The sequence below is a fragment of the Tachypleus tridentatus genome, chromosome 13, assembly GCF_004210375.1.
Source record: "Tachypleus tridentatus isolate NWPU-2018 chromosome 13, ASM421037v1, whole genome shotgun sequence".
NCBI lineage: Eukaryota > Metazoa > Arthropoda > Merostomata > Xiphosura > Limulidae > Tachypleus > Tachypleus tridentatus.
This window is the reverse complement of record NC_134837.1, coordinates 250,239,512-250,365,407: the sequence shown is the minus strand read 5'-3', so window position 1 is coordinate 250,365,407 and position 125,896 is coordinate 250,239,512. Positions and strand designations below refer to the sequence as shown.

At 34.2% G+C, this 125,896-nt stretch overlaps 1 protein-coding gene across 1 annotated transcript; it reads left to right on the top strand.

The window, feature by feature from the left end:
- The first annotated feature begins 49,303 nt into the window (after positions 1–49,303).
- LOC143238247 (acetylcholine receptor subunit alpha-like) lies at positions 49,304–115,407 on the top strand. The gene is made up of 7 exons (XM_076478318.1): positions 49,304–49,582; positions 80,908–81,047; positions 92,743–92,787; positions 99,363–99,472; positions 102,385–102,565; positions 108,508–109,392; positions 111,556–115,407. Exons 1-7 carry the CDS (start codon positions 49,513–49,515, stop codon positions 111,748–111,750), a joined length of 1,626 nt encoding a protein of 541 aa, XP_076334433.1. The 5' UTR covers positions 49,304–49,512; the 3' UTR covers positions 111,751–115,407.
- The last annotated feature ends 10,489 nt before the right edge of the window (positions 115,408–125,896 follow it).

Sequence of the window (125,896 nt, the reverse complement as noted above, 5' to 3'; positions counted from 1 at the left end):
TAACTGTGTCAAATGGCTTATGTATATTAGATTTATTAGAAATGTAAAGCACTATTGAATAGTTGAATGACTGGTTTCAAATGACCTTTTACCTCTTTTTAAACCTAATTTAGATCTGAGTACTTTTTATAAAAATAATATAAAGCCACGGCAAAAAGACTTGTATAAGAACTACATTTTGAGATTATTTGATGCTATTTAGATAGAGTGATGCCAATGAAAACTGATCGTTTAGGGGATGGGCACGTAACAGGCCATATCATAAAAATTGTTCAGATCGGAAATTTATTTATTTTTTTATCCAGTAATATCTCTTGTACTTAATTACTTTGGAAAACAAAATAATATGGATCAACTCAGGATTTACCCAAAACATATTGAAACCAGTCGTACCCCAGCTGTGGTAAGTAAAGCGCGACGCTTTGTAACAGATGGGACATAGTGCCTCTGGATTTTTGCGCCAACTGAATGCTGAAACTGACTTTTAAAAATCTTTGTTCTTGCAAATTAGATGTATTATGGAAAGCTAAAGATAGGAGTGGTTTGCCTTAGACATGACGACATTATGGCGAAGCCTTACGAATATAAACTACGCTTCAGAACAACTGTCATGACACACGGCCGTCGGATAGAGTTTAATCAGACGTAGAGACGTGGACTGTAACGATGTTGTGAGGCCCCAAAATCGTTTAATATAACACTCCCGATCTTCTATAAAAGAACAGTGCAATAAATAGTGCATCAAAATAAACTTTAAAACACACACACACACAAATGAAGTATTTATCAAAATAATCTTAAAAGTCTCAAATTCCTCTTTAAAATTACAAGTTTGTGACGACAACGAAAGGACAAGCGTGTTTGGAGTGACGGGAATTTCTAGCCCGCCACCCTCAGATTAAGAGCCGAGCGCCCTAACCACCTAGACACTTCATAATATGTCAAAACATGAGTGGGCATTTCAGTTTGTTATTTTTGTCCAATTTCATTGTTTTTCTTTCATGTACTTTACAGAATACTAGCGTTACATAAATTGGATTCGTTTTATGATGTTGTTTGTTTTCGTTATCCTTAGTTTGGCGTTTCGGTACTATTACAGCTTTACCACTCTCCCTTTACATAATACCCTTTAAAAACAACTTTCTCGCTATTGTACTTTATAAAGAAGCGACATCTGTTTGTTTTAAGTGACGTATGAAATGAAGTAGTCGCACAGGTTATATATGTGGGTTAGACGTGGCCCAGTAGTTCATGTACATGCTATAAATCTGAGTATTTGTGGTTCACGAACTTGTGCAGCTAAAACGTTTTCTTTAACACTTTGGAGTTGTGGGTTCAGACTAACGGGCAAATTACACTATACAATCAGACAATAGCTTGATAGTTTCCTCTCCCCCTGTGGCTCAGTGGTAAAGTTAAAGGCTAAAAATCGAATTTCGATAGTTGCAATGAACAGATTACAAATAGACTGTTACTTTGTGCTTAACAACAAACAAACAAAGCCTAAGAGTTGGTGAGGGATTCTGTTGACCAGTTGTTTTCTCAGTAATCTGTTAGGGATAGCTATGCATAACCATTTCTTGTATAGCTTTGGGCAAAATTTTGAAACAAATGAGTCACACAAATATATGGATTTTTTTCTGCCCAAAAGTTTTATTTCTTCGTGTAGAGATGCTTCAGATTCTATGCTTGGTTATTCTTCAGATTTATTGGTGTCGGGGGAATTATACTGTTTTTATATAGAGGTCCGGGACTTGGTTGTAAACGGCACTCTAAGTTTGCTTCATTCTGATTGGTCTGTAAGACGAACTACCCTGCGGTGAATGCTACAGCCACAACCAACCCTAAAGGAAGGTCACATGGTCGTATGTTTTAAGATAATATTTTTTTCAGTTAAGTATATTCGAAGTATACAATAACATTTGTAAAAAAATAATACTAACACATTTTGTTAGCGAAATAAATCAGAAGTATTGTTCACTTATTATTTTGTATACTGTTGAAGCAGTGGTAAGTCTACGGACTTATATTGCTAAAATCCAGGGAGCGACTCCTCGCGGTGAATACAGTTGATAATCAAATATGGATTTACTCGAAAACAAACACACTGTCAACAAAAAGTAAAATGAAATAACAAGTTACTGGAGCATCTATTTCAGTGAAAAACATTGTTTACTTCCTGTATTCGTTTGTTTAATGAGTCAGATTTAGTTTTGTTTCATTCTATCTAGTCCACATAAAACGTCGAAGAAATATTAGAAGCTTACAGAAAAAACGCTTATTAATATTGTATCTTATTCGTAAAGTGTTTTTGTTGCTAGGGTTTTATTTCTGCTCTTCCTGTTAAAAGCTGCGGATATATTCGGTTCTAACTGCTGGAGGAACCTGTATGAATTACACTGCATAACAAAGTTTTTACTTCTTGAACACTGTTGGGTGTTCCATATAGATTTTTGGCTGTTGATCACGAAAATCACATGCAAATTTGCCCATCACGTACTGTTTCATCGAAATCTTCAGTTTTACCAGGACATTGCTACAATGGAAAAACGATATCAGGGCGATTGTTTGTTTGTTTTTGAATTTCGCACAAAGCTGCACGAGGGCTATCTGCGCTAGCCGTCCCTAATTTAGACTGTGTAAGACTAGAGGGAAGGCAGCTAGTCATTACCACCTACCGCCAACTCTTGGGCTACTCTTTTACCAACGAATAGTGGGATTGACCGTCGCTTTATAACGCCCCCACGGCTGAAAGGGCGAGCATGTTTGGCGCGACGGGAATGCGAACCCGCGACCCTCAGATTACGAGTCGCACGCCTTAACGCGCTTGGCCATGCCGGGCCCGATATCAGGGCGACTGGAATCCGTCAATGCTTGCTGACTACTGTTGGACACTGCAATCATGCACCGGACATTTAATACAAACGAAAATCAGGAGCAAAACACTTTTAATTACGTGGAACTTAATAGCGTATTAAAAACATAAACGCAATTAAATACGTTATTGCCAGTAAACAGTTAACTGTCTATTTCTCAGAGTTCCTACGTGATAAAGCAATACCAAAACTACATTTGTGCATACCCACCGGGTACCTTTTACAATCAGCAAAAACTCTTCAGGAAGCGAAACTTTTGAAAAAAAAACCTCGTGCAGTGTAATTACTAATATTTATGAAAACGTTGAAGAACATATCATATCGCCCACTCTGTAATAATAAACACAGATAAGCAAAAAGGTTTTCAATGTTATTTCCAAGATTGAAGTGGGATGATATATTTTCTCATTGCAGATCCGTTAGTAACACTGACATATTTTCTTACTTGTGTTCATCTGCGGATCTGTAACATTTCACTTAACTTTTTAATGTTAATTTTATGATAATATTATAAAATATTACAAAATATATAACGAGCCTTGACGATGCACCAGGATACCTAGTTTATGCTGAGCAAACTTTGAAAACCACAATACATATATATATGTATATAACAACAAAATAAGAAAGCTCAACCTTTTTCTTATGAGGTATTTTTTATAGAACGTAACTTGGTTTCATGGAACAAAATTCACTTTTCTGTATAAATATAATGACCTCAGGAAAGCTTCTGGTATTTGCTAAGAAAAAGGAACGGATGAATAGTTTTAATTTTTTAAAGATTTTTTTTTTTACAAATTTATTATTTTATTTTATTTCTTTACCTAGAGATACGGTATAACTATCATGAATACGTTACGAATAAGTTCGCACTGCCCTTCAGGTCATTTAGTGGTGCTGTATATAAATATTTAAATTTTGGTACAAATCAGAAGGAAATCTTTTGTTGTTAAGAGTAATTTCAACAAACTTTGAAGTAAGATCATGTTTGTAAACTGTGACTAAAAAAGAACTACAAAAAAGTAAGAGTAGTAATTAAAAGTTGAATTAGGGTAAACTGAGCATTTCCCTACCGGCAAAAACTTCATTAATGTGTCAGACGATTCTTGGCATGAGTCACAGTAACTATACAGTTAAACTAAAAGTATTTTTCGATGCTACGTATCTACGAATTGTACAGATACCAAAATACGTGTATTCTCTGCAGTTCAAATACGACTATTGTAATACAAAAGAATATAAGTAGCCTAAACAAGAATTTTTTTGTTTTTTTCTTATTTATCTACAGTTTATTCTGCAGAAAATATTGATTCTATTATTTATAAAAATGTGGGCCAGAAACGAAGACTTAAAGTTATATAATATGAAGGAGTATAAAAAATACTACAGAATTAAAGATTATACTTGAACTGGGGGTATTTAGTATCGTTTGTAGGCAATAAAATACGTAGGAAAGAAGAACGTTATTTGTTTAATAAACTTGAAATAGTAAACATGCAATGCACATATAAAAACTGAATTCTGTGTTATAGAAATTTACAGATATTATTAATACAGTGTATACAATATTATATTAAACAATTGGAAAAATCAACTAAGCATAAAATAAAAAAATGTGTGCATAAATATAAACAGTTTGTTTTTAATTTCTCACAAAGCCACTAGAGGGCTGTCTGCACTAGCCGTCCCTAATTTAGCAGTGTAAGACTAGAGGGAAGGCAGCCAGTCATCACCATCCACTGCCAACTCTTGGGCTAATCTGTAACCAAAATATAGTGGGATTGACCATCATATTGTAACGCACCCACGGGTGTAAGGGCGAGCATGTGTAGTGCGGCCGGGATTTGAACCCCTGCCCCTCGCAGTAGGAGTCAAACGCCTTAACACACTTGGCCATGCCGGGCCCAATATAAACAGTACATCTGAATATAATTATATAAAAGAATATGTTAGCTACTATTGGTTTTTATCAAACGACCACTACAGAACGGGCTTATGCTTGTTTTTAATTTTGCGCAAAGATACACGAGGGCTATCTGCGCTAACCGTCCCTAATTTAGTCATGTAAGACTAGAGAGAAGGCAACTAATCATCTCCACCCACCGCCATCTCTTGGGCTACTCTTTTACCAACGAATAGTGGGGTTTACCGTCACATTATAACGCCCCCACGGCTGAAAGAGCGAGCGTGTTTTGTGCTACGGGGTTTCGAATCCGCGACCCTCAGATTACGAGTCGAACGCCTTAACGCACCTGGCCATTCCGGGCTAAATGGGTCAATAAAAGTAACTAAAATAATAGACAGTAAAATTAATATTAAAAGACAATTGGACCTCATTTATTACGTAATGAAATATTTGAAAGAATTAAAGTAATGAATAAACATCGTAAATTTTCTGAATAACTCACATTATATATAAGTTCGTTTAATGTCTATTTTGTGGCATTTTATTGTAGTAGAGCCATATCGGGCTATCTGCCGTGTCTACCGAAGGGAATGGAGCACACTATATAATGAAAAACGGCTCGTTTGGATTGAGAAATGTTTTTACGTAGAGGAGCGAACAACGTTTCGACCTTCTTCGGTCATCGTCAGGTTTACAAAGAAAGAAAGAGGTAATTGACTGGAAGCTGACCACATGTTTGAAAGGGGTTGTGTAACTGAATGTCGGAATGTAGAGGGCGTGCTTAGATTTTGAATATATAATTTTATATTATTTATTTTATAATAATGTAGAGGGCGTGCTTAGATGTTTGAATATATAAATATATAAAATTATATATTTAAACATCTAAGCACGCCTCTACATTTTGACACTCAGTTACACAATCCCTTTCAAACATGTGGTCAGTTTCCGGTCAGTTACCTCTTTCTTTCTTTGTGAACCTGACGATGACCGAAGAAGGTCGAAACGTTGTTCGCTTCTCTTCGTAAAAATTTTTCTCAACCCAAACGAGCCGTTTTTACATATATATTTTTCTCTACAAGTGGGTTTTCTCGACATCACTGAATGGTGCACACTGATTTTGGAACAAGATGTAAAGTTTTAGGTGGAATTATGTCATACATATCGGATAGAAAACAAGTAACTAAAATAAATAACGTTATGAATGACTGAATAAATTTAACCGCTAGAGTACTCCATAGATAAGTATGAGGACCATTACTATTTTAAATACATTTTAGTGATTTCTATGAAAGTGGATTTAATGGAGATATAACACGTTTTGCAGATGACTTGGCATTAATTTATAATGGATATTCTGATAATGAGCTAATAAAAAGTAACAATGATACATAAGAAGGTTGTTTAATGAAAACGTATTATGTTTAGATGTGAGTAAAACGTCTGGTCAAATAGTATTAAACGAGCCAAGAATTTATGAGAAATATACTTGCAAATATTTATCATTTAAAAGTGACACGAATAACAATTCGTTGTACAAAAGTTAGCAAGTGTCAGGTATCTTGGAGTAATATTAGATCATAGATTAATTCGGAAAGAACACATAAAAAATGTAAGCACAAAGTTACACGAAGTGTGATCTGTGCGTTTGTGTTTGTGTTTTCTTATAGCAAAGCCACATCAGACTATCTGCTGAGCCAGCCGAGGGGAATCGAACCCCTGATTTTAGCGTTTTAAATCCGTAGATTTACCGCTGTGCTAGCGGGGGGCTGTGATCTGTGCTCCGACCACCACTAGAATCGAAATCCGATATCTACCGGTAAAACTCCGCAGGCATAACGTAATAAAGATTATGTTAAATTAAAGATATTAGCAGCAAGATTTTATTATATAGGAAAATATTTATCTAAAAATGAAATAAAAATATTTATTACATTTGGCTTATGCAATATGGTATCACCTAGTGGAGAGGTACCAATTTATGAAACGCAAGAGTTATAAAACACTTAGAAAAAAATACTATAAGATGCATATTAATATTATCACAATATGACCATACCAAAATACATTTTCAGAATTTAGATATATTACCATTGCGCAGCTTGTATATTTATAAAATACTAAACAGATTTAGTGAAGACATTCGAATTTGTGAAAATAATAATCATTGTACGAAACAAGAACAGAAGTAAATGATAAATTAAAACTTCATAAAGTAAACAAGAAAATCTTTATAAACTTTATTTATATCAAGTACAAAAAATGGCCAAGCGTGTTAAGGCATGCGACTCGTAATCTGAGGGTCGCAGGTTCGCATACCCGTCGCGCCAAACATGCTCGCCCATTCAGCCGTGGGGGCGTTATAATGTGATGGTCAATCCCACTATTCGTTGGTAAAAGAGTAGCCCAAGAGTTGGCGGTGGGCGGTGATGACTAGTTGCCTTCTCTCTGGTCTTACACTTCTAAATTAGGGACGGCTTCTCATCAGTAAAGACTTGAAAGCTTGTTCAGGATTGAATACAAGATGGACGGTGTGAAATACATAAGAATCCGGGAAGAAAACCTGCTTGATTAAGCCAAGAATATAAAACTGGGTCGAAAATTCATATTTAAGCGGTACAATGACCCGAAGCACAAGGCCAAAGCTACACTGGAGTGATTTCAAAAAAGAAAAAGAAAGTAAACGATCTGGAGTGGTCCAGTCAAAGTCCTGACTTGAATCAAATGGAAAAGTTATAGGAACACTTGAAGCTTTTAGTTCTTCAACGATCCCTTCGACTCGTAATCCGAGGGTCGCGGGTTCGAATCCCCGTCGCACCAAACGTGCTCGCCCTTTCAATCGCAGGGGCGTTATAATGTTACGGTCAATCTCACTATTCGTTGGTAAAAGAGTAGCCAAAGAGTCGACGGTGGATGATGATCACTAGCTGCCTTCTTTCTAGTCTTACACTGCAAGATTAGGGACTGCTGGCGTAGATAGCTCTCCTGTAGGTTAACGCGAAATTAAAAAAAAAAAAAACCTATTGAAAAATAACGACAGCAGTAATTGCTGCCTACGTTGCTTCCACCAAGTACTGACTTAAAGAGATGAATAGTTATGCAATTAGCAAATTTCAATTTATATATTTTCTTTGTAGGTTTCGCTGACATTCAACCTCCTTTACACATAATAGTGTTAAGTTTGATCATTAGGGTTTTCAATAAAAACAAGTTGAAGAAAACACTTTTTACATTATTTGTATTTCATCAAAATGTGACATCATAGGTAGGGGCGAGTACTTCTACAAGGCACTGCATATATTACTTGCCATAGGTCATAGCGATCCCTTAGCAACTTATTCTAGTTGCTATTAACAAACTTTTAACTGTACAGCATAAGATAATAGTTAACAGGATAATTTTGTTTAATACTTTAACTTGAACGTCCAACTCTCTTTACGACTCTTCCAGGTGAAGGTTTTCGAATACGTGTATATATAACATTTAACGATTCTTTGATAGATTCTGGCCCGGCATGGCCTAGGGCGTAAGGCGTGCGACTCGTAATCCGAGGGTCGCGGGTTCGCGCCCCCGTCGCGCTAAACATGCTCGCCCTCCCAGCCGTGGGGGTGTATAATGTTACGGTCAATCTCACTATTCGTTGGTAAAAGAGTAGCCCGAGAGTTGGCGGTGGGTGGTGATGACTAGCTGCCTTCCCTCTAGTCTTACACTGCTAAATTAGGGACGGCTAGCACAGATAGCTCTCGAGTAGCTTTGTGCGAAATTCCAAAAATTCCAATTCCAATTGATAGATTCTTTAGGCAGAGTATTCATGGTGCAACTTTGCAGAATGGACGGCAACTGCCTATTGTGGAGACACTAATGTAAAAGACGACGTTTCGACCTTTCGTCTTCAAGTCAGTGAGTGTGTCGATGTTGTCACTTTTTTATAGTGTCCTGGTGGATTGTGAAGAGCTTGCTATGATTGGTTGCGTTATGATAATCCAACCAATCATAACACGCTCTCCACAATATAAAATTAAGTTACAAAAGTATTTATTTTTAAAGGATGTGTGTTTTATGTGCGTTTATGTGTGTCTTTTCTATAGAAAAGCGACATCGGGTTGTCTGTTGTGTTCACCGATAGGAATGGAAACCCTGATTTTAGGTTGCAAGTCCGAAGACTTACCGCTGTTCCAGAGGGAAGGGGGGTGTATTTAAAGGACGTTAAAAGCAAAATTCAACAAACTGAGAAATTGACTAATTATGAAATTTTCTATTCAATAAAAGAACGACAGAAGAAAACACAACAAAGAAACTTGATTTATGAAAAGTCCTGCTTATGATCATGGTTTAAAATTAGGTTTCAAGAGTTCCAGCATGTTCGTGATGTAATTTCTTTATAATCCTTTATAGCTCAGTGATGATTCACGTTTAGTCAGGCGTGAGCTCGTGTCTTATCTACGCCATCATCGTCTCAAGCTTCAGAAGAATTATAGAGTTAGTCATTATGAAGCATCTTTAAGGTGTAGATGAAGTCAACACATCTGTGCGATAAATCTTGCCTGGAAATTGGAAAAGTGACGGTTGACATATTCTCTCTGTTATTAGTGATTATATGACCTTTCCGCGTGAGCTTTCGTGTCATTTCTTTATTTTTCTTTGGAAAAACGATAGGTTCTTCTTAATAACCTTCGATATTTACAAATAATATATTGTCAAGGAGAATGGAAATTCCACCTCACCTTGAATCAGTCCTTAGTCAAACGAAAACAAAATGACAGAATATTATAATTTTAAACATTATACCTGTTATTTAGAACCATGAAGTCAATCTTTACTTCGAGACAACAAGTTTCCAAGCATTCTACTAAAACTTGTCAACAAAACTTGCGACACTCTGAGCGATTCAGTCTTTATGACACTATATAATGAGTGCTTTAACTTCCTGTTTCCCGCTTTGTGCAGTACGTTCCACTGGAGAAAGCGTCCCCAGTGGGAAATAATGTGACTACGGCCATTACTATCGAATACTTCTGTGTTAATTGGCTACGATGAACTCATTTTTTTCCTATTAAGGGAACACAATATTATTTCCTTTTTAAATATCAGTTTTCTCGTTATATATTAAGATACTTTTTTTGCCAAACATTACTTAAGGTCTTATACTGTAAGTGCTAGAAAATATTACCGGTAAAAGTGTAACAAAGTTCTATGTGTTTTTCTTATAGTAAAGCCACATCGAACTATCTGCTGTGTCCATCGCGTGGAATCGAACCCCTGATTGTAGCGTTGTAAATCAGTAGACTTACCGCTGGGACAGAACCCTAAAAATCCTTCAAACAAAACTGTAGGAACCACAACTTTGTTGTTTTTCAAGTGTTTTCTCTGCTTCATTATGACATTTAAGTAATTCTTTTGTTTAAACTAAACTAATATTTTTTTCGTATGGTTCGTAGCCTATACTAGTGGTCCCCAAACTCTTTTAGACTGAGGCACCCTTGAAGTGAATAAAAACGTTTGTGGTCCCCAACCTGTAAAAATGCTTTAAGGTGTGATTTTAAGTGCCCCACCTTATTACTTTAACAAGGTGGTTGAAAAACAGTGTTGTAGTAAACACAATAGCATCTCCTTTTAACATACCGTATCGTTTAGTTAGTTCAATGTAACTTTTACCGTTTATTTCAAATAAAATCTGTTTCAGTATCTTTGTTTTCGCCTCGATATTTGGCGGCTCCCCACCAATGCTTTACGACCCTACGAGAGGTCGTGGTTCTCACTTTGAGAAACACTGGCCCCTACGATATCCCAAGTCTAATTAGTTTTTTGTTATAAATTAGATCATAAATACTAATTAGTTTTTATTCCACGTTTCAGCTACTTCGTCAGCTGGGAAGTCATTAGAAAAATCTGTGTTTTTATTGGTTGATATTTGACTTTACTTGATATTTAATCAAGACAACGAGTGGTATTCAATCACCACAACCTTACCATACGGTTCTTTTGTAGGTTTGGTTGTAAGTGTATGGGGTATTTTTAGAGTATAACTAAACTGAAACTGATTCGAACATTAAAGTCTCTGAAATCAAATGAATTAATCTGTATAAAGTAATTGAGAATAATTTAAATAATTCTAGTATATTTTCTATATTATAACTGCCCGATCGTGGCTTAATCGTCAGCGTGTGGGTCAGGTCTAAGGCTCAAGGTTGTAACATTCTGTTCAGCTTACAAGGCACTTTCTGCTGTGGGTGGGTGATTTAAAAGAGATAGCCATTACATTTAAAGTTTGCTCTGATGGGCCCCAAGTCCCTTACTGGTCATTGATCTTGTGATAAACATACCCATCGACTGGTATCTGTCGTCGGCTCTCTTCCGCTGATATTTGCTTGTTCGTGTGTATGTGTGTTTCTTGGTGTTGTTGTTTTTTTCGGGTAGTATGAATAAAAAATCTCATGTGTGGGGTGAAGAAAAAGAAATTTTCTAAGCTCCCCCGGTTATATCTGTTCCTAACCACTGGGGCAGGGATATTTAAGCCGAAATACATGTCTAGGTTTTTCTTCTTCTGCTGTTCAGTTTAACAAAACGAGCCACATTAATAACAATAATCCACATTTTTTAAAGGCTTATCATTCTAATTTAAAAAGTAAATTTAAATGTCTTCTCAAATGTTCACATCAGGTTTTCGTGAGAACCCAGGTCTTATATAATGGTCCTGTAAACATATTATTCAAACTTGCATATGAAAATTTCCAGAGGCATTTGGAAATTATGCTTATTTGTTTTCAAGCAAAGCCACATTGGAATATCAACTATGTGTCCACCACGGGAAGTTTGACTTGGAATTTAGTTTTGGTGCGTAGACTTACCGTTGTCCAAATTGTTGGTCAAAAAACGGTAATTAATTAACAAAAAAAAATTAGATATTTTTGTTGAATAAACTTGGGTTTAATGTCCAATTTGCTAAACAAAATAGCTTAGAATCTCAACACAAATGATACAAAAACAGAATCTTAAATTATAAAAAAATATGTACTTTATGAGTAGATCTCTTAACCATCTTACTAAATAAAATATGCAGTTTAGAGAGTATATCTTTTAACCATCTTACTAAATAAAATATGTAGTTTCAGGAGTAGATCTTTTAACAATCTTACCAAATAAAATACGTTGTTTAGGGAGTATATCTTTTAATCAAATAAAATATGTAGTTTAAGGAGTAGATCTTTTAACCATCTTACCAAATAAAATACGTAGTTTAGGGAGTATATCTTTTATTCAAATAAATCACGTAGTTTAGAGAGATATCTTTTAACCATATTACCAAATAAAACACGTAGTTTAAGGAGTATATCCTTTAATCAAATAAAGTATGTAGTTTAGGGAGTAAATCATTTAATCAAATAAAATATGTAGTTTAGGGAGTAAATCTTTTAACAATATTACCAAATAAAATATATACTTTGAGGAGTAGATCTTTTAACCAAATAAAATATGTAGTTTAAGGAGTAGATCTTTTAACCAAATAAAATATGTAGTTTAAGGAGTAGATCTTATTAACCAAATAAAATATGCAGTTTAAGGAGTAGATCTTTTAATCAAATAAAATATGTAGTTTAAGGAGTAGATCTTTTAACCAAATAAAATATGCAGTTTAAGGAGTAGATTTTTTAACCAAATAAAATATGTAGTTTAAGGAGTAGATTTTATTTACCAAATAAAATAAAAAACAGCAATTATTTATTTTTATAAAACAGCAATGACCTAAAATGCGGTCATTTACCGCTTTAGTTTGATGGATGCAATTGTCTGTTTTTTATTTCTGGAAAAGTTAATCACTACTCATATTCATGTTCTTTTATAGACTGGATACTGACTTTAAAGGTTCTGGTTATGTCTGTTTTGGAATTATCATGAAATGTGCACTCCAAGAATATCATTATATTAAAAATCTTCATGGAGAAAATAATTGGTTTTTAAATCAGTACGAGTTTCTCTAAGTGGTTGTAATTTTTCTTGGTTTAAGAAGAGGAAAGTCTCATATAAAACAAATCCACAGTGTTTGGTTGAATAAAATAATGGATTTTGTTTTTAATATTAAAAGCCTTAATAATTCCAAAATGTTTCAGACACGTGCATAATTATCGCAAAGTTTTTTAAATTTGTTAGATCAAATGATACAATTGTCTGGTTAACACTTTTGTAATAATCGTAAACATTATAGCAGAATACATTATGCACCATGTTAACACTTATTTGAAAAACATATGCTATTTATGGACGTTTACACTACAACACACATATCCACAACTGGTTAAGGTTGGTTATTATGATTAGTAGTTAGTTACGAAACAAATACATAACCAGCTACAATTTTTATTCTATTTTTGTAATTTAATAAATACAGTTCCACATTGTGAACAATTATTCCATGAACGAGCAGAAGGTCTAGATTTTTTATTCTTGTGTTATACTGTATTGTTAACGTTTTCGAATGTTTGATTTAGTCCTAACTGTCTTTCAGTTATTATAAAGATTAAAGCTAAATCAACGGAGTCAGGTGAAGTACTGATACAGATTATTTATCTTATGAGCGATCTGAATGACACTTACACACATATATATACACACACACAAACCACAGCACCTTTTGCTCACACAAATTATTCATAACATATACAACACAGTAAAAAAGTATCCGTATCCAGTAATGGATATAGTTTGTGTTAATCTATCAATTTAAATTATTTTCTTAACTTTGGAAAGGTTAATTGTGCTCCACTCTTGGTTTCGCTCTGAGTCAAAGCTCTGGTTTACTTACACCGATCACCGCAAAAAAGTAATATTTGAGCATTTCCGTCATGCTAAGACCCACTCAACAATAACATGTATAATTTACAATGGTAAATCTATATTTCTATTCATTAAGTTTCGTCATATTTTGAACTTTACTAACAACTTATATGACGCTTGGGATTTTTACAATTTAGCATAAACATTATTCATGCCTTTTCAGCTGTTGTTTCAAAACTCTATGTGTGTACGCATGCGCAGTTTTTGAAAGATGAAACAGACGAAAGCTCGAACAGATACCATAGTTTGTATTATATATATACATTAGACGACATTTCTTGCTTACAAAAGTTACTTGTAAGATATCCAACACGACACCTTTTGTTTACACAAATTACTCATAAGATATACAGCAGACGTATTTACTTTAGACAAACTGAGACTTGAGGTTACAGTTTGAATGCTGAAAGCTAGCTGGTGAAGCAGAGGAGCCCCAATGGACTTAGTAGCTTTGATAAAAATTACCCAGAAACGATGAGGGTTTATCTGACAAATTGCTTATGTAGTCAGTACAAGAGATAGGCTTGGTTTGTTTTGAATTTTGCGCAAAGCTACTAGAGGGCTATCTGCGCTCACCGTCCCTAATTTAGCAGCGTAAGACTAGGGGGAAGGCAACTAGTCATCTCCACCCACCACCAACTCTTGGGCTACTCCTTTACGAATGAATAGTGGTATTGATTACACTTTATAACGTCCCCACAGCTGAAAGGGCGAGCATGTTTTCTGTGACGGGGATTCGAGCCCGTGACCTTCGAATTACGAGTCGAGTGCCTTAACAACCTGGGCCATGCCGGGCCGGTACAAGATATGTGGAATTTAAATATATTAATTTTTACCTTGTAATATTTCAAACGTAAACGATATATTTATGCACCAGAACTCAGAGACGTAGCACTTAAGTTTCATACCCTCTTTTACTTTTGTTTTTCTTTATGTGTGGCTCACACCAATTACTTTTATATTATTCCATATTTTTCCACGGTTCTTCCCTCTAGCACAATAGGCTATTGCAGGTAGATCGTTACAGGAAAGTCTTGTATAACTATTATGTTTCTGAACCCTAACGATGTTAATATTTTTGTTTCTGCAGGGTTTTGAAGTCTACATATACAAGAGATGCTATAAGCGATGATCTTCCTTTTCGTTGATGGTTTGTTATGTACTAACTGCAATCGTATTGTGTTGTGGCTTTTGAATACCGTTCTGACGTTGTTGTTTAAATATCATATTTATGTTTCCATAGAAATTTTCGATAAAGGGGAATATGGTTGTGCGTCTGAAATACTTCTCGTCTTGGCATATTTTATCTATTTCATTCGTTTTCAAGCGTTAAGAGTATCCATTGTCAAGAATGACTGTAGTGATTTGTTCATTTTCCTTCCTCTTTGTTGTTTTTTTCGTTCTCATAAATCTTGTTCGTTCTAGAACGTCTGCAATCTGTGACACTCGTCTTTGATTTGTTGGGGCGGTTATATTTATAATCGTAATATTTCAGTGTTTTGGGGCTTACTGCAAATTCATATAGAGTTTGATCAACGTGTGTTGATAACCACGATGTCGAAAGATGGAGTTTGTTATAATTTTAATTCCAATGTGGATCGTATTTTAAAATTATGCCTGTCCAGGTGATTTTTTAAATTTTATAATCCTTTCGTGTAACAAATGTGTTGTCAATATCTGTCAGCAGAAATTTGGGATTTAGGGCAGCGTGTTTATTTGTTTGTTTATCTTTTGAATTTCGCTCAAAGCCACATTAGAGCTATCTGCGCTATCCATCTCTAATTTAACAGTGTAAGGTTTAGAGGGAAAACAGCTAGTTATCACCACCCACCGCCATCTCTTTCACCAACGAATAGTGGGATTAACCATCACATTGTAAACCCCCATGGATGAAAAGGCAAGCATGTTTGGTGTGACAGGATATTCGAACCCGCGACTCTCACACTACGAGTTGTGCACCTTAACCACCGTTCATGCCCAGTCTTAGAGCAGCAGTTTTGAGGGCCTTGTACTGGGAGTGTTTAATGTAGAGGCTACTGAATACAGCAATAAGAACCTCTGAGGATAGTGAATACTGTGATAAGAACATACGGAAGCTACTGAGTGCTCTGATAAGAACATATGGAGGTTAGTGGGTACTGTGATAAAAAACACAAAGGTTGCTGAGTGCAGTTATAACTACACCTGGAGCTTAGTGAGTATTGTGATAAGAACACATGGAACTTAGTGAGTACTGTGATAAGAACATATGGAGGTTAGTGAGTACTGTAATAAGAACACCTGGAGGTTAGTGAGTACTGTGATAAGAACACATGGAGCTTAGTGAGTACTGTGATAAGAACACATGGAGCTTAGTGAGTACTGTGATAAGAGCACATGGAGCTTAGTGAGTACTGTGATAAGACCATATTGTGGTTAGTGAATACAGTGATAAGACCACGTGAAGTTTAGTGAGTACTGTGATAAAACCATATTGTGGTTAGTGAATACAGTGATAAGACCACGTGAAGTTTAGTGAATACTGTGATAAGATTATATTGTGGTTAGTGAATACAGTGATAAGACCACGTGAAGTTTAGTGAGTATTGTGATTAGAACACAGGATGGTTATTGATTTCTGTGATAGGAACACATGAAGGTTAGTGAGTACTGTGATAAGGAGAACATATGGAGGTTAGTGAGTACTGTGATAAGGAGAACATATGGAGGTTAGTGAGTACTGTGATAAGGAGAACACATGGAGGTTAGTGAGTACCGTGATAAGGAGAACATATGGAGGTTAGTGAGTACTGTGATAAGGAGAACATATGGAGGTTAGTGAGTACTGTGATAAGGAGAACATATGGAGGTTAGTGAGTACTGTGATAAGGAGAACATATGGAGGTTAGTGAGTACTGTGATAAGGAGAACACATGGAGGTTAGTGAGTACTGTGATAAGGAGAACATATGGAGGTCAGTGAGTACTGTGATAAGGAGAACATATGGAGGTTAGTGACTACTGTGATGAGGAGAACATATGTAGGTCAGTGAGTACTGTGATAAGGAGAACATTTGGAGGTTAGTGAGTACTGTGATAAGGAGAACATTTGGAGGTTAGTGAGTACTGTGATAAGGAGAACATATGGAGGTTCTAGAATACAGTATTGAGAACACTTGGCTAGTTTTTCTTGATGTTGCACTTATAATCACTACAAGAGGATGAGTTCTTAACACATGATGATGCTTTAGCTTTTAATGTTGATATTATATCCACAAGATAGCGTCGTATAATGGATTTCAGCATTTATTTACGGACAGAGAGGGTTGTCGTGTTTGTGAAATTTTGGTAAATTTAGACGTGTGATATGATACTGTGTAGAATTTATGCTTTTAATTGTTCGACTATTTCTTTTCCCAACATTCTATTATGTTTTTCAAGGAGTCGGTAGTGGCCACCTATAGAGTTTAGAGTTGATGGTACATTCCTTTTTATGTATGAATACATTGGCATTATCTTTGTATGTTAGTAGAACTGTTCATTTCAGAGGTTTACGTTTCATTTTCAATTAAATAATTCTGGTTCCTAAACTCACTTAGGTTCCCATTACTGAAAGAATGTTATTTATGAATACTTTACGGAATGTTTCCAACAGGGAGTTTTATAACAAAACTATAGATTATATGATTTACTCCATTCATTTCTGTACGGTACGGAAAGAGAATGTTTTCAATATATCCTACTGCAAATCAATGATCAGTAATGTTTATATATTTTAAGATCTGACTTCAGCTTACTATAATTTATATATATATATATATATATATATATATATATATGTATTCGTACGAAAAATATCCGTTTAGGATATATTGACGAAGACAGGAACAACGAACACGAATTCAAGTACTTTGGCAGATATTAAAGATTCATAATGGATTGAATTGGTAATGAAAAAAACACTAAAAAGTTCGATAAATGTAAACAATTTACATAAGGTTTTTTATCATCATTAACCTTTGAAACCGTCTCCAAACTTTACTGTCCAAAAGTGGACTAGTTGACATCATACGTAGCAACCTTTGTAAAATTTCGTGAGTTGGCACAAAGTTTATGTTCTTGAAACTTGCGACCCCATTCAAGTGGTACAACGGCATTCTGCGGACGCACAACGCTAGAATTCGGGTTTCGATATCAGTGACGGGCAGAGCACAGATAGTCCATAGCTTTGTGCTTAACTTCGAACAAACAAACAAACTCGAGACGTGTAATAAATGAAATGTAAAAGTAGAACAAATGAAGAATATTAACAAGGATTGTGTAATATTTTAAAGTTGAGCTGTCTTTATTGAAAATGTATCGACGTTACTTAAAATCCAAGTTAATTCAAGTATACTGTTTTCTTCCTGCCGAGTTAATCAATACTGTGTAGGAATATTACGTTATACCAGAGCCTCCAGAACTGGTTTCCTTCATTCACTTGTAAAGAAGAAAAAATATATCATCAAAAAGCATGCGATTTACAGGTTTCCTTATACTGCAATGATTTTATTTTTCTCATCATTTATCTTTACCACAAATTAATTAGTCACTGAAACCTCGTGGAGACTCTAAGAAACACGTGTGGAAAACCTCAAATACCTCAGGTATTTTTTAATACATCTTGTGAAACGTGCAAAGTCAACAGGCCTAGCATTCTATTCTTTTTTTAATACTATCAAACAGATTTCAACTTTCAGGTATGAATATATTATTCAGAATATAAAATTCAGGTCAGCGACGCCTCAGTCTTAAAAGCTTGTTTGTTTTTGAATTTCGCACAAAGCTACTCGAGGGCTATCTGTGCTAGCCGTCTCTAATTTAGCAATATAAGACTAGAGGGAAGGCAGCTAGTCATCACCACCCACCGCCAACTCTTGGGCTACTCTTTTACCAATGAATAGTGGAATTGATCGTCAAATTATAACGCCCCCACGGCTGAAAGGGCGAGCATGTTTGGCGCGACCGGGACGCGAACCCGCGACCCTCAGATTACGAGTCGAACGGGCCCAGTCCTAAAAGCATCTGATCTGATCGATTAATCTATATGTACATAAGGTGATATTATGAGTTCAATTCAAATGGTAGACAGATTGACAGAAGTTTACCTATTGTTAAAGGCGAACGTATTTTCGATATTAAAATACAGCTTTTCGTGTATTGTTTATTTGTTTCTTTTTTATTTATTTTTGGCGAAGCTATTAACGATACCTGCCGCCATCTTTAATTTTAAACTGCCGACCAGAGGGATGGTAATAGGTTGACAGTATCCACCGTCAACTGTTGGGCCGCACTTCTGTTAACGGATAGTAGGATTGATCGCACATTACAATGTCCCCACGGCTATGAGGGTGAGCATGTACGGCGATGGGTTTCAAACCCGTGTCTTGGTGAATTGCGACTCGATCGCTCTAATATCAGACTGTGTCAAGTCAAATATTGTGTAAGTTTAATAGGTGTAACCCATCAGTAAGTCTGATTGCTTATAACGCTAAAAATCGAGCTTTGATGCCCATGGTAGGCATAGTACAGATTATGTAGCTTCAGACTTAATAACAAACATAACAAACAAACAAACAATTACTAGGTAATGTTGAGTTCCAAATTACCTAAGGTGCAGTTTAGAAATGGTAATCTTTTCTTCCTAACAACAAAAAGTAAAGCTTGAACTTCTGTTGGCTGAGAGAATCATGATATTTTCAATGGGATCCAATCATTGCACACGATACAAATCGTATTCGGTGTAAAACGTGAGACATGTTATCACAGATCAGCTTCACTTTGTACGGAGTTGTACTATTACATAATACACACCTCACAACAACAACAAAAACTATTCATCGTATAATTATAACTGTTTTACAGAAACAATGGACGAAATAACCCCAAAATAAAATTAATTTTTTAAGTTATGATCCTTAATCCAAAAAAAAAATCGAATAACTGGGAAGAAAAAGTGCAGTTTAAGAAATCTAGCTTTAAGAAATTACATAAATCGAGAGAAACTTTTTATAATATTAGTGCTAATTAAAAACAGTAAAACATATCGACAGAAATAAAGTTATTCACATATCACTCGCAACTACCTTCTATTTACCTGAGTTGGTAGCCTGTTGGTTTGTGTGACGTGCTGAGGATCGAAAGATCCAAGGTTAAAGCAGCAATATGAAACTTAACATGTTCTCCATCTTCATCGTAGGAGTTATAACTCTGAAAGTTAATCCTTATATTCAATTATAATAGTCAACTAAGTTAATCTAGGGTCTCTTGACTTGGTAAGTTGTCCTTCGAGCTGAAAATATTAAAATGCAAGTGCTCGTAAGCCCAGTATGGCCAGGTGGTATAGATGTTCGACTCTTAATCTGAGGGTCGCAGGTTCGAATCCCCATCACACCAAAAATGCTCACCCTTTCAGCCATGGGGGCATTATAATGTGACGATCAATCGCACTATTCGTTAGTAAAGAGTCGCCCGTGAGTTTGCGGTGGATCGTGATGGTTAGCTAACTTCCCTCTAGTCTAACACTCCTAAATTAGGGACGGCTAGCGCAGACAGCCCTCGTGTACTTGCGTGAAATTAAAAAAACAAAGAAACAATTTATTGTACGTAAAATATCATTATTTCTGTTTCTTTATAGTTTTGTATCTTTCAAAAATGTGCATTATAAGTGTGACAATCAATTCAATTACAAAGTCAAATAAGCGGCGGGCGTAACTGCCCTTCCTCCGGTGATGCGTTAATAATGTGCTGTTTAGGTTGAATATTGCGAATATTATCTTCAAACCGAGATTCGATCAACTGTAAACAATAACAATAAATAAACGCCACCAATTCATAAAGTTTATTTAGACAAAACGTATTCGGTACAACACTTATTATGTTTGTTTGTGGCGTTTACTCCCGGAAAATAAACAAACTGAACTGTCAAGTTTGTGTTAATCTAAAACATGTCTTTTGTAGACGAAGAGAACACTAGAATTAAAAATAAGGAGTAGAAAGACAGCACGATTTTCTCAACTACAGGAAGACGACAAGAAACGATCTAATATGAACCAGAAAAAAAGAGCTTATCTCTTCTAAGAGATTGGAAAGGTTGAATGTGAAGCCGCCTTTTCAGTACTTTGAGTCCCGAGTGCTACAAGAAAAGAGTCAATATCGAAATGCCATTCAATATACAGTTGCCTTATTGTGGCAGAAAGAGACGTCGTTTACACACATTCAGACAAGTGCCCTGCGAACCACTTAAACAAAAAGACGATAGAAAAATTACTTCTTCTGCTGCCTTGTTCCCTCCCTTTTTAAAGAACTTTCTCGGTAAAACTAAAGTACACAACGTACTATGATTATATTCACGAAGCACAAATTGATACTCTTAGGTTGATTGTGGGATTTGAAAACAGATAAACGTCGCATTACGCGGCTACAGTGAAATACGTTTATAGCACATTTTGTGAAAATTCACTTGGGACAACGGTTATTTTGATTTTGACAGATTTGCAAGATATTTTCATAAGTCAAACAACTGAAGATAATAAACCCACTGAGTATTCATTAAAGGTATCTATTCGATTATTTAGCACTGTACAGCAACGATGAATGAATATTAAAAACAAAACCATTTTTAGGTGGAAACATACCGTGACAACCACAAAGAAAAGCAATTGTTTTGTTATACACAAAGGGCTATATGTGCTCTGCCCATCACGGATAACGAAAACCGGTTTCTAGCTGTATAACTCCGCATACATACCACTGTGCTATTGGGGGTCCAAAGAAAAATAAAACAAAGATCTTTTGTAGCGCAAAGTTACACTTTTAGATATCTGCGATTTGTCCACTGTGGAGAATCCAATCTGCATCGTAGCATTGAAAGTCCATAAACTTATCACTCACCTACCAGCGTCCAACAAAATAAAGAAAAAATATTCTGTATATCAAAGAAGTACAAAAGATGTGTATACACGCACACACACACATATATATTTATACAAATAAAATACACTTAGTTGGCTTAAGCGTTGTTGTTTTCCTGTAAAGGATCTTTGAATTCCCAAATATTATTTCGATTGTTTTAGTCATCGCTTTAATTTGGTTGTTATAAATTTCAAGTGTGTATATTTATGTAGGTTGACAATTTTAAACTTTTATGCGAATTGATAGTCTAATAACAGAATATCGTGCAATTCATTCCAGACACGAAGTCTTGATCTTTCAGACACCGTTTGTTCAAAGAATTTCCCACAAATTAAGTTTCCAACCTGGATTTAAACATTCACGTGTTACAGAATGGTCTAACAATTTTTTTTCAGAATAAATGTTTTCATACAGCGAAACAAAAGTTATATAATGGCTATTCTGTCACTGCTCGGCTTTTGTAACAGTTTTAGTATCAATCATTATTAAGGACAATTTTTTGAAGTCTTGAAGGTGACATAATGAGACGGAATTCCAATGGCGTATACTTAAAGTTTCAGTGAAGCAGGAAGTTCATTAAGATTGTGAGGGGGAAGGGGACTTTCCAGCAGTGCCCGATATATCACGCCCTGCAGTAGACGCACCTGTTTCTCTCTTTTGTAATCACACTTTTTATTTTAATACTGAGGGAAAGGTCGAAAAGATATGTTAGCCCCCTCAAATGTTACTGAGGGATCCAGGTGGCGCTGTCCCTGCTGCACAATATTTTTCAGTTATGGTCTACAAAATAAAGTTCTGGAAAAAGTTAAAGAGTAAAGACTCCTCTTTAGGTTTTATCAGTTTTCTGTTATCTGTTAATATTGGGCCTTTAGAAACTCATTAAAATCAGAACTACATTATTGGAATACTTCTGAGTTTTTGTAATGTCCAGTTGACGCAGATGTAATAAAATGGACGTTTACAGTTATTACTGCATAAAAAGTTTAATGAAACAACTGATAGCTGGCATTTGATTGCAGACAATATATAATTAGTAAAAGAATGAAAAAAGTAAATATTCCTGTTGTTATTACCCTAGAAACTTGTATTTGTGTGACTTTATTTTATTTGTAACGTTCTAAGTTGTAAAATGTTTTAGATCTGTTGCTGTATTAGTGTATAAAAATGGATTGAATTGTTTTCATTTTTTTTCTGTCATGCTCTAACATCAACGAATGCGGTTTTATCCGCATGTTAAAGGTATTTCAAAGAAAAACAATTTTCAGTTAATACGACAGTATGATTAATCTTAAAGCTTCGCTGTAAAATTATTTGTGTTAATGTGAGGAAAATGTATCATTTTTTTACGTTTCAGTTTTTTTGCAAAGATACACAGTGCGTAATAGGCCTGGCGTTAAACCAAAGGTCTGCGAGTTTTAGGTTTAAATGTTATCACCGAACATATTCGACCTTTCCAGTATGGGACGTTAAAAGGTGATGTTCAGTCCCACTATTTGTTGGTAAGAGTAGCCTAAGCAGTAAGTGGTTTTGAGTAGGTGCTTTCCACCTAAACTGGTCTGACATGGCCAGGTGGTTAAAACGCTCGACACGTAATCTAAAGGTCGTTGGTTTGAACCCCCGTCAAACCAAACATCTCGTCCTCTCAGCCGTGAGGGCATTATAATGTCACGGTCAATCCTACTATTCGTTGATGAAAGAATAGCCCAAGAGTTGGTTGCGGGTGATGAAGACTAGCTGCCTTCCCTCTAGTCTTACACTTCTAAGTTGGGGACTGCTAGGGCAGATGGCGCTCATGTAGCTTTGAGAGAAATTCAAAAAATAAAATGAAATTAACCCTCTAAATTAGGGACGGTTACATGGAGAGTAGATGAGGCCGCGAGAACCACCAGTGATAAATCAGCATTTATGGTTCCCCAACGGTCACAGATGATCTCAGGACTAAAAAAACAACAATAAAAGAACAAGAAGTGCAGACAGCAATCGAGCAATTTTGTGCAACATTCAGGAAAATAATTAACCTGCGCATAGCGTTTAATTATGAGTTAACAGACAAGAAGAAGGGAAGCCAGTCAACAGCAGTCAGTGTTTATTCTTGTATTTATGCATCATTGAACTCAGTTCTCTCACACTTCTAGCACACCCAAAATTCCAAAGTTGGATCTCGCTCTTACGACGTAAGGTTTCTAACAATTTTAACATCTGACCTTGTCCGTTACTTATAGTATTGTAAAGTTGTTGTTTTTTAATATATTAGCGTTTCATACTTTATTATTAATTTAAACAAAAGAAAACGTTGTAAAATACGTACGTAAATTTAATTTTTGGCCAGAGTTGATATTTCTTTAATTGTACACTTCTTACGTTTAAAGTAACTGATACTGCTTCTTTAATTGTACACTTCTTACGATTAAAGTAACTGATACTGCTTCTTTAATTGTACACTTCTTACGTTCAAAGTAACTGATACTGCTTCTTTAATTGTACACTTCTTACGTTTAAAGTAACTGATACTGCTTCTTTAATTGTACACTTCTTACGTTTAAAGTAACTGATACTGCTTCTTTAATTGTACACTTCTTATGTTTAAAGTAATAGATACGGCAAACAGATAATTTTTTTCCACTTTCAAACACATCTACAGAAGCACATAAACTACTAACTGAACTTTTGAAAACTGTAGTTCAGTTAATGTCATCTGAATATAAGATTATGCTTTATTTGCAAAAAAATTGTGCTTAGTGTGAAAGTGAAAATAATATTATTGGACTTTTAAATGTTTCTATAGTTATAAACGCTATGCAACTGCAATAGTTATAATAAATTTAGCACATAAAGAAAAAAGCCAGGTGGTTAAAGCATTCGACTCGCAAATTGAGGGTCGCGGGTTCGAATCCTCGTCACACCAAAAGTCGCGAAAACATTATCATGTGACGGCCAATCCCACTATTCGTTGGTAAAAGAGTAGCCCAAGAGTTGGCGGTAGGTAGTGATGACTACCTGCCTTCCCTCTAGTCTTACACTGCTAAATTAGGGACGCCTAGCACAGATAGCCCTCGTGTAGCTTTACGCGAAATTCAAAAGAAACAAACACTTTTAAAAACAATTAATGACTTTACACATAAACATGAACAAACAAAAATATGTTACAAATTAGGCACTAGACTTTTAAGATAGGTGGAACATGCTCTAGCAAGAGTATATCTAAGAATTCAACATTCATGATAGTAGAAAAACACGTAGAATCAAAGAGTCTTGATATAAATGTTATAAAAATGTTTGTATTCATTTCTACGAATTTAACATTATAGGTATACAGTTTATAAGATGTAAATTCTATTATCAAGCCAAAATATAGTGCAATACAATAACTAAGAATAACCATCAGCAGCTAGACGTAAAAAGGTAATTGTTATTCAACCGCAACACATATGTAGATATAATATTAAAACTGGTTTTACGACCACGCCACTGAGTCTTGTATTCTGAAATTGACAATGCTAGCTCTTACAATGGTCAACTCATTCATAGTTCCACGGTTTTCACAAAAGAGTTTCTGTCCTCAGACCATAGGTAGCAAGGTTTGATGAAAAGTAACACCTCAAAAGCCAATACTGGTATACTGAACAGTGGAAATGTAGTGATGAATTGCAATATATAGTGAACCCAGGGTAGGATTATCCCTCCAAGAAATCAGACAATTTCTCTCTGATGGACCAGTGCATTCTGACAAAATGATTTTAAATTTTAATTGTTTAGTATGCAGGAATTTACATTGCCCAGGCTAGTCATTTAGGACCAATTCACTCTTGGGTGGACAAGTTTGGGTTTGGCGTCAACTGACCAAACACTACTGCAATGAAGGTGTCTCAGTGGTGAAGGAAGTGTAATGATTTGAGCTATTTTTATGTATGGCTTTGGTCTTTTTATTGTAAGTATGGGATTTTTACAATATAATGACATTTTGGACAATGCTGCACTGCCGTTTATAATGCAATAATTCGTTTACTTTTATCATTGTGATAACGCGCCTTGTCTTACTTTGTGTCTGTTTAAGAACTGCTCCAGGGAAAACGACATTAAAAATCTAAAGAGACAAGCATCCAATCATTTTGGGTCGTCTCAGAACATTGTCTGAGAACTTTGGTCGACAGGTCACGATCCACCACTTAAATGGCACCTGTTCTGAGAGAGATGGTGTATTATTATTGCTCTGAGGGAGATAATTGTGTAATTTCCTTTTCTGAGAGAGGCATAATGTAATGTCATTGTTTTGAGGGGAGAATAGTGTAATATTATTACTTTGTCGCAGGGATGGTGTAATATTATTACTTTGTCGCAGGGATGGTGTAATATTATTACTTTGTCGCAGGGATGGTGTAATATTATTACTATGTCGGAGGGATGGTGTAATATTATTACTTTGTCGGAGGGATGGTGTAATATTATTACTATGTCGGAGGGATGGTGTAATATTATTACTATGTCGGAGGGATGGTGTAATATTTTTACTTTGTCGGAGGGATGGTGTAATATTATTACTATGTCGGTGGGATGATGTAATATTATTACTTTGTCAGAGGGATGGTGTAATATTATTGTTCTGAAGGAATAATGGTTTAATACCTACAAGACTTTGATACAGTGTATTAGTGACAGATTCCGAGCTATGACTGTTGTCAGAGGTATAACAATAACTTATTAGATATAGAATCAATGATTGTGAACTAACTGATTTAACTATTTGCTTACTCGCCCAGTAACTTTTGTAATATAGTCTAAATATCGAGGTTAAAATTTACTGCTATTAGAAAAATCAAAATTTACCTCCAAACTTATAAAGGTAGTACATTTTCAATTACATTTCTAGATAAGTCAATACTCGAGTTAATAAATTTTATAGTTTCTTGAATTACAAAATTCATCATACTATTCTAGAGATATGCCACTTTCATCTAGTTACTTTATAAGCTTTATATGTGGATATAGAGAAACTTTATCTTATAATATCTAAATGATATAGAAAAATCTATCCTGTATGGCTCGGGAGAAGTTTTAATAGAGAAGAAGCAATGTTTTGTTAGGTGTAACGCTACACGATGGGATATCTGTACTGCGCCCATCGCAAGTATCAAAACCCAATTTTTGGTGTTGTAAGCCTTGAGAATTAACGCTGAGCTACCGAGAGGTGAGGATATTGTAGTGTGATGATATAAGCGTATTCATAGTATTGATATTGTATCTTGCTAGTGAAAGATAAGTATGCAAAGAAATAATATTTATTGCGTATAATTATATGGACGTATAAAGAATATCAGTGTTGTACACGCTAGTATATACAGGCATGTAAAGAAACAATACCTATTACATATATTATTATGAATGTATACGATATCAGTGTTAGAATGTATCTGTTACACAATATTCGAGTGTGGCGTTTCACATAAGGCTATTTTAAATCTTTTTAGATTAATTTGAATTCTAAATGGTCAAATTTATATCTTGTACTTAAACCTAACTATTTATGACCTATCATTAAATTGTGCGTAACAGAATGTATGCCTCAAAACTTGCGTAACAGTCAGTTTTACCGGCGAGAAGAAAATGAACGCAACTTGCCAAGTAAGTCATTCAACTGTGGTTAATAAATGAAGTAATGTTACAGATAGAAAGCCTTATTGTCTTGCTGACAATAAAACAAGTATAATAAGGCCGGTATTCAGTCATATCGTAACTCTTTTTCAAGTCGTAATTGCTGACGTCGATTGACATATCAGAGGTTGTGAGTGATCGGGCGAGGATAATAGGGAAAATTTTTACTCAGGCATCATTTTATTCAGCCATAGAAACATCACGAGAAACAATAATATATCCTTAATACGCTGTTTCAGGTTCTAAGTTCCTGTTGTGCATTACAGAAATTTTAAAAAGCAAGGAATAGCAGTCTGTTTGAAACCTAAACATCGTGGTATTAAATTCTGGTAACATTTAAAAAATTAGTTATGTTGTTACATGAAAACATGAGAAATATTTAAAGTATGTTTTAACTTTTACATGAAAACAAGAGAAATGTTTAAAGCATGTTGTAACTTTTATATGAAAACATGAAAAATATTTAAAACCTGTTGTAGCTTTTACATGAAAACAAGAGAAATATTCAAAGCATGTTGTAATTACTGAACATGTTTTTTCCAACAATCACCAACAGCGACACGTGTAAAAAAATGAAAGAAACGTTTTTGATATTGGAATTTTCACCTCAATGGCTCCTTTTGCGCACGTGACCTATAGGATCAAGTTGAAGATTCCTGTGGTTCAGATACATATCTCTCTAATTTTAAACGACTGACTAGAGAAGGACAGACAATAAGCAGCACCCGCCGTCACAAGAGCTTTCTTTGTCCAGTTCTTTCAACCAAAGAATAGGGTAACTACAATTTTTATTAGACGCCCTCAATTGAAATTGCAAGGCCCCCCAGTGGCTCAGCGGTATGTCTGCGGACTTACAACGCTAAAAACCTGGTTTCGATACCCGTAGTGGGCAGAACACAGACTATTGAGTAGCTTTGTGCATAATTCAAAACAACAACAACAACTAAAAGTCCAAGACATGTTAAACAGCATAATGTTTCCAACTCATCCCCTTTCATTGTGCGCCCTGATATGCTAACTACTAGGTCCAAGTATTTGAAAAATGACAACAACAAATATACGTAATATTTTATCAAGTACAGGAAATTTTTAATAGATCCATCTACACAGAAAATCATTAATTATGTGAGTGAATTTATTGGTAACGTATTTCTAGTCACTTTGTCGGCATCTAATAATAACAATTTATATAAAGCATGTTTGCATGGTAAATAAGTTTTAAATATATAATGGTTTTAATAATGTATTTTCACATGGTATTCACACTAGTTGTCTAAAGTAAAATATACCCTTCAACTGTAACATTATAGGTGGAGTTTAAACTGAGCAGAAATTAATTCAGATCAGTTTAACTTGATCAGGTGAACAATAAAATAAAAAATCCAAACATCTTCAGTGTTCTCAGATGATAGATTTTTTTTTCCTCCGTAAGGGGATTAATTGGATTTGTTTTATTTGAGTTCCACCCAAAGATGTGGCGCCTAGTCTACCTCAATTTACATCGCAAACTGTCTTCCAGTAGTACACAAAACTGGCTTTCGGTAGCACCCTAATTTACCTTCCAGAACAGAGTAAAGACTGCATGGTCCGAATCATTGATGTCATAGATACGTTACCATATTACTGTTAGGCAAAACCTCACAAACTGTTATAGATCTGTACCTATGCTGAGACATTGTCAACTTTAAAAACGACTATTTCTGCAACATATGATTAGATCAGCAGGAAGTAAAAGTAATAGTGGCTTAATTTTTATAAGTAAGTTAACAATAATGCACATTAACAAAATAGTTGCTACGTGTTGCTTATATATACTTGAGTGTTACTTGACGAAGACATTTAGGCTTACCGACGTCATGTAATGTTTAGGCTGTATTGTCTTAGTAATATTATTGTTCTATGTTTTTACCGACAGTTTTGTATGAAGTGTGATGTTTTAAACCTTTTTCTTAGAATTCTGTACATCCAAAACAAGTGTATTGATAACATGATGTTTGCATAAAATATTAGAATGAGAAACGTGAGCTCTTCACTAGTTCACATAATACAAGATAAATTACGTAATGAACGTAATATGTGACATACAAAGTTTGTTTTCAGGATTTCGTTCTAAACCCGGCATAACAAAAGAAATGGCTTATTTCATTGTTGAAAAAAAAAGGAATAGAAAACGCAGTTCACGTCCTTTTAAATTCAGAGAATAGTATTTACATGTTATTGTTGGCTTTGGTTTCTTAACTGTTTGTTAAAACTGTTCAATTAGTTCAAGAGAATTAAATAGGTTGCTGTGGTTACACCGTGTATCAACAGAAAATGATTAGAGTTATACTGAAAGAAAAAAAACCTGAATAATACATATTGAATTAAATAAACTATCATTTTAAAAACCAATGTATCGATTTCGCATAAAGTTTTCTTAAGTGGTAAAATTTCTTATTTGAATGTTCAGAAGCCACTGAATAAGAAGAGTCCCCCTGAAAGTGATTCTGACATCGAATCCACAAACATGTTGTTTGTAGTATGGGATCCGGCGTGGCCAGTTGGTTAAGGCGCTTGACTCGTAATCTGAGGGTCGGGAGTTCAAATCCCCGTCACACCAAACATGTTCGCCCTTTTCAGCCGTGGGGGCGTTATAATGTGACAGCCGATTCGTTGGTAAAAGAGTAGCTAAAGAGGCGGCGGTGGGTGGTGATGACTAGCTGCCTTTCCTCTAATATTACATTGCTAAATTAGAAATAGCTGCGCGAAATTCCATAAATAAACAAACAGATTGACAGTATTTGAACTAATGTAATACGTACGCCACCTATATTTTCTAACACTTGCAGAACATTCATTCTTATTACTGTACTGTAGATGGAGTAATAAAAGAAAGCCGAACGATCGAGTGTTGTGATAGGAAACATGAAGAAAACTATTGAACGCAGCTGTTGCAAGGAAATGTACAACTTCTCCAAGGTATTAGCCTGGAATAACATTGTTCAAGAACTAGAGAACCAATCATGTACTCAAAACCAAGCGGAAGTCATTCTAGAAGGTTTGCTATAAGCACTAAGGAAATAGCATTGTAAAAGTGTCGCTTTTAAAAATTCAACTAAAATACGATATCCTGATGAGATTGAGCAATTAGTTCTCACTTTTCACTCTGATTCCACAGAAAATCTGAAGATAGCTGAGTAATCTTGCTCTTCACTCTGATACAGCTTTCTGAAACTCCTCGTGAAACTTTGCTTGTTGAAATGCACGCGTCACGTGCACCGATGGTTAAAAGTATGAATTGGTATGTTTGGCGAAATGCACGCGCCGCACGCACTGGTGGTTAAAAAGTCTGACTTCGAAGTATCAACACTAAATATTTCACGAACGTTGTCATGAGAAAAGAGTTGTTTTTTTTCAGTTTACCCGATATATTTATCATAATTACTGCTCACTAAATGTAGGTAGGTTAATGTTGTAGCATAATTTTAATAACATACAACAGGTTCTGTTCTAGTATTATTAGGTCAAGCTAACATTTAACAAAGCGCTAAACATGCTCGCCCTCCCAGCCGTGGGGGTGTATAATGTTACGGTCAATCCCACTATTCGTTGGTAAAAGAGTAGCCCAAGAGTTGGCGGTGGGTGGTGATGACTAGCTGCCTTCCCTCTAGTCTTACACTGCTAAATTAGGGACGGCTAGCACAGATAGCCCTCGAGTAGCTTTGTGCGAAATTCCAAACAAACCAATCTAGTATTATTTAATAGAACGATACCGAACTTGTTTAAAGTCACTCATTTCATGAAGCTACCTCCCTGTATTTTTTCTTTGCCACTTTTATTGTAGTCTCACGAGGTTTCTATAGATTAGTTCTATCCTCTTTTAAAACATTATTTTTCCAACTAGTACTATAAATTTTCGTTAAGAGTACCACGGTGGCTTTTGGTTGGACATTTCGTAAGTTTTATATCACTTTTTCTTTGCTTTTCCTGTCAATACCTCTTATTCAGCAGGGTAACGTGTTTTTAAACTAAAGCAAGGTCTATTTCAACGCCGTCCACTGGGTAATGTTTGTTGAGTTAGGTTGCTGTGATACTGGTACGTCACCACAGCATTTTCAACTCTGAAAATACCTCCAAGTCTTTGAGCAGAAAAAAACAACAACAACAAAAAACCTCACGCTATAGACTCATCACCATGGTTACGCCTATACTCCAAACTTTCTCGTATAGAGTTTTTGATAATCTCTGTCTTTCTTTTGCAGTCCTTAGTACGTTTTCCCATTTTGACAACCCTTTGCAACATTAAAACACTTACCAAAATTTATGCGTTAGATATTAGGTTTTACTGTAAGTCTCATAAATACTTAAATACCACTTTCTCACAGCTGTTCAAAACAATGTTTATAAATCCCAACATATCCTATTTATCTACGTTTATTCACTAAGGAAATGATCTTAACTGATCTTATGACGAGAAATTCTGCTGATGACTCTACATTCCTTGCATTAGGATATCAGCATTCCGAAGTAACAGAACATTCTAATGTCATATGAACTTGAAATAATAGGTTTGGATCAGAGATTTTCTTTTTTCGGCATGTAAAGCAACGCGTGTTTTTCGTTTCTCACAAGTATTTTTACAGAACCAAAACTGTTATTGCTTTAAAATAGGCCAGACAAACAAGTGTGTCATTATGAAAAAACCACAAATTAGTCGATCCGTCTAATCAATAAATATTTAAAAGTACATAATACTGGGTGTGTAGTTATGTACATTTGATACATACTTAAAGGCACACAACAATTTATGTGTAGTTTGTTTGTTTGTTTTGAACTTCGCGCAAAACTACACGAGGGTTATCTGTGCTAGCCATCCCTAATTTTGCAGTGTAAGACAAGAGGGAAGGCAACTAGTCATCACCACCAACCACCAACTCTTGAGATACTCTTTTATCAACGAATAGTGGGATTGACCGTAACATTATAACGCCCCAACAACTGAAAGGGCAAGAATGTTTGGTGTGACGGGGATTTGAACCCGCGACCTTCGGATTACGAGTCGAGTTCCTTAACCGCCTGGTTATAATGTGACGGTCAGTCCCAATATTTGTTCGTAAAAAAATAGCCCAAGAGTTTCCGGTGGATGGTATGACTAGTTGCCTTCCCTCTAGCTTACACTCCTAAATTAAGGATGGCTAGCGCAGATAACCCTCGTGTAGCTTTGCGCGAAATTCAAAAGAAACCAAAACCAAATCCGTGAAATTTAAAAATCGACAAAAAACAATCGTTAAACAGAAGGAAGGAAGACGATACTACTAAGAGTCAGAGTGATACAATGACTCATCCAATGATTAATTATAATTTTTGCTCTACCTTTAACTGTTGACAAAGAGATTTGGAACTAATAATAATTTATCAGTCGGAATATCAGATATTGTGACAATAAAAATAAAATATTTAATTTTTCTTTGTAGTTCGTATTAATTTTTCTTTGTAGTTCGTATTGGACTTTCATAATCGAAAAACGTTAATTTCCATATAACAATGGTTCATTAACTTTCTTTCTTACTCTTTTCTTTTAATAAATGAAAAGATTTGAAAGTCAACTCTACAAGACCAAACACTTACAGATGTGATGGATCACTACGGTTATCAAAACTATAAAAATAAAGACACGATAAATTAGAATATTTGATATTCATTTCAACTACATTATCTTTTACTCAAGTCTCTGAAACTGGTTCTCTGAATTATAGCATTCAGTAGCTATAAATAAAAGACAATAGTATAAAGCGGTAAGATAAGCCCCTCAGTGGCTCAGCGGTATGTCTAGGGACTTACAGCGGTAAAAACCGGGCTTCGATACCCGTGGTTGGTAGAGAACAGATAGGTCATTGTGTGTAATTAAAAACCTCTACCGGCAAGATAAAAAATATACTGAATGTGATTAAGTGATAGTGGTTTCAGATTAATTAAATTTGACTACAGTAACTCAGTTTGCTGATTTTAAGTGTTTTTTACACTATATAATATACACGAATTCTGAAATATTTGCAGAACTACTTGTGGGTAAATGTTAACTCTGTTGCTATAAATTATCATGTCCAACATCACTGCTATATTGACTATCTAAACGCCTAACACAAATACAGAACCTTTATCACTGCGCGACTAGATGTTTCATGTAAAGATTAAGTCGTAGAAATTAATCTATACAATATTTTGAAACCTGGCGTCATGATCTGAAGTGATGGAAAATTAATCTCTGTAGGGCGAAAAAAGGAATGTTTTGGCATGCTCTCATTATGGAACGAAATGGTTGCGCCAGTTAATGTTTAATTATTATTAAAGTTTAAAAGGTTTTTAATTAACAATAAATAGTCGAATAAAGTGTTTCTTAGAAATTATCTCTAAAACACTGTTCAAAAGGTTTTTTTTTTCTTTTGGTAGGAATTATACTCAAAGCTACATAACGGGCTGTCTGTGCTCTGCTCTTAATATTCACTGTAAAACGTAAGATACTTAACGTGCTTCTAAACTTAATACGTCATTTACAAATGATTCACTAAAGTTAAAGCAACGGTTAACTGTTTATATATGTAAAAGTAACTTAGGGCGGACTTTGCTGATCCTTCATAGAGATATTTCTATAGTACAGATCTAGACTTTAAGATTCTCGTGCCTAAGTAATCAGCGCTTCTTCTGAAGATTATGTAATCACACTTTTTAAAGAACATTTTGTGTTTCTATGGGTCTTTACTAGGAACTTACGTTGTACTTTAGACAACATTTTTGATGTGTAGAAATGTTCATTAGTCCCTGTCGTAATTAATGTAAGCTTCTAGGAAATCCTTGAATTTTCTACAGACTAACCATAAAAGCAACATTAAGAGTAAGGATCAATCCCGATGGTGTCAGATTAATTTCTATAGAAAACGTATAACAGTTAATGAATGACGTTTCACAATTAACATTTGTTATTCAGTTAATATCTAGACTTTCAGCAAAATATCAGTGATATAGTTTTGGTTATTTTTAATCATATTAAAGCAAGGAATTGGAGACACATATTGCTAAGTCGGCGGTAAATTTGCAATATTTCCGACGGGCAAAGTGCAGATTACCCGTTGTGTATCTGTGATTAAAAAGAAATACCAAACATTTATTTTTTTAATTGAAGTTAAAGAGGGTGTAAATATTTTTATACTTTAGTTTAACGTAGTTTTACTCATTGAAGCCATCAAGTTATTGCGGATTGCAAACCGATCATCAATTGATGACTTTCTAAGCTATTTGCAAACTTCTACAGTCCATCTTCACCTTCACCAGCCCTGTTTCGTTTTCTTGTCTCCCTTCTTCGGGTTTTCTTTTTTTCGGTGATATTCTATGTTTCTAAACCTTTTTCTCCTATTAGGATATTAACGTTTCTGCTGAGTTCATTTAGAGAGTCTCAGAACTGACAACTGTGTGCTGAAGTAACGCACTATATACGAGTTGAATATAACCTTATATTGATCAAGAGGTTATAGTGGACTTCGGACGACAAGAAACGACTTAATTGTATAAATACATATGACATAAATATTAATAATGACAAGTAATATTTAAAGTTACGAATCATTGAATCATTAGTTGGACATCTTTGTTTCTGCTTTCTTATTTCTTTCCATGATTAAATCTTAGTTTTAACTGCCTCTCTATTCACACCCAAATGTGATTACCTTTACTGTCAGTCGTACGTCTTTAAAATTTAGCTAATTTGAATCTATCTTCAAATCTCATACAGAAATATATGTTCCTTTTTTTTAGTTCATTTTATCGGAAGACTGTCAAACGTTAAAAATCCTCCAAGAAACATAAATTATTATTCAATAAACATTACTATTTATTCAATATGCTTCTTTGTTTTGAATTTCGCGCAAAGCTACTCGAGGGCTATCTGCACTAGCCGTCCCTAATTTAGCAGTGTAACACTAGAGAGAAGGCAGCTAGTCATGACCACCCACCGCCAACTCTTGGGCTACTCTATTACCAACGAATAGTGAGGTTGACCATCAAATTATAACGCCCCCACTAAACATTGTGTATAAGTTCTCCTGTGTGAATATAATTATTTCACAATATATGGCTTGTTGATTAATTTTTGACCTCCACGTAATTACCTGTACCTTTCCCGGAGACATATTGCTGACTGTCATGTTAGATAAATGAGCATTTCTCTAGAGAACAGCATTTATTTTCACTTCACGTCGTCCTGTTCTCTTTAGACCCCACCTTACTTGATAAAGCAGAGATAACATAATTATTTCTTCTTTGAACTGTTATAATAACCATTATTGCTTTGAAAATAATTTCAATCATAACGAAAGAGATAGAATCTAATTCTTGCTAAATACTTTTCGCAATTTCAAGTTCAGTTCCATACGAATGTTGAACATATCAAAAACCATATAAGTAGGATTTCAACATTTCTAAAAGTGCTTTGTCAACGCAGATAACACTGATGATTTTATGTAATATAAGTTAAGGACAAAATAATTAACATATTATTAATGTAGAATGAAATAAAAACGAAGTGTTACAGCTTTAAACCAAGGAAGAAACTCAACTGTTTCCGAAGAATAAGCAGATAATAAGTGGGAGTTACGTATAAGGTAGGAAAACTCTCAGTTTCAAGCAAAATATTATCAACACATAAACAAATAAACATTTAGTTATCGTTCCTAGTCACGTAAGTATGATTTTCTAAAGAGAAGTTGTGCCACCTAGTCAAAAGTTGGATTTTTCATCCCCTCACTTTTGCTTAGTGAGTAACTTATACCTGTAACATAATTAAAACAATCACGTGGTGGAACATATGATTAAAAGGCTAGTTTTAAGGAACTTCATTATGTTTCATTACACTTCTCACTTGAGATAGCATTTGGCGAATACTCTCCTAATTTGAGGTAGTTTTAGTTTTTATTGGATTTTATTAGTTTTAACAGCCCGAAGAACTGTAGCATTTGGCGACTAGTTTTTGAAGTTCTTTTAATATAGCAGTGTTTGATATGTTGAATAGTTTTTTAATTCTCACAATAGATGGGCGTTGTTATGCTGGACACTTTTTGAAGTTCTTTTAATAGATGAGCTTTTTTTTATTGAACAGTTTCTGAAATTTTTTCAATAGATGAGTTTTTTATATGTTTGACACTTTCAAATTTCTCTCAATAGGGGAGTGTTTTCTATGTTGGACACTTTCAAATTTCTTTCTATAAATGGGTGTTTTCTAAGTTAGACAGTTTATGAAGTTCTCTCAATAGATTAATCTCTTGCATGTTGGATATTTTTTAAAGTTCTCTCAGTAAATGAGAGTTTTCCACATTGACCAATGTTTTTGTCCCTCGCTGGTTCAACAACAAGTTACGACGCTATATCAGAGGTTCAATTCCGCTTGGTGGAATCAGCAGATAGTCTGATGTGCGTTTGTTATAAAAACACACATAACAATCTTTTTATTTCATTTACCATTTCTATTTCGAATCTCTGGCAAATAAAATTTTTATATGTGTTTTCACGTCGAGATTGACCTTGTTATTTTATTAAGATGGACTTTTTAATGTTGTGTTTATAAAAAAATGTCAGATTGGATACAATGTATTTTATTTTTCCATTATTTTCCAAGTATGCCTCTTGATAGAATGTACTAGATTAATTGTAGTGTATTTTTATTAGATTTTACGTGCTTGTCTCTTGAGTATGTTCTTTAGTGCATTTAATTAAGCACAAAACTACACAACGGGCTATCTGTGGTCTGCCCTTCACGGGTATCGAAACCCTGTTGCAAGTGGTTATACGTCCGCAGACATACCGCTCTGCCATTGGGGAACATCTCATGAGTTACTGAAAAGGAAATCTTTAATAAGAGAAATAATACACTTTCCAACCGCCCCCTTATGACGCCGTCATAAGAGTTTTAATATGTTATACAAAATGTATAAAAAATCCATAACTAGATAAAACCACATTAAACAGTACGACAATATTCCATTTTATCTTTAGTTTTCCAACTCTATGTTACCAAAGTGCCTGAATCGAATGATGAATGGATGAAAATTGTACTTTCTTTCTAATTTTTCAGAATCTTTTTCTGAATTAGTATATTTCGCACAATAAATGCACCATGATACTGTCGAGTTCGTCGTAAAAACTCGAAACTTACAACATACAAACTAAAATACCAAATTATCCCCTTCAACAAAACTGAGATGCAAATTATTTTCAAAACATGAAACTCTTCTTACTAGCTTAGGTTAGATTTATGTGAACACTAAACAACAGGCGTTTTGTCAGAGACGTTCATTTCTAAAGAATGTAAAAAATTATGACATCCGGAAGATAAACAAGTGAGAGGAAAATCGTGTTTTCTCACTATTAGAGTGCTTTTTGGTTTGGTAATGAAAATAAAAACGTTTCTGTATTTTACAAAGATGAAGAAACGGTATTATTCGAGTGTTAAAAAGAAGTGTCTCGAAGGACACTCAGATCTTGGAGTCCGTTAATTCAAGTTTTGTGTAAATCTACCGAAGAGGTTAAGGTTATTTGGACTTGTCGTTCACGAGTCACACTACAACTGAGATATATTAGTTTTTTTTACACATTGGTTAAAGGTAAAGATCTTTCGAAACGTTTCCGACTTTGTACTAATTCTCAAGATGCTATCCAGAAAGAAAAGCTTCAAGCCTCTATGTTGTGTCCTGGATAAAGTTGGTTTTATTTATTGCGCTTTTAAACGTTTGTTGCCAGAACGCTATAGAACACTGAAAGCTAAGGATGGTCACGAACATGTTAATCACAGAAGTTTCGTAACCACCTTCTCGGAAAGGAAATTTTCCTACACATAGTTACATGTTAAATCCTGAGAACATATAAAAAAATGGAAAACTATCTACCTATTTGCATACACATATATATATCCGTAAAAAAACATAATTCAGTTTTGTTCCTTTTAACAATCTGAACGTATCATATGCACATTAATACAGCTCTTTTGAGTAACCTTAATATATTACAAAAAAAATTAGAACCGCGAATATTATATAGAATTGATTTAATGCTGGTTAAAGTACTGAAATAAAACATTCATCCATGAGCCATACCCTAAAAAAACTTTATCATATGACCGGAATGAAACGTTCATTTAAATCTTCATAGAATTTAACATATCATTAGCAAGTGAATCGACTTGTTTTCTTAAAAGAGATTTAACAATAATTTATGTTTATTTTTACGTCAAAGTGAGGCTTAAAAACTTGTAAAGTTATGTATACGTTTTCTAGAACCATAATCAGAACTAAAACAAACGCAATTAGAGATTCGAGTTTTGTTTAATATTATAATAAAATAAATTTTTGAATTTTAAACAAGTGAAATGAAAATGACACTGAAAGGTAAGTGGCTTTCATTATGTTTGTTTTACTTTTATGTTCTCATAATCTGCAGAAAATACTTTCTAAGAATTTCAAATGACCCTAATAAATACGAAGGTTTTTGAGCCTCTTTATGAAAGATACGAGAGAAGACATGAGGACCAATTAAATTAATCAATTTGCTTTAAAAACGCTTTTCGTAGTTTCAAAAGTGGGGATCTATTTTAAACTATGAAACAATTGCAGCTTAAATTACCACTTGGAGTCATTGTTAATAATGTATAATAGAACATTTGCAAGCCTATGTTCTTTACGACTGTTTGTGATGGGTAATACGAGGTCTGTTCAAAAAATACGCGAACTGACGTCATAAAACAAAATGTACTTTATTTAGAAGTTACAGGTATGGGACCCCTTCAAAGTACTCTCCTCCCTAACGCACACACTTATCCCAACGGTGTTTCCACTTGTTGAAACAGTCCTGGTACGCTTCTTTTGTAATGTCCTCCAGCTCCTTCGTCGCATTTGCCTTAATCTCGGGAATCGTCTCAAATCTTCTTCCTTTCAAGGGTCTTTTGAGTTTTTGGAAACAAGAAAAAATCGCAAGGAGCAAGGTCAGGTGAGTAGGGGGGTAGGGAAGAACAGTGATCGAGTGTTTGGCCAAAAACTCACGAGTTCTGAGGGCTGAATTTCGCAGCAACGCAGTGCATCTTCACGTTTTCGGTCAAAATCTCGTAACAAGATCCAACTGATATCCCACACTCTTCAGCAAGCTCCCTGACAGTCAGACGTCGATTTGCCCGCACCAGGGTGTTGATTTTGTCGACGTGTGGGTCGTCAGTTGACGTGAAAGGACGTCCAGGACGCTCATCATCTTCAATGGACTGTCGACCATCCTTTAAACGTTCATGTTACTTGAAACATGCCGTACGCTTCATAGCAACATCACCGTAAGCCGTGTTAAGCATAGCAAAAGTTTCAGTCACAGATTTTCCAAGTTTAATACAAAATTTCACAGCAAGTCGTTGCTCCTTCAGGTCATTCATTCTGAAATCCGCCAAACGAAAAAAATCGCACTTCACTTAAAACCGCGTAGCTAATACACAAATGAAGATATCTGCAATCGGAAAATGGCGTCGTAATCAGCTGATCTGTGCAAACCTAGCGACACCAAGCGGATTTCCCTGGAACCAACTGGAGCCGCGCAATTCAAACAGTCCGCGTATTTTTTGAACAGCCTTCGTACATTTACTGTTTTGTTTTCAAAGTTCAGAAAAATAGAAACATAGAAAAGTCTATTTACATAAACTATTTGAAAAGTACTAACCCTACTAACATGTATACAACGTTATTCGTGAAACTGCTATTTTCTCAGTAGTTCATCGGTAAGACTGCAGACGTACGACGCTAATATTTGGGTTTCGCTTTGGGCAGAGTACATACAGCCCACTTTGTTTAACAACAACCAAACAAACAACTATTGAAGATCAGTTGACTTAGGTGTTATCTCCTACTATTTTGTGAAATAACCACCCACTGGCACAGCAGCATGTTGGTGAGCTTACAACGCTAGAATCCGTAATGGGCAGAGCGCTGATGACCTATTGTGCTTAATTACAAATAGTTTGTAAAATAAAAACAATATTAATATTCCGTGATGTCGAGAAAACCCACTTGCAGAGAAATATATATGTAAAAAACGGCTCGTTTGGGTTGAGAAAATATTTTACGTAGAGGAGCGAACAACGTTTCGACCTTCTTCGGTGAACCTGACAATGACCCAATGACGGTGAACCTGACGATGTTCACTCCTCTACGTAAAATATTTTCTCAACCCAAACGAGCCGTTTTTACATAAATATTAATATTCCGTCATTGAATTTCGATACAATGTCTTAGTAAGATAAAAAACCTCAGCATTGGATATCAAAATAACATTAAATTCGTACACAGTTTCTAAATATTTCCTCATTATTACATTGAACTGAAATATATATTTATGAATATATGTAAACGTATATTGTTAAACGTGTATTGCGCAAGTCCTTCCTGTAGTCTAAATTTATAGAAGATTCTTGAGAGTAAGGATTAACAACATACCTTTCACGAAAGCACTGGTCTATCTTCGAATATTGTTGAACTTTCGAAAACCTTACCCAATGAGTATAAAAGCTAGCCATTGCAAGACACCTAGAGATGGTTTAATATTGCTAGTTTGTTACAGTCAGTATATTATAAGCCTCGGAAATTATAATTATGATAAACGCTTATTAATCGGAAAACTACAGATATTTGACCAGGAACGTTTACAGATTTCGAACATCACGAACCATTTAACTTCAGAGAATTAACTTTAGACGTTAGCATTTCTACAAAAGCATTAAGTATCTTCCTCTGTGAAACGTAAACTTGTAAGCCGTGTTAGGCCAAACAAGAATAGAACTAACTGGCATTTCTTTCAAGTGAAGTGCACCTGTATATCAACATAAAATTAATCTGTTCGTCATGAACTTGGATCATCGATAAAATATTCAGTTCCAGATCAGATAGAAGACTGAATATTGTTTGTGAGTTTGTAAAAGTTTTGTAAATATATAATTATTTGTAATAACCGTTAGGATAAATTGTATTGTTGTTTGTATATTAAAATATAGTTGTGTTAAGAAAGAAAATTGTGTATATTAATCTTGTTGGCAAATATCGCAACTTGAATACATATTGATATTTAATTAATTTCTAAATTAAAATTAAAATTTCCAGCTGTTTGAAGTTGTAATACGTAACGTCATAGTAAATCGGAGACTTGTCCGAGATAAAATTATGACATGTAACAACTGTGAATATTTGTTTTGAATTTTGCACAAAGCTACACGAGAGCTATCTGCGCTAGCCGTCTCTAATTTTGCAGTGTAAGACTAAAGGGAAGTCAGCTAACTAGTCCTCACCACCCATCGCCAACTTTTGGGCTACTCTTTTACTGACGAATAGTAGAATTGACCGTAAAATTATAACGCCACCACGGCTGAAAGGGCAAGCATGTTTGGTGTGATGGGGATTTGAACCCGTAACTCTCAAATTACAAGTCGAAAGCCTTAACTACCTGGCCGACTGTGAACATGAGATATCCCTCATTTGTATCTTGACAATTTATCAACTAGCACTATAGCCCAATGCTCGGTGACAACATTATGAGCGACGCCACCTCTGGAATAAGTGTTTGTGTTTTCTTATAACAAAGCCACATCAGGCTATTTGCTGTGTCGACCGAAGGGAATCGAACCCTTGATTTTAGCGTTGTAAATCTGTAGACTTACCGCTGTACCAGAGGGGGAGCCCTGGAATAATAAACTCCATTGTCAACCTTCCTAGAACTTTGTCTTCTTGTCTTGAGATACGAAACTAACTACACTGTGGATATGTGGGAAACGCTTTGCTGGAATACTAATATCCAGTAATTTGCTTCCGCCATATTGTTGCTGTTTTTTTATCTTGAAATACGAAGAGAGTGACACTTTTGATACACGGGAAACACTTCCTGAGAACCATAAGATCCAATACTACATTCGGCACTAGGCTGTCTTTTTCATGTTTTAAATCTAGGAATATAGATTTATAAAATACAGATTTCTGGTGATCTCAGCTCTCATAGAACTAAGACAACATTTGGATCTAAGTGCAAAACACCTTCTATGGGTCCAGGCCCTGAAAAGTCAAGCTACCAGGTACCGATGTCTTGGTTGTGTAACAGTTTGACAGGGAAGTGTCACAAAGAACGGCTAATTACAACTAGGTGGTGAAGTCATTAATAATAAAAACATTATTACACAAAATAAGTAAAAGAAAAGTAGAATACGTTGTTCAATGCACTAATATTTTGTGCATGAGCCATTTGTTTTAAATAAAGCCTCGCGCCTTGCTTTCTCTTTGTCTTGTACTTTTTCAATCCACAGCTGTAAAATGTTGTTCGATATTAGTTTTCCGACCTACTCAATTTTTACATAAGCTATTTTATATGTTAAGACTTTGAGCCGGTTGAGTGATAGTTATGGATGTCATATCTGCTTTTTTACTTTAGAGATGTCATTTGTCCCCAATTGCTGTATAGAACAAGATGAATTGTGCTTCTTAGAGAATGACATAATCGATAATAAGTGATTTTCCTTGACAGTCAAGCCAGGAATAGTTTGTAGATAACTGCCACAACTGACTAAGATGACTCCTCAAACGTGTACTTATCAACTGTAGATGACGCATGCCCACTGTGGTACCATCTTTCCCTCTGCTATTGAATGACTTACTTTGGTCGTTCTTGAACAATTTGAACTTTATCTCCAAAGTGTGCACGAATCCAGCTTTGCTTGTTGCAGCCTTTTGATTTGATCACCGTTTTCTCAGCAGTAATGTTTAGAATAATTATACATCCAATGAGACCTCTTGTGATATTGTGCATCTTATCCTACTTAAGGTGCTATTGACTATTTGCTCACAGAGATACCATATAGTCTGTACCAAATCTTAAGATGCTTAAAATATCTTCACCATTTCAGTGTAATCTTGGTTTTGTATATTAGCCAATGTTAGTTTCACATACTCACTTGAACATCTTACATGTGGTTCTTACTGAAATATAAAGTCATGCTGAAAATCGTCGTATTAAATGTGGTTGATCAGCCAGAACTTTGATTTCTTGGTTGGATGACAGTAAGTCACATTGTAAGTTATATCAACACGTGACTATAACTGGTACAGTTAATTTAATACGATATGAGTGGCATTTCCGTGTGGCATTGCCGTTTATAAAGAGTTGAGTACGTTATATTAAAACGAATTTAAATCAGCAAGTCACGTAACAACCACAACCGACATAAAATCGTGGAGGAATTTCAAGTATCAGAACTAAATTTTGAAAATCGATTGGCGATCGTAGGCGGTGTGATGACATCGTAATTAATCACTTTTGGACAAAGTATGTAACAGCTACATCCGAAACAAAATACTTATATCGGGGATATAGGATTTTCAATGGCATTGAAAAACAAAGAGATATGGATCTATTTGGTATATATGATTCATCCAGAAAAAGACCTACAACAAGTCATAACTCAACTGTATTAGAGGGAGTGTATTTATAAACGTATAGGCTAATAGCAGAAGTTGTCACTTTCCCCAGGCACCAACATGTAGCATAATAATAAAAGATCAACACCTGTAAAAGCGACACGTGTTAAAAAGTTGCTTATACATTATATTCGTTCAATTGTGACATACCTCAAGCAGTTGGAAAATGATATAGTTATTTATGTTATTACACACGAAGAAATACCGGTAAAGTTGCCGGACGCAGAACCTTTGGATTTCTATGTGATCTGACTGTTCAAAAGGGAGTGAAGAAAAATCGTCCTTTTACACAAGGTGGATTATGGAAAACCTCCAGGGAGAAAATACAGACATACGACGGAACGTATTTGCACTGAAATAATATTCCGGAGTTATTGCTAGGACGCACAGGTGTCTGATGGAGAACACCGAGAATAAAGATATGGTGGAGATTAAAAACCAGTTCTTCACGGTTTTAGTAATTATTTAACACTTTGCCTGAGTGTGGTAATAACAGAAATCGAATGAATATTAATGAATATAAGTTAGTCATTAATATTTATGTGTAGGGAAAATGGTGATTACATTACAGTATTTTCACGTTTTCCAATAGTGTTAGAAGAAGCAAAATATAATTGGTGTTGAAAACATTTCTTTTCCCTTCGACTTGTCCTAAGTTGGGACAGCGGTAAGTCTACGGATTTACAACGATAAAACCAGGGGTTCGATTCTCTTTGGTGGACACAGCAGATAGCTCCATGTGGCTTTCCTATAAACATACACCCCCTTCAACTTAAATATCAACCTTATTTAAAGAAAATGATTTCTTGCGAATTGACTACAATAAAACTTACTGTAATACCAGACTAATAATATGAGAGTTCGAAGTAAGAAGTAGATTATTTATAACAAACTAATAAAGCAAAAATGTGAATTCTGATGAAAATTTAGCACACAGAAAAGGTGCAATGGATTTAAAAAAAATACTCTGAACTACAGTGCTTTCGAATATTCCATTATTCTTATTATTTAATTAACATAAAGTTTTTGTTTGTTTTTAAATTTCACGCAAAGCTACACGAGGACTATATGCACTAGCTGTCCCTAATTTAACAGTGTAAGACTAGAGGGAAGGCAACTAGTTATCACTACCCACCGCCAACTCTTTGGCTACTCTTTTACTAACGAGTAATGGGATTGACCATCACTTATAACGCCCCACGGTTGAACGGGCGAGCATGTTTGTTGTGAAGGGGATTCGAATCCGCCACTTTCAGATTACGAGTTGAACGCCTTAACCCACATGGCCATGCCGGGTTGCTAAAGTAATAATAACCCAGATTTGTTTTATCACAAGCAGCGCTTGTTTTGCATGACCATGTGGACACTTTGACTCTGTGTGTGAATGACTTATTTTTTATTACATTCAGAACTTTCTTCTCACATAGCGAGAATTACATGATCTACACTTTTACATGATCCTCACGTTTACATAATCTACACGTTTACAGGCAGCTAAATTAAGGTGTAGTTATGGTTACAATAAACTAATTAGTAATAAAACTTTGTGTATTTAAGTCTTAATGAGCACACAATAGGTTCAGTATTCTCTGGAGCAGCACGTCTTTACTTGATGGTTACTGAAGTGGCGAAAAGTCCAACTCTAATTAACGATAAGGAACAGTCCTCGATAAATAGAGACTTATTTTCCTGTCACATGTTTGGTCGAATACTTAAGAACCCAACTGTTTGTGTAGACGGGACAAAAAAAGAACAAATATAATCTAAAGACGTTTTGTTTTGATCAATAATTAAAAACAAAACCAAAGTAAACAACATGAACAAGAGCGGCACGTAACACAACCACAACTAAACATACACTAACACAATAAATTATATTAACTTACTAAATGCGACTTTTTTATAAAAGAGAAAATTTATTACACTTGCACTGTCTTGAGCACATGCCTTTAATGTTGATGAATCTATTAAAAGTTATTTTTTGAAATTTGGATGCACCTTAGCAAGATATGTTCTCTACCTTTTGTTTACATTCTTTGTCATTAAAAGATGACGTATTCATTTGAAAAACAATAAACAAAAGTTTAATTAGGGTGTTATTCTAACATACATACCTAAATTTGTGATAAATGAAAGTTCATACTTCTCCTAAGTGTGATAAGGTGTGAATTTGTAAACAGAATGGAAAGTCACGCGAGTAGAACGTTTAAAACTCAATTTAAAATGAAAGTTCAAACTTCTGCAATGTGTGAAAAGGTGTGAATTTGTAAACAGAATGGAAAGTCACGCGAGTAGTACGTTTAAACCTTTATACCAAATGAAAGTTCGTACTTCTGCTATGTGAGATAACACGTGAATTTCTTAACATAATTGAAAGCCATTGATGAGTAGTGCGCTTAAATTAAAACCAAAATAACTCCTGACAGTCACTTAGATCAAAATTATGTTAGCATTACCATAAAATTTTATTAACACATGTTTTTAAAAGTGAATAACTTTTCAAAATGCATACACTTATAATTAATTTTACTTGTATGAAGTTTGGCTTTTTAAAAATATATCAGTTTAATATTTTATAACGATTCTGTTTTGGGTGCGGTGCCTTTTTTTTTCTGACGATTTGGATTCGCCTTTTTGAGTGTAGATTATATGTGATAGTTAGTGTAAGATCAGACTTTTTTTTAGAGCGTAGGAACTCACCACTTGAGATGTTAAAACACTCAAGAGTGAGAACTCGCGAATCAGACAGCGCTTTTATAGAACTTTTTTTTATAAATCTAAGCCTAAATTTGCCCTGTTTACACCTTTAAAAAATGAAACGTTATAAATGATAAAATCATGCGTTAGTTGGCAAATATGTTTTTGTAATTAATGGTTGTAAATATGGTAATTTTGAGATCAATACAAGGAACTTCTTACTTTACAAGCTACTGAAACATTTCGGTTTCAAGAAAATTCATGGGTTCATCAGAGTTAATGATCGTGATGAAGCCGAGAAAATCAATTTTTAAAATTGAATGTTCTTTTTATAACCCTGTATTTTTAAAACCCCAACATGAACACAATTCTGACATGACAAGAGTAAAGAAATTCCTAGTCCTTCTGAATATTCTTAAACACTTACTTTTATGTTACTTATTATTATAATCATAATAATGAGCCCCCTGCTCAATTCGCGCATATTTTACCAGTTTTATAAAACCAGAAATAAAGCGCAATTTATACAAAGTTCTATATTTTTCGTCTACATTTCATGGAAAAATAAAAACAAAACCGACATATCAAGTCTCTCCTAACCGGACAATTCCAAATTACGTGCTGAAAGCCACAATAGTTTATCATAGCCAGTGGAACTTTAGGTTGGATATAGACAGTTTACGTGGCAACTTTATTGTTTCTATGTTACGTGTTAATCCAGAATTATAAAATGTAGAAAATATAACGTCTATTTCACTAAAATGTGGGCAAGAATTCAAGAAAAGCTTTATTTACATACATTCCTTCAAATAATGTTTCAAATCGAACTGTCTAGAGCGAGACTCAATTCTCGTGAAACGTGTTTTTGCAACAATGTAAGTTTGCATTTTTTTTAAGTTTCAAATGTAATTTGTGCTACACTTTAGGATAATTTAAGAACGTAGTTTTTTAATACCATTTCGTACTGGAGTAATTCTTTAAAAATGTACATAACAAAGCTGTAAATTATTAAAATATATAACAATAATGTTGTGAGTTAAAAAACTCTTTGTATACCAAACATTACAGTGGAATTAGCTTGAATCAGTATATAGATATATTAAAAGTATTTTAATACAAACTTACCAGTTCATTTATTTACATCATTTGCATTTGCATCATTTATTAATAATAAACAACTCAATATTCAAACTTTGCTGAATCATACTGTGGAAGGCGAGTAACATCAAAACAATGGTTAAACTGGAGTCGTTATAAACGATTTGGTCTTCTATCGGTAGTGACCAAACCCACTCCAGTCACTATAAACAATTTGGTCTTCTATCAGTGGTGACCAAAACCCACTCCAGTCACTATAAACAATTTGGTCTTCTATCGGTAGTGACCAAAACCCACTCCAGTCACTATAAACAATTTGGTCTTCTATCAGTGGTGACCCAAACCCAATCCATTCACTATAAACGATTTGCTCTTCTATCAGTAGTGACAAAAACCCACTCCAGTCACTATAAACAATTTGGTCTTCTATCAGTGGTGACCCAAACCCAATCCATTCACTATAAACGATTTGCTCTTCTATCGGTAGTGACCAAAACCCACTCCAGTCACTATAAACAATTTGGTCTTCTATCAGTGGTGACCCAAACCCAATCCATTCACTATAAACGATTTGCTCTTCTATCAGTAGTGACCAAAACCCACTCCAGTCACTATAAACAATTTGGTCTTCTATCAGTGGTGACCCAAACCCAATCCATTCACTATAAACGATTTGGTCTTCTATCAGTAGTGACCCAAACCCAATCCATTCACTATAAACGATTTGCTCCTCAATCAATAGTAACCGAAACCCACTCCAGTCACTATGAACAATTTGGTCTTCTATCAGTAGTGACCAAAACCCAATTCATTCACTATAAACGATTTGCTCTTTTATCAGTAGTGACCAAAACCCACTCCAGTCACTATAAACAATTTGGTCTTCTATCAGTGGTGACCCAAACCCAATCTATTCACTATAAACGATTTGGTCTTCTATCAGTAGTGACCAAAACCCACTCCAGTCACTATAAACAATTTGGTCTTCTATCAGTAGTGACCCAAATCTTCTCCAGTCGCTATAAACGATTTGGTCTTCTGTCAATAGTAACCCAAACTCAGTGCAGTCGCTATGAACGATTTGGTCTTCTATCAGTTTTGTTTAATATTGTTGATGTACTCGGTTTATTTTCAGAATGTTTGTTTTTTGTTTTGTTTTCTTACACTGAATAAAAACATGAATACGATTTCAACTTTTTTTCTGCTTCCAGTTTAATGTAAGCTTATTCTCCAGTTTATCATACTGGTTTCGACCACATTATTAATCACTAATATCTAGTGCACTAGTTGATAGAACATAAATTTCGTTACCTGTTTTTTGAATAACACAATAATTGGTTATGTTTTGGATTAACAGATTTGCATTTCTGACACGTTTTTTGTATTCAAAAGATATACAGAAACATATGTTAAGAAAACATTTCTATTATCTGTAATTACCTTTTTTATTTAAATTTTCACAAACATTTCGCCAAAGCTCAAAACACATTTAAATTTACTGGTTGGGTGGTTGCTTCATCTTCAACATTCTCCAACCAAAGCTGTGACTTGAATAATTGTATTTCCCTCTCGACTGATACAGCGCAGATAGCCTTCGTGGAGCTTTTACGCAACACCAGAAAAAGCAAAACAAACAAACTCAACTGACACGAAGATACGGGAAAGTGAGGTTTCGTATTATCTATTTTTCACCTGCTCATTTCTCAGCATCAGTAAAGAAGCTAGCGCCATCTGTAAAGTATTTTTATATAGTTGTACTGTAGTAAGTTAATTGGAATGGATCACAGACTGTCAAAAGCTCGCGCGCATATGAACCACGACGTCTATGAGCCACTTTCAGTTTGTCGCTTCTTCTCCTGAAGACAGTACGGTTGATGACAGGTTAAACGCGCTGGATAACTAACTTAACATGTGAGTCGTTCTTTTGGTTTGTATTTCAATATAGCTTTCAATAAATTCAATTCAGCAGGTAATACTATCTGTACAGAAAACGTCCAAGGTTTTTACAGCGAACAACTATGAAATTCAGAACGGTTAGGAGAAACTTCTGGTGGCTACATTTCTGGCTGACTCTGGCAATGATGGAAAGTAAGTTTTAATATCATTTTAATAGTTGTATAAAGGCTTCAAAAATATTGTGCTTGTATTAAATTTAAGGCCTCAGACCAATGGTTTTTATTTGCTATGACAGCGATGTCCCCGCTAGTACAACGGTAAGTCTCCGGATTTACAACGCTAAATCAGGGTTTCGATTCCCCTTGGTGGGCTCAGCAGATAGTCTTATGTGGCTTTGCTTATAAGAAAAAAAACACACACACGACAGCAACTGAAATCATTGATAAATTATTTTCAAAGTACTGTATAATACGGCCCTGCATGGCCAGGTGGGTTAAGACGTTCGACTTGTAATCTAAGAGTCGCGGGTTCGAATCCCCCGTCGCACCAAACATGCTCGCCTTTTCAGCCGTGGGGCATTTTAATGTGACTATCAATCCCACTATTTGTTGGTAAAAGAGTAGCCCAAGAGTTGGCGATGGGTGGTCATGAGTAGCTATTTTCCCACTAGTCTAACACTGCTGAATTAAGGACGGCTAGCACAGATAGCCCTCATGTAGCTTTGCGCGAAATTAAGCACAAGAGTAACTCTAAAATATGACGAACATTGTTGTCACTTTCATATTCAGTAACTTAAGCTTATTTATAAACATAGAACCTATTCTCGATCCTGACAACTATTCTTAAAATTTTCAACATTTTCTTATAATAATAATAAAAGTAGTTTACTAATCCCAGGTCTCAGACTGAGAATGAATAATATCTTTTTTTAACTGAAGTTAAAGCGATCTTGCTCGTCACAAGCTGAGGCCTGAGAATCAATGTTATTGGAAGAGGGGGTAAATTACTTTTGTTGTTCTCAAAGAGCTTGTCGGGACTTTAACACTAATAACTTAACAATATCATGTAATGTTTTAATTTATTTAGTCGATAAGCTATAGGCAAGAAGGATAAGTGATTACAATATAAAAATGTTTACCTATATATTAAAACAAACATAGAACAATTATGAAGAAACATAATTACACATTTTTACTTTAAATAGCTTTGTACTTGAGGTAGACCAATCATCAAAATTCAATCTATTTAAAATCACTGGAGGCAAATGTTTAGATGTTTTATGTTCTAGTGGAGTTTCTAGCTTTTATTGTGAATAATTTGAGAAGAGATTGCGGTTTCTGTTTGTTTGTGTGTTTGGAATACGCACAAAGTTGCAGGATGACTATCTTTGCCAGCCGTTCCTAATTTAGCAGTGAAAAACTAGAGAGATGGCAACTAATCATTACCACCTTCCGCCAACTCTTGAGCTACTCCTTTACCAACGGATAGGGGATTTACCGTAACATTATAACGTCCCCACGCCTGAAAGGACGAGCATGTTCAGTGGAACAAGGATTCGAACAGGAGACACGCACATTACGAGTCGTATGTCCAAACCACTAGTAATACACATTGAAGAAGATATTGCTATTTTATTTGTATGCTTCCAGAGAGGCTACAGGACTAAAACCTTCATTTTGTAAGCTGGTGAAAATAATGAAATTTATGAATTATTGTTTGAGAAAATGAAAAAATAGGTGTACAGGCAAATACAGAAAATTAACCTCATCTGCCAAAACTGTCCCTCAGAGTAAACGACCGCAAACCCCTTCTAACTTTCCAGTAACACAAAACTCGATGAGTTCATTACAACTGAGGCTTGGCATGGCAAGGTGGTTAAGGTACTCGACTCGTAATCCGAGGGTCGCGTGTTCGAATCCCCGTCACACCAAACATGCTCGCCCTTTTAACCTTGGGACGTTATAAAGTAACGGTCAATCCCACTATTCGTTTGTAAAAGAATAGCCCAAGAGTTGGCGGTGGGTGGTGATGACTAGCTGCCTTCCCTCTAGTCTTGCACTGCTAAATTAGGGACGGCTAGCACAGATAGACCTCGTGTAGCTTTGCGCGAAATTCAAAACACACCAAACCAAACAATCATTACAACTATTTTTGTAAAACAAAATACTGTGAGCCCATCAAAGCTGTATTTGAAGAATAGAACATGCCAAGCCCTTAAACCAATTCGAGATGTCATGGTAAAACAAACATGGCCAAACCAGCATAATACTGTCGTAAAACAAATTATTTGAAAACTATTACAGTTATAACTCAAAACACCGCGAACGTATCAGAGATGTCCTTCTAAAACAAAATACGGTAAACTCAACTGAACATTCTAGTAAAACAAAACCTGATAAAACCATTAGAACTGAACTGTAAAACAAAACATAGCACATCCATCAAAATGTTTCATAAAACAAAACATAATAAAACCAATTAAAATAACACACAACATTATAAGCCCATCAAAGTTGTCCTTGTAACTCAAAATATGACAGATTCATAAGTGTCCTTGAAAACGAAATAATACATGGTATACCTATCGGAACTGTCTACGAAAAACCGAGTAGAACAAATCCGAGAATTTTGAATACATATAACAAAATCAATAGCACACACCTAGTTCTATCGATATAATTTTATATCGAGTATCACAAATCCATTAATAGTAACAAAAAATACAACACTATATAAAAGTTATTGGACTATTACGTCGCATGCAGTTTAATATTTTAACCTTTTTCATGACAAAATGTTAATATTAAAATCGAATTTTAGTAGCTGGGAGTCACATAACTCAATTCCTTTTAGTGTTCTCTGTATTGCAATCTCATTGTCTTAATATAAGTTCGCCTGAAACTTTAAGACTTCGATCGATTGATCCTGTTAAGCTTTATGTTTATATGAAGTATATTAGCAAGAGAAGAAGGCTTTGTTTGTTTCTAATTAACCACAACGCTTTATAATGAGCTGTTTGTGCTCTGTTCAGCATGGGTAGAGAAACCCGATTATCCACAGATATACTGCTGTGCCGCTGGCAGGCAAAAACAAGGGATCATTTTTTTAATGACGAGAAATCCATTTGAAATAAAAATATATCTCAGAACAGCTGAGATGGCTTAAGGAGGTCGAAACGTTGTTCTCTGCTTTACTAGTGAAAGTAATACCCGTACCAGGCGTTCTGAGATACAAAAACAAGGGCTAATTATCAAATCTTACCCATTTCACCACAGTAGTTCAATGTAACCTTATGTTTTATTGTATTATAGTTGAGAGATTGTAGGCATATTTCTACTAAAATGTAAATGTTTACAACTGTTTTTATGTCTCTTTGTGACTCAATATATCGTTCAATTCTTTTTGTTTGGACTTGTGTTACCCAATTATTTTAGTTACATTTACAATGCCAATCAGAGTTTTTGTCAAAATCAGATAACACTTTTACTAACTAAGTTCATTTTCATCTTTGAATTTAGTTTTGTATTTCACATCCGTTTATACAGGGTGTTCGGAAAGTCACTGTGTAGTTTTGTCTGTTAATAAATATGTAAGTGCCCAGTGACTTTCCGAACACCCTGCAGTTATTTATAACGTTAATTATTAAAAAAAACACAAATAAATTTTCACAGTTCATTATGTATGACAAATCAGATAGAAACGAAATAGAGAAACTAATTTCACACCATCAATCGAAAATAAGTTCTTGTTTTTTGTAAGCGCAAAGCTACATAATGTGCTGTCTGCGATGTGCTAATCAGAGCACTGACGACTTACAACCGACTCAGTCAGAGAGATGGAAAGGACAAAAAAAAGCGATACATTAACGTTGTTATGTTAACTTTGTGAATGACAGTTGAAAAGAATTCTTACATGGTGGTAGTACAGATACCTTTGCCTGTTAACAAGTTTGCTCATTCAAACAGCAAAATCACTGTCAAATTTAAACTAGTTTATTGTTTTAAAGCTTACAAAGATTATTCGTGTTACTTACAGCCTCTGATAAAGTGCATCTTCTATAACGCTACGTGATATGAGCAAGTATAAACGCATTGACCTTCCATCCAAATGGCAAAACGTATCATAAAATATTGATCCTGTTTCTATTTTGATCCATTTCAGTGGCACTTGTTTACATTATCCTTCTACATTAATAGACTCTTAACAGGAGTTATGCACTTTCTATCTCTTTCTCTTTCTCTCTCTCTCTCTATATATATATATATTCATAAAATACAACTTGGAATCCACTACTACTCTTTCGTTATTTTTTTATATATATAACTAGTTATAGAAAATCAATACACAAGTCAAGTAAAATAAAATAAAATCAAAAGAAAGGACTGCATTAAAAACAGTAAATCTAAACCTCTGACTAATAATATTTTCTAATTGCTTGTTTTAAGAACGGAGGTTAAGACTAATAAACGGTGTATCCCTACCGCCATGTGGGTCCTACATTTACAGTCACCTCCAAAACCAAGGTACGTTTATTATTCCACATTATAGCCTGTAGCTTAGGTGTTGGAGGCGACTAAAGAAGTAGGACCCATATTACGATAGGGATACACCGTCTATCAGTCTTACACTCCATTCACTAGTTTTACTTGAAGATAAATAGATATAATAGAATAATAACGATTGAATAATAGCAAAATATTAAAAATATATATATAAATTAGAAAAGCAAGATGTGTGCGCTCAAGCCCACAACGCCTCACGTCTATATCACCCTTCACTGCCTCTAGACAGTTGTGGTAAGGTGATTGCTCTTCAAAGTTAAGAATAAACAAACAAGAAATAAATAAGTAAGTAAGATTAACTTACCTCCTGAAGTTAGCGTTCCAGCCCCCATTACAGTGGTAAAAGTACTATTTAGTAGCACAGTAGACAATTATACTAGTATAGTAAGTTCTAAACAGTTATATAAACTAACTAGTATAACTTCCAACCATCACCCATTAAGTACGCTCTAACTAATAATTTTCAGATTATAAATAAACTTCCATTTGCAATAATAGGTTCACCCACATAAAAGTAGTACCAAGTTGTCCAATTTACCTTATTAACAACTGAAAATACTTATTAGAAATTTTCAATAAAATTCCTTAAAATTTGCTACTTTATATTTACTTAATACATTATTATATTTGCAAAACAATATTTTAATAAGTTTATTTAGAGTTTCTTTATTAAATGCAATGAATATTGCTACCCGCTAGTACAGCGGTAAGCCTACAGATTTACAAGGCTAAAATCAGGTGTTCGATTTCCCTCGGTGGTCTCAGCAGATAGCCCGATGTGTCTTTGCTATAAAAAAAACACACACAATAAACATTAATTTTTTCAGCAATATTTCAACATTAATAATAAAATATCATAATGTCTTACAAATTTTACAAAATCTGAATAATTGTAAAGTTATAATATTTTTAACAGAAGAGTATATGAGTATACTATTAACAGAGAGAGAATCATATATTGAAAATGAGAACTATTGTCTTTAATCAAATATTGATATCATTATCAATTATTTTAATTTATAGATCTAAATAATGTGCCTCAACATTATACACTGAATTGTTTTCGATATCTAATTATATCGAATGAACAGTGTTAATAATAACATTACTTATCTCAGGATAGTTTACTAATTAAATCATCTATATATCCATTAGTTAAGGAAAATATGTCTAGATTTATGTAATTTTAATAATCTTTTTGTCATAAAAATAAAAATATAAAATTACAATATATGTACAATAATTAATTTCCTCTGTAACTCACAATACTCCTATAAATACCCGGTTATTAAAAAAATATAATTATTATAAATGCAGCAGATTTGTATATCTTTTACGCGTTTACAGCTAAATTTCCTTTCTCCAGAACTATGAATGGATAACACAACTGTTCTTTTAATGAATTATTAACCATAATTAAATCTTTCAATGAAAATATATATAAGGCGTACAGTGTGGCAAATTTAAATGCTTCAATATTCTTTACTTTTTCACAGATTCCTAGACATTTTAAAAATGGGTTTATCATTTTAATTATGGAAAACGTGTATTTCTTATTATTAATACTTATGCTTGTAATTTTATCAAATACAATTTTAAGTAATTTATTGAATAAAATGGCTGATTGTTTAATAATTGTTCTTACTGAACTGGAAATAATTCTAAATTTAATCAGAAATTTATAAAGTTTAGGAATACCATACAGAAAGGGTAATTCTACAATGAATTTGGTTTTTATAAAGTTGATTATAAAGTTATTATAAACTTTAATGAATATATTGATTACTGTATCTTTAGATTGGTTAATAAGTTTAATTTTTTGTGTACTATTGATTTCTATTATCAAATTTATGCATAAAAATGTTTTACGAATGAAGCCAAAATGACAGTGGAAAATATATTTTTTCTTGCAATTCTTGGATCTTATTTTTAAATGAAGGGATAATAAATTTATAAGGCACTTCTTTCATTTTATATGAAACAGTTTAAATCTTATTTTTAAATGAAGGGATAATAAATTTATAAGGCACTTCTTTAATTTTATATGAAACAGTTTAAATCTTATTTTTAAATAAAGAAACAATAAATTTATAAGGCACTTCTTTCATTTTATACGAAACAGTTTAAATCTTATTTTTAAATAAAGAAACAATAAATTTATAAGGCACTTCTTTAATTTATATGAAACAGTTTAAATCTTATTTTTAAATGAAGGGATAATAAATTTATAAGGCACTTCTTTAATTTTATATGAAACAGTTTAAATCTTATTTTTAAATAAAGAAACAATAAATTTATAAGGCACTTCTTTAATTTATATGAAACAGTTTAAATCTTATTTTTAAATAAAGAAACAATAAATTTATACGTCACTTCTTTACTTTTATATGAAACAGTTTAAATCTTATTTTTAAATAAAGAAAAATAAATTTATAAGGCACTTCTTTAGTTTTATATGAAACAGTTTAAATCTTATTTTTAAATAAAGAAACAATAAATTTATAAGGCACCTCTTTAATTTTATATGAAACAGTTTAAATCTTATTTTTAAATAAAGAAACAATACATTTATACGGCACTTCTTTAATTTTATATGAAACAGTTTAAATCTTATTTTTAAATAAAGAAACAATAAATTTATACGGCACTTCTTTAATTTTATGTGAAACAGTTTAAATCTTATTTTTAAATAAAGAAAAATAAATTTATAAGGCACTTCTTTAGTTTTATATGAAACAGTTTAAATCTTATTTTTAAATAAAGAAACAATAAATTTATAAGGCACTTCTTTAATTTTATATGAAACAGTTTAAATCTTATTTTTAAATAAAGAAACAATAAATTTATAAGGCATTTCTTTAATTTATATGAAACAGTTTAAATCTTATTTTTAAATAAAGAAACAATAAATTTATACGGCACTTCTTTAATTTTATATGAAACAGTTTAAATCTTATTTTTAAATAAAGAAACAATAAATTTATACGGCACTTCTTTAATTTTATGTGAAACAGTTTAAATCTTATTTTTAAATAAAGAAACAATAAATTTATAAGGCACTTCTTTAATTTTATATGAAACAGTTTAAATCTTATTTTTAAGTGCATAAACTTCCATTCCAAGAACCATCCAAGTGGATAAGATGTAATGTAGCTAACTTTCAAACTATATTCATCAATACTGTTTTCAATGGATTTTAGAAATTTTCTTGTTACATTTTGTAAGAATTACAAGAAAAATATGTTATAGTTTCAGAATTTAGATCATTTTTAACTATTTCACAAAATTGTTTATCTTTTATAATTTTCCAAGTTATCATATTAATACGTTTATGAAAACTACGAACAAATAAACTATTTTAACATTCACAAGGTAAATTATTAACTTCATATAGATTGTAGGTAGTTGAAAATCTTTTATAATTGTATAATAGTAGACTAACTGTAATTTTGTATTTATAACTAAAGGCAAGCTTTAAGTTTGCATAAAGAAAAATAGTACTTTTATGGATTGATGAATGATTTTAGAAATCTGCAAGTCATTAAATAGTTTATGTTTAGAACTAATCAACAAATGTAAAGTTTTAATTTGCAGTTTCTCTTTTTCAAAACTTGACAAATCATTAAGTTTTAATAGATATTTTGTAATGATTAAAAGTAAGTGCTTTGCGTGATCATTTCGAAAATAAATTTTTATTATATGAATTAATGCTCTTTTTAGAAAGATTAAGTTGATAAATCTTTTCGAAAAACAATTTAGTTACTCTATTACTAGAATATAAAACAATATATAAATTACTACAAAATTCTGGGGACTGGGGAGAATGTCTACAACTTGAGTGTTCTTCCAGTTTTTTTGTTTAGCTTGATTTCTGTTAATAGTCTTGTTTTTTTGCTATTTTATTTAGAGAAACCCAACCTTTCATAATAGTTTAATACGTTGATAAGATGAAAGTTAGTTGTAAATATGCATTTCTTTTAATACAACTTTGATAAATACACAAACAACGAAGTTCTCGTAACAATCTCTCAGAATCAGTGATGACGAGAAACCCACTTGTTGAGAAATTTATATGCAAAAACGGCTCGTTTGGGCTGAGAAAACACTTTACAGCCGTTTTTGCATATAAATCTCTCAGAACGTGACAGAGTAGGCAAATTCGTTCTTACATTAATTAATCTTCATTAACATGATGATATGATTTGAAATTCGTTATCTAGCTTATCATAAGGATTATAATTATAATGAATATAAGTTCGTTACAAATACTTAGCGACAACTGGTAAATTGCTACCTTAGAAAAACGCAAAATCAACACGAACACTTCATATTTTAATTTGCGAATGGAAGTATTATAGCGTTTGAAATTATCGATATAACTATTGGTACGACATAATTAACCACGTTACACAATTACCTGTATATAGTTGTCATTAATTTTGAACTGATAAACTAGAAGGAAGGCGTTCAACAGCATTCATAACGTTCTTGGTCTACTATTCCCGAAAGTGTGAACTACGTTTTAGCGCTAACATACTGCGAACTGTTTGTAGTATGGTTGGCACTTTACCGCTAAAAGGATGCTGCCTCAAAGAAGGGTCAGGGGGGATAATGTCATGAAAGATAACAAGAGTTGCCACCAGATGGCACGTTGTCAGGGTACGTTGTTATGCTGCCGTGACCGGCGGCTATGACGTCATATTCTAACAAAGTGTTATCAGAGGGCGCAACAAAACTTATGGTTTGTTTGTTTGGAAGTTCGCGCAAAGTTACACGAAGGTTATCTGCGCTAGCCGTCCCCAATTTTGCAGTGTAAGACAAGAGGGAAGGCAGCTAGCCATCACCACCTACCGTTAGCTCTTGGGCTACTCTTTTACAAACGAATAGTGGAATTGACCGTAACATTAAAGTGCCTCCATGGATGAAAGGGCAAGCATGTTTGGTGCGACGGGTATTCGAACTCGTGACCCTCAGATTACGAGTCGAGTGCCTTAACCACCTGGCTACGCCGGGCCCTAAACTTATGGAGAACTGAAGTTATAGTTCGATACCAGACAGGCGGCTATAATGGATGATTAGATAATAGTACCACAAAGCAGAGAAGGTATTTCTAGACTGCCTTGACCATGACTCATACAATACATGTTTCAACAAGAATTTAAGTAATTAATTAAATCGTCATAAAAAAGGACAGTGAATGCTAATTCATTAGTTAATTACTTCCTCATGAAAAGAATGCTTAACACTAATTAAGTAAAAGATTTATAATTAAATCGTCATAAAAAAGGACACTTAACACAAACTCATTAGTTCATTTATAAATAATTCATTAATCATAAAAAGGACAATATAATAATTATATAAAAATTAAGGTTTTTCAGTACTAAGTTGCTAATTAATTAATACAATTATAGTTAAATCGTCCTAAAACGGATTATTCAATAATTAAAACTTAATCAATTAAGTATTTTTAATGACATGAAATATTATTTATTGTAACTTGATACAATATTAAAACTTAATCAATTAAGTATTTTCAATGACATGAAATATATTTATTGTAACGTGATACAATAATTAAAACTTAATCAATCAAGTATTTTCAATGACATTAAATATTATTTATTTTAACGTGATACAATAATTAAAACTTGATCAATCATTTTCAATGACATGAAATATTTTATTGTAACGTGATACAATAATTAAAACTTAATAAATCAAGTATTTTCAATAGTATGAAATATTATTTATTGTGACATGATACAATAATTAAAACTTAATCAATCAAGTATTTTCAATGGCATGAAGTGTTATTTATTGTAACATGATAACAACATAAATTTTACTTGGCCCATAATACATGTCTGTAAATTTAAATCGGTATCATGCAATAATTAAAACTTTTACTTTTACTTTATACAACTTTTTACATCGTAAATAAAACGTTTATTACGCAATAATTAAAGCTTTCACTTGTTTGTCATGACATATTTATACACGTTACTTAAGTAATCTGAATTTTAAAAGGGTTGACTTCCTCATATGAACAATGTAAACACTATTATTTAACGTAACATGTTTGAATGAGTTTAGGGCTTACGAAGAAAATCATGTTTAGAATGAACAAATATATTTCGTAATGGTACATGGTTAGTCCAAAGACCAAGTGATTAAAGTTTTGATAACAATTCTAGTGTTTGTAACATAAAATGTTGGTTACCATACAAATTTTATTATAATAAACTCTAATTAACATTCACTTTACACAAATATTCAAAATTTTCTTTATTTTATAAATTATACAAAACATTTAACAAGTAAATCACATATACACTTTACTTATAGTTTAAAACTGTCATTAAATATATAAATTTAGACTTTTAAAGTGTCACACATTAAGGAATACTTACTTGGTGTAAATAAAACAAATATATGATAAATATAGACAGAGAACGCGCCAAAAACAACAAGTATTTCGATCATTTATACAAAACTAACAAACAACCCAGAAATTATATTTCAAGTTTCTTATGATAAAAAATAATACATATCTTTACATTTTATACATCCAGTATGTTTACAAGCCAAATACGGTGTTACGTCCATGACACCATTTTTGTCGTTTGAATGTAACACGCCAAGTTAGGGATATAAGGGATATAAATTAATTATGTCAGGGATACTATTAAGACTTAATTGTGGAGATAAAAATTTTGAGTGAGTCTTTTGGACTAAATACTAGGCTGAATCCAACATGTAAGGATGAGAATGTTAGCTATTTGGAAAAACTTTTTGAAATGGATGGTTTATACTAAAATTGGAAAGGATCTGACATATTTGCAAGGGTTATTAAGAGAAGTTCTAAGTTAGGACTATATAGTAGTGAAGGCAAAGATAAACTAAATGAAACAAAACTGAGATATAGAGGAATATTTAGTGCAGGAAAACAGTATAAGTGTAGTTACAAGGATAAACCCTAATTCTACTGTTGTACTGCTAGAAATATAAGAAATAAAACATATTACTTTAGGGTACTGTTAGGAATAGCAGACTTTGATATAAAGGGAATAATTGAAACATGGTTATGTGTAGATTATTTTGATGACAGAAATTTCTTTGAAATACATGGTTATAGGTTATTTAATAAGGACAGATTAGTAAGTAAAGGGGGAGGAGTGACTCTACGTGTGAAGTGTGAGTGGCGTCATGTTGAATTTGAGAATATTAAGGATAATAACAAGGAGATTGAATGGATTTGGGTTTCTATTAGTGGATATTAAGGACTTAGTAGGGAAGTATTACAGACCATCAGATGAAACTGATGAAATTAGGGAGAAACTTTATAGTGATATTAAGATTTCAGCTGTTAATGAAGTCACAATTAGGGGTGACTTTACTTTCATACATATTAATTGGGAGATGCTAGAGTCAAACCATGAATTAGAAATGTTCTTGAAAACTGTTCAAGATGGATTTCTTTACCAATTGGTTGAGGAACCTACTAGAAATAGTCCTATTTTAGATTTGTTATTAACTTCTAAATACAAATGACTGAGGGGATGGAAATTGGGAAACCTCAAGGTACAAGAGATTATTCCTGTATAAAGTTTGATGTAGATAGCATATGGAAATTAAGAAATATGATATTTTGATTCCAAATATGAAAAAAAGCACATTCTGAAAGGATGCAACAAGAATCATCTGTTGTGAATTGGGCAGCTGAGTTACTTGGAGACACTGGGCAAATTTGGAAAATATTTAATGATACATTTTCAAAATGAAAAATACATATATATATATTTCTTACAGAAAAAAAGGGTAGTTGCAGGTAAAAATAAACAGAGGGTACAAGATATAAAATTAAAGAAAAGCATCACACGTTTAAGAAATTTAAGCTGATTGGTATTATAGAAGATTTATAAAATATTAAGAGAGTTGGTCAAACAAGAAATTAAGACATTCAAAATGATGGATGAAAACGTAAAAATTAACAGTAAGGTGTTTTTAAGTACATCAAAAGTAAACAAAATGTTACTATGGGAACAGGATCCTTAAAGATTGACAAGAGAGAGCTTGCATCTGAAAGGTATGAAATAGTTAGGTTATTAAATTATCCTTTATATTCAGTTTTTATTAACAAAGATTTAAGCAGTATTCCTCATCTTGAACAATTGATAGATGAAAACAAAGTTGAACAAAACAATCGCATAAATTCTGAGCTTCTTAAAATAGAATTGGGAAGTTTAGAGAATGATAAGGCTCCTGGACCAGATGATATTTCTCCAAGGGTTTTAAAGAAGATCAAGGACTGGATATGTGAACCACTTGACACAACTTTTGCAGATCCTTGAACAGTGGATAAGTACCAACAGATTAGAAATCAGTTAATGTCACTCCGATCATCAAGGGGAGTAACAGAAGTTGTCCCAGTAACTATAGGCCTGTTAACCTTACATCATTTGTTAATCAAAGGTTTACGTAAACATTTCCATCAGAATTTATTACACTTACACTTATTATCATAAGAATTACATAAAGAACATACCACTAGTCTAAAGTATCTTAGAGAACACCAATCGCCATACTGGCATTACTCTTTCGAAAAATAATTTCACATGCATATGTTACACACTTCTCAACTGTGTTTGTAATGATTAAAAATACATGAATCATATGATTAAATTTACTTAATAATTAATTAATTAAATACTAAATGAATGACTCAAACTAACTCATAGGTTTTCTATGAAAAGTCGACGAAATATTGAAACTAACTCTGAGGTCCATACGATCTTGAACTCGTGTCAAAGGTGATCATATGATCACTTATGTTTAGAGAAAATGATGGTAACATCATTGTTTCAATACATCATCAATGGCTATAAAGAACAAGCTGTCATTATTTTGGAAACTCAGCATGGCCAAGTAGTTAAGGTGCTAGTCTCGTAATTTTGATGGTCGCAGGTTCGAATCCTCGTCATATCAAATATGGTTTATACTTTATTACGTATATCAAAATCGCCATTGTAGTATATGTAAGTAAAATCTTAGAGACACATACTGAAACAGCTGTTTAAAAACTTCAAAATACACTAGAATACTATGTATGAATATTTATAAATACACTAGGATACTATGTATGAATATTTATAAATACACTAGGATACTATGTATGAATATTTATAAATACACTAGGATACTATGTATGAATATTCATAAATACACTAGGATATCATGTATGAATATTTATAAATACACTAGGATACTATGTATAAATATGTATGAATATTTCTTATTTTTAAAATAAATGTAAATCTTAGTCTTTTACGATTAAATTACACTCAGTTAACACTAGTTTCTAACAAACCTCTATTTGATGTAGGAAACTCATATTTCATCAAAACTCGATGTAAAATGGTAATTATATGTATATAAAATCACATGTTTAACAAGCTAACTGAAATGTGTTATTTAAGAAAACCCCTTACTTTATAAAATATTGACGTATACCTCAATGTAATAATACCCATCATACATACTTGTTCAAGTCGGTTACCATAAGTGAAAGATAAGGGCAGATAATAAAAGTTTATTTTAGAAATTAAACAAAATATTTAAAACTAAACTGACTGTCCCTTGTTGTGCTGACCGTCATATACCCTCTTATACAGCTTAAAACAGATATATTATCTTCAATATATTTATAAATAAAAACTTGTAGAATATTAAACGTAGAAAGTTTCACTGTTAATCATTACAGAGCAAACTTTGCAACTGAAACAAGCTGTATGTTCACTATACATTAACTCTGGCAACGATTTTTGAATCAAGATAAATGTATCTATTCTTACACTTTATGCAATCTTACAGAAATCTAAATGTATATTCACAATACTTGATGGTTTAATAGGAAATTACAACCTTTTTTTTTGATATAGAACTCTCATGTTTGTCGTTTAACTATGACACAAAGTTATATTCATAGTCTAACTTCTAGAATCATTTAGACACGTACAGATATCAGAAAAGTCCATCTTACAGCTTGGATAGGTTTTTTTTTTTACAAATAATACAATGTGAAATAATATTAAAGAATAAAAGGTAAACTGGTAAAAAATGGAAACATTTTTATAATAGTTCTATGATCGTTGATATCCCTTAATGGTAAATTGGTATATGTATTGTTACTACAGTGTTATTTCTGCCAGTATCGGGCTAAGTAACGAACAAATACCGAGATAATCGGAGTTTTCCCAAAACAGACGTACAAACCCTATATTCAATATAAATATATCACGAGTTTATTAAGTTACGTCCGAACATATAAGTTTATCGCTGAAGGAGGACCTAATGTCAGTGTTCTAGTTCGTGGGTCAGTTGGAGACGTCCTACATAAAGCTTTATTACAATTAATAGCTGCTATATCATTTGATCAGATACCTTGATACGTTTCCAGTTGACTTGAAACGTCATATTAATTATATAACTAAATGCTTTAACATTAGTAACTGGTAAAGCATTTTAACAGATATAGCTTGATATGTATATCATGCTATAAAGCTTACTGATGCTTACTTGACAAATCATACGTGATAGAGCGATGTAATATTGCTATCGAGTGACGTTGTTGGTTGTAATAGAAATGCTGTATTGTAGTGCAGACATCGACGGCAACTATCTGCATGTTAGTTATAATTAAACGTCTCAGCACCTCACAAAGAAATGTTCTACAATAGTGTCCATTATTAGAACAACACAAGCAGGCTAATGTGACTCTCGTAGTGTTCCTAGTGTTTTGCTCTGAAAACAAAAATACGATGAAATATTATTTATCAAATGTCATCACACTCTTAAAGTCATTCAGTGCTCCCAGTTTTGTGACTAGTTCAATTATCATGCAAAAGATGTTGTTACGTTCTTCGCTCTATTAGTTACTAGCGGTTGGTAGCCACTAACCTTAATCTTATTCTCCGATGAGTTGATTTCAAATTTTTAGAATAGCTATTATCACACCTCTTTAATGGTCAGAAAAATACGTGCCCTTACATATCCATTGTTTTACATACTAAGTATTATTCAACTATACTTTTGCGTTTACTAGGTTCAACTAATTAACTGACACGTCACGTGCTCCATGTATGTTTACATACACAGATGAAGAAATTGTTATACAAAGATATTTTGTATGTACGTGTACGTGACAGTTAGTTTAGAAACAATTCTTTTTTTCTGTAAGGCACAAGTAAAAGAGAAACGTATTAGTTTTATTTGTACGATTGTTTTAAAAAAACTCTACTTGGTTACTTTGAAGCTAAACAGAAACTTGCACTTAAGTTGGTTATCACAAATTTATCATCATTTATATATATCAAATTCCTATTTCTATTTGGCCTTTCAAACTAAACCTCTCATGTTACCCAAATGTGTTATTATAATTTTGTTATTTAATGATGTGAACCGTATTTTATTTATATTCTTGTGAATATTATACAAAATATTAACATTATCTGGTTACTTATATATAGATACATAAATTTGAGTTGTCAGACAGGCATCATTTCGAATCGTCAAAAATGTTTACTTTTGTGTTCGTCTGAAGGTATGCTTATTGGAATAGCTGTTTGTGCAAGGCTATATATAATATTTTATTAATGAACTGCGTGCGACAAGTTTTCACCGATAAATATATTTGTTTTGCTCCTTCCTCACACCCTTCTCTTGGGAGACAGATTACCTTGAGAGTAGAAGCACCTTCAGCGTAAGTACACAGGAAATAGGCTAAACACGTAATCCTTTCTATAATATCTTTATCGGAACCGAGCGCTGAAACTTATTACAGATCATTAAACATTAAAGGCGTATTATACACGCGAGGCATAAATACTACAATATTAAGCTGATTTAATTAAAATTTATGAATCATACACTCAGCAGGAATATTGAAAAATATGATATTATTACAATCACGTGGGAATTCGTTACCGTATTCTTACCGAAAAGTGTAGTCCTCTAATAACCCCAAGGAAATATTGTCTCGAACGAAATTTGTTATACAATTAAATATTTAACAACATATGCAGCTTGTTTGTTTGTTTGTTTTTGAATTTCGCGCAAAGCTACTCGAGGGCTATCTGCGTTAGCCGTTCCTAATTTAGCAGTGTAAGACTAGAGGGAAGACAGCTAGTCATCACCACCCACCGCCAACTCTTGGGCTACTCTTCTACTCTTTAAGTGGGAGTGACCGTCACATTATAACGCCTCCACGGCTGAAAAGGCGAGCATGTTTTGGTGTGACCGGGATTCGAACCCGCGACCCTCGGATTACGAGTCGAACGCCTGAACATGCTTGGCCATGCCGGGCCATATGCAGTTTACATTAACGGTCGCCAGTTCGTGTCATTTAACATAACGCAATAACTAGAAGGAAAATAGCAGTCATAGAATAGACCGATTAGGAATTGTTGTTTTCTTTTTAGTGCAAAGCTAAACAATAGTGCTATCTGCAAGTGATCCCTAGATTTTACCATTGTAAGTCTGGAAAGTTACCGCAAATCCGCCAGGGACAATGATTGGGAGAATATAAACACCACAAGCGATAAATCCTCAAAAATTTTAAAATTAAGCATGTGTTTAGAAATTAAATTGGCATTTGAAATACTTTTTACTCTTAACAAAGTTCCTACATGATATACACATTAATAATCTTATATAAAATAATTATTGACATGCGCAGTGTTAAGATCCGTCTATCGTTCTGTTTTAATGTTGATGATATAGATTCAGCTGGCATTTGTATTTTAATGTGTAGTCAAACGAAAAATCTATTAAAGTTACCTGTAACCATTTCATTTTCAATATGGCGTCACATCCCTTTGTTTGTTTGGGTATTTCTTCGCTTTTGCGCAAATATACATAGAGGCTATCAGCGCTGGCTGTTCATAATTTTCAAGTGACAGACGACAAGGAAGGCGATTAGCCAATACCACTTGTCGTCAACTCTTGTGGTACTCTTATCAGACTGAAAGGTAGTATTTGGACGCCATTTTTATTGTGCTCCAACAAACGAATAATAATCTAGTTTTTAGGGAATATTGTTAAAATTATTTTTATAATCATTGGGCTTTAGTACGAAGTAGAAAATACTGCATACATTAATACCATGAATGCTAGCATAGTACATTGCCCTAGTAGCATAGCGGTATGTGAGCGAACTCCCAACCTTAGAAACCGGGGTTTGATACTTGTGGTGGATAGAACACATCCATGGTGTATATAGCTTTGTGCGTAACTCCAAGTTAAAAAAAAACAAAGTTAATAGAAATAACGTATTACATTATATGTGTAGATTGTTTGTTTTTGAATTTCATGCAAAGCTAGACGAGGGCTATCTGTGCTATTTAGCAGTGTAAAATTAGAGGGAAGGCAGCTCGTCATCACCGCCAACTCTTGGGCTCCTTTTTTACTAACAAATAGTGGGATTGACCATCACTTTATAACCTCCCACGGCTGAAAGGGCTAGTGTGTTTGGTGGGAGGAGGATTCAAAGCCGGGACCCTCGGATTACGAGTCAAGTGCCCTAACCACCTGGTCATGCCGGGCCCATATGTGGTTACAAAAGCTCTTATATATATGCTAGTTTGTGTACAATTACCAACATTCATCAAATAGGTCACACCCTTGGATCCAACAACGTCACAGTGAAGAAAACTGATCTTCGAAAACGATAAAACCAATTTATATATCTGTTATGGGAACACAGAATCTATTTTTGTCATAAATACTGATAGTAAATAAAACAAAGTTCTGACCAGTTTAATGAACTTCAAGTTGCGTCGTTGAATAAATAAATTGTGTTTTTTGACCAACTTTGTCACTATTAAAAGTAGTTAAATAGTTTATATCTATAAATAAGATAGAGTCGAACGTGGTCCATTGGTTAGAATAATAGGCTGCAAATAGAAAAAAAAAAAACACACGCTCGAGCCGTGCACACACCCTGCGCGTAAAGTTGTGAACGTTTTTAATTGCATCATTCAGCCTAGTTAACCATAGCCACATGTTAGGTGGCGGATGTTGATGATTGGTTTAACGCTAAGCCACGGACGAGGGGGGGGGGCTGTGAAATGAAGAAATAATGACAAGTAAGCAAGTTTTTTCTGTAGTATTTGTTGATGTCAATGAACGTGTGAACAGAATTATCGTTTTTTAAATGGTGCGTTTCACTGGAAATATATGAAAACAAGTGTTGACAGTAACAGGAGAGAAAAACTGTTTGAACGAAATCCTCTGTTGTGTACAGAGAGAAAATTAACATTTTCACAAAACTGAGTAAATATTTTCTACTGCAAAGATTTCGTTATGTTGTATCAACGTCACGCGTCTTTCAAGATGTTGAGAGTAATGAATGTATTAAAATCGTTGGAATGGTGATAAACAGTTTGAGATATGCTGATGACGTTGTATTAATGACTGAAACAGATCAAGAGTTTGAATACTAATAGAGAAAATTGGTATGGAATGAAAGTGAATGCTAAAAAGACAAATAATATGTTGCCAAGTAGACATGATAACAAGCGAGAAACTCAGGTAAGAATAGAATAAAGAGACACACAACAAGTAGGAAAAATTCACATAATTTGGCCAGACCCTAACAGGTGATCCAGACATGAAGCTAAAATGGTGAAGACAACTGAGGTGCATTTAACAATGTAAGAACAACTTTGACGTCAAAGAACATAAAACTGTAGAAACAAGGGAAATAGGCGTAAAGTGCTATATATGGCCAACTATATTATATGGTTGGGAAACATGTACCTTTACACAAGCACTGACTAATCAACTGGAAGTATTTGACATGTAGGTATATAGAAATATTATGAAAATATTCAGGACAGACAAGTTACCAATGAGGAATTCTCGGTATGGTGAATGCTAAAAGACATGTTTTGCCAACCACCAAGAAGAGGTAAGCAGCATATTTTGGGCAGATGATGAGACGAGACAACATCCAGCGAATCTGACTAAAGGGTAAAATAAAAGAGTAAAGATATAGGGGAAGATTAAAAGCAGAGGGGATAACAAATAATGAGTGACGAGGAAATCATTGAATAGATAAAATTGGAGGATTGTGACAACAGACATTTCTAAGGAAGACAGCACATGATGGTTGTATTAAGTACCTAGGCCCACCTTGGCCAGGTGGTTAAAGAGCTTGACTCGTAATCTGAGGGTAGCAGGTTCGAATCCCCGTCGTACCAAACATGCTTGTCTTTTCAGCCGTGGGGGAGTTATAAAGTGATGATTAACCCACTCTTCGTTGGCAAAAGGATAGCCCAAGTGTTGACGGTGGCTTGTGATGACTAACTCTCTTCTCTCTAGTCTTACACAGCTAAGTTAGAGACAGCTAGCGCAGATAGTCCTCTTGTAGCTTTGCGCAAAATTCAAAAACGAACAAACAAACAGTCTACACATATAATTTGTATTGTATTAGCTAAAATTATACTGAGTTCAGCAATGCTGTTTATTTTCTTTTATCAAGAGTTGTGTTTGTTGTGATAAATTACCACAAGAGAAAGTAAGTCATATCCAGTCATTCTAGGAGATAGAATATTAAACATGAAAGGTAATATCGGTCGATATGCTTTAAAAAAAAAACTTATAACATCCATCATTGGACGATAAAGTCATGTTAGTTGCGGCTAGAAGAGGACGTACTGAATATTGATTATCCAATTTATTATGTTTCGAAATTACTTTCTTATGCCTGGCATTGTGATATTGAGTGAAATCATAACAAGTGATCCAGAAAAACATTATTCTTTTTCGACGTTTCTTTTCAGCATCATGGATCCAACTTTTGATCGGTATTCTACGCATACTTGTATTTCAAATGTTCTACTTACAGTAAGTGTTAAAGGTTTGTATTAAACCTTTAGTATTTGTTACGAGACACACACGAAAAGAAGTTATGAGGAAGCTCTGAGAATAACTCCACAAGTTTAACGATTGACAGAAACTTACTTGTCACCATTAGAAGTGTCTTTATTGACTTATCTTTAGAGTTCTAACATCAGCTGAGTAGCAAAAATGTTATCTGAATATTGATAAAAATATTACTGATGTATCGATGCAAATCCATTAATTACAAACTATTTTTTCATTCAGTCTGATCAAAGTAACCTATCTACATAGCTTAAGACTAAATAGAAATACCGAGCATAGATAATTAAACATAATTTTAAATTTTATTACTTATATTGATTAAAATGTATTATTTCGTTAGTTCGGTACTCTCGCTGTTTATAATATTTTCGGCCATAAACCCAATAATATCTGAAGAAGTTCGGCCAATCTGGTTTGATTTGAATTTTATACAATATCATTTGTTATATATATTAATTTCATATAACACAATGTGTTATATATTTTAATTTTATATAATACATATTTTTACTCATGAAAACATTAAAATTGTGAGAACTCGTCTATCTGTGCCACCACAGGCTTCATAAATACATTTTTCAAGAAGTGTAAAGCTAACAGATTACACAAACTCAAGGTTCTTACAGCTCGCTTTTTTTTTTATAAAATATCGTAATTTATTGAAGGAAGATGTTTATTAAACAGCATCATTTTATAATGTGCCTCTGACAACATTTTCGACTTATTTGATCTTCGTAGTTCAGCTATATGAAGTTTTTTTGCAGTAAACAGAATTAGAGCCTTCAAAACGTATTTTTCTTCTTTCCTTCTGCCCTCTTTAAGTTTAAGAAGATTAAATTGGCTTTTCGAAGTCACTGCCCCTATTTGCTGTGTAGTTTATGACACGTTTTAAATCATTCTATATATATATGTGTGTATTTCGATAGTGATGTACAACATATAATATATAAATACATATTGATGTCTCACAGTATAAAAATGTATATACATATATATATATATGAAAGTATATTGTTACAAATATTTCTAAACTGACCAAAAACAAAGGATTTTTTATGTAAAGCATTACTATACTTTTATAGCTCGTCATGATTTGTATATTACAAATTTATCGGAATGGTAAAAAAATATAACGTAAGAGAATAAGTTGGCGTTTACCGTAGTACATGTTTACTATTGAAATTTATTATACGTTAAAATATTGAGAATTTTTTATTGTTTAAAATTGTCTAGGTCAGTAAAATTACGAATGAAACTTTTGATAGCCTGAGAACTGATATCGGTAAAAACAATGTATATACATCAGGGTTACATACACTTGTCAGGGTTACATATGCACATCACGACTCGTAATCTGTTTCACTTATTTGTAACCAATCAGAAGCTTCGCCACAGTTCTCAGGTATTCTTATTTCACAAAAACTTAAATATTATAGCTCACAGAATATATTTGAAATTAGGATTAGATGGATACACAATAAGATTCTCCAATGGTCGGCTTTAATTTCTTTAGATTGATAGAATAATAGAATGGGGAAAAATGTTCTTGATAATTAAAATACATTTTTATATTTACTGATATAATGATAGACTGAGTTTTTAAAAGTATTACGTCAAACACAAAATGGCTTTAAAATGGTCGACTACAACTTTAAACATGAAATCAAAATTCTATTTCTCGATTACCTGAGCTAAAAGAATAATTTTTACTTATAGTTTCTGTGCGAAACAGCTTTATTATCAGGGAAATGTTATTCATAATTACGCTAAGTGCATCACAACTTTACCTAACATTTAGCGGTATTATCTGAATCTCTGTGGTGGGTTTAAACGATATCTTCAAATTTCTATAGCGATATTCGTACAAGGTTTGTTTGAACAAGAAAATATGGGATAGTATTAGCTATTTACATTTTATCATCTCTATAGTTATCGACGTAACTAAGACGTCTAACAATATTTTGATTTGGTGGCACAGTGGTAATTCAGGAAGTTCATAACGCCAGAAATTGGGTTTTGATACCCCTGGTGAGCACAGCACTGATAGCATATTATAAAGTTTTGCGTTTAATGATAAACAATCTAACTTTTAGCTTTGTGAAGCGAGTAGTGCGCAATAAATATAAGAGTTCATTAATTCTAATTAATCAAAATTACTTATTCGAGTTTAGTACATACGTTTATTGTTTTGTATATCTTTCCGCGAAAATTCTACAACAAACAAAGAACAAAATATCTGAAGCTTTCAATTTTAATAACACCAAGTCTACGACATTGGCTTTAAATCTCGCTTGCTTCTTCTGGTCTTTTATTAAACCAGCTGCTGTTACCACTTATTGAAGAAAGTATTGTTTCGCTTTTCCTAATATACTCTTTACAATCTTTGTCACCAGGGGATTTTTCTAACACGTCTGTTAGAAAAATCGTGCTATAGGTTTTAGATTTTATTCCTTCTATATATTCCCAGTCTTCCATTTAACACGAATGTAATCATTTCATTAAAAGTTTCACATCCGCTCACAAAATTTTCAAATGTAATTTTAACGTTTCTGTGAAAGAAGTATTTGGAAAACACATCAGGGATATGCTATTCGGTGATGATTTATAAATTCATTAGTACCAGCTTTCTAGTACTTTAGATTTGTACAGGTACTTAATCTACTAATTGGAAAATGACCCTTATGTTAACAATGTATTTACAACTTTAGTTGAAAGCACTAATTACGCGTTAATTGTCTGTGCAGCTCGAAACAATAAATTGACTTCTTGCCAGAATCAATTGAAGACGGAAGGCAACTTTAAATTACGCGAGAAAAAAAAAACTTTAGAAAAGGAAAATAATTACAAAACGTGACTTTTTTTTATTCTAAATCATTTGTATTAAGATATACAATAAATATTTTTGAGCAGGGGCTCAATAAACAAGCAAACGACAATAGTAGGAAGTATTTTACACTTCTACTGGAGAACGTACATGATTGATAATCGATCACCATCAGTTCACTAAGATTAAGTTTATAATAAATAAATAACTGAAGGGAATTGACTACATTTTTTACAGTTGATGTGCTATCTTATATTAAGAGTTTTAATGACTTACATCCAATGCTTGGTATCTAATTAATTAAAGAGCAGAATAGCATGCCACTTTTCTATTAAGCTTTTAACCTTTTGTGCAAAATTAGGGGAAGCATGGTTGGTTTTAATTAAATAGTACTAACTTAAGTGGTATATTAATATTAAGAAATAGATCATATGTAAAAACAAACACGCGTGTGATCATCTATTTACTTATGTTTTGAACTTTAATCTTTTCATTCGCGTTACATTCTTTGACCTTTAATGAGTGTTGTATTTGTTTTTTGAATTTCTCACAAAGCTACACAAAGGCTATCTACACTACCCATCCCTAATGTAGAGAGAAGGCAGCTACTCGTGACCACCCACCGTCAATTCGTGGGCTACTCTTTTACCAACGAATAATGGGATTGACTGTCACACTATAACACTCTACAGCAGAAAGAGTGAGCAATTTTGGTAAAATGAAGATTCAATCCCACGACCTTCAGATGGCGAGTCAAGCATCCTGACCACGTGAACATTGTTACGTTCTAACTGATCATGAGCATTAAGATCTTGACCTTATACCAACGTTTTCTTCTCGAATTTTTGTTCATTAATGTTTTTTCCATTACAGTTAAACTTGACTACAAGCAAACCATCTAGAATTCGAATTGTTTTGATGACTCTTACCTGGTTTAAACTATCTACAATGTTTTGATTTATGATAAAGTTTTCTTTGCAAATAGTAACGATTTTTATAACTTTTGCTTTAACATGTGTTCCCTGAGTTAACTTAAAACATTATGATATTTGCTAAGGCGAAAAAAAACCTTTCACTAAAACCATTCTTTATTTATAGGATTAAATTTAAGGTCAAGATGGCGTGTTTACTGGTGTATGATTTTTTTCCCTATTTTGTGGCCAGTGCAAATCTTGTTATGATTGTTACCGTTGATAAAGAAATCATAAAATTCTAGTGTATAGTACTTGCCTTGTCCTATTCACTTCTCCACTATTTCACTACATTAGATTATATTCATTGTAATCTCGTCATATTCTTCTTCTTCAATTCTGTATTTTCAACAAGATGTGATTGGATAATTTCAAACACTTTCAACAATACAGTTTATTGACAACTTCTGCGGAAACTTAATAAAATTATAAAATCTGAAACATGCTGCCAACAATTTGGTTTTGAAAGGACAGTGAGTACACAAACAAACATGAGTAAGTGAAACAACGATTCGCCAAGAAGAAAAAAAAGGGAGATTTTCTGTTTAATAACCCAAATTCTGTTGGATGGAAATCAAAGTAACATTAATGGTTGTTCTATCAGAGTAATGATTAAATCCCAGATTCCATCAGATCACAGTAACTTAAAATATGTTGGTGGGTAGTGTTGACTAGCTGCTTTCTCTCTAATACTATTGTTGGTATTAATGATATCATATGTCGTGTATCAGTTTACTTTTAGCTTTGTGCGATATTCTAAAACAATGCTTGTTATATGGTTACGTTAACACTGAAGAGGTATCTGCTGTGTTTGGTGTATTGTTATATTTAACGTCGTCAGGTTTGCTGCTGTGTATCGTGTACTTCCATGTGTATCGCTGTAAAGTTCATTGTTTTCTTAGGTGTACGATTATATTTAATTTTGTACAGTTCATTGCTGTGTTTGGTGCGTTGCTAAGTTTCACACTATAGTTCACTGCTGTGTTTGGTGTATGATTATATTTAATAAAGTAAAATTTTGTTTCACTTTCTTTACATATCTAACATTCGTAGCTCTTCGGACAATTAAGACATTTTGTTTTTTGATATTTTCTACTTTTGACCATTCATTGGACTTTTGCTACTGTCACCAGTGCATGCACGCAACTACAAAGTGACCATTATACTGGAATTATAACGTTAGGCTACCGTGACTCAACAGAGATAAATATTTAGACCAAAGACCATTTCGTATTTTGAATAGTTGTTGTTACTGTGTAATCCTGAGGTTATGACAGCATTATGGATTGATTTATCGATTAGAAGATCAATATATATTTATTTTCAGAATTAAAAGCATTCACTGGCTATTCAGAGAGCAGAGTTTTTAACCACAGTTATGTTGCTAACGATCCCTAACCAGTCTTGTCAAATTCAATTTTTTTTATTAAGGAATGAAGTGAAAAGGAACAGAGAGCCAGGGTTTCTGATTCAAACTTTGTCAGATATAAATGTTCACGTCTTCGAAATACGTATAAATACAGTTCAGTGTACTTTTCTTAAAACTTTTAACGTTAAACTAAGCGCTTGTTAAGACTGTGTTTAGGTAAAGATGTTAAAGTGTTTAGGTAGATCAAAACCCAGTCCACCTTCCTCGGCATTATGATTTTCATTATTCCAGCTGTTAGTTCGTAACTAGAATATTTTCTGTTCGTTAGTAATGAGTGACGCAGTTACCTTAGGTGATAACGAACCATAGAATTATGCAAAACTCTTTTTGGAAATTATTGCTCATAGGTTACTCTCAGTGACAGTTTTGTCTTCAGAGCTGGTGTGTTATAAAATGATGGAATACTGGTTGTGATTCATACTTCAGTGTGAATCTTGTTACTCATTGTTCTTAAAATATATTTTTATGGCTCTACTTTTTAGTTCGTTTGTTGTTTGTTAAACATGAACGGACCGTTCTTTCTTGACTACGTTATGCCAGATTTTTTTAAAGGCCCGACATGGCTAGATGATTAAGGCACTCGACTCGTAATCTGAGAGTCGCGGGTTCAGATTCCCGTCACACCAAACATGCCCACCCTTTCAGCCGTGGGGCGTTATAAAGTGACGGTCAATCCCTCTATTTGTTGGTAAAAATAGCCCAAGAGTTAGCGGTGGGTGGTGATGGCTAGCTGCCTTCCCTCTAGTCTTACACTGCTAAATTAGAGACGGCTAGCGCAGATAGCCCTCGTGTAGCTTTGTGCGAAATTCAAACCAAAAATTTTTTAAGTTGGCTATATAACTATAAATTACATTTTCGGTAGCTCATATAATAGAAATATCTCAGACTTTATGAAATGAAAAGTGCTCAGTATGTATTTATAATGTTCTAGTTTGAACTTAAAGCGCTGAATTGCTGAACTCTATATATTGCTTTATTGTTGTTTTTGAGTAATTTTAAGACAGTTTCTTTTCTTCTTGGAACACATACCGTTAGGACATATTGCTTAAGATACTGATTTTGTTGAAATAATACTTATATATTTCTTTTTAAATATCCACCCTTTTGTCAGCGCATTGTTTTTTGTTATTTCATTTTGTAGTTTATTGTTTCAAACTGATGAAATGTTCTCTATAACAACTCGGCCGACGATTTTCCGATGACAGCACGAATGACACGAGTCTTGAAGGTTTGCAAATAAGTTCTTATTGTTTGTTTCTGAATTTCGCACAAAGCTACATAATAGCTGTCTGCGCTGGTCTTCCAAAGGACTTTACTCGTGAAAGAAAAAGAGAGAAAAACATGTGATGTTATAAAACTGTTACGCAATAAAAATTATAAAAAATATTTATAATAAATCCCTACCAATAAGATGTGGTATGTGAAACTAATCAGAAAAAAAGGTTGAATTTCGCGCAAAATTACCCGAGGGCTTGTAGCGCTAGCTGTCCCTAATTTAGCAGTCTTAGACTAGAGGGAAGGCAGATATTCATCACCAACCGCCTCCAACTCTTGAGCTGCTCTTTTGCCAACGAATAATCGGATTGACCATTACATATAACTTCTCCATGGTCCGGCATGGCCAGGTGGGTCAAGGCGTTCGACTCGTAATCTGAGGGTCGCGGGTTAGAATCCCGGTCGCACCAAACATGCTCGCCCTTTCAGCCGTGGGGGGCGTATAAAGTGACGGTCAATCCCATTATTCGTTGGTAAAAGAGTAGCCCAAGAGTTGGCGGTGGGTGGTGATGACTAGCTATATTCCCTCTAGTCTTACACTACTAAATTAGGGACGGCTAGCACAGATAGCTCTCGAGTAGCTTTGCGCGAAATTTAAAAACAAACAAACAAACAAACTCCTCCAAAACTGGAAGAGCGAGCGTGGGAATCGAACCATTAGGTGTCGAATAAGCTCCTAACACAGAGAGAATTAAGTACGCAAGCCTCAAAGTAATAACAGTAATTTTACACGATAGCATTGGTTGAAACTCAAGAAACTTTATTTTTATTTTTATTTTCGGCCAGAACACAACCCAAGGGTAAATAAAAAAAATATAACAGTATTAAATTTATTCAATCGTTTTCGATGCAAATCTTAAACAGTGTATTTTGTTTAGAAAATTTCAGCGGAACTGAACTGTGGGATATAAAAATACAAATTGTCTTAGGAACCATCTGGATGCAGTAACTCGGGTCATTGTAAGGTATAGTAATGTACTTGAGATTTCTTAGAACTATAAATTCAAAGTGTAATCTTAAAAATTATATGACTTGTAATGAGAAGTAACACTAGATAGCTCATCTGGGTTCTATAGAAGAATAAAAGAGTTTCGAACAACACTTTAAAATTCGATTTACGTAAGTCAATTATCCACGTACACCACAATAATCTTATTTGCTCTTGACTTAAAGCTGGGTTTTCCGATCATAACTGGTAGAAATGGATGCTGTAAATTGTACAGAAAGTCTGTGAAAAGAGCAGAACAACATGAAACTTACTGCATTCTCTACTCATCCTAAAACAGGGAGGTCTTTATATTATTTCTCAGGGGTATCTAAAATATACATTTATATCCATGTTGTAAAGCAGCGTTGTCTAATACTGAACCAGCGAACATTCTTAAAACAAACGATGGTCATTTTTTTAAATCTCTGATTCATTCCTAAGCAAATATTCTTATCTCACAAGTATTTCAATGAATAACATAACACTCGTTTGCCAACTTAACCCTAGAATTACTGATGAGAGCTTATGTAGGTTCTAATGTTTTTTAAATACATTTTTCTCGACTATTTACCTACCAGATTACCTGTGAACCCTTTACTTTGTTAGTTTATAAAAGTCCTAATGACATTTGAATAAAAATAAGTAGTGTGCCTACCATGGATATCAAAACTCGGTTTTTAATGTTATAAGCCTTCAGAGTTAACGCAGAGACACTGGAGTAATGACAAAAAACAAAACAAAAATCATGAAATTTCAATCAATCCCATTAATTATAACTGTGTCTTCCACAAAAAAAAAATTATATAGAAAATAATAATTTCTTTAAACGTTTTCAGTAGATTCGTTATTATGAATGTAGCAATAAGTTGACTTTTCATAATACAGTATATGTATCCCATCAATAGTGTTAAAAAAAGTGGGCGATTTAAGGTTAAACAAATTATTTTGACTCTAATGATTTAGTTACTTGAGGTGTAATATTCAAAATTTCGAGAAAAGTTACCCAAGAATTAGATGCTCACAATAATTTCTAATTTTGAACCGATAGACTTGGACGAAAGCAGTTAGTCAACAGCACACACCGCCGACTCTTGGGTCACTCTTCTACCAACGAATAATGAGATTGATCGGGACATTATAACGCCCTCACGGCTGAAAGGGCAAAAATGTTTGGTGTGACGGAGATTGGAACCCTTGACCCTCGAATTGCAAGTCAAGTGCTCTAACCACCTGGTCACACTTGGCTCGATTGGGTGTGATACCATTAATCACGCAGCTGGGATTTGATTATACAAAAGTCGCAATGATATTAAGTCATCTCTGTGAAAATACTTTCTTTTGTTTTCATTTACGCTTAATATTTTATGGCAATTTGCTCATGCATAGAGAATCTGAATTATTAATAGATTTATTTTCTCTCGAAAATAGTTTGAAAGTTAATAAAAAAGATATAAGTCGTCACATTTTCATATCTTCGAAACGGCGCACTCATCAATTTATTTATACTTGGAGCTACACAACGATCCATGGTAATTTGATAATTCTTTCAACCATATCTAATAAGATTAGGAAAAAAAGGTAATGTAAGATCTTATCTTGTAAAATGGCATACCATGTAAATGAATAGAGCTTTTGGTTGGATTATTTTAGCGATTTAACATAGTACAATGAAGATTAGGGCTCGGTATTGTTTAAGCCTGCAAACCTACACAAGAGTTATCTGCGCACAAATAACTTAAAGAGAAGGTAATTAGTTAATAGCATATACCGCCAACTCTTGAGCTACTCCTGTTTTACCGAATATTAGATTATGACCGACCTCGTAATCATCTTCAGTCTCTGTTATAATCTCAGTAATATCTCACGATTCACAGTCAGACAAGGAAATCGGTTTAATCTCTAAACTACGCATTCAACCAGCAAAGAAGATCGGAGCTAGTTTAAATCCACACTCTCAACCAGCCAAAGAGATCGGAGTTAATCTCAAAACTTCTCATTCAACCAGCAAAAAAAGATCAAAGTTAGTTCAAATCTTGAAGCTCAGCCACCAAAGAAGGTCGGGGCTAGTCTTAAATCCACAGTTCTGCGAGTCAACAGGATTGAACTATTCTAAAATCTCCATTCTAAACTAATAATACAAATCCTCACAACGACAACAACAAAAACTGTTTTAATTACATGAAAACTAACATATTATATCACAATCAAGTATTTTAACGTCGTTAAAAAGAGAGAACGGAACATACATTTACTTGAAACACGTTCTGTCATTCCACTTTTAGAAGGATCGAAATTTACTTCAGGGTAGACTAGTGGTTAGCGCTCCCAGGCTGTAAATCCAAGAATTCGTGGTTAGGGCTCAGTTAACTCGAAAAAGAGTTTTGCATTTTTGGGCCATGATAACACTTAATGACATTTAAATCGTGCTATTCTGTCAAAAAGTGTAGCCTAGCGGCAGATTCTGGTAATTTCTCTCTATTTTGTTATTTCAACTTTTGGAGATAACACTTTTGTACTTTTGGCCACGTTATCAAATTTTGATAATCAAGACAAACCAGATTTACACTTTTAAACTTATGTACATAAGATTTTAAAAAACATCAACAGATTTGTAAGTCAAGATTTACCTTCAGTGCAGGACCCAACATGGCCTGGTGGTTAAGATACTCGACTCGTAATCCGAGGGTCGCGGGTTCGAATTCCCGTCACACCAAACATGCTCGCCCTTTCAGTCGAGGAAACGTTATAATGTAACGGTCAATCCTACTATTCACTGGTAAAAGAGTAGCTCAAGAGTGGGCGATGAGTGGTGATAACTAGCTGCCGTCCCTCTAGTCTTACACTGCTAAATGTAGCTTTGCGCGAAATTCAAAACAAGCCAGTCTTTCAGTGCGATCATTTTAAACAAACAAACGGTCACGAAACACCAAAGAGAGTCCCTTTTTAAGAGAACAGTAAATGGTATGAGAGATATTTCAATCTCATCCAATAGTACACGGAAAAAGTTATCTGTACGGTAATTGTTTAAATTATGGCTATATACCTTGTTTCGCACTCAAATAACTAAATTATTAAACTGATTTTAGAATTGTATGTGTGTGTGAAATTAAGCACAAAGCTACACAATGTGGTAGAGGGGCTCTGCCCATCCCTGGTATCCTAACCTGGTTTTTAGCGATGCGAGTCCGCAGACATACAGTTGTGCAAGTGGGAGGCGTGTAAGAATTAGCGGTTTGTTTGAAGTTAAGCACAAAGTTACACATGGGCTACCTGTGCTCTGCCCACTATGGGTATCGAAACCCGGTCTCTAGGGTGGTAAGTCCGCAGAGCATAATTTTGTGAACCACCAGTGTATGAGATAGTAAAAAAAAAAAACGACTTTCAACATCAGCTTTAACTCTTAGACGCGCAGTGTTTTCAAGTGTCTCAAATGATATGTCAATTAAAATATAAGGTGTAGCCTTAAAATATTGTGAATATAAACTGATGTATTAAAAAACAGCATAGAATGTATTTCCTTTAGGTGGTGAAGCAAATCCAGACGCCAAACGATTGTATGATGATTTAATTTCCCGTTACAACAAGCTAGTTCGTCCAGTTCTCAACGTCAGCGAAGCACTGACTGTTAGCATCAAGCTCAAGCTATCTCAGTTGATTGAAGTGGTAAGGATTTATCTTAAGTATTAGCATCATAGAGCTAGTAATTTGTATTAATTATATCCTATTGTCTGAGCACGCACCTATTTCATGACCTATATAAATTTATGAATTGTGTTGCTTAGAATATTTTTTGATTGTTTGTTATTGATTTTCGCGCAAAGCTGCATGAGGGCTATCTGAGCTAGCGGTCCCTAATTTAGCAGTGTAAGACTAGAAGGAAGGCAGCTAGTCATCACCACCACCCATCGCCAGCTCTTGGACTACTCTTTTACCAACGAATAGCGGGATTGACCGAAACTTTATAACGTCCCCTCGGCTGAAAGGGCGAGCATGTTTGGTGCGACGAGGATTCGAACCCGCATTAAGATTACGAGTCTAATGCCTTAACCACCTGGCCATGCTGAGCCTTTCTTAGAATAAACAGTTTATTTACTTTTCAGGTTCAGTTGTTTGTTATTAAGAACAAAACAACCCAAAGGGTTATCAGTGCTTTGCCCACCACGGGTAACGAAACCCGGTTTCTAGCAGTATAAGTCCGCAAATATACTACTGTGCTTCTGGTGGGAGGGAGGGTTCGAATCACGATCAAGGCATTAGATATTTCAGTCGTTAAATACATCTTTCCAGCTGTGTCTGTTTGAACATACGCTTTACAATTCTTTGTGTATTTATATATAATGTTCTGTTTTGTTTTGTTGACTAGCGCGCTTTCAAAGTTAAACCAACTTGTATCTTACACTAAACATTATCACTGTTTCACCTCTTATTGAGAAAAATGAAAACTGAAAATGAAGAATTTTGAGTTTTCTAGCTATAGGATTTATATATGCAGTAGTGTGATTGCATAAACATAATAAGTAATGCTAGTGAGCAATTAATAGCTTTAGTATTTTTAATCTGAATAGCACTTGATGCGACACATTGGCTAAAAGCCAAGGTTAAAGCTTAAAGTTAAAGGCCATCACAGTTCAGGCATCACTATTCTTGAAGAATGACTGTGGATAGAAGGAAGACAACCAGTAACCAGCACTCTTCCACCTGCCATCCACTCACACGGATTGATTGTTATGAATAGAAAGCTTAGGGTGTGGAAAATATTCTAATATTTTATAATGTCGCAAAGAATCGTGCTCGGCTGGGGAGGTTCGACATCTCGTGTTCAAGTCCATCACAGAGTCGGACTTGTTTGTTTGTTGTTAATCGCAAACTTACCTAATGGCCTATCTATGATCTGCTCATCATGAGTATCAAAACGCGAATTTTAGAGCGTTAGAAGCCTACAACCTTATCGCTGTGCCACTTGAGAAGAGAACCAAAATAGGCCTATTCATAACCAAACAACGGGATTGGCCCAACGTCTTTGGGTAAAAATGTACCGGGCGTGTTCATGAATCATATGATGAGCCTTCCCATCCGCAGTCCAATCCCAACATTTTCTGGATCTCTTCCTGAGCTGACTCCTCCCCGTCCAAGTGATACTGCAGAATGTCTACGGACTTTTTGTAACCAGGTTTCGATACCCGTGGTGAGAAAGGCACAGATAGCCCATTGTGTAGCTTTGTATTTAATCATAAATAAACAAAAATATTTCTCGAGCCATGGTTAAATATTAAGATATGATAATTAGGTAGATAGAAAAAGTAACTTATGAATTGAAAACGCCAATCCTGTATTTGAAAAAACTGACTATTGGTATAAAATATCATAAATCACTGTAGAAAAGAGAAACAAACCAGAATCGATAATGATTAGAATGAACTAAATTATTACTCTCCCAGTTTAGGAGATTAATCTAGATTAGTCCTAAAGCTACAAATTAAGCTAACAATTTAAAACACTGTTTTGATATTTTGTCTTCAAATATGTGCGAAAAATAGAATATAATAAGTTTCTATAGCTTACTCAACACTTTAGTGATGTAAACATTAAATTTGTTCCAAACTGTTTGCGTACCTGAAATATATTTATTTTAAAAAATCAGTGGATATTCGACTCTGAATTATTTAACAGTGAAGACAACTAGAATAATTACAACAAGGGGAGTATACAGAAAACGGCAATGGTAAATAACGCTAAAGTCCTTGGTTCGACTCCTCGCGGTGGACATTACGAAACTGTAGGCCTAACAAAAGATTACTTAAGAGCTTGTATATATGTTATATGTGTATTCAAATTTTCCATGTAAAAAAAATCTTCGTTTGGTTTGTATTAAGTGTTAATTGCTATAGCAAATATGATATGTTGTTCCCTAAATTTTGGAATGTATATTTGCTGCTCTAAGTGTTAAAATTCCCCTTGAGATGACTAACCATGTTACAATTTTACCACGATATTAAAAATATTTGCGTCTAGTCTCTCGAAATACTGGTGCAGAAATATAGTTCTATGGTAAAGACATGAAGTTCATAGTTATCTTTGAAAGTTGTTTTCAACGTAGCCTGAAAATAAAGCAACTACTTTACCAACCGTAATGTTGACAGGATTGCTTTCCATCTTCTTACTTTCGCTATTTTCTTTCTAATACTATCAGTAGTAGTACATTGTAATACTTTTGTTTCTACAGTCTACGTATAAGTAATCCACAAGATAACTAGATAACGGGAACTGATAAGACTCTAATTTGTGCACTTTAATCACATGTACTTCAACAAAACACAGTGTAAGGTTTCTAGTGAGGGTGGTTCAGTTGCAACATTTATATATTGCACACGACACAACAACGTGTAACTCTTCGCTTTAAATATCATTACACGGCCAGTCTAAGGTCTTGCTGTCGAACCATTAGGTGGTCCATGTTGCAAGGCTTATCTTAAGTATCATATCAAAGTTAATTTGCCGTTTCCAAGACAACTGTGAACAAAGAGAGTGTGCAATGTAACTTATAGCTGGAGGATTATGTTATAGTATTTTAATTTTATTTTTTGAGGAAAATACTTTTTTAATATTTAAAAAAAATACATTTTGCCCACCTTTTTTATTTCCCTTTCCGTACAGGCATAACCTTCCGCAAAGCACTTTACCAATCTAAAACTAATATACAGTTGTGACAGACGTTTATAGGTATTCAATTAGCTAAAATAGATTTAATAAGTAAAAGATACATACAACATATATTGGTTTTCTTTAGATTAGGTCTTAATAGCTATTTGAATTTTATAAATTATTAAATTAACAATGCCTAGTTATCTTGTTTAAGTAGTATTTAAGGCTTATTACGTGAAAAGAATTGTTTGTTTTTTTTTTGAATTTTGCGCAAAGCTACACGAGAGCTATCTGCTCTAGCCGTCCCTAATTAGCAGTGTAAGACCAGAGGGTAGGCAGCTAGTCATCATCACCCACTGTCAACCCTTGGGCTAATCTTTTACCAACAAGAGATGTGTGTTATGTACTACGTAAGTTTCCGGTTGATGTTATTATTCAAAGTATTAATTATACTATGTAACAAAATTTTTACTTTTTCTTGTTCCTGGAGAAAAAGTGTTATTTCCCAATTGCTTAAGCCTAAAGTAAATATAAAAGACCTATTTCTCTCTTCAAACTTTGCATTTGTGACCTCGAAGTGTATAACGAAAACATGATGGGAGACTATATTTGAGGGCTGATAAGTGAAAGTGATTTACATTACAGTTGCAAATCTTGAAAAACCACTCACTTCTAATCATTTTTGTGTAACTTTAGTATAAATACATGTAAATCTTGATTCATATGCTGTTTAATTCAGACCTTATGTGAATGTGCAAATTTGCCCGTTTTTACATAGAAAATAGGTTAACTTCTAAATTTCATTATTCAGGTCACAAAAGCAAAGTTTGAAGGGAATAATGGCCATTTTCTGTACTTTTACAACATGAGAAATTTAGAAATACGTAACACATAGTATCAGACTTCTTGAAACTGCATTTATCTTGACATGTATAATGGGATGCATACAAAAGACTATTAAAATAGAGACATAAACACCAGTGCAGCTACGCGTTTCAGGTGCAAACCAACCTTTGTTTTGTATATCACTCTTGACATACACCTAAGGTGATGTTCATTGTCCAAGATTTCATTGGTCAAAACACTAGAGGGTTTAATGTTTAATATCTACTTTTCACGATCTTTTATGATAAAAGCTTTTGTTGAATGCTTATATTACTGATCCAACTATGGAGAGATTTATTAGTTCAAATATTTGTTTCGTTTGTTTGTAGTTAAGCTCAAAGATACACAATTGGCCATCTCTGCTATGCCCAGCACTAGTATTATCGAAACCTAGATTTTAGCGTGGTAACCTTCATACATACCGCTAAGCCACTAGAAAAAATTTTGTTTTTTTGTTTTTTAAATTTCGCACAAAGCTACTCAAGGGCTATCTGTGTTAGCCGTCCCTACTTTAGCAGTGACTAGAGGGAAGGCAGCTAGTCATCACTACCCACCGCCAACTCTTGGGCTACTCTTTTACCAACGAATAGTGGGATTAACCGTCACATTATAACGCCCCCACGGCTGAAAGGGCGAGCATGTTTGGTGCGACGGGGATGCGAACACGCGACCCTCAGATTACGAGTCGCACGCCTTAACACGCTTGGCCATGCCGGGCCCACTAGAAAAGATGGAAGTAATTGTTTTCAGAACCTTAAAATAATTTATAGACATAAGATAAACTTTATTTTCGGGACCACATAGATTGAAATTAACCAATAAACATTTCAATTTGTATAAGATTCTAACTTTTGTTTTCGAGTATATGATATTTTTTAAAACCTTTATTTTTTAAGTAGTAACTAAGAAACACATATACCTACAGTTCACGAATCTCTACATTTGAGGTCTTATTTCCAAGTTTGTTTCATTCTCAAGCTGCGACGTTTTCGAGTGAAGAAGGATTCTCTTGTTTGTGTTCGATAAATTAACAGCTTTTCACAAGTCTTGTACAAAAAGGAAAACACGTGCAATTGTAAGGGCGTCGAACTATTCACCAATCAGGCATTTAGCAACGATGTTTCGTGTACATTCAGCATGGATGAATACAGCTTAGATGACCAAACATAGTTATTTGCAGACACAGCTGGAGAAAACCATTTCCCGTCAACCAGGATTGGCAGAAACACGTGAAACTAATATTTATCAACAGATATGTCAATCGCGTCTTTTCTATCTCCTCCTGACTGCAGTGAAAGACATAAAAAAACAGAACGACTGGTTTTATCTTTTCGTCATTGTAGACTGAAACTACATCTCGTTTGTTAGAAAGAAAAGCACCACAATCAGAATTCTTTGCATTTTATTACAGAAACATTCGTTGCTCCTATAAGACCTAAGCATAATGGAGAAGTTTCCCAGATGTTGCATTTTTGGATATTAAAAACCGACATCGGTGTGCTGTGCAGTTTGGGTGAAAAGAAAAAAAATGAAGACGGAAATCATTAAGTTTTTAGTTTCAGTTAGATTTTAACGTAAGTGCGAGAACTTATGAAGCTAAAATTTGGATTTCGACGCCCGTTGTGGGCGCAGTACAGACAGCCCATTATTTATCTTTGTGCTTAATTGTTTGGTTTAGTTTGAATTTTGCGCAAATATACACTAGAGCTATTTGCACTAGCCATCCCTAACTTAGCAGTGTAAGATTAGAGGGAAGATAGCTAGTCATCATCCCTCACCACCAACTTTTGGGCTACTCTTTTACCAACGAATAGTGGGATTGACCGTTACATTATAATGCCCCCACGGCTGCTAGGGTGAACATGTTTGTTGCGATGGAAATTCGAACCCGCGACTTTCGGATTACGAGTCAAGTGCCTTAACCACATAGCCATGCCGAGCCCTTTGTGCTTAAACACAAATAAACGCATAAATAAATATATATATATATATACACAAATCATCATTTTAAGCCAAGGACAATTGGTTAGATGCTCTTTGATTTTAAACTCCTTTAAACAGATCCTTGAGCGAAGTTTCAATGAGAAAATTACATTTATTAAATGATTGCTGCACTCGATGTATGATCAACATCTTACTTTTAGATTTGGCACGATTCATGAACTCTCACTAAACCTACTAGCTGTTCACTAATTCTCTCACTGAATTGTTGTAGAAGGAGAAATGGCTTTACAGCTCAACCCCCCATGTCCTTAAACGCTGAGTATATCTCTTAGTGTGTGCTTTTATATCTCAAATCCATGAACGTGATTTCTGTCGGGTTTGTTATTAATAGTACTTGCAAAAAAGAGTGCCAAATATAGCGGAGGTATAAAAAATATATATCTATGACTAAGAGTAGAAGGTAAATCTGGTAACTTAAATATACATAAAATAAGATAGAGTCAAGACACTGCATATAAAATTAAATAACATAATCCACATATTTGTATGTTAATTAATCTTTAGGCTTAATTTCATAATAATGTGTTTTTTTTCTAGATTATACCCATATGCTTTAGTAAAGTGAAGTTAATTGCACTATATACGAGAAGCGTTCGACGTGTCGTACAGCCCTTGGAATTGGTGTCTTTATTGTCTATCGTGCTGTTCTAGTTTTGTTTGTTTTGAATTTCGCGCAAAGCTACTCAAGGACTAACTGCGCTAGCTGTCCCTAATTTTGCAGTGTGATACTCGAGGAAAGGCAGCTAGTCATCACCACCCTCCGCCAACTCTTGGGCTACTCTTTTACCAACGAATATGAATAGTGGGATTAACTATCACATAACGCCCCCACGGCTGAAAAGGCGAGCATATTTGGTGTGACAGGTATTCGAGCCAGCGACCTTCGGATTACGCTAGTGCTTAAACCACCTGGCTATGCCAAGCCCATCATGTTCTGATGGCCATGATTATACATTATGGTGAAGACACCGTAGCTTCAATTATAACAAGACTTTCGAGATCAAGTTTCGATTATAAGTACGAGAACTCACTGTAGTTATGTTGGGGGACACGAATATGTGGAAGGATGGGATTGATCTTAATCCAATTTCTTTTGGTAATCTTTCTCATAAAATCGGTAGTGGCTAAGAACTTGTGAGTCTTTGCCAATTTCCTGAAAGAGGCATGATGTGCCCAGTTTCATCGCAATAACTTTTAAACCCGAAAGTGTTTCCTTTTTTTATCACCATAGTTTCTGATTGACTTGGGGTATAGTTTCTGAACTTTTGTTTTCTTACGATTTTCGCTGCCCAACTTTTACCATTTCCATAAAAAGAAAGTGTGTGTGTATTTTTTCTTATAGCAAAGCCACATCGGGCTATCTACTGAGTCAATCGAGGGGAATCGAACCTATGATTTTGGAGTTGTAAATCTGTAGACTTACCGCTGCTCCAGTGGGGGACTGAAAGGCAAGAACACATACACACATGGAAACACAAAACAAAAACTGAAGGTCCCCTTCTATAAATGTCGGATTATGTTTCACCTTATAATGCCGCTGCACGAATATTCTTTCTTAGATAACGTTCTGAGGTATTTGCTTTCTGTGGCGGAATTGCACGTCTAATACTTACAAAATCGATATCTACCATATATATATTTATATATACATGCCAAACATGGCAACACGTGTCGCATGCGTAGCAATGCGTCATTTGCATACCGTATAAATCAATTCTCAAACAATGTAATTAATCTTTATATATTAGGATTAACTCATTTAAATAACTTAATATTTTCAATTACCTATAATGAAGTTGAAAAGGTTTTAAACAGTAAAAAAAAAACATTTTACAATTGGACAAAACAGGGGAGAAGAAAAATGTACCTCTGAAAAATACAAGAATGAAAGTAAGGCCAATGAAATCCCCCATTTTAAACTCAAACAAGGGTCATAGTGCAGTATCCCATAATCCTTAGATCACCTAGGTCAACGATCATTCCAAATAATCATATTGAAATAACTTTATTTCATTCCATGAATCCAATACAGAAAGAGAGAAAGAAAAAAAAATACCGTTCTCTATACTATACAATGACGTCATGTCTACATGCCAAACACATGTATGAATATTGAGAAAAAAATTACTTGAACATGTCTATCTAAAGATATGTTGTGACTCGCTCTGAACAAATGAAATTGATTGTTCTTTGACTCGCAAGACAGGACGCATGCATTTTCAAAGAATTAGAAGCATGACCCGGCATGGCCAAGCGTGTTAAGGCGTGCGACTCGTAATCTGAGGGTCGCGGGTTCGCATCCCCGTCGCTCCAAACATGCTCGCCCTTTCAGCCGTGGGGGCGCTATAATGTGACGGTCAATCCCACTATTAGTTGGTAAAAAAGTAGCCCAGAGTTGGCGGTGGGTGGTGATGACTAGCTGCCTTCCCTCTAATCTTACACTACTAAATTAGGGACGGCTAGCACAGATAGCCCTCGAGTAGCTTTGCGCGAAATTTAAAAAAAAACAAACAATTAAAAGCATATCATAAGGGTGAGAGAGAGTTAAAACGAAATACTTTTTCTAAACTGTAAAGATATTTTCTAAAAGTCTATAATGTAATTTTAATGCACACTGACAATTATCACAACCAGTTGATTTATTTTTATAATAGTCATATATTTGCCAGACATTTTCCTTTGCATTTTAAATATTATGTGGCTCTACGTTGTTTGTCAGTTTTATAAACACCAAGTTAAATATTCATATAAGAGCTTGTATTCGAATTTGCCGTCCCTGATTTTGCAGTGTAACACTAGAGAAAAGGCAACTAGTCATCATCACCCACCGAAAACTCTTGGGCCACTCTTTTACCAAAGAACAGTGGGATTGACCGTAATATTATAACGCCCCCACGGCTGAAAGAGGAGCGTTTGTGTAACGCGGATTCGAAATCGCGATTCTCAGATTACGAGTCGAACTATATATAAGAGATTATGTTTTCTATTAGTAAAAGTGAGGCCACGAATGTCATTTTTCTATTAATCTTTTCTGATTAAAATACGCCAAGTGTCAGTTCTTCCTAAGATCAAATTTAGTGAAATTCGATTACTAATTGTATCGATAATGTCATTAGTATATGTGATGACGAAGAGATACGTAAAGTGGAAGTATAATTTAGAAAATGATTTCTAAATTCAGAGAACATTTTATGACATTGAATTCGCGATTTTTTTTCCTGAAGTTCCTTCATAGTATATACCTAAGAGATAATTTTACGTCTGTGCTTTGTCGTGTAGACGGCAGGTTGTCCTTCATCTGATCAAACTGAAAATACCAAACGATCTTTTCTAGTAAAACTATCAATTAATTGGGTCTTTGTTTGTTTTGAATTTTGTGCAAAGCTACACGGGGTTCATCTGCACTAGCCGTCCCTAACTTAACAATGTAAGACTCATAAGGATCAGGATAAATTAATACAAATCATTCAAAGTTAAGTTCAAATATTAAGCCTTTTGTAGAAATACTTTATTATCATATTACTTTTTAACATAACGCCAAGTTTTTGTGTGACTAATCAATAAGTATCAAAGTAATTTGGTACAAGAATTCGAATCGTGGTTTTGTGTTAGAGGAGTTTGGTTTGTTTTGAATTTCGCGCAAAGTTACACGAGGGCTATCTGCGCTACCCGTCCATATTTTTGCAGTGTAATACTAGAGAAAAGGCAGCTACTCATCACCACCCACCGTCAACTATTGGGCTACTCTTTTACCAAAGAATAGTGGGATTGACCACCATATTATAACGCCCCCACGGCTGAAAGGCGAGCATGTTTGGAGATATAGGGATTACGAGTCGAGTGCCTTAACTACCTGATTATGCCGGGCCCACACAAAACTGAAACGTAAGGTTTTCTTTTTTGAAACAATTTTTGGAACTTTGGTTTTATTTGTATGAATAGCAGCTTCAATATTCGTAGCTTTCGTTATTGGTATTGGTATTTCGTATTGGTCATAAAGGGAATTCCAAGGAACATAAAATCCAGTTCGACTGTTCTTACAAACATTGGAAGATACATTGCCTGCGCTTGTCTTTTTAACAAAAATATTTAGAAATGTTTATCATCGACTTATTTTACCATCGTGAATTATCTGTTTGGGTTTATCTGGTTTAAATGAGAGAAAAACTCGTGAGTAACGTTAAGGTTATAGAAGACTGAAGAAATGTCATAACTTTATCAAAACCCAAAAATCTTATGAAGTGAATTTATGATGACAATGTCTTCAATTTTTAGTATAAATATATTGACTAGTATTGAAGATAAGTCAGGTACGGCTATCGCTCTTAGTCCAATGTATCCTTGTGCGAAGTTCAAACCAATCCAAAATATTACAAATATTATTTCTGCTGAGAATAAATTAAAATTATAAGACGATTAGATAGATTTACTGATTAAAAAAATCAAATTAACATTTTTCATAAAATATTAAGCTTTTTAAAACAAGATATGAATAACATTTCTTAGAGGCTTCTTTCTTCTTGCAGTAGTTTATATTATTTATATTTTTATTATTTGATAAAAGATAATTGAAACGTTTAAGATTTATAATATAAAGTTGGAAATGCCATAGCCAGGTGATTAGGGAGCCTGACTCGTAATATGAGGGTCACGGGTTCGAATCCCTGTCACATCAAGCATACTCCTTTTAGCCGTGAAGGTGTTATAATTTCACCGTTAATCCCATTCTTCATTAATAAAAGAATAACCGAAGAGTTGACGGTGGATGGTGACGACTAGCTGACTTCTTTCTAGTCTTGCATTGCTAATTTAGGAACGTCTAGCGCAGATAACCCTAGTGTAGGTTTGCGCTAAATTCGAAAATAAATAATCTTTCACAAAAATATATTTATGGAAAATATAATCTTTATAGCTTTTGAGTCGATGTTATTAAAATAATATCCTTATAGGGAACATAGTTTTAACTCTTCACAATAACATACTTATAAAGAAAACACTTTTATCTCGATGCTCTTACATTAACGCACTTAAAAATAACGTTTTATACTCAGTTCAGTATTTTCATGTGCAAGAAAGAGCTTACAGAAAACTTAATTTTTAACTCGAATTTATGACAGAAGTATACTTACAGAGCACTTATTTTTGACTGAATATTATGTTTTATGCTACAGAAATCCACTTCAAAAGCACTTGAAATTACGTTATATATCGATCTGATAGTCTAATACTAATCCCAACTGTTTTGGCACTTAACGATAAACCTCCATTTTTTAAATATTTTACATTCTCTTTCAAGAAGACGTTTTCCTGTGTTCTATATTTCCATAAAAGATTAAAATTAACTTATTCTCTAAGACACCCTCTCGTCAAGAAGAAAAACTAACAAAATCAATTTGGCAACATAAAGATTTTCATTTCGATTAAACTGAATGAGTTTCTTTAGTGTATACGAAAGCCAATATATTTGATTTGTGTTCTTTATTAATTTTTCTTTATCAAACTATTTTTAAACTAAAAAAATATTTAGCCTTTTTTATAATTCTAAATCCATTGTTCAATTTACTTATTTCTGGAAGTTAATTAGCACCTGAAAAGAAACAAAACAACTCAAATCTTAAATCATCGGACACATTAGAATATTTAAAGAAGCCTCGTAAGATCTATCTCCCACACATTAATCATAACCTCGAGAAATATTTAAGTTAAAATCAATGATCGCAGACTAGTTGTGATATGTCAATAATACAGTTATGTGGTGCTATTTCATAAAAACTTGGTTACTCTGTTTTCTCACTAAGACTGTTTTTTTTTTTTATATTATTTTCAGAATTTAAAGGAGCAGATAATGACAACAAACGTCTGGGTTCAACAGGTTAGTAATCACCGTATACGTATGTTAAAGATTTCTTTTTTCTTACACCAAGGCTGAAACTGAAAATAGAATATGTGACGTAGAGGCCTAAGACATTCCTTCATTGGCCGTATCCTCTGCTGTATAGTGCAGTTTCGCTTTTATAAGGCTCATCAGCACAGCTTGGATTAGCAAACCAAATAAATGCCATTAGGCTTCTTATAAGGATAAAATACGTGTGATATCTATGGGATTTTGAATCCATCTTAACATTATTGACATATCTAAGTTAGTTTAGGTTACTATACGGTGAAGTAAAACAGACTCGAAACCACCTGGGCAGGTCAGTACTGTGGTTTCATCTTTGTATAATAATGATGATAAAAGTGTAAAAAAATATTCAAGAAGTTCGTGAAACATGTTTTTCACTTTAATAGTCTGTCTTTATTTCAGTTTATATATATATATATACACTGCTGGCCGAAATCTTAAGGCCAATGAACATAAAGAAAAAATATGCATTTTGCGTTGTTAGACTCAACCACTTATTTGAGTAGAGCTTCGAAAGATGAAAATAAGAAAAGGGAAAATAAAAATAAAAACGTTTTAGCATTTAATAGGGAAAATGTGAACATATGAAATTAGCCTAAATACGAGTTGGTCAAAAGTTTAAGACCATACCGAAAAATATGGCAAAGGCTAAAAAGTTGACAGAGTTTGAACATGACAGAATTGTCGAGCTGCAAAAGCAAGGTTTCTCTCAACGTGCCATCGCTGGTGAGATTGGGCGTAGTAAAACTGTTGTTGCAAATTTTTTAGAAAACCCTGAGGGATACGGAACGACAATTTCATGTGGTCGACCCAAGAAAATTTCGCCGGCGTTGAGCAGAAAGATTCGACGAGTTGTCCGGCAAGACACCAGCCGATCGTCGAACCATATTAAGGCCCTTACGGACGCAGAATGCAGCTCAAAATCAACAAGACGGCATCTACGAGAGAAAGGCTTTAAAACCGTAAACGTCTTCAAAGGCCACGCCTCCTTCCACACCACGAAACACCACGGTTAAACTTTGCTGAGAAGCACCAAACACGGGACATAGAAAAGTGGAAGAAGGTTTTGTTCTCTGATGAGAAACAATTTAACCTGGATGGTACAGATGGCTTCTAACGTTACTGGCACGATAAGGATATCCCGTCGGAGTCATTTTCTACATGACACAGTGGAGGAGGTTTCATCAGGATCTGGGGTGATTTATCCTTCCATGGAACAATGAAGCTTCAGGTTATACTGGGGCGTCAAACAGCGGCTGGCTACATTGGCATGTTGGAGAAAGCATCCTTATTGACTGAAGGCTCTCGCTTGTGTGGAAATGACTGGATCTTTCAGCAGGACAATGCTGCAATTCACAATGGCCGCAGGATAAAGGACTTCTTCATGGCGAATAACGTGATTCTTTTGGACCATCCAGCGTGTTCACCCGAACTGAACCCCACTGAAAATGTTTGGGGGTGGATGGCAAGGGAAGTCTGTATAAATGGAAGTCAGTTCCAAATAGTGCATGATCTTCGTAAAGCCATCTTCACCACTTGAAATAACATTCCAGCCAGCCTTCTGTAAACGCTTATATCGACCATGCCAAAGCGAATGTTTGAAGTTATTCGTAATGACTGCCGTGCAACTCACTACTGAGACCTGTTGTTGGGCATTTCCTACCCTGTTTAGGACTTCTTTTTGGTATGGTCTTAAACTTTTGACCAGCCAGTATTCAGGCTAATTTCATAGTGTTCACATTTTCTCTATTAAATGCTAAAAAAAGTTTTTTTTTTTAATTTTCCCTTTTCTTCTTTTCATTTTTCGAAGCTCTACTCAAATAAGTGGTTGAGTCTAACAACGCAAAATGCATATTTCTTCTTTATGTCATTGGCCTTGAGATTTTGGCCAGTAGTGTATATATATATAGTTCGTATGTATATATACCATAATTTGAAAGGAATAATTCTTAATTAATATTTGTATGTGCTGTAGTTATAAATTCATGCGTAGGAAGACTTGAAGCTGTCGGTTAACTAGAAGAGTGTATTTGCGATGTGTTGACTTAATCTAGATAAATTTAAAAAAGGAATTTCTCTTCATGAAATATTCCTACTTCATCCTGGACTTCATTACTAAAAGCTCCTTTAATTTCATTAGCAAACAATGTTTACAAATGTGAACTTGACATATACAAGATAAATATTTGGATTAACCAATAGTCTTACGATGAACCAGTTAGGTTTCTTGTGATGTGATCCGACGCATAAGTTAAATCATTTGAGAATTGATATATATACGAGGGCTGTTCAAAAAATACGCGGACTGTTTGAATTGCGCGGCTCCAGTTGGTTCCAGGGAAATCCGCTTGGTGTCGCTAGGTTTGCCAGATCAGCTGATTACGATGCCATTTCCCGATTGCAGATATCTTTATTTGTGTATTAGCTACGCGGTTTTAAGTGAACTGCGATTTTTTTCGTTTGGCGGATTTCAGAATGAATGACCTGAAGGAGCAACGACTTGCTGTGAAATTTTGTGTTAAACTTGGAAAATCTGCGACTAAAACTTTTGCTATGCTTAACACGGCTTACGGTGATATTGCTATGAAGCGTACGGCATGTTTCAAGTGGCATGAACGTTTTAAGGATGGTCGACAGTCCATTGAAGATGATGAGCGTCCTGGACGTCCTTCCACGTCAACTGATGACCCACACGTTGACAAAATCAAAACCCTGGTGCGGGCAAATCGACGTCTGACTGTCAGGGAGCTTGCTGAAGAGTGTGGGATATAAGTTGGATCTTGCTACGAGATTTTGACCGAAAACGTGAAGATGCACTGCGTTGCTGCGAAATTCAGCCCTCAGAACGCGTGAGTTTTTGGCCAAACACTCGATCACTGTTCTTCCCCACCCTCCTACTCATGACCTTGCTCCTTGCAAGTTTTTCTTGTTCCCCAATCTCAAAAGACCCTTGAACCCTTGAAAGGAAGAAGATTTGAGACGATTCCCGAGATTAAGGCAAATGCAACGAAGGAGCTGGAGGACATTACAAAAGAAGCGTACCAGGACTGTTTCAACAAGTGGAAACACCGTTGGGATAAGTGTGTGCATTGGGGAGGAGAGTACTTTGAAGGGGTACCAGACCTGTAACTTCTAAATAAAGTACATTTTGTTTTATGACGTCAGTCCGCGTATTTTTTGAACAGCCCTCGTACATACGTTTGCTTTATAAACCATCTAATGCTGTAAGCATCAACAATGACTGGAGAAGGAAAAATCAGATTTGGATTGTGAATGATTGATAAATCATGGACAAAAATTAGTTTTTATCCAAGAGCCTCATTAAGTACAGCATTTCTTGTGAATACGTGGATTCCAATGAGTGTTCCTCGATTTGTTTGGATGATGCGCAGATTCCAATGGGTGTTTCCTGATTTTCATGATTATCAATGAGACCTTAAAGTGTTCTTAATTTAGAACTCTTCTGAAAGTAAATATGTCCATGACTAAACTCAGGCAGAAATGCGACAGGATTAGGTAAATGGGTGTCAAATCTAAATTGTGTCGTAAGTTCGACTTCGTCGCCCGGAGAAGACAATTTTTTGAAACCAAAAAATGTTTTCTAGCGTAACTCGACGATTTAACAAAAAAGTTTTCCAATTGCCTGAAAGATACAATAGTTTTTACATTTTATTCCAAATATATCTTTAATTTCCTATCAATCGTAAACTACACGCTTCTAATTTACAGGAAGCCAAACTATTTAAATTGCTATGACATCAGTGCGTGACCAAGTGACAGACAGACAAATAAGCATGTATTTTATAGCATTAAATTAAATATTTTGAACAACTCAAAAGACTCAAACATATACTTCACGTGGATAAAACAACAATTTCTTAGCATAAGACTAGAGGGAAGGCAGCTAGTCATCACCACCCACCGCCAACTCTTGGGCTACTCTTTTACCAACGAATAGTCGGAGTGACCATCACATTATAAAGCCCCCACGGCTGAAAGGGCGAGCATGTTTTGGGGCGACCGAGATACGAACCCGCGACCCTCAGATTACGAGTCGCACGCCTTGATCCACGTGACCACTCCGGATCCATATTTTAAAGAGTGTATATGCCAAGCCTCCAGACCAAAGAAGAAGGAAACATTTTATTAACGCATATTCTAATTCAGTAGTTTTAATGTAAGGCTTCGTTGTTATGAATAAAAATGTTTGAGCCCTCCTCCCCTGCGTCATATTCCCTTAGCATGATGATTGAGAAACAGTGCAATAGTAAAAACAATAATATCTTCTTTCGACATATTGTATCATTTAATTACTTCAAAACATTTTTTCTCGGCTCATTGTTTACTTAGCACTAATATTAATTCAGCATTTTCGTTTTCGGTACATTTTTGGCGTCTCTTTCCCTCCAGGAGGTTGCGGCCCTCTCTTTGGTAAACGCTGCACCAAATCTATCATTTAAAAATTAGGACTATGCATAGATAGCCCTGTTGCAACAGAGATTTGGTATCATATTCTCACAGACTGTTAAAGAGAAAATATCTTTCGGATTGTACATTTAAATAAATAAACATGTTTTACATTGCAAATAGCTAGCCCAGTAACATTTAAAATATTTTAATAATATAATATGTTATTAATTGTTTTACATTAGAGGAGGAAATTTACATAAAAAGTAACAACAGTCTAGATTTTATAAACAAAACGAGTGCGATGAATACATCACCTAAAATATCACAACAAAATATGTGTTCTATAGAGTAATATCTTATGTTTGTTTGTTAGGGTTTATTAACGAGCTGGCCCGGCATGGCCAAGCGTGTTAAGGCGTACGACTTCTACTCTGAGGGTCGCGGGTTCGCATCCCGTCGCGCTAAATATGCTCGCCCGTTCAGCCGTGGGGGCGTTGTAATGTGACGGTCAATCCCACTATTCGTTAGTAAAAGAGTAGCCCAAGAGTTGGCGGTGGGTGGTGATGATTAGCTGCCTTCCCTCTAGTCACTGCTAAAGTAGGGACGGCTAACACAGATAGCCCTTGAGTAGCTTTGTGCGAAATTTAAAAAACAAGAAAACAAAATTTTTCTAGTGGCTTAGCGGTATGTATGAAGGTTACAACGCTAAAATCTAGGTGTACATTTCATGTCTTACATCCACGCGTGTACAGAATCAGTTCGTTAAACTGCTAACAAAAAATATAACTTTTTTTATGCAGTGAAGACGCAATGCGGTCGTGACAGAAAGCTACCACGATGAAAAATATTTCACTTAATCTTTTCGTTATGATAAAAAAAAGGTGAATGTCAAGTGATATCGTCATTTCATTGGCTGAATGCTCCCCACCTATAAACATTTATTGATTTATTTCTACTTGTCATAAGACATTAGTAATAGGCATGCTATATCTTTACACAATACAACCTCTATCTAGACCCTCAGGGGTTTCTAGAATTAAACGAATGTATTATAATGTCGTTTCAACCACGCTATAATCATCATATCTGTGCTTCGCTAGCTTGTAAAAAGCGTTCACACCCTAATAATTGTCGATTAAGCCTAAACTTTTTTTTTTAATTCTAGCATAATTATTATCCATAATTTTAAAAAAATATTATCTTAAGTTGGGGTAATGAAATATTACAACTATAATACACGAATTATGAGTAAGATATCAGAAACTTATGTTTGTTTGTTTTTTAGTTTCGCCCAAAGCTACTCGAGAGTTATCTGCGCTAGCAGTCCCTAATTTAGCAGTGTAAGACTAGAGGGAAGGCTGCTAGTCATAACCACCCACCGCCAACTCTTGGGCTACTCTTTTACTAACGAATAGTGGGATTGACCGTCACATTACAACGCCCTCATGTTTGGTGCGATCGGGATTCGAACCTGCAACCCTCGAATTACGAGTCGAACGCCTTAACACGCTTGGCCATGCTGGGCCTAGAAACTTATGTTAGAAATCAGTATGGTCAAACAAAATGCTTAATATGAAACTTTTTGAAAATTGTCAGTTTCAGAGACACAGACAGGACTTTGAGTCTTAGAATTCTTAATTAGTCTTCCATTGCCGAAAATAAAAAGCGTTTCGCACTTTGGGTAAGATATAAGACGGACGATTAATTCTATGATTTGGTTTGTTTTGAATTACGCGCAAAGCTACACGAGAACTATCTGCGCTAGCCGTTCCTAATTTTGCTACTCTTTCGAATAGTGAGATTAACCATCACATTATAACGCCTCCACGGCTGAGAAAGCAAGCATGTGTGATGTGACGGGGATTCGAACTTGCGATCCTCAGATTACGAGTTGAGTGCCTTAACCATCTGGCTCTGCCAGGCATCTATGATTTGGTTCAGACAAGACTAGTACAAGAGTTTCAGCATGTGCTGTTGACAAATTGCCTTCAGAATTAACGATAGCCGTACGCATACAGTCACTATGTACAAAATTTCTGAAACAAACATACAAACAGTCATAAGCTTGAATGTTGTTTCGACTTCAGAGAGGTAAAATACAGTAAATTTATTAGATGTATATATATCTTTTACAGTTCTGGAAAGACTACAAGCTTCGATGGGATCCTCGAGAGTACGGTGGTGTGGATCTTCTGCACGTGCCTTCTGACCATATTTGGAGGCCTGACATTGTTTTGTATAACAAGTGAGTGAACTTACAAATCATCAGTATTTCAAGGCTATTCACGTTTTTTTTAACAAATATGCTAAACATTGTGTTCATGTTTTGAATTTTGAACAGCTAAATCCTCAATAAATTTTATGTAGCAAAAACGATTCTTCGAATTCTAACGATAAACAACAAGATTGTTCGTTGTTAATCGCAAAGCTACACAATTTGCTTTCCGTGCTGTACCCACCACGAATACCGAAACTCAGTTTTTAGCAGTGTGACACGTCTGTGGGCCTAATCTATGATTCGATTGAATCTCTACCAGTAATTCTGGAGAAGGTAGAATCAAAAGAACAAGATTAAACTAAATATATGTATGTACCAGTGAAGTACATGTTATATGTATGATGATTTGAGTTGTTTTTCTTTATCACCACAGTGGATATGATTATAATAAGGCACTTAAGACGAATTACTTTTCACTCGTGTGTAAACTAAACTTACGAAGACTGACGTTTTAGTATTAAACTCTCTTTCTAATCAATATATCACTTGATATATTAGTGAACATTAATACATTTTGATTAAAGTTAAGTAAACAAAATCACCAGAGAAGACTGCGTTAAAAACAGCAAATCCGAATCTTTGACTAATTATATTAGTTTGTTATAACTTAAAAAAACAAGCCTAAACAAAAATAAATTAAACTAAAAACGCTGCATTAATTGAAGAGATCCAAGGGTACAAATTATAATGTAGGATTATAAAATGTACCCTAGGTTTTGGAGGTGACTGCAAGTAGGACGCACATTGCGGTGGGGATACACCGTCTATCAGTCTTAACCTCCATTCGCCAGTCTCACATAAGAAATAAAAGAGTAGCAACAGATACACAAATAGAAATTAGGAAAGCAAGATGTGGGTGCTCAAGTACATTATTTATATTTAGAAATTAAAATAATTGATATTAATATCCATTTAAATATTTTTTGGTAAAACAAAATATCTTGCTTTTACAATTTATGGTTTACTCTATTTTAATATTAATATACTATACTCTTCTGTTATTAGCATTATAACTTCGTATTTTGTTCAGATATTGTGACATTTGTATTAAATTACAATATTTTATAAGTAATGTTGAAATACTGATACAAAAATTAATAGTTAATTGATCTAATAAAGAAACTTTGTAATTCAAAAATATCAAGGAGAAAAATCATTATTACTTGTATGTACCCACCATCCTATAGCTCTGAATTTGGAAGGCTTATAAGGCTAAAAACTGGGTTTCAGTATCCGTGGTTCGCACAGCACAGATAGCTAATTGTGTAGCTTTGGGCTTAACAACAAATGAACAAAAATTATAAGTTATAATTTTGATTTGAGAAAAAAAGCATGTCGTATTCGAAGATGGAAAAATGTGACAATAATCACATAATACAATTAAGTAAGGAATATTCAGATGTCAGGCGTGTTCCTCACATACTGTGCCACCTTTGTTCCTACTCTTGAAGTATTCACTGTACAATTGATATTACTTGTATATCGATACAACTAACAGGGTACTCCCAGGTGGTTAGGATACTCGACTCGTAACCTGAGGGTCGCGGGTTTGAATCCTTATCATACTTGACATGTTCGCCCTTTTAACTCCAAAGCTTTATAATGTGATAGTCAATCTTACTATTCTTTGTTAAAAGAGTAGCTTAAGAGTTGGCGGGGGGGGGGTGATGATGACTGGCTGCCTTCCCTCTAGTCCTACACCATTAAATTAGGAACGGTTAGCGCAGATAGCCTTCGTGTAGCTTCGCGTGAAATTCAAAAACCAAATCAAACAAACATAAGCTTCCCCAGTAACACAGTGATATATCTAAGGACTTACGAGTCGAGAGCCTTAAACACCTGGCCATGCCGGACCTTTTTTATTCGTTCTGTACGATTTTATGCCGAGAAGAGTGTATTTACAATGGCTGTTTATTTAAAGAAAAAAATATTGAATATTTGTTATGCATTAACAGTTAAATCTTTTTCGTACCTGTGCAATGTACGTAGGGTTGGTGCTTTCGAACGGCAATTTCAAGTGACAAAAGTAGACAAATTGGTGATCCATGCGACCTGTACGGGACCTTAGTCCTTTGCAATTTATTCCCGTTTAACAGCTGTCAGCTATTATGCAGTGGGTAGACTGGGGAAACGTATCTTGATCAAGAATTCAACAGTGTCATTCATACCAACCTCAAACTCGTAATCATCCGACTACGAGTCGAAATCGAGAAGTCACTGAACTAGAGTGTCCTATACAGTAAGGGTAAAATAAATTGTATGAAACAGTATCACGTTTATATAATTTGATTAAATATTAATGAAGGTCAAGTCTTTTATTTTCTTTTGAGTTTCATACTGACCAGAAGAAATATCACAAACACTTACATTTGAATTGCATACATCTACTTTTGCCATCCCAATGGGTTAGCGGTAACTTTATAGAGCTTGCAACACTAAAATATAGAGTTCGGCTTTCCGTGGTCAGAACAGCGAATATAGCATTTTTTATAGCTGTGCGATAAAACAAATAACAAAAAAACTTCTTAAGATGTGTTTGAGTTCATACATATAAATAAAAAATCACTAACACTTCTGTATTTAAAATAAGGACAACTCCTTTAGATATGTTTGAGCTCACACAGATAAATAAAAAAAAACATCACTTCTAGATTTGAATCAAGGCCAACTTTTTTGGATGTGGTTGAGTTCATACAGATAAATAAAAAACATATCCAATACCTCTGTATTTGAATCAAGGGCAACTCTTTTAGATGTACTTGTGTCTTATACAGATAAAAAACATATCCAACACTAATGGATTTGAATGAATGGTTCATATTCTCAAACTGCAAAGTTTTGTACTAAACTATTACACTGTTATATTTATCTTTCTCTAGTGCTGATGGGAATTTCGAAGTTACGCTCACAACTAAAGCTATGGTTAATTTCCAAGGTTTCATAGAATGGAAACCACCAGCAATCTACAAGAGTTCTTGCATAATTGACGTGGAGTATTTTCCTTTCGACGAGCAAACTTGTGTAATGAAGTTTGGTTCTTGGACCTACGACGGATTTAAGGTAGGGTATCTTTCCTAAACCTGAAGTTAAGATCAACGGAAAATGTATTCTAACGTAATTAAAGCATTAAGAACGGTTTCGTAAGAATTGAATTGTGCAATTTTATATGTTAATGTAACATGGTAATAGAAAACGAATATTACTCAAGAGTAATGTGATGGTTGGATCTCATCTTGAAAGGACGTTAATTTGGTAGAGAGGGTTCGCGGGAGATGTAAAGTTATCGTGAGAATAGAGACTAATATGCTTTCATTGGAGAAAAATAGGGGTTCAGCAGGGCATAAGTAAGTCGTTGTTTTTTTAATTGATAGAGGGTTAGAATTCATAAAAATGGCGTTTTCATGACAAGAACTTTTCAGGCAATGAAATTAAAGAGCCTAATTTTAAGATATGGAAAAGACAAACTTATTTTTCTGTCAGGGTAGTCATAATGCAAAATAGCTTCCTTTCTGGGGTAATAAAAACTGCGTATTCAAAAGGAATTTCTAAATAGATTAAACTAGCTGGTAGTAGGTTGGTGGTGGTAAATGAGATATCTTTTAGGGGCCTAAAGGCCCCTTGATATCTCTTGGAAAGGAAAAGAAAAACACGAGTGAATCAGTTATTTTTGGGTCACACATGAAACGTTAAAGGTGAGTCGATTCATGTGTAAAACTGAATGTGAAGATGGCTTTGGGAGCTGATGACTATTGTAAGGGTACTTGGTGTTATATAGAGCCGGATGAGAATTGTAAGAGTACTCGGTGTTATATAGAGCCGGATGAGAATTGTAAGAGTACTTATTGTTATATGGAGCTAGATGAGTATTGTAAGAGTACTTAGTGTTATATACAAGTTTGTTTTGTTTTACTTTGTCTCTGATTAAAGTATTGTGAAAACGTATACAGATGACTATTGGCTGAAGACTTGGTAAAGATCTTGATAGACATTACAAACTTAAAATTTAAATCGAAACAATTCTATTAGATTGAGAAAAACATCTTTGTGTTACAAATGAGGGCTTTGTTGTAAAAAGATGGTAAGCTACACGAAGTACAGAACAAAAACTTATCATTTATAGCAGGAGAAAAGAAAAATACAATCAGAGAACTATATTTAAAAATTACATTCACAATTACGGCAGAAAGTGTTCGTACACCTTCGTCGTGAGTAGTTTTCTCCTCATAACTTAAAAAGTATCAAGTTTAGGATAACGAAAGTAGGGTATATTATAAATATTATAATAACACACATCTACATAAATTTGTATGTAAACTGAACAATAAATAAACTGTTTATAAACAAATAACGAAAAATAGGAGGGGCAGAAAGTGTTCGTGCGTCTACTTTAATGGTCAAGTTGTGTAGCCTTTCAGGTGAATTTCTTGGCGCAATCTCTCCTCAAAGCCCTCCATGATCGTTTAACAGTACTCGACTGGTATTTTCTTCCATTACTCTTTACAGAAGGCCTCCAACTCTTGTGAGTTTTTCGGATGACGCTGATGAACCCTGATCTTCAACTCATGCCAAACCTTTTCAATTGGGTTGAGATCGAGTGACTGCGATGGCCACTTCAGAACGCTTATATGGTTCCTCTGAAACCAGAATTGCACATATTTCGATGTGTGCTTAAGGTCATTGTCGTGCTGAAAGATCCAACGACGTCCAAGCCGCACGTTCCGAGCATCATTCTTGATATAAGTGCCTAATATATCAACATACTTTTCTTTTTTCATGATTCCGTTGACGCGGTGAAGGCTGCCTACATTAGAAGAGCTGAAGGAACCCCATAGCATGATCGAGCCACCTCCGTGTTTAACTGTAGGGACAATGTTCTTTAGAAGATTTCGTTCTCTCTTCTTACGGAAAATATAACGAACATCATTGTGGCCGAAAAACTCGATTTTAGTCTCGTCTGACCAAAGAATACTCTTCCAATAGGTAAAGAATTTATCTACAGGCTTTCTTGCATACCTCAATCATGTTTCTGAATAAACAGGCTTTAAATATGGAGTTCTACGAGGACGGCATGCTTTGAACCCAGAAGAGCATAACATGTTTGTAACTGTAGAGGTGCTTACTTTAACCGCAGTTTCCCTTACCAGTTTCTGTATGTCATTACGTGTTAAACGAGGGCTCCTACTAACTTCTCTGAGAACCTTTCTCTTGGTTCTCTGGAATTTTGGTGGGGCGTCCGAAACGAGGGAGGTTACCAGTTGATCCTGTAAGCTTAAACTTGGCAATTATGCTTTGAACAGTAGATTTCGGCATATTAAGCTGTGTAACAATACCGGAAAGAGACACACGAGTCTTGTATTTTACAATAATTTGGATTTTAAATCACTGGACAGTTGTTTCCTGTTCGCCATGATGACCAAGCAGATAATGACGGAGACTGCGCTAAATTGCCGGAAGTACATTTTTTGCTGGCTAAATTCCAATAGTTATGAACCCAGTGTCTAGTTCTGGAATGGTATAATGCAGTTTATTCACCAAACTAAACAAAATATTTACGGGAATATCAGGTTTTTCACATGTACTGAATTGTACGAACACTTTCTGCTCCTCCTATTTTTGGTTATTTGTTTATAAACAGTTTATTTATCGTTTAATTTACATACAAAGTTATGTATATGTGTGTTAGTATACTATTTATAATATAACATAGGTCTATTAGCCTAACTGTCATACTTTTTAAATTATGAGCAAAAAACCACTCGAGACGCAGGGATACGAACACATTTTGTCGTAACTGTACCTGTAACCCTTGTTTACTGTATACAGTAACTTGTTTAAAAAAAACTTAGAAGTTAAGGGAATGTGTTAGGTGAATGCTAGCACGCTGACATAGAAAGTGATTTTCAAACACGTATTTCAACCTATACTTCGAAACCAAGCAGGATAAGAGCAAGTCACGGTCAAGCTGTTGTGAATCCTGTTCGTCATCACAGAATAGCCGTTGTATCAAAACTGAAAAATAACAAAACATTAAGGAAAAACAACGTTGAACCTAAAGATAGAGCATTCATTAAAACGGCTCTATATATCCGTTGAAATAAAATTAGCATAAGTTAATTAATACACCCAGTTTGATACATGCTGTTTTTAAGGAATTACAGGTTACATGTGTTGTCTGACAATAATTGAGTTCATAAAAGATATGCTACACGTAATTTGAACCGTGTAATTGTTTAATCAATTTGTGGGTATTTTATCGCTTTATCAGGGCCCAGTAGCATGGGTTAGGGATCTAGACTCGCGCGTTCGAATTCCCGTCACATCAAACATGCCCACCCTTTCAGACATAGGTAGTTATAATGTTACGGTCAATCCCACTATTCGTTGGTAAAAGAGTAGCTCAAGAGATGGCGGTGGATGATGATGACCAGCTGCCTACCATTCAGACTCACACTGTCAAATTAGAGAAAACTAGAGCAGATCGCCTTCGTGTAGCTATGCACGAAATTCGAAAAACAAATAAGTAAACCACTTTATTAATGTCTTTAAAGAAGCAAATGTTTAGATATACAAATACTAGTGGAATGTTTGTTCATTTCATGAATGTCATAATACAAAACATTGCCTAGAAATATGTAAATCTGTTGAGAGAGAATTTTCTGGTCGTTAATTGATATGTGGATTTTTTTTAGTAATTTTATCACTGTTCTTAAATAAAAGATTGTCTGTAGGTTGTTGGCCTGTGGGGTGTTTGGTTACTTTATTAATATCCTCAATAAATAATTTGATATACGTTGCTTCACTTTGTTTTAATGAGAGAAAATGTTTGGTAAATATTTAAAGAACTTGTAACCAAACTTGAGACATTTCTCATGACTAGTCGTTCTAAATATCCTCATTAATATACATAGAAATATTTTGCTCAGCTTTATTCATGCTTTACTTATAAAAATGTGGAAGAGGTTCTATTACCATGTAATAAGGCTTGGCATGGCCAGGTGGCTATAGCACTTGACTCACAATCTGAGGGTTACTGGTTAGAAGTCCCCGTTTCACCAAAAATGCTTTCTCTTTTAGCCATGAAGACGTTATAATGTGATGATTAATCCCACTATCTATTGGTAAAAGAGTAGCCAAAGAGTTGGCTGTTGGTGGTGACGACTGACCACCTTCCCTCTAGTCTTACGCTGCTAATTTAGGGACGGCTAGCGCAGATAGCCCTTGTGTAGCTTTGCGTGAAATTCAAATCTTTTAATTAATCCAGAAAAAAACTTTAGACCTGACTGTTTTTCAAATGGTTTTAAGAACGCATTTAGAAGATCTTTGATTACTTAACTGGTTACTGTCCATATTCACTCCGTTCTATAAAATGTCGTGATTCTATTGTGTTATCATTTAACTTCACACACTTTGTATTTTAACGTATTACTTTCATCTACAAAAATGAATATATTAAGCAACGTTTACAAGCAACATAAGATCAACATTTTGTCAATTTCGTGCTTAAATAATGAGTTCTTATTAGTAATATATATATAGACCCTGCTTATGGAAGTAATATATATATAGACCCTGCTTATGGAAGTAATATATATATAGACCCTGCTTATGGAAGTAATATATATATAGACCCTACTTATGGAAGTAATATATATATAGACCCTGCTTATGGAAGTAATATATATATAGACCCTGCTTATGGAAGTAATATATATATAGACCCTGCTTATGGAAGTAATATATATATAGACCCTGCTTATGGAAGTAATATATATATAGACCCTACTTATGGAAGTAATATATATATAGACCCTGCTTATGGAAGTAATATATATATAGACCCTGCTTATGGAAATAATATATATATAGACCCTGCTTATGGAAGTAATATATATATAGACCCTGCTTATGGAAGTAATATATATATAGACCCTGCTTATGGAAGTAATATATATAGACCCTGCTTATGGAAGTAATATATATATAGACCCTGCTTATTGTCGTAGCAGTTGTTGTTTTGAATTAAGCGCAAAGCTACACAATGGGCTTCCTGTGCTCTGCCCACCACGGATATCGAAACCCGGTTTTTAGCGTTGTAAGTTCGCAGACATACCGCTGTACTACTGGGTGGTAGCTTTAATTCAGATAAACAATTACTACTTTATGTGTCACTTCATTTAGAAATACTCACATATCTAATGCATTCGTTAATACTCATCAATTTTAGCGAAATCAAAATAGGAGATGTAGCTAGAGAAAATAATATAGACATTATTTCCAGCCCATTTTGTTTACTTTATTTAGAAACTCTAGTTGTAGGCTTGAAAATATAATCTTTGCATTTTGATTAATCTTGTTTCTGTACTTTTTTTACGATCCCCATTATATATACACACACAACAGTAATACTGGATTAAAGATAAAATATTATACTAATTGACAAGAACGCTATTGAAATATTATCCGTTTGTCAAGTCGCGCCCCTTGTGGCTCAGCGGTATGTTTTGGGTTTATGACGCTAAAATCGAGTTTCCATGTCCATTGTTTAGCTTTGCGCTTAATGACAACGACCACTCTTTAATTCACGTAAAATATCTTTGGAAAACAAGACCTTACAGGTAATTAATTTAAAATACTAATACTAACATACGAAAAAAATAAGTTTGATGGGATTCCCCGTCCAACCAGAGATGCTCGGCCTTTCACTCGTGGGGACATTATATGTAACGATCAATCCCACAATTCGTTGGTAAAATAGTAGCCTAAGAGGTAAGAGGTGGCAGTGGGTGGTGATGTCTAGCTGTCTTACCTCCAGTCTTTCACTGCGAAATTAAGGACGGCTAGCGCAGATAGCCCTGGTGTAGCTTTATGTGATATTCAGACCAAACAAACATTTTGTTGTCATTGTTTCAAGACGTAATTAAAACACGGTATCGGTGAAATAATTAACTCCGTGTCAAAAGTAATTTTAGGATTATCCATTGTTGTTTTGTTTGACCTCTTAGGTCGACCTAAGACATGACAAGGAGGTACCAGGTACTGATCTTGTAGAGATTGGTATCGACCTCAGTGATTTCTACCTGAGTGTTGAGTGGGACGTTCTGGAAGTGCCTGCAGTCCGGAACGAGAAGTACTACACGTGCTGTGACGAACCTTACGTTGACATCACTTTCAACATCAGCATGCGTCGTAAAACATTATTCTACACTGTCAACCTCATCATTCCCTGCATGGGTATCTCTTTTCTCACAGTGTTGGTGTTCTATCTTCCTTCGGACAGCGGTCAGAAGGTAACTCTGAGTATTTCCATTCTGCTGGCTCTGACTGTGTTCTTCCTCTTGTTAGCGGAAATAATCCCCCCGACTTCACTGACGGTACCTTTGTTGGGCAAGTATTTATTATTCACTATGATTCTTGTAACGCTTTCCATATGCGTGACAGTGGTGGTACTGAATGTACATTTTCGAACAAGCTCCACCTATCGCATGAGTCCCTGGGTTAAACGGGTCTTTATGCAGATGCTGCCTCGACTTTTACTCATGCGCAGACCATCAGATTCGACATCTGAGTCCCGCAAGGTTATGATTCGTACCTGTAACGGAACAGAACTTAAGGATCATAACTCTCAAAATGACTCCCACAGTAGAAGACAAAGCTATGACATGGAATATGGATCCGAGAGTAGCTACCCAGGGTGCAAAATTCATGGAAACAGCGGGCACGTGCACGCAACAGTGCCCAATCCGATGATGTCAGGGGAACCCGTAATGCAAGAGCGTGAAAGAGGTCCAGTATTAAGAAGGTTGCACTTCTGTCCAGAATTCGAAAGAGCTATGGAGTCCGTGCACTACATTGCAGACCACACGAGAAGATATGAAGAGCATATTAGCGTAAGTTTCAAAACCATTCTACTTTGTTAATGTAAGAGACGTTTCCACAGAAAATTGCATTTCTTATTGTGTTTGTAATGTAACTAATGTAAGTTCTGAACAGATCCAGATTTTCAAATGAACGTTCTGTCAACTCATTATTATATAGCAGTGTATAGGCAATTTTCTTAAAACATCAGATAAGTCATAATTATTATACCTCCATTGTCAATAATAAATCCACTTTATTCCAATGGATTCTCAACAAATGAACGTTCCATCTGCTCATTGGTTTATAAACAGTGCATAGACCATTCTCCTAAAACATCAGACAAATAATAACTATTATACATTCACTTTATTCTAATAGATCCTCAACAGATGAGCGCCCTATCGGCTTATTATATATAGGGTGGCCCTTAAGTCCCTACCCATCCATATATCTTATGTATCCAGTGTATTTGTGTGGTGTCCCTCATTCTCGCTGCATAATATTACGCGACGCCATGTTCTGTGAGACATTTTCCTCAACATCAGCATCACTTAGTTCATTCACAAATGTAGGTCGCCATGCTTTAACTCCCATGTCCTTTTTCATAAAGGTCTGTATGGTTGCTCGCGGGATACCAAGTTCAGCTGATTTTTTCCTTGTCGACTTTAATGGTGAGTTAATTACTGACTCTTCCACACTAGCACATGACTCTCTACGTTTAACTGGTCTTCCTGAACGAGGTGCATCCTTAATATTTCCAGTTTCAAACAATTTGCTCTCCCAATTTGACATCGTTTTTCGTGTTGGTGGATCCTTATTGAATCTTTCTCTAAATTTGCTTGTTATTGTATCCAGGATTTCAGTATTCTTGCGCTCATGTACCCACGTACTTATCACAATACGCGCTTCAAGTGTAAATAGGCTTACATCGGCCATATTTCTACGAAAAAAGAAATTTATAATACATGCGTAATTGAATATAACATAATAACATATGGATGGGTAGGGACTTACGCGCTACCCTGTAGTATTAAAAAATCGGACAAGTCATTAGTATTATAGATCCATTTTCAGCGTTTTCTGTTGTTTTTTTTTAAATAAAATTATAAAGCCAAAATTAATATAGTTTTTAAACATACTTGTTGAATTTATTTTATCGTAATGATCGTATCAATAAGAACTTCGAGAAAACCTGGTATAATTTTTATCTACAGGAATATTCTAAATGGCGAACATGAAACGTAGGACGATTGTAATTTGCCATCATATATTGAAATCAGAACTCCTATTATTTTTCTTTACAGAAGACTACGGTTAGTTATAAATTCCCTCTGTCATTCTTTATCGTTTGTCTATCGAACACTTTATCTAATCAATCACGTATTAATAAATTCTGGAATCGGTAATATGTAAAATATTTTCGTGTAATTTCTCAGCATTATAACTATTTATACACCATTCTCACAAAACAATGATTTTCAAATATTCTTCATGTTCTAATTTCACCTACCTTTATATCTTTTCATCGTGTGCTAAATATAATGTCTACTTTTCTAATGTGCTTTGACTCTAGGAGTGGAATGATCATATTTTACCTCTAACTTGAGATTTTTGTTTCGTCTGTGCATGGTTTAAGCAGTAATTTTCATCCAAAATGGAAATACTTGAAATGAATTTTTATAAACAAATTCGTTTACCGTTAGTGTTACAATCTATACGCGCATGCGTGCGCACATTTCAACCTGTGTAAACATAGTTCAGTAGACATTTTGTACACCATATTGAAAGCTTATCAAGGTTCCTAAAAAAGGCTTAACGTTAGGTCGTAGAGTCCAATTATAACTTTATTTGCAGATAGTGTTAGATACGGTTAAGTTTAGTCTTAACTAAACTAAAACAAACAAACACGTACACAAGTTATAGTGTTAATTTATCTCTTCATGGAATTTAGGATGGAATTAATAAAGGCTTAAGTAATGTTAGGTCTAAGACAAATGGACTTTTAAGTTATAGATTTTGGTATCTACGAAGAGAATTCTTTTATATTATTTTATAAATTCTCTATTTAAGTAAATACTACAACAACAGATACTAATCTGACCGCAAATGTTTTACAAGTCTCTGCTAGTTAAAGTAATACTGTCGTGTTTAATTTTTAATTACGTATTCACACTGAAATACTACTTGAACAGGTAAAAGAAGACTGGAAGTTCGTGGCGATGGTCCTCGACCGACTGTTTCTCTGGATCTTCACTGTCGCTGTTTTAGCGGGAACTTGCGGAATTATTTTACACGCGCCAACTCTCTACGATAATAGGGAACCTGTTGATGTTAAACTGTCGGAGGTTGCCATGGCAACAAAACATCATCACCTACCTCGATCGTAAAAATGTACTATCCTTCAATAGAAAATTAGGCGGTATTTCCCTATTAATTAAAGATTAAGAAATGACACATTATAACGAGGAAGGGGCGAAAAGAAAACAGAAAATGTTTGCTGAGGATTGAAACTTGTAACACGTCATCTGGTAATGCTCAAGTCAAGAGATGTATGTATTTTAATAATTCTGCTTTCTTACAGAAGACACGCTGAAATATGTTTTATTTTTTAAAAAAAGAGAAGTTATTTTGAAAATACTGCATGTGTTGAGTTAGCAGATATGTACATTGTGTTTAAATTGTTCAATACGTAACGAAAATATATATCTTTGACAGTGAGCAAAATAGAAACTTCGAAAGATATATGTCATTATTTCACAAACTTTTTTTTGCGAGTAAGATTCAGTGAATAAATTTGTATGTAGCACAATTTTAACTTCAGTTGAAAAAGTGAACCATTAGGAACAAAGCAATTTTTGGCATATAATGTTTATTTTTTACAGTTGGTAAAAGAAAATGCTTTAGCCGATTTTCAAAGTACGCGCTGAGATTTGTTTATTGTTGTTGTCAAATATTAATGATATTATTATGTGTTCAGGTTTAATTGTCCTAGCTTTTATGTGAAGACTCATAAAACTCCCCATAAACGTTAACGTGAAACCTACTTTAACTTCGAATTATTTAATTTACCTGATTTACTTAAAAATACATATTTACAGGTCCCTCTAATTTTAATGTATTAATTTGTTCGTTTAATTGTAGTCAGGCATCGAACTACACAAAAGTCTATCTGCTCTGCCCACCACGTGTGTCAAAATCCGGTTTTCTAGCGTGGGTGGGACGTATCATAGCCAATAAGATTGTCTTCCCAGGTACCAGTAGTTTTGAACAGCTGATCAAAGGGGATGCAGGCAGACAAAAGTACCATACCATCCACCATTCAAACTAAGGGGTTGACTGTCACTTCTATAACGCACTCACATCTTAAAATGCGGGGAATATTCTGGGGAACTACACAGTTTCGAACGTAATTTGCCAGCTTCGAAACTGAACTTAACTATCTGAATGTAGTTTTACGATAATTGTTTAATAAAAATACAGTAATAGTCCTAAACAAACAGCAACTATTCATTTCCGTATGGTATAATTTTCGTGTCTCGCTATATTTTTCTTATTATCAGATTAATTTAGAAGAGAATTTTACGTGTTGCTGAATAGACACGTGTTGAAATCAAATATTGATTCTACTTCAGTAAAACGAGTTTGGTTTTAAGTTACTACAGTTATAATGTAGCTTTCTCCATCACCTCAACTTACAGAAAATATCAGTTTGTTCTTGAATTTTTGAAATGGAGACGTCTTAATACATATTTTCATGTAAAATAAAAACGTTTTTAAGAATAGCATATGTAGTAACATTACAAACTGTAATCAAGAGGTTAGCTGATTGTATCAGTTTATTTTAACAACAGAAACTGGGCCCGGTATGGCCAGGTGGCTCTGACACTGGACTTGTAATCTGAGGGTCACGTGTTCGAATCCCTCTCACCCCAAACATGCTCGCCTTTTCAGCCATGAGGGCGTTATAATGTGACGGTTAATCCTCCTATTCGTTGGTAAAATAGTAGGCGATGGGTGGTGATGACTAGCTGCCTTCCCTCTAGTCTTACACTGTTGAATTAGGGACGGCTAGCGCAGATAACCCTCGAGTAACTTTGCGCGAAATTCAAAAAACAAACAAACAATTTATTTCTCAAAAAATAAACACATTTCAAATTGCTTGACTGCCTTCCTGATGTTGTATACGACTTCGCAACTTTGATTTAAAGTGAGGCAGTAAGCAAAAAAATGCCTTCGTTTCGAGCATTATTGAATCCAACTGATAAACTGTCGTTTTGAAACAAATCCAGCGAGACTTCTTGGTAAAGGACATGGATTGGTTGATAAGGGATTTTAAGAAACACATTTGTCTCGAACGTTCCTGTCGTAAGAAAAAGTAATGGACAAAAACTGAACGTTTTACGTATTAGTTTGAACCTTAATAAAACTATTTTTCCTTGACTAAGCAAGGTCTTGTCTTTTCATTTGAATAGGGTTAGCCTAAAGAAAGTATCGAAAAGATTGTTTCTGTCATTGTAGCGATCATAGTTATATGTTAAACATAAATAAAAATAAGCCACACTCCCACTTCCGGTGACTCAGCGATGGGCCTGAGATCTTACAAAGTTATAAAAATTGGGTTTTTATATTTGAGAGAGCATAGTACAGGTAGCCCATTCTGTAGACCTCTGCTCAACAATAAATAAACAAACATATTAAAATATCAGTGAAAGTCATGCGTACTTTTAACACGCACTCATACTTGATAACATGCTCTCCAATGATATAAACTGCATTCTGATAATTTTGTTCATTTTTCTCGCCCTACATAGCGATTTTCGTATCACAACAAATAGCATCACATTTTGTTAGTATACATGCAAATTATGAAATGTATCACTGGTCTTGTCACACGCAAATAAACGTGCCCAGTAGCACAGCAGTAAGTCTTAGGGTTCATAACGCTTTACAAAAACGATAAAAAAGTGGTTTCGATACTCATGATGGGGCCAGCATACACAGTCCATCGTAGAGCTCGTGCGGCAGCACCAAGTAGAGAAAATCAAAACGATTTGCTTTAATATTACTGTCATTTCTCCCTTAGTTCAAACAAACACCTAAGTTGGATTTTAATATTTTAACGTTGTTGTTAGCGTGTTGGAAAGTGGATCTGCGTGTTAATCATTCACATCCTGTTACTGAAAAAAAACAAACAGTCATGGCCCAAATCTTTGGGCCGACAGTATATTATAAAAATGACTTTCAAATTCTGCTATTCGGCCAAACGAAAGTAGCCCAAACGCTGGCGGAAGGTAAAGTATCAGTTCAAAGTTAAGATGGGTAGCGCAGATAGCAACTGTGTAGCTTTACGCGAACGTTAAAAAATAACAAAGAAAAAACATGAATTTATTATTACTAGTGTACAAAATAAAGTACTTTTCAAAGTCAACATTTCTTGTTTTGGTTATGACAGTAGCTTTTAAACTCATGTAACAAACTACTGTTGAAGAAAAACTAAAACTACCAGAAAAATCTAAAGTTCTTTGAAGTATAAAGTTAATAATTGGCTGCTATATTTTAATCTTTTAATTAAACCTAATTCAGTAAAGTAAGAAACGATGTGTCATGTTTTTCTTGACGAAATAATGCTTAAAGAAAACAACCAACCAACCTTCGAAAGACTGGCAAACGCAAATACGAATGAGTTTTGTTGTTGTTGTTTTTTTCATATTTAAACAGCGTCAAAATTATTTGCAAAATCCTTTCATGCATGTTTCGAATTATAGTTCTTTGGATGTTCGACAGCAAATAGAACACAGATCAAATGGATGGACCACAAAATAGGATCCTTTGAGAATTGTTTGTACATTATTTACGTTTTGTAACTTTTTGTTCATTGGAGAAGATCTCGTAACCTTCTGTCTAATTTGGCGGTTACATTTTGTAAATATTATTAACTAACGTGAGTCTGAGGTCTGCTAGAATTTTATTTTTACGACCTTAGTGGTATTGTGTGTCAATGATAAATATATTTGTGTATATGAAGTAATGATAGTGTTAATAAAGAATTGATGTTATAAGAACACTTCATAGTTGTTATTGTGCTATATATATTTTTGTTTTACAAATGGTAATGTCATTTATTCCTTTCAAATTGTGTATAAACCATTATATGGTACTATTAATGTTATAAGTATCTTTTACTCACCACAGTGTACCTATATTTATATGGAATTTCACGAATGTCTCGCATTCGTGATACTAATTTATTATTTTAAGATTTTTTAGCAGATAGGTTGTTTAAGGTATCTAAAATAGATATGTACTTGAAACCAGTGAAACGCAATAACATATGGTGGATCGAACGAATGCTGGACTTTATATTCATCTAGTCCCTTCTGCTAGTGGCACAGCGGCATGTCTGTGGTCTTACACCGCTAGAAACTGGGTTTCGATACCCGTGGTGGGCAGAGCACAGTTAGCCTATTGTGTAGATTTGTGCTAGATATTCTTCAATCATATATAAGTATGGAGTTACTGCAGTAAGTAAAATACAACTAAATCATCAGAAGGGAGGTATAACTTTACCGATACATCAGTATGGCTATCCTCATTGGTAGTAGGGTGACTCATAGCCATTAAATAAGTGAGGTTGAGTCTGTTATGTGTAGAACTGATTTGTAGTTAAGAATAGTACTGAAAGAGAATTCATCTACGATGAAATAATAAATATGAACTCTGTAAGCACACCTCAGTCATAAAACTTTTATCAAGTAAAGTGAACACAAACACATTTTTAAACGAAAATATTAACACATTCTCGTGTAGAACTTGTTATTTATGTCCAGATTTACAAACATACCCACAAAAACCGCTGTTTTTGGATTAAAATAAAAACAACAGCAGCAACACATATAATCTGGTGGAACATCAGTAAGTTTATGAACTTATAACGCTAAAATCCGGGACTCGATTTCCCACGGAGAACACAGAAGAAAGCCCAATGTGACTCCACTCGAAATATTTCAAACAAAGCAAAAACGCATCAAGTAGCTATATGCTATTTCAGTAACTTTAAAACCTAGTTTTGAATAGAGATCCATTGTTAGAATATTATGCTAGTTTGGACTTATAACAAACCTGCTACTGTTACAATAGTAAAGTGTATTCGAATGGTTTTAACAGTAAATTACCGGTGTCTTGATGTCGTTAAATAAATCAGTGATGTTGCTCAATGGTGAAGATATACTCATGGTCTTCTGTCTAATTTTCTAGTTACATTCTGTGGATATTATTGACCAATGCGAGTCTGAGGTCTGCTAGAAGCATATTGAGCTTTACAGGTCAATAAATGTTCTGATATTGTATTAATTTTACGTAAATCAACAAAAAATTGTCATACTTAAATTTACAATGTCGATTCCATTGTAAACAAAGGATTGCGTACTGAAGTTTCTAGTTTCTTTTTATTATGAAATAAATACATTTATATATATACACATATATACTAATGCAATATCATATATAGGTTATATCTTAGTAACACAGAGAAGATATGGCAAACTTGACTATAATACATTCGTCGTCGTAAATGAACGGTAGAAGAATATAACATTTTGTTTTTTTTTCGCACATAAACAATGGAGTAATACATGTTAAGCAAATGTTGACTGGTGTAACAAAGTGGAAACGCCGTCTGTTTAGTGATGATTATACAATGATTCGTGATTGTAGCAGTCTCTTAGCTTAGAATTTATTGTTCTAGGAAATATGATTATATAATTTTGAAATACTTTTTTACAGTGAATAATCTCAAGCTAAAAATATTAAACTTCATGAAACACGAATTACACGAGAAAACAAATTCAAACGAGACAGTTTTAACGATAATTTTACACTTCTATTAATAAGACCATAGTAAGTTTGGCGGGATGGGGAATCGGCTAGCAATAGTTACAATTTATATTTCTTGTGTTTATACGAAAACCTCCACTAAGTGGTTCATAGGCAACTTTCCAGAATTTTATATGCAAAAACGGCTCGTTTGGGTTGAGAAAATATTTTACGTAGAAGAGCGAACAACGTAAAATATTTTCTCAACCCAAACGAGTCGTTTTTGCATATATATTTCTCTACAAGTGGGTTTTCTCGACATCACTAATTTCCAGAATTTTGTTAAGCGTCTAGTAGCCATTACTAATAAAAACAATTATCGGCTGTATCGCTTTACAATATTATTCTTTCTATTTCTTCAAGACCTGCAAAAAAAATATATATATTTTACGTATTTTTCTTCTCGAAAACTTTGGAAAGTCAAAATTAAGTCACAGGCACCTTTAAAAAAAAACAACCCAACATAACAAATCAAACAACATCCGTAAAGTTGTATACTTGTTGTTTTTACTGCTGTTTTATTTAAATCAGTTGTTAAACATAAATTATATTGTTTAATACGTTTCTTAACTAATTTCAAACAACTGAAATTTTAATATTCTTTAAGTGACAGCAAGCTCTTTTTAACCCTTAAATAGCGGGAATGTTGAAAGTAGTAACAACAATTGACGGTGGCCGCCGTTTAAGGGTTAAACAACAAAGCTACGTTATATTAAAAGTTAAATAAACTAAAAACAATATTTTGTTATTATATTGTATATATATATACTAATATTAACTTGCAATCAGAACAAGCTATTGATTTAAAAGAAAATAAAAATTAACTCGAAAGTAATAATATTTATTATGCACACTATTTTTACGTTATTACCTATAAAGGTAAGAATACATTATAAATCAACAAGCCTAAAATGTATGATAAAAATCAACTAAGGTGCAGATGTTTGTTTTCCAAATTACACTAAGTTAATCTATTTGAATTTCGGAATCAAAGACGTATAAAAATAGTATTTCACATTTCTTTGTCTGCAACAAGTTAGCATCAACACCAGTCAGCTAGAAAGATTGTGCATGTTAAAAGAAAGAAGAAAACGTGATGGGATCGTTCTGCTGAACTCGAAAGTTTAATGTTGAAGGTTATCTGTAGGACAAGTCGTTCCAAAACTAGAGACAGAAATCAGATATTTAAACATATGTAATACATAATTGGATAAAAGGACTCATAAGCGTATTCAAAAAGGGGTAGTTTTTAAACACCAGTAGATTCCTGTTAGGCAGTGCAAGAAGTTAAAACATTGAATGACTATAGGAGTGAAAGTTATCATCTGGGGTTCCCAAGCTAGATGTTTATCGAACTGGATTAGAGTTTTCTCAATGTTCACATTATGCCATTGAAATACATTGCTGGATGTAGAATTTTAATTAATACTCAAAAATATGATTTTCATTGACTTATAAAGAATTATCTAAGCTTGTTTGTTTTTGAATTTCGCACAAAGCTACTCGAGGGCTATCTGTGCTAGCCGTCCCTAATTTAGTAGTATAAGACTAAAGGGAAAACAACTAGTCATCACCACCCACCGCCAACTCTTGGGCTACTCTTTTACCAACGAATAGTGGGATTGACCGTCACTTTATAACGCCCCCACGGCTGGGAGGGCGAGCATGTTTTGGCGCGACTCGGGCGCGAACCCGCGACCCTCAGATTACGAGTCGCACGCCTTAGCACGCTTGGCCATGCCGGGCCATTATCTAAACTATATATATATAGCTTGAATTATTTATATATATATACTCGTTAAACATTCGAATAACCAATTTTAAAACTTTCATATAAACAACTAAAAGATTAGGAACATTTTTCAATTTTTTTAGAAGTTATTCCATACGATTGATTGCATTCACTTTATACTCTAAAGTAGATTTTTTTTTAAATTCACTCTGTTATCTGTTCTTTGATGTCAGCAGAATAACCTGACGAATTCGTCTTTTATTACGTGTAATTCCTAGCTCTGCCTTACGACGTCTCAGAAGTTAACGGCGAGTCAACATGCTCTATTTACCCTTTAATTGATGCTCGAACCATATCAAATGTCTCTAGTCTTTATTACATCTATTTTTCAATCCTCTAAAGAATATTAAAGTTTCGTACCTAAATATTCCCCATTTCTTTTACCTTTTACATTAATTAAAACACGATTTTGCTTTTCTCGAAAGTTCTATAACACGTTAGAACGCTACAAGTATGATAATAAAGCACGCTTGCTTAGCCTTTAAGATGGCGGTAATCTACAAGTACTGAACGATGCTGATATTTAAAAAAAGATTGCTTTAATGTAGACCTTGTAGTCCTAATGACTTCTGAGTTTTGAAAACTGTATTACAAAGAAAAAATAACGTTTTATGTCAGTGTTTTGCTATCGACACTGTAATATAATACTAGTGTTTGCTTATTAAACATAATGGGTTTGTAATAACTTATTAATTAGCCGAGTTCCTCTGAGTTATGTGGCAAGCTCAAAATAGCGCATACCTGCCAAATTCGCCGGACACTGTCTAGTGTTACTGATTGATTACTGCTCCTCTGGTCAGTAGTTCAATATTAGGAATAGCTCTGCCCGAACCTTGAGGCCTATGACCTTTTCATACGGCCAATGCATTGAACAAGGGCCACCCGTTCAGGTAGGAAATATTAAACTCTTACCACGTAGTTCTTATGAATACTCTGTAGAGTGTCTTGTGGCTTATTTAGATGCTAATACACTGATGACTCCAATAATAAGTCAACATGATGACTTCACCATTGAAGCCATTATAAGCATAAAATTTACCATGCTTGTTGTTATTACGCTTTTGCATAGCTTGATTTTTTCTTAAATCCAAAAACCTTTATCAACTACCTTGTGCTCGGTCGAATTACTACTAAAGAGGTATTAGCAAAAGTTATCGCAAACTTTAACATTCAAGCTATGACGATATTCACAAATAACATGTATCAACATTGAAATGTTTTTATTATTCAAAAGTAAAGTAATGGTGCTAAAACAGTTTTGTTTTTCTTTATCCCTGTCACTTGTAAAGATTGTCATAGTTTGACACTCGACTTGTAACCTGAGGGTCGCGGGTTCGAACCCCAGTCGCACCAAACATGCTCGCCCTTTTAGCCGTGAGGGCGTTATAATGTGATGGTCAATCCCACTATTCGTTGGTAAAAGAGTAGCCCGACAGTTGGCGGTGGGTGGTAATGACTAGCTGTCTTAAATTTAGCCTTACATTGCTGAACTAGGGACAGCTAACGCAGATAGCTCTCGTGTAGCTTGGACACGAAATTCCAAACAAACAACATAAATATATATATACACGATAATCCTCAAATAATAATTTGAAAAAGAACAAAATAACTTGGTGTTAATTGATCTCGTGGTAATTCAGTAATATTTTTACTTGAAGTCTTCCATTCCTTGGAGACTAAAGTTTCGGAATTAATTTTCTGAAGCGGACAAGACCAATCAGCATTCCACTAGCGAAAGAGGCTTATATCTAATCCGATAACAAGTAATAACTGCCACTAGACGCATTATTTCGAACGTGAACTTTTTCTGACGGCTTTTGTGTAATGCATTTCATATCTTCCTCGATTATCTAAAGTAAAATGAGTTAGTGTAAAATTCCTCCGAATAACTTGTAGATAAACAGTGAGAGTTGGTATTAATAACTGAAAAAAAAAATGCAAGTACAAAATCAGTTTAATTAAAACGCTTTATCTGGAGATATCAACGTAATTCCAATACATCAGAGCAAAAATGAATATTTTATACGTTGTAATATAAGACTATTTATTCAGTAAAGCGTCTGTTTACTGATACTTACTTAACTTCATTTTTGCTTCTAACGGAACAAAATAGTGCTTTTTATATACACAAAAAATGTGGAGCAACAGCATATGTTTATTCAGAAGTAAAATTTATAACTTTGTGACATGCATATAGCTACACACTGATGACGTTAAGTGCAAGTAAAAGTTTTGTGTCACTGAAAGTTGATTGCATAATTAACTTGAAATAAAACATCTATCGTTACAAGTTCAAGATATTCAGTGTAAGGCAGAATTCTTTCCATCGCTATAAGTTAATGACACATTGAATGCAAAATAAAAGTTGTATTGTTATATCTCTACAAGTTGGTGACATATTTAATGAAAATAAAAGTTGTATTGTTATATCTCTACAAGTTGGTGACACATTTAATGTAAAATAAGAGTTGTATTGTTATATCTCTACAACTTGGTGACACAGTTAATGTAAAATAAAAGTTGTATTGTTATATATCTACAAGTTGGTGACACAGTTAATGTAAAATAAAAGTTGTATTGTTATATATCTACAAGTTGGTGACACATTTAATGAAAATAAAAGTTGTATTGTTATATCTCTACAAGTTGGTGACACATTTAATGTAAAATAAGAGTTGTATTGTTATATCTCTACAAGTTGGTGACACATTTAATGTAAAATAAGAGTTGTTGTATCTACAAGTTCACTATACATCAAATGTGAAATAAGAGTTGTATTTACAAGTTAATTAGACATTAAATGTAAAATAAGAGTTGTTGTATCTACAAATTGATGTTACATTAAACGTAAAATAAGAGTAGTTGTATTACAAGCTGATGACACATTAAATGTAAAATAGAAGTTGTTGTATCTACAAGTTAATGACACATTAAATGAAAATAAAAGTTGTTGTATCTACAAGTTAGTGACACGTTAAATGTAAAATAACAGTTGTTGTGTCAACAAGTCGACGACATATTAAATGTAAAATAAGTGTTGTTATATCTCTGCAAGTTGACGATACATTAAATGTAAAATGAGAGTTGTATCTACAATATGACGACACATTAAATGTAAAATAAGAGATGTTGTATTTTTACTGGTTGATGACACATTAAATGTAAAATAAGAGTTCTTGTATCTAAAAGTTAATGACACATTAATTGTAAAATAACAGATGTTGTATCTCTACAAGTTGATGGCAAATTAAATGTAAGAACAAAAGTTGTTGTGTCTACAAGTTAATAACACATTAAATATAAAATAAGAGTTGTTTGTGTCTACAAGTTAATGACACATGAAATTGAAAATAAAAGTTGTTGTATCTACAAGTTGGCAACATATTAAATGTAAAATAAGAGGTATTGTATCTACAAGTTGATAACACATAAAATGTAAAATAAATTTTTTTGTATGTGTACAAGTTGACGACACATTAAATGTAAAATAAGAGTTGTTGTATCTACAAATTGACGACACATTAAATGTAAAATAAGAGGTGTTGTATCTCTACAAGTTGATGACACATTAATTGTAAAACAACCGGTGTTGTATCTCTACAAGTTGATGACACATTAAATGTAAGAATAAAAGTTGTTTTATTTTTGTGTCCCCTAGTGCCACAGAGGTATATCTGCGGACTCAAACCGCTAAAAACCGGGTTTTGATACCCACGGTGAGCAGAGCAAAGATAGTCCATTGTGTAGCTTTGTGCTTTATTCAAAACAAATTAACTCATCTCATACGCACGTTATAGTAAAACAGTAATTACGTATAATTTCATCGATGTGATCAAAGAAATGTTTCCAACGATACAACTTTTGTTTTCTCAGGGTGTTCTGTGGTGTCTTGAGACCTAGAAATATATCATGATAAGTACTCAGCAGTCCCTAGAGTGGAATTACAAAGATGCTAAGCTTCTAGTGCAAATGCCACAATTATAACTTTGTATAATCAATTTAAGTTACATTATTTGCAAATGCTTATTTCATTACTAACGAACAGTTGACTAAAGCAGCACGAGGAATATTAATAACAACCAATGTTTAACGTACACATACGATGACTTATTATTTCGTACGTACGAGATGAGACCTTCAATGTTTGTTTTGTTTTTACCTTGCGGTTCAGGACGTCCATACGTTGATTAAAACTTGTAATAGTGGGTCACCATACGAACCCTAAGATTATTGCAGTTTCTTCTATACGGGTCTTACAGTTCATTGAGTGTATCGTACATTATGAGCTTACGTAAATATATATTTAAAGTCATTATAAAAAAAAAGACACTTCAGGATGTTTCATTACGTCATGATTTGAAAGAATAGTAGGGAATTTGGCCGAAAGTGGCTCAGTGGTTAGCTTGCCGGTCTATGGATAATAGGGTCCATGGTTCGCATCCTGTCACCACATATAAGATATCACGTTTTGTAGTTTGTGGCTCTAGGTGCGTTGTTCTGAAAAAGAGTACTTCAAGAGTTATTAGAAAACGCTGCTAAATATAAAAAGTCACATCGGGCTATCTGCTGAGTCCACCGAAGGGAATCGAACCCCTGACTTTAGCATTGTAAATCCGAAGACTTGCCGCTGTTCCAGCGGGGTACTACTGGTTTTGGATTTAAAAGTTTAAACTCAGGAACAGTTATGCACAATTAGCTGTTGTGTAGCTTTTTGCAAAAGCTCTAAAACAAACAAATCTAAGTAATCCATTTTTATCCTCAGTGATTCAATAATCTACGTAAAAGAACAATGTATTTCTTTTTTACTATAAAATTTTTACAACGTTAAACTTCTAAATTCTTCGTTTTACGTGGTAGTTTGAAGAAAGACAGTGAATACCAGATTTTTAGATTTGAAAATACTGTGGTAAAATATGCTGTGCTAAAAAAATCAAGTCACGGTGCTATATTAATTACACGTTATGAAAAGAATTATTAAAATCGAAACATATAATCTTACGATTTACACACACACAGAAACTACACCAGCTCTTTGAAAACAACACGTATATGATGTAAAATGAATGTACATACACAACAAACTATACCAACATTTCCTATTGTACGATAAAGTAGGCCGACCGTGTAATTATCACCAAAGAGACAATATCCGGTTTCAGAATATAAATACTGTTGGGACTAACGCCATTTAATTGGGTTTCGTTCGCCATAACCTTCAGTATTAGAGAACACTGAGTTTGCCAACTTTACGTCCAAAATATTTTTGGGTAGTTGAACATTATTCAGGAACAAAAATAGCTAGAAGGTGATATATATTGCCCCAACAATGCTTTCATTTTTTACTTCTGTTTTTGCAGCTTTCAAGCTTAACATTATTTTTGTTGTTGTTTTGTAACAAGTGAATAGAGACTTATGTTCCTGGGTAGACGACTGGTCTATGTAGCGTTTTATTACATTGAGCCTTAATAAAATATACGGTAATCTTCAAATTTGTTGACAACCAGTGAAGTAGAAACCAAAAAGTGTGACACTAAATCACACTCGACAGTGTGTTTAACATGAAACACGATTTTGCTTTTAATACGTTGAAACGTAAAACTTAATTTCGAAATATGTCAGTTGAATCAATACCTCCTTGAGCTGTGATCACCTTAATTGAACTAAGACACTGATAAAGATTTCGTCCTATTTTTGCCTTTTCTCCAACGTTCTGCAAAAATTAACAAAAGTGTCGGCCCGCCATGGCCAACCGTGTTGAGGCGTTCGACTCGTAATCCGAGAGTGGCGGGTTCGAATCCTAGTCGCACCAAACATGCTCGCTCTCCCAGCCGTTAACAAACAAATAAGCAACAGTATTTGTTTTTTTTCCTTCGAATATCTTTCACCGAACAAGTGATAATTCACCAGTTGAAGATAATTATTTTGAAAGTTGTTTGCAACTTGTAACTGGGTAAAATAAAAACTAATAAAAAAGTATTGAATCACAGTTGAGAAAACTTAGAAATAAAAGTAATCGGTATTATCGTTACTTTAATGCGAAACTATCGAAACGGTGGAGGCAATAAAAACAAGATGAAATTGTCTTTTTTTTCATAATAAATATGAAAGATCCGTTTTTATTGCAATATTTTCAGCATAATTTGTAATAAAAATCGTGCATACTTTAAGCTTATTTATCCATTTTTTTATTTATTCGAATTTCAAATCAGAGGTGTGAAAATACAACAACAACAGTGTTTCAAATCTATCTTTTATCTCCAACGAATTTCCATAAATCACTGCTTAACAGGCCTGTCGTACGTTATCGGAACTTGTCATTTCAATTAGGCCCACTAGTGGCATAGCGGACCACGTGTTTTATATACTTATATCCAATTATATCTAACTAATAAACACGTTCTATATAGTTGTATTTAAGTTTTATACCTAAAAAAGCACAATTTATATATTATCACACTTAACTTACCGCATATTTTATGTCACATAATACTTAACCGATTACATTTTACATCTTATTACACTTAATAAATTACGTATTTGCACTTGGTTACACTTAACTACCAGTAGAGACTTCCTTAAAACATGCGGTGACTGGAACACAAACTTAAAAATACGTGGTTGAAGTTTATTTAGTCCTTTACTGAAAAAAGACTGCAGTAAATTATTTTGCATAGAGGATTGTTTGTTTTGAATTTCGCGCTAAGCTACTTGAGGGCTATCTGCTATTATATATCTATTTTAATATTGACGTTTATTCAAGTTAAATTTAGAAATGTATATAATTTACACCGTTAAATTTGTATTGCAAAATTCCCGCCTATTCAACAAAATTGCAGAAGATTTTCTTGTATAGGAATTAAAAATATGCG

What these genes read in the sequence shown, in the direction of transcription:
- LOC143238247 (XM_076478318.1), top strand. Translation starts at nt 49,513, where the DNA reads ATGAAATTCAGAACGGTTAGGAGAAACTTCTGGTGGCTACATTTCTGG. An exon ending in TATCTCAGTTGATTGAAGTG is followed by an intron (nt 81,048 to 92,742) that starts GTAAGGATTTAT and finishes TATTATTTTCAG; the next exon opens with AATTTAAAGGAGCAGATAAT. An exon ending in CAAACGTCTGGGTTCAACAG is followed by an intron (nt 92,788 to 99,362) that starts GTTAGTAATCAC and finishes TATCTTTTACAG; the next exon opens with TTCTGGAAAGACTACAAGCT.